The 144179-nt window shown below is 44.4% G+C and overlaps 2 protein-coding genes across 3 annotated transcripts; one reads left to right on the top strand and one right to left on the bottom strand.

Annotated features, from left to right (window-relative positions):
- Positions 1-1254: 1254 nt before the first annotated feature.
- On the top strand, positions 1255-32389 carry ZRANB1 (zinc finger RANBP2-type containing 1; the record flags this gene model as incomplete). Its single annotated transcript, XM_082002201.1, has 9 exons — positions 1255-2068; positions 14991-15178; positions 16827-16980; positions 19801-19872; positions 20449-20647; positions 24455-24575; positions 25420-25549; positions 30608-30837; positions 31838-32389. The coding sequence occupies 9 exons, from the start codon at positions 1255-1257 to the stop codon at positions 32054-32056; spliced, it is 2127 nt and encodes a 708-aa protein (XP_081858327.1). The 3' UTR covers positions 32057-32389.
- Positions 32390-38194: 5805 nt separating this feature from the next.
- Positions 38195-100018, bottom strand: CTBP2 (C-terminal binding protein 2; the record flags this gene model as incomplete). Of its 2 annotated transcripts, none has more annotated exons than XM_082002342.1 (9): positions 38195-38488; positions 40119-40236; positions 41034-41161; positions 41740-41870; positions 42332-42546; positions 44230-44436; positions 47536-47680; positions 49619-49773; positions 99961-100018. In XM_082002342.1, the coding sequence occupies 9 exons, from the start codon at positions 100016-100018 to the stop codon at positions 38308-38310; spliced, it is 1338 nt and encodes a 445-aa protein (XP_081858468.1). In that variant the 3' UTR covers positions 38195-38307. The 2 variants fall into 2 exon arrangements, with proteins under 2 accessions (XP_081858468.1, XP_081858467.1); XM_082002341.1 differs by lacking the exon at positions 99961-100018 and adding an exon at positions 81937-84300.
- Between the last annotated feature and the right edge of the window lie 44161 nt (positions 100019-144179).

Here is a 144179-nt window from a genome sequence, read left to right on the forward strand (position 1 = left end):
AAGAAATAGACTGTATGCATTTTTCTACTTGTCCTTTATCTGCCTGCCTCACCCTTTCCCTTTATTATGCCCTCTACACAAAGCTTTTTTTTTCCTTCCCCATCCTAAGGTTCAGATTGCAGTAGAAGTGTTTATAAATGTTTTGGTGTCAATTTGACGTTGCTTGGATTTAGTTCTTTTACTTCAGCAGATTGATCACTTGTGAGACAACTAGTTCTTTATAAATATTGGTTTATCACTCCATATGTTAGTCTCAGCAGGTCATGACTGAGTTTAAACAAGTAAATTGTGATCAGAATAGGCGTGGCATTTAATAATTGACTTTCTGGTTACTCAGGTCCAGTAGGAAACCTATAATGAGTCTGTTTTCATTTTGTTTACAGGAATAATTATCTGCTTAGTCTCATCCTTCATATTTGGCAATCTGAGGAAAAGGTGTGAGCCAGCATGAAGACAGAATCCCCTCTTCATTAGAGAAAAAGTGAGTTGGAACTGGATTGAAATTTGGATTTGTAGTATGAAAATACTATGTTATCTTGTCAACACATGCAGCTTGTGCATGCTTTCAAGTGGTATTTTAACTTCATAACACTACTGTTATGAATGATGTCCAATCAAGGCCTAATCTTGGTTAAGCACATGTATAAAATTTTCAAATATATGCATTTTATATCAACTCCTACACCCTCCTTTTCTGAAAGAACTGCTTACTCATTGTATAACTGTCCGCCTGATACTCCTTCCTTCCAAATCCTGTGAGGTGTTGCAGTAGACCTCACAGGATCTATATTTTGTGTTCCTTTTCTTGAACTACTATATTTATATTGAGTTTTATTTCAATAATTTAATATTTGTGGCTTGTTTCTGTAGCTCTACTTGTCTGTTCTCCAGAATTCTGTGTATCTGTTTTCTGAATTTGTCTTGGAAGCCTCAGTTCAAATTTAAGAAATTCCAGAAATGCAGGACTGAGTTTTCATTTCTGCACTAGGAAATCCTGAATTCTGCATTTAAAATGCAGTTAGCTCAAGTCTTATCCTTTACATAGTGTTTTTCCATTGTTCTAATAGTATCAAGAAAAAAAGATTACCTGTTTGCCCAGCCTGACTTTTATATTTAATGCAGTACTCATCAACTGGGTTAAATCTCAATTACTTTTTTTTTGAAAACAGAGCTCCTATGCAACCATTGTGTACTAATGATGTATTCTGATTACTTAGCTTTCTGCCTGACACAGTTAATTTCAAGAAGTGCACGATGACAGAGCGTGGAATTAAATGGGCTTGTGAGTATTGTACATATGAAAATTGGCCATCTGCAATCAAATGTACCATGTGTCGTGCTCAGAGGCCTAGTGGAACAATTATCACAGAAGATCCATTTAAAAGTGGTTCAAGTGATATTGGTAGAGACTGGGATCCTACAAGCATTGAAGGAGGGAGTAGTCCTTTGATATGTCCAGATTCTAGTGCAAGACCAAGGGTTAAATCATCTTACAGTATGGAAAGTGCAAATAAGTGGTCGTGCCACATGTGCACATACTTGAACTGGCCAAGAGCGATAAGATGTACTCAGTGCTTGTCTCAACGTAGGACCAGGAGTCCCACAGAGTCTCCTCAGTCTTCAGGTTCTGGTTCAAGACCAGTCCCTTTTTCTGTTGATCCATGTGAGGAATATAATGACAGAAATAAACTAAACACAAGGGCTCAGCACTGGACTTGTTCTGTTTGTACATATGAAAACTGGGCGAAGGCCAGGAAATGTGTTGTATGTGATCATCCCAGACCTAACAACATAGAAGCAATAGAACTGGCAGACACAGAAGAGGCTTCTTCGATCATAAATGAGCAAGACAGAGCTCGATGGAGGGGAAGCTGTAGTAGTGGTAATAGCCAAAGAAGATCTCCACCTACAACCAAACGTGAATCTGATGTGAAAATGGACTTCCAAAGAATTGAATTGGCTGGAGCTGTTGGCAGCAAGGAGGAACTTGAAGTTGACTTCAAAAAACTAAAGCAAATAAAAAATAGAATGAAAAAGACTGACTGGCTGTTTCTAAATGCTTGTGTTGGTAAGTTGTTTGCTGCTACTTATACTGTTATGCCTGTGCTTAGGTATTTTGGGAAAATGAAGAATTAAAACATAAACTTGCATTTAGTTTTGAAAACGCTTTTTTTAATCTCTGCATTTTAATTTTAAAAATTAAACCAAATGTAGAAGTTCCTGAAATAGCACCTTCTAAGAGAGGGTGCAGAGTTCATCAGTAATCTGAATGGGGTTAGACGTGTTTCCCAACTATGCTTGGACTTTTTTGACCTTTTGTAGAAATGGATATCCTTGTAACCAAATCCTGTTGTTCTATGTAGTTGCTGAAAGGTGGAAAAAATACAAAACCAGTCTACAGAACAATGTAATGCATATAGTACTGTAAAAAATGCCATTACTGGGTAATTAAATTACTCTTCTTTTTTGCTATGGCAAGATATGCTAGTAGAATCAGCAGCTGCAGCTTGGGAGTATTTGTAAACAGTGTAGAGCTCGCAACAGTACAAGATGCTCTGTCAGATGTTAAAAATAACACCAAAATATGTAGCTCCAAGAAACTGCATGTGTAATACTGACCTTGAAAGTAATAATGTTGTATTAATACAGATACTGTGTTGTAAATGTTTACAGGCTTTCTGAAAGTATTTTTGTAGTCAACTGCTTCAAAAAATTCAAATACCAATTTTGTTTTGTATTTTAGTGCTTTCCTAAGGAAATTCTGGATAATTCTCCCAATGCTGTTAAAGAACAGAGACATGTGAGAGCAGGGTTTTCTTCAGTTATTGACCTTGTGAGTTAACTTTTGTGCTGTAACTTCCCAGAAGCAGATATCTTGTGCCCTAGCATACAAGCAGGTTAAACGCTTGAAAATACGCGACTATTTTTAGAGTAAAACACTTCATTTGAGACTCTAGTGCTGCTACTACTATGTCTCATACTGTTCCTTAATGTTTCATGAAGTCACTTCATGGTTGTTAAAATTGAAAAACTAATTTGTGGAGCTCTTTTATTTAATGTATTTGATCAGGTGTAAATGTTCTTATGGGTGTCATGGGTTTGGTTTCTCTGAGCTAATAAATATTCCAGTTTATTTTTGTGTTGTGTGAATAGTTGGACAAACACATTTCCTTTTGAAAATAGTTAGATGCCTCAGTATTTTCTGATACCTTCAGCTCCTTACATGCTAGCAGATGCGCAGTGTTTTTTTCCTTCTGAAATGAAGCAATCGAAATTCTGTATGGTATTTCGCAAGTTATCGAATACTCAAGAGCAGTTGTTGGAGGAGGTAGTTCCTGTGCCTTACAAGCATCAATCTTGCATTCTGATAGCAATGGCATTAAATATTAGGGTTTTTTCCCTCTGCTTTTCAAAAATTGAATTTTTTTTTTTTTTTGCTATTCCGATCTTATTTTAAATATTTCATGCATTCAGATTTAATATGTGTGGGAATGGTTGTGTTTATATTTAAGAACCTGAGTTTTGCAAGTATTTAGTGTTGCTTGTGACTATACAGTTGTACATGAAACTCAAAACTATGTTCATAGAAATTTTGTAAGGTAATAATGATTTGGTTCTTTTAAAATGAAAATAGTTTGAAGGTATCTTGAAGGGATCTTGATGAGAAAGCCAGAATGCCAAATGGGGTTATGTGCTGATTTTTTTTTTTTTACTACTGTTCTACTGAAAGATTTAATGGATTCCTTTCTGACTTAAACACTTACTATACTTCAGCTTTTTAACCGGGGCAGGGCAAGCGTCAAGCAAAGCTGTTAATTATTGATCTTTCATCTCAGAATTTCATTATGCAGGTCACAGATGTCATATTTTTCCAAATACTCCTGGTAGTGGGAATAATCTTAGGAAGACTGATGAAAGCTTCATAGATTCTTTTGCAATTGTCTCTGGACATTTTGCAGAGCGTATCTATATTGGAAAAGTATACCAGTTTAACCAGTAGTCTTAAAAGCAATAAGCCACATTTGGGCTGGTTGTTTTGTTTTCTTTAGTGTGACATACTTAAAACAATTTAACTGTCAGTTGAACAATTTTGCCTAAAGCATATGTTCTTACCATTGAAATCAACTGAGTTACAGTGACTTAGTGAGTTACTGTTTGTTAGCCAACTGGAGCTCTTGTGACTTTTGGCTGAGCTGAGCACTTGTCAATCCTTAGCCAAACACAGTTATAAAATAGGACAAGTTCATGTTAAATGTCAAGTAAGTTTGTGAAAATTGATGGAGTGAGAGTTGGTATGTAGTCTGTTGCCATAGTCCAGCTGACAAGTGTTGGCTTGTTAGGATTTGGTAACTTCAGACTGCGTACCTCCATGTTTAAGCTCAGTCAGTTGTGGAGGGTCTGTTTGCTTTGAGTTTATCTTATGTGGGAGAGATGTATCTGTTTAAAGTATTTGGATGTACATAGTGTAGCTTTCCCTGAAGTTAAAGATTAGAAGAGCAGGAATAGGAGTACTTCTTGACAGACTGGTTATTTTATTTTCTCTTAGAAGATAGTATCTTTCAGAAGGGTAAGGTACTTCTAGGACAGCTGTTCAGTTGAACTCCCTCATTGAATCTCAACTCTAGTATAAAGTTCTTTTTACTAGATTTTACATTTAATTTCAAATGTTATTAAAAACATGTATCAAACTGCTTTTTTTCCACATCTGTTCATTTTAGCTGAAGCATGAAGGTAGACATGTAGCTTGTGTGTATTTAGAAAAGCACCTCTGTACTGGTGGGTTCTCTTTTGGGAGATATCCATTAATGCTCTACCCACCTCAGTAAATAGACATGCCACAAAGGCTTCTATTCCTTGCAAATCTGGGTTCTACAAAATGTCATGAGTGCAACTTTTGCATTTCAGCATGAATAGTTTCCTTGATGGAGGGTGTTCTTTCTGAATTGGAAGGATTAGCGGCATTCCCCTTTTCACAGAATCAAAGAACAGTTTGGGTTGGAAGGGACCTTCAAAGGCCATCTAGTCCAATCCCACTGCAATGGGCAGAGACATCCCCAACTAGATCCGGTTGCTCAGAGCCCTGTCCAACCTGACCTGGGATGTTTCCAGGGATGGGGCATCTGCCACCTCTCTGGGCAACCTGGGCCAGGGTTTCACCACCCTCATGGTTAAAAATTTCTTCCTTATACCTAGTCTAAATCTCCCCTCTTTTTTAGCTTAAAACCATTACCCCTTATCCTGTCGCTATAGGCCCTGTTAAAAAAAAGTCTGTCCCCATCTTTCTTCTAAGGCCCCTTTAAGTACTGGAAAGTTGCAGTAAGGTCTCCCCCGTTCCTTCTCTTCTCCAGGCTGAACAACCCCAACTCTCCCAGCCTGTCCTCACAGCAGAGGTGTTCCAGCCTTCTGATCATTTCTGTGGCCCCCTCTGGACTGGCTCCAGCAGGTCCATGTCTCTCCTGTGCCGAGGGCTCCAGAGCTGGACGCAGCACTGCAGGGGGGGTCTCCCCAGAGCGGGGCAGAGGGGCAGAATCCCCTCCCTCGCCCTGCTGGCCACACAGCTTTGGGTGCAGCCCAGGACACGGTTGGCCTTCCGGGCTGCGAGCGCACATTGCCGGCTCATGTCCAGCTTTTCCTCCCCCAGTGCCCCCAAGCCCTTCTCGGCCGGGCTGCTCTCCATCCCCTCAGACCCAGCCTATACTGACACCAGGGGTTGCCCTGACCCAGGTGCAGGACCCTGCACTTGGCCATGTGGAACCTCATGAGGTTCACCTGGGCCCATGCCTCCAGCTTGTCCAGGTCCCTTTGGATGGCATCCCCTCCCTCAGGCATGTCAACTCCACCACTCAGCTTGCTTCAAACTCTGCAAGTAAATGTACTTGAATGTTGTTTTTTGTTTTTGACTTGTTTTTTGCAGCAGTGGATAAGTGGATATATCCTTCAAATGATCCTTTCACAAAAGGATGAGATTTTAGAACTGATTCATTTGGTTAAAATTTATTAAAATCAAAGCAGAACATCTAGTAAATATGGCTGTTGAATAAAATGACTTGCTACAAATGCCACTTTGAATTACAGTAAGAAATTACAAATGCCTTTGCAAGGACACCAATGCTTTCTACTGTACTGGCCTAGTACAAGGTTAATGTGAAGTCCAAGATGATTCAGTTCTTGGCAGGGTGGGAAGTGAATGTATATTTAAAATTAAGCTCCGTTGTCTTTTACCTAACTCATGGTATCTGTACTAGAGACTATAAGAGAGGTTTGGTGGCCTGTGGGGCTTAGGGAGTCTGATGTGTAAGCTGAGCAGTACTGCTGTGGGGCCAGGTGAAGCTGGTTACAGCTGGCTGTGATTTAAGTAGTACAAATGGATGAAGATGGTCATGGCTATAAAACCTTTCTAGGATTCAGAATTTGCTTGGGGCTTACACTTCAGTACTTGCTGAAGCTTCCCCTCTCAGGGCACTTCAGGGCTAGGTTTTACAGTGGTGCTAGCAGAGTGTGGTTGCTGCAGGGCACTGCTGGGGATTCTTGGATTGTGTGTTTAACTCCTGAGCTTGAACTGTAGCCTGCAGATGAAAAGTAAACTGCATTTCTTCTCTTTTTCCTTTTTTCTCTCCAACCCTGCTTATTCAGTGCTTCAAGAGAGTATGCTCTGCTCTTTTGGTTGAAGTCAGTAAGGCGGCTGCTACCATCACGGGACAGACTTCCCCTGCTGAGGGTGGTGGCTCCAAAGCCAAGTAGACAGACATTCTTCTTAGCTGTGTGAAAGACACAACTAAGAGTGTGTTTCTTAAATCCAAAATATTTAGAGCAATCTGTAATGAATCTTGTTTTGCAGCACATCCTTAAAAGGACTGTTAGTTCATTCCTAGTATTCTTACATACGTGCCTGCTTAGTTTTTCCTTTATCGGCTACGTTATCTCTCTAACAGGGTTTTTTTTTCCCCCCCCTCTGTCCTTTTCTCCCTTCAGCTTTCTGAAATAGAGCCAAATGTGTTACCCAAACATGCACAAACCATGTGGGAAAGGAGAGTTGTTCTGTCCAGGTACGAAGCTGGCTGAGCAGTGTCCCAGACCGCTCTGCAGCTACAGGAGAGGTGGAGGCCACCTCCTGCTCCGTGTCTTGCAGAGCATGTGGCTCTTCACTGGCAATAAAGGTGCTCTGAAGGGACTGAGATACCAAGGTGCTTTCAGCTGGCACTGCCACCCAAAGTAGTTGCTTGTTTCTGTCTTCCTGGCATGTTTGCATGCCAGTGTCCAATGAAGTGCATCTGGAAACTAATCTTGCTAAAAATGAAGCTTGATAAGCTTGATTGGGGGATATTTTTGTGGGAGGGTGTGGTGGTTGTTTTGTTTGTTGGTTTTGCTGTTTTAGTAAACCCAGACTGGTTTCCTCATCACGTCCCTGGTACAGCTAAACCTTGATGGGGCTATTTATGCTGTAATAAGGGAGTGGGAAGTATATGGGTGGGAACAAGCTGCAGGAGGCGGGGAAGGGTCACGCACCGTTTCTTGCTGGTGTAAGTTTAGGCTAGCTTGAGCTGTTTGGGGAAGTATAGCATGAATTAGTCACTGACAAGTGAGTACCTGCCATGCTGGCTTTGGATAAAGATGGCAAACGGTGCCTGTTGGGATGGCTGGGGGGGAAGGGTCCCTGGTGTGAGCTGAACAGCCTGGCCTCCTTCCCCTGTTCCTTTGTGATGCTGAGAAGGATGACTTGGCGTACTTGTCTGCTGTGCCAGGTAGCAATGATGTAAGCTTCACCAGGATAAGAAATCTTGTTGTATTTGTCTGTGTCCTATACATACATTGTATCATAACAACTTTACATTTGTGTAGAGTAGGTAAAACTCTGTGTGCCTTACTCCTTGGTAGAAAATCTTAACTCCTGAAACACACTTCTAGTTTGGTCTCCTGACTACTTTTTTTTTTAAACACTCAGTGGTATTTTATGCTAAAAATAATTGATTGGATGATGAAGTTAAAAATAGTTATTTAAATTTGCTTTGGAAGCACTGATACTTAACTTTAATATCATTCATGATTTTCCACTGTCCAGCCTCCCTTTAGGGTGCAATCCTGAAAGCACCTGATGGGCCTTTAATGCACCAAGGGGTGTGGATACCTCTGACAGATAGGAGGAGAGGATGAGGACATCTTTCAACAGTTCTTCTTATGTGTGTGCTGCTTTGTCTTGTACTGATATATTAGAAACATACTACATGGACTGTATGTAGGTGTAAGAGCTGTTTGCATGGAAAAAAGAATAGGTGGTAATCATGCTCTCATGCATTGGATGGCTTCAAGTTTAAGGTACATGTTGTCTTGGAAGTAATTTACTTTTAAGCTGATGCAGGTTGTTGAGCTTGAACAATTTAAAAAATTTGGTGTACAGAAGGTTCTATCTCTAGCTGTCATTACCTAGAGAGTGATCTGCTGTTGATTGTGTGCTAATACTAACAAGGGAGGTCCTGGAAATACAGAGAGAGGAGAATGAACTGAAGGGTGTGCTTAGAGGCCCATAAAGGTTTTTCAGGCAATCCCTCTCTTTTGTATTAATTGATGTGTCATACTTGTTTGCAAAGGCGTTCTTCCTCTAAGAGGAGAAATTCTTCTCAGACTGAATATTTTTGGTGCTCAGAATGCTGAAATGGGGTAGTTACTGAGAGTAAAACTTTCTTTATGGCCATCTGATGTGCCTCTGGTGAATAGTTGGAGGAAGGTGAGGGCTGAGCTCCAGAGAATGCTACAGCTTGTGTGGTCTAACCATAGCTCCTCGGGACTCTTGATGCTAGAGGAGCAGTAAGATTTTTAACAAGTGTCAGAATTAGATTTTAGTGTGTCAGCTGCTCAGCCCTGGCTTGCTGGAAGGTCACCTTGGCACTTAGAAACCAATCTTGGGATCAATCTGTAGATGAGTAAATGAGAGCACATATATGATGTAGACCACTTGCAATTGTATCTGTAGCAGAAGAGAAGCAGCACAGGGCTCTATGTTTCTGATTTGGTGTATGTTATGGAGGGATCTGTCTCTACTTCTGACTTTCAAAATGTGTAATTTGGTTCTTGGAGAAACTTGCCTTCTATTATCAAGCTCTTCAAGGAATAGTGAGGTTGATTACAATTGTCCCACATAGGAAGCACAATGACCTCCTTAAGAAGAAGTGTTTCTTTTTGTAGTCTACTCAAATGTGAGAGTGCATTGTTTACTGTAGCATTACTGTCTCCTTGAATCAAAGAATCTTGAATCTTTGGGTTGTTCTTTAGACATTTTATCTAAACAGAGGCACCTTCACACTCTTCCATTAATTTAGCAAAAAATGTTGTATTTAGTAGGTCTGTTACTGAAATGAATTTTTTTTGGTTTTGTTTGTTTCATTTCAGCTTAATCCTGTTCAACCTCTTCAAAGATTTAGAATGCCTGCCCTGTAGCATATGCAAGACTGCATATGTGCTTCTTACACAGTGATGCTTTTAGAGTTTTTGAGGGTCAGGAGCCTCCTGCAGAGTCAGCTACTGTGGGCTGTCTGACCCACTGCGCTTCGCCGCTCTGTGATTGCTCGTTTGTCTCCCCAGCAGCTCAGCTGAGGTACTGTTGAGGAGCCTTTAACTAAACTGACAGCAAACATGGTTGAAGTGAGGGTTACTATTCTCTGTGCTTACTTGCCTTCAGTCTCTCTCACTGCGTATTTAAGCCTTGCTGCTGTTAGGAACTGTTCGTGGCGCTGGTGGGGCCCTGTCCTGGCCCACTGAGGCAGTGCTGCTGCCCAGTTCTGCTTCCCCTGGACTCTCTGCTGCCCTGTAGAAAAATGGCAGAACTGCATCAGTCTGTCTGAAAGAATTTGCCTGTTTCATTTGCAAGTTGTGCCAGCCAGTATGCTCCAGAACTATCAGAAAGATAGTGAAATAAATAAAGGCTGCTGCTACAGTATATTCTCTGGAAACTTTTTTTTTTTCCTGGCTCTTCTGAAGCCATTGGGACTGTGCAATTAGAGCAAACAGGATTTAGTTTTCTAGATACACTTGTAAGCTCTTGTGTATTTTCCAAGTTTACTTGACTGCACTAAAGCCTATAAATATTTACATATTCTAAAGAATAAATTTAATAGCACCGTAGCTGAAGTAGTTTGGTTTTAGCAGCTAGGCTAATTATGGGCATATTTAATATGAGCAACGGTAATATCTGATATCTGGTAAAGAAGGTGGCTGTAACAGTTGTAGCAGAAAAAATACGGGATCAAGGTGGTACAAATAGTTATTTTGGGTTATTAATATTTTTTAAATTTAGCCTTTTTAAATAACCTTCTTAATCTCTATCATGTAGCTTCTCATGTATACTGAGATTGCATATTCCTGGTCTGTGCTATCTGTAGGAACCAGGGCTTTGCTAAAAGAAGAAGAAACCTTGGCTCCTGGTGCTGTGAAAGAATATTCCAGTAAGAGGAAATGCCTGAGTTGCAAATGGGAACACAGCTGAACCTGTAAACCCAGAATACTAACTTGCACTTGTATTTTCTCATGACTTGGGTGCAGCACTTAGCATTCTGTCCTGTCACTTCAGATGTCAGGCTCTGGTCACGTGTTTGCGCATGAAGCAAAGCAAAACTTGCTGGAGGACACACACACACAGACTGGTGTCTTCAGTTGTAATACCAAACTAACATTTCTGGAGTCCACTTTACAGAAAAGCTATTCTTGCTCTACGTGGAGCAGATGTAGACATCGAGTCATAAAGATCTGTTTGCATCGTATAACTAATGAGAGCTATGCTCTCACAAGAGGTCTAAGGTGCTGGAGTGCTCAGGGTGCTGTGTGAACAATCTTAAGGCAAATGCCACTCTTCCTTTTGACATTTTAACAGTCTGAGGAATGCTGTGGGTGTCAGTGGGGAATAATCCAACTGGCACAGCACTGTATTGGAACGTGATTCAAAGGCTGTTTGTGTAAGTAATCAGGCACTTGTGTCTTATGAAATGTAGTGAATTATAACATCAGTAAATATTTCTGTAATATTTCTTGTAAATATTGTTTTGTTAAGCTTTATTTAAATAAACTGCATGAATTGGAGGCTCCCATTCATCTGACAGGAATCAAAGCCATTGTAGGAATGTGTCTCCTATTGTCAATAAAAGCATATTGAGACCTCATTTTGGAGTGGTGATACTGAATTTAGGAATTGCAGGCAGTTCTTACGAATGTTGCATGTAGGCAACTTTACCTCGTAGTTTTGGGGCAAGATTTGTGTTTTCTGGTTCAGAATTCTGGCTGTCTGCCTGTTACAGAAATTACTATATTTTTGCTCAGTGTTCACTCCAGCCTTGGAGTCTACTGACTGGCACTGTAAGCAGGCTGGCACCTGAGGAGCTGTCAGGAATTTTCCCTGTTCTTTTGAAGCAGCTAAAATAGATATTTGGTAGAATGGGTAAAGAGAAGTTTGGACTCTTCTTGCTGTGGCTAAGAGGGGCCAAAGAGGTTTGTAATGACCATAGAATATAGGCCCTGCAGTAGTGATGCTCAGGGTACTTGGGTCACAGTATTTCATTGCAGGTTAGTACCAACCGTTAGAGGAAGCTTCTTATAAGAAATAGACTTGTAATGGACTCTGTGCAAAAAATGGTACAGGATGAGCTTTCTATGGTTTGATTTTGTGTGTCAAGTTTATCTATTGAGACTCAGATACAAAACAGTTAGTACATCCAGAAGTGAGTTTGGACTTGATATAAAAATTTCCTGACAATTTCCCACCCCTCCCACCCCCGAATTGTCACTTGGCTGTTTGGATTCAGGAATAAAGGATGACCAGATATGATGCATGTACATGGTCACATCACCATCCTCCAAGAGCTGTAACTGTGGTAGTTTGATGTGTCACTTAGCACACCATCACTGTTCTTCACTTCTAGATAAAGTATTGCCAACCCTATACCTAAAACATTTTAAATCTTAGTTTTTTAAATAGCGCCTAGAAAGCACACACAGTTTGCCTATTTTTGATGTATGTATTGCTCTTTAGCTTAAACTTCATCAGTGAAGTTTAGAAATGTACTTCTTAAATGACAGCTTGTATAACAATTTCAGTAATTAATTCTAGAACATGGGGCTTTTAGGAATGTCAAGTGTTGCAAGACGTAGGAATAAACTGCAAGAACTGGCATTGCTGCATATAGCACGTGTCACTGGTTTGGATCCTTACTGCAACTTGCAGTAGTTAGTGCTCGAAGGCATTGCCAAACCTCACGTGACCATCGCTCAGCATCAGTCTCAGACCCCAGTTGTTGCTGAGGTTTGGTTAAGAGCGGGATGATAATAAGTTGCCTTAGCAGCCAAGGGTGGGGGACTAAAAGAATAATTACAAATATGAATTGACTGGGCACTGACTTAAGGCTGTAGCAGCATGTAGTACAGTCTAGCGTGTTCTTGACAGTCTGGCTGACTGGAACTGTTATGATGTTTTGGGTCTGATCATCTGTCATTGAAAGATCATTTTGAGGATGTTTGTTTGAATTTTGAAATTTGTCTGGAATATTTGGATTGTCAGAGTGGTTACCTACCAGTCTTGGGTGGTCTGTGGTATGGTGGAAGGTGCAGATATGCTAACAGGAATCTTTCCTGTGTCAATAGAAGGGCTTAAAATATAAAAAGGTATGAAGTGGCTATTAGTCTTTAAGAAGATGTCTTTCTGAAATTAATATAATAATAAAAAATCAAGGGTATCATAAGATAGCAGAGAATCTGCTCTTCTATCAAGATTCTTCTTTCCCTGTGGATTCTTGGGTGTTTGCTAACAGGTGACCTTGTGCCAGAGCTGTAAGAGGATTGGTCATGAGAAATTGTCTGACTTTGAGATGTATGTACACACAGATACCTCACACATACTCCCCCCCACCCCCCCCACCCCCCACCCCCGTCAGTTTGTGCATTTGGTTGGCATGGAACTAAAATGCTGTACTTGGCATTCTTGTTATGGATACAGCATGTATTGACAAAACTGTTGCAACGGGAACACAGCTATGTTGGTCGCACATCCTGTATTGCATTCCTTTGCTGCATGTTTTGGAGAATGTCTTGAAACTCTGACCAGTGAATTTTCAGTGTTCATGTCCCTTCACTGAAGTAGCTTTTCTCCATCAGTAGCAACGCCTTTATTTTAAATAAAGTATTTTTTTCATCAGCAAAGTTCTTACTTCTATGGAACAAGAACTAAAATGGACAGACATAACTGTTGTCTAACTAGTTCTTTAACTCATCTGGGGTTAAATACATAGGCAGGCACTTCAGCAGAACGAGACATTAATGCCAGAGTGGAACGGGAATGTCTTCTTGTACAGACAGACCAGAAACATGCATCAGAAAACTAAGAAATTGTCATCCTGTACTGTTTTAATTCTGCCCTGGCCTGTTAGGAATTTTGAGTCCTTGATGAATGGGTAGACATTGTATGTCTAAAATTGGCAGTTGAGTTTGTATTCTGGAACTTCTCTGCTTTAGACCACTGCTGAAATGAATAATCTTTCATCTGTAGAAGCTTACTATGCTGAGCTGATAACTTTGTAGAGAAATGTCTTGCACTGATAATCCATTTTCCTTCTGTTTCTTCTGAAAGCTTTATAATCTCAGCATTGAAAATGATAGATTTTCTGGCTGAGCTAAGAATGCCTTCCCAAATCCGGGATTAACCAGCAGCCCAGAGGTTAGTGTGCTTTTCTGCTAGTAGGCAGTACAGTTTGTTGTGTTGGGGTTGGTTTTGTTTGTTTGTTTGGGTTAGACTTTTTTTTTTTTTGTCTGGAGTTTGCATCTTGGTCCTGAACAGGAGTGAGTGCCATTGAGACTTAACCTCTTTCCCTTCTGACCAATTTTTGAATCTTGGTAAGCAAATTGAGTGAAGGATGGGCTTCTGTTTCCAGCCTTGTGGCCTCTGCTCAACTGCTAACACTTAGGAGTTGGCAAGGAGGTTTAGCTGCAGAAAATAGGGGAGAGAGTTTTCTTGTTTTTATGATCTGTGCTCTTACTCTTCTGTTCTTATTTACTTCCCTATTGAAGATAGCTTTAAGATGACTTTTCTGTTTCCTCAATACAGCATTACACTATTCTTTTGTGAAGCATATATTTAAAATAGAATCTTTGTAGTTGAAGGAATTTCTAAATTTAGGAGGTCTTCTATTTGAACTCATACTGTTTAAGATAACACCACCACACCTTTTTGATGGTGTATTCTGATAGTTGCAGCTAAAGAATGCATTTAGCATGCATGGTCTTGATATGAAGCATGGTACAGAAGTTAGAGGTTCCCAGGGACTCTAGAAGACATTAGGGTTGTGTCCCCTGCCCCATCTTGCTTTAGGAAGTAAAGCAACACAAGGTTGAAGCCCTATGTGTGCGTAATTTCTCTTTAACTCAGTTTTAATAGCGTACCCTGAATGATAACTGTGTATGTTCAGTTAGTAGCAGAGATGGTGAGCTGAAGAGAAACTCTGTGCTCTGTACCCTCTTCCAACACTGTTTTAAACTGTATTTGGGGAAAAAAAAAAAAGGCAAGACACTTATTCCAAAAACCTTTTAATGGATCTGTTTCTTAGATCCAGTAGTTTGTTTTTAAGATAAGTTACAAGGGAAGGTATGATAATCAAACTAATCTCTGTAATACGAGTGAATGACTTTACTTCACTACTGCTGATCAAATGAAATGCTAGTGAGTGTGTTATGCTAGGTATTTCATCAAGGGTCCTCAGCACCATTCCATAGCAGGCTTTTGATCTGCCGTATCTCCCAAGTAGTTTGGACAGTGGAAATGGTCTAGGACGTGAGGTAAGTGTAAATATTTTGTAATTTTCTGTTTAAAAAAAGAAATAAAAATTTGCAAGTTTCTTGGTATGCAGTTGACCTTTGTATGTTAGGTCTGCATCAGAATAGAGAGAGGTAAACTATATTAAATAAGGTGGTTTGATCCAGAGTTGCTCATTCACTAGGTAATTTTTTTTTTTTTCCTTCAGGAGTTGTAGAAGGTGATTTAGCTGCTGTGGAAGCTTACAAGTCATCAGGAGGAGATATTGCCCGCCAGCTTACTGCAGATGAAGTACGCCTGCTAAATCGCCCTTCTGCTTTTGACGTTGGGTACACGCTTGTACATCTGGCGATACGCTTTCAGAGACAAGATATGCTAGCAATTTTGCTTACAGAGGTGAGTTAGTTTGGCCCTTGCATAGATTGAATAAGAACTTTATGTAACTGTGCCATTGTTTGCAGCCAGTGACATGTAACTTTATTTGCTACTAGATAGATGCTAATATTGTTGGGATACATGAATTGCTGCTTTGTGCCTTTGATGTTTCTTTTAAGAAGTGAGTTTACTTTAAGACTGTATATATGTGGTGGTCTTGGGGACGTTCAGTTTTCTCATTAATGAGCAGTCTTGGCACACGTTCTGACCTTACCGGCGGTGGAAGTGAGCTATTGTGAGGCTTCCTGTCCTTTGGGTGGGGGAGAGGAAATGCCCTGAAAGCAAAACACGGCAATCAATGACAGCATAGTTTTTTCTGAGTTTCATTAATGAGTAAGTCTACCTGGTCTTTCTTCCCTGGTTTTCTTGGGAGATTCTCCTTTAGAGAAAAGCAAATTTCTTGCTTTGCAGAATTGCTGCGTTTTTGCCACTCTTTGCCTATTTTACAGACTGGTTGGTTCCTCTCTGTGGTCTCCTTGCTCTTGCATGTTCCATTTCCTTGTATATTTTTGTATGGTGCACCACAGTTCTGTTGATCTTTGCCCTCCTCCATCTGTCTTTGTCCTCTTACTAGGCCAATAACTAATTCTGTTACATTTTTGGGGGCCTCTCTTCTTCATCTCAGACTTCTGGTTCTTGACCTGATCAGAGCCAAACTTTTATTTTGCCTCTGCCCCTCCTTTATTCTGCCTCCTTCCCTCTTTTGATGCTTACTGCAATCTTGAAAGTGTGTGCTCCTGAGAAGCACATAAGGATGGTGTAATGCATGGAGTTGACTAATTAAACAGAGTAGATGAAGCAAGACATCTGTAGCTAAAGCCTTGAGAAGAGCTTATATTTATATATGGCGAATATCAGTAGTTTGTGCTGCTTACATAGCTATCTGGGTGGATAGAGTTACACATTTAAATACAAGTTAATTTGCTGAAATACTGTCTTAATGGATTTTTTTTGTTTTGTTTCAGTTTCTAGGAATACTTACTCAAAATAACATTTGTGAAAATGCTTAGTACTGTTTGAGCCACAGTGATACCTTCCTTTGCTAGGGTATTAACTAGTGAAAAAGTGCGTCCTAAAGCTTTTTTTAATTTATCCAGTGGCATCCCTGCATCACTTGCCCTGTATCACTGAATGAGTTCCTTCTGCCAGCGATGATTAGAATCCGGAGAAATTAAAGTGTCTTAGCCTAATAGTTTTTGAGAAGATTCTTTGTAGGAAGCTGTCTGTTGTGCTGTGGTAATGAAGTTCTTTGTTAAATGTAGACTGGGGTTGAGGTATATTTCCTGTGGTTATCTCTCTGTTACGTGTATATTTTTGTTTCTCTCTTTTTCCTACTGGAAGTGGTCACCTGTTAATTCAATTATTTGATTTAAAGAAGTTTTTAACCAGCTTTATGTTAAAAAATGAGAGGCCTCATGACAAATGAGAGACATTAGTTCACTGAGCGTCACTAAACATTTAATTTTTCAACATACCAATGTTTATACTTCTGTTGCATTACTTGCTCAGAAAATACTATCTGCTGGTGCTTATAACTCCTAAGACTTCATATTTAACTTCATATTTAATTAGAAATACTACTGAATGCAGTAACTGTGTTATGTTACAGGTATCGCAACATGCAGCGAAGTGCATTCCTGCCATGGTGTGTCCAGAGGTCACAGAACAAATTCGTCGTGAAATTGCTGCATCTCTTCATCAACGAAAGGGAGACTTTGCTTGCTATTTTCTGACTGACCTTGTAACGTTTACGTTACCTGCAGGTAGTTACAAAAGTCGTCTTACTGATGGAAGATTTTTCTTTTTGCTCATTTTGGATATATATTTTGACTTTCTGGTGATGGTGGTGTGGGTACAGGTTTTATTTATTTATTAAGTTTAATAGCTTAGGTCAGATCTAGTAATTGAATTTTCTTATTAATATTCAGTTTTTGCATACATTGTTGCTGTGAAGTGAACATCTGTTGTCCTCTTTAGACATCAAGAAATTGAAGAAAAGTGGTATATTCTAAGGAAAGGCTCAAAGTTAAGTCTGGAGCCCAGACTTTTCCAGGCTCTAATACAGCTTTTCACATATCTGCATTACCTTTCAGGCCTTTCCATTAAGTCCCAGAGCTATTCTTTATATTTGTACCTAGTTATAGCAGTAGCACTTTTTGAATGCTTTTGAGGTACTCTGCAATCAAGAAAATGTTTGCCTATTAACAAAAAGCTATTAGAAGACTTTTAATCTCCAATAGCTTATTTCCTTTGATAGAAATGCTACCAGAGGTAAGAAAATGTATAGATGGAAATTGTATGTGGAACCTCTTTGGCTGAGTGTTACCTCATCTCCTCCTCTTCAAAAAGTCTGAATAATATTTACCACTTGTCTACAACTATCTGTTTGAGGTGCTGTATTAAGTCCTATCCTGTGGGTCACGTATGAGAGGCAGACAGCACGAGTATATGAAGCATCTAGAGACTGTAATGCTTCATTGCTGTTCAGGGGAGAGAAGGGAAAGAGGGGCAACAGAATATCATAACACACCAGAGAAATGTTGCTCTTGCCAGAACTGAGGAAGTTGTTCAGTATATTCAAGAGATGTGTCTTAAGCCATTGTGCAGCTTTTTGACACACGTAATAGCCATTAAATAATTAAGGAATAAGAATGTTCAAAAGCTTCTGTACATCAAGACTGTCAGTGTATTTCTAGTTCCATCACACTTGTTCAACTGAACATATTTTGTAGTTAACAGTTAGCAGTTGGTCTCAAGGCAGTATTTCCAAGGATAGTGGTACAAATCACACAATCCTATTTAGATATTACCTATATGACGTAGTTTAGGAACCACTAATCTTTCCACTTGATCTTTCAAATAAATGGATAGGATCCTCCTGAAGAGCCAATGCACAGACATTAGAGTGCAAAACTTTTCAATTGATTGCTGGCCACTGTAACTCAGGTTTAGTTTAAAAAAAACCCCAATCAATCATACAGCCCCCACCCTACGACACCCTGCCTGCACCAAACAAGAGTGTGCTTCAGTAGCAACTCGTGCCTAAATGTGGACTTCACTTTTAGAAGCTGTAGGGTATTGGACATCTGAGCAGGATTGGCAGATACGACACTGGAATTAAGAGAGATCTGCGTGCCCTTGAAATAGCACTTAGAGCCCAGTTATTATCCAGACTGCCTGAAGGGATACTAGATGTCTCTGTTTAACTATTTAAGATAGATGTTTGTATTCTAGAATGTGTGACAGTGTGCGTTTTATATGATACAGGAGTCACAAACAAGTTTTGCCCACTGTACAATTTTCTGACTTTTTTTTTTTTTTAGAGGTACATCCACAGTTGCAGATTCTCTCTGTAAAGCTCTTGGAACAGTTGTCAGTAGTGGTATTTTCTGTGTCATAGCTCAATACTTGTCCCATTTCTTGTTTTCTAACCTGCAAACTGTGGCCCACTGACCATTGCAGTTCTCTGAACTATTTCATTAAAGTCTGCATGAAATGACTAAGTGGGTGTTCTGTACAAGAGCAAGTCTCTCGGCAAACTATAGCTGTCCACTGGGGGAGATTGGGGAGGAGAAGTCATTCAGATGGGTGGATGTCATGGTTTAACCCCAGCTGGCAACTAGGCACCCGACAGCCGCTCACTCACTCCCCCCGCTGGGATGGGGGAGAGTGAAAAGTAAGTAGTAAGAAGTAAAAATTAAGAGTAAAAGTAAGAAAACTCGTGGGCTGAGAGAAAGGCAGTTTAACAGGCAAAGCAAAAGCTGCACACACAAGCAAAGCAAAACGAGGAATGCCTTCCCCACTTCCCACGGGCAGGCAGGAGCTCAGCCATCTCCAGGGAAGCAGGGCTGCATCACACACAATAGTGACTTGGGAAGACAAACGCCATCACTCCCAACGTCCCCCCTTCCTCCTCCTCCCCCCCCTCCCAGCTTTGTATGCCGAGCATGACGCCGTACGGTACGGGACTCCCCTGTGGGCAGTGGGGTCAGCTGTCCCCGCTGTGTCCCCTCCCACCTTCCCGTGCCCCCCAGCCGGCTCGCTGGTGGGCTGAGAGGCAGAAAAGGCCTTGACTCTGTGTCAGCACTGCTCAGCAATAATGAAAACGTCCCTGTGTTATCAACACTGTTTCCAGCACAAATCCAAAACATCGCCCCATACTAGCTGCTATGGAGAAAATTAACTCCATCCCGGCCAAAACCAGCACAGTGGAAAACTACTGCTCAAGATTGAAGTTGTCCTAAATATACTAGGGTTAAAAATACTCCTTTTTTTTTTCCCCCACCTCAGAGTGGTTCTCTACTACACTTTCTCCTCCAGAGAAATCCTTGCCTACCCTGCGTGTGCTGTGATGATCCTTTCTGCATAAAGGGTATGACAGTCAGTCAGAGATGCATACCTACTTCAGCGTGTTCTATGAAGCCAATGGTCACAAATGACAGCTCTGAAAATAATAGCAGTTTTCAGAGGAGACAATAGGGAGGATAGGGCGAAAGCTATAAGTTCTCCTGAGCATCAGCTGGTAGTATGTCTCTCTTACAGTAACATTAGGTGACTTTTGTATTTGCTTTCTGTTTTTCCAGATATTGAAGACTTACCGCCCACAGTCCAAGAAAAGTTATTTGATGAAGTACTTGATAGAGATGTTCAGAAAGGTAAACGCTCTGAGAATGGCTAGAATCTCTCCTTGCTTTTCATTAGAGAATATTTCTCGTACAGAAAAAAATGTGCATGTGTGTACATATCTGGCTTTGTTGTCTGAATTTGTTTTAAATATAAATTTGATGCTTTCAAGTTAATCTTCACCCTGGAATTATTTTAATTTCAACATTCACATTCTATTTCTGAGGCAGAGAGAGAATGGAGTCTGTAGAAATACTTGTAATGTATCTTTGAATTTTAAAGATTTTTAAAGCTTTAGAATTTTAAGTCATAAGCTCTTTAAAGAAAACTGAAAAAATCTTTCCACTTCAGTAACAATCCACAAACAAATGATATAATGCTTTGTTTAAGGCTATGGTTTGTTGGTTTTTTCTTTTTTCTTCTTTTCTTGACGGTATTTCGCCCAAGGAATGCCTTTAGCTATGGTAGTTCACCTATTTTTGAAGGAAAACTCAGTTTTATTCATGTAAATGGGTAAATTACTGAGATTATGCCATTACTGTTCTGTTCAGATTCTCTGAGACTTCAAATGAATGTAGGTTTTCAAAGAGGTTATTGTCATGTTGCAGAGCTAGAAGAGGAATCTCCCATTATTAACTGGTCACTGGAACTGGGTACGCGCTTGGACAGCAGATTATATGCACTTTGGAATCGGACTGCAGGGGACTGCCTGCTTGATTCAGTACTACAAGCCACTTGGGGCATTTACGACAAGGATTCAGTGCTGCGGAAAGCTCTTCATGACAGTTTACATGACTGCTCACATTGGTAAGTTAGTTTTTGTGTCAACCTTAAAGATAGCTTTCCATGTAGCATAGTAGTTGATGGTAGTATAGTAATAAAAAGAAACGCAACCACCACTCCCCAATTTACTGTAGATTGTGTCCCTCAGATGTTGAGTCACAGCATGATTCATGTAGTAATCTAGATCTAGCGTATTTTAAATGCAAGCACTGGAAACTTGGACATTCTGAACTCAGTGATGGTATGTGACATTCAGCAAAGAGCATTTAAAACAGAGTAAAATATTTATGGTGTGTGCTTGTCAAGAGTGTGCTAATCAGAGTCAAGACTGGAATTTACTTGCAGTGTAAATCATGCACATGCCATGCCTTGCTGCTGTTGATGGAAGCTTTGCAGAAGACTGTTAATAGAAGATAGCCTTTTATTCCTGTATAAACTTTTCAGTATTTTCATTCCATCTGCTTAGCTACAGCTTTACTCAGTATTGCTCTTTTTGTTCCTGTTCTGTCTGCTAAAATAATGGCAGTAAAGCAGTGTTAACATTTAACTAGCGCTGTCATTTGGCCATAGAATTAATTTATCGTTCTGTGAAACAACTTTTGTTGCTTTACACTGGCAACCTTTTTTAGTCTGGTACTGTGGTTTGCCTCTGCTGGAGGAAAAATTCTTAGAGTTGGACTCCCAGTGGTGTCCACTGGCTCTCAAGTGTGTAATGGGACTAAGGGAAGAGGTTGATAAAGACTAATAATCTAAGACATAGGCTATTAGATTTCTTATGTTCTTGCAGTCAAGACATACTAGAGGAAGAGCCTGTCCCCTTACCCTATGTGCTGTACAGGAAGTCAACAACAACGGTTAATTTTCGGGGTATCTGTAAGTAGCTTTTGTGATCACTGTCCCCAGCTGCCTGCTGTTTGGAGAAAACTCCCCAAATTAGCATCCAGAGCTGGATTCAATAAAGTGGTGCTTCAGTAACAGTTCTCCCAAGAACCTTTTTTCCGAATGGATCTGTCACTACTTTAGAGTTGTTTATAACGGAATGTTGCATCTCGACCATGCAGGAATGTCCCTGGCATCACAAACAGTTCCCTTGAGGCTAGAACAGAAATTTATGATAGATCAGGTTTTGTTCCGTATGGTAACAAAAACAAGCATGGTATCCAAAAACATGCTGCAAACTATTGATATTTAAACCGGTCTTTTAAAATGTTAGTGTTAACTGTTGTTGACTTACTGTTGTATCTAACATAACACTGATTATTTAGAGTGTCTTAAATCTGGTTAAGCTTTTTAGTTCATGTTCTAGACAGAATTTGCATTTTACTCTGAATTTACTTAATCTTTATCCTTCTTGGAAACACAGTTTTTTTTAAACTGATTCATGTGTTCCTTTCTAATTGTTTGGATACAGCTGCCTACCTTCTGTCTGGATAATCTTACTTGCTAGTTTGTCAGTGGAAAAATTAATACAGGTTCTATCACAAACCTCTACAGACCTACATCCCTAATAGGAACTGGTCTGCCTGCGGAGGCTGTTAGTGATGGAAGTTCTTGAAGAATCAGCTGATATGCTAGTGGTGATAATAGATCAGACTTGAGTCATAATTCCTTTCAAAAAAAATCCAGATTGAGGGTGTGAGAAGTCTTTTAGTTAAGTTCTGTTGTAAATTGATTGTCCTGTGCATCCTATACTCACTATATAGATTCTGTGTGGGAAGATACACTTACTTTTAAATGTTGTGGGCTAGGACATGTAGCAGATAGGCAGCGACATTGTCCCTGGCTTTAATGATAGTTGCTGAAGGAATAGGCTCTTAAATGCAATCACTGTTCTCAACAACAATATGCTTAAACTTTTACCTCGTGGGGTTATTCTTCAAAGCCTTCTCAAAGACACTTAATGTTTTTTGGCGTTTGGGTTGGGGTGGTTTTTTTTGGTTTTTTTTTCCAGACACAACATTCCTGTAACTCATTTAGCCTCATTTTGTTATGTTTGTTTAGATACTGAACAAAGAAGAATCTATTTACTAAAGACAGTCTAGTGTCTGGTACTCGGAAAAAGCTCAGTAGTGAAGTTCCCAGAGGCTCTGGCCTGTGGCGTCTTTTCCACTCACCTTTTAAATGCCTATACTTTAGTTTATTCAAAAGTGTATTCTGATTTGTGCCTTTTTGTATTCCACCGTTAGCTTCTGGTGGAGCACGGGCATATGCCGTAACCTGGCTTTCAGATTTTTTTTTTTTTTTCTTAACGAATGCATTCAGTCCTCTTTTGTGTTGAACCGAAAAGTTTGTTTTAAATGAGATCAAAATTTTGAGCCTTGACTTCTGTCTGCAAGGCTACCTCCTGTGTCTATGGCTGACTAACTCAAAGAAGCAACTTGTTTGGGAAAACACTTTCACAGTAGAGCTTTTAGGGGTTAGTTTGTTTTTTCTTTTGTTTCTTTCTTTGTTTGTTGTTTTGTTTTGTGGTTTTTGTGTATGGTGTTGGTTTATTTTTTAATTTCTTTTCGTAGCAGAATCTGATTAAACTTCTTTCAGGAGACCTGGCGCTTAATTCATTTTAGCACAGGGTGTTTGGTTAGAGATTTCTGGGGGGTATATGGGCAAAATACATATCAGCCGCAAAGACAGAAACAGTTGGTCTATTTGGACGGAAGCTGGAATGTAGATCAGAAGATTCCCTGTCGATGTAATGTATTAGTGTGAGTAAGCACATAGACCTATCAAAATGTCTTACTAATAGGTCTTTTAATCCATGCAAAGGTTTTAGCTGTACTTGGAAAAGCCAGCCTGGTTGGTGACAGCTGTTATATACACCAAGATTTTAGGATGACTGGAAGCATAAGGAAAGGTTTCCACACACACACACACACACTCACTGTCTGTTAATTTTCTCAGATTTTAATTAAATGAGTTCATTTCAATGACTTTTTTAATAAGCTGAACTTCAGAATGGTTTCTTTGTATTCACAGTAAAGGCCGTTGTTTAAAGTTGGCTTAGCACTCTTCCCTAAACCTGTGTTCCTAATGTGAAGTTGTGGCCTCTCCATAGTGCAGTGATTGGACTGAGTTTAAAATTTTAAAAAGCCAGCATCTGCTTTTTAATGAGTAGGTCATTTTTCATTGTAATTCATTAAGAAAGATAAAACATCTGGACTAAATTAGCATACAGACCCTCTAATTTTAATTTAAACAGACAAACAGAAATCCTGTGACTTTAAAACTTTGAGTGTAAATTGGTGAATCCCACTTTCTGTATTTGATTTTTGTCCACACTGCTTTATAACTATTCTATATAATGTGAAATTACCATACTCTTTGCTCCAAGAAGTGGTATAAAACAAATTCTGCCTCCTAACCAGGGTCTATCTGAAGTTGATACACAAGTACTTTGGACTTAACTGGTTCGTGGTACAGTCAACAATAGAGGATACCTGTATTGAGTTGTTCATTCTTCTCACACAAACCTCTTACGTGAAATGAAATGACTTAGTTATGTTCCCTGTACATCAACACTTAAATAGTCCTAAATAAGGCTTCAAAAAACCTATTACAAGAAGTATTAAACTAGCCAGGAGCCTGTTGGGAACTTGCATCTATTACAGCATGTTTTCTGTAGGCATTGCGATCCCAAGTGATTTCTTAAATGAGGATTGCGAAATGGAGTCTCCTGAAGATTAAAAACAAAACAAAATCCAGCTTTCCTGATGTGTCTTTTTTTTCTTCCCCTTTCTTTACAGACTTGGGTTAAAGGATTACAAGGGTTGAATATTGCTACCAGGTGTATGGTGGTATTTTTGTCTTTAGCACTCTTTCTCCCTAACATTTTAGGTTCTATACACGCTGGAAAGAGTGGGAATCTTGGTATTCCCAAAGCTTTGGTTTACATTTCTCATTGCGAGAGGAACAGTGGCAGGAAGATTGGGCATTCATACTCTCTCTTGCGAGTCAGGTAAGAAAACTTCTTTATAAGATGGCTGTTAGAAAGGATATTTTAATCTCTGAAAAGAAACTCGAAGCGTTCTTCAGGGATAAGAATTTTCATGTATAAAGGAAAACATTCCTCTTAAGTCACCAATGTTAAAGTATTACTGGGTAGACTCTTCTGCCAAGATGGAAAGGTTCCTTTAAAATTCTGATTTTTGAGCTTACCATTAAGCAGTACAGTGCAAAAAAGTAGGGCTTTTTTTGTGTCAGGGTGAAGTCTGTAAAATAATCTAAAACGCAGTCGTCTATGTAATATCCTACCTCTTACCTCCTAAACATGCCTACAGATCTGTAACCTTACACTACTTAAACTTCAGCTTGCTGAAGTTTTATAACTCCCCTCCAAAATGAGATTTACATTCCCATAATCTTCTAACTATAGGAATATGTTTTAGCTCTTCCTTTAAAGTATAAGCATGATCTTGTTGCTATTTTCTTGTGATTTGTTTTGGATGTGCTCTTTTCCTGTCATCAAAAGGTAGTTACCTTGACCTTTCCTCACATGAGTGAATTATTTTTAGACCAAACACTATGTAGAGTTTCACTTTTAACTGGGGGATGAAATATGTTCCATTGAATTTGGGCAATAGGACAAAGAATTATTACTGACAGATTAAGTTCTTGTGCAAGCCTAAATGTTTTTGCTCATTTCCAAGTGATATGTAGTAGTCTTTAATTCTTTTTTCTGTCAAAGCTAGATCACTCTTAAAAAGATTTTTCTGTCTCAATTTGGAGATTATATTTCAAATTTCAAAGTAGAGAATGATAAATTCTGTTTCAAGTGATGTTTGTCTTTGTGTTTTGTTCAGCCTGGAGCGAGTTTGGAGCAGACACACATTTTTGTACTTGCACATATTCTTAGAAGACCAATTATAGTTTATGGAGTAAAATATTATAAGAGTTTCAGAGGAGAAACATTAGGATATACCCGCTTTCAAGGTAAGCCTTTAGTTTTTCAAACCTAAGTTTTTAAAAAAGTTCAGCTATAAGTCATGGGCGTAAAGGAAGTTGAAAGGAGAGTTACATTAAGCTACTAGCTGGAAGAAGATGGAATTATGTTGTAGGTAAATTTTCATTAGATATTAAAAAGAACAAAACAATTCCCTCAAAACTTGCAGTTTTTCATTGTATAGTGGGCATGCAGCCACAGTAAAAATGGGTTTTGACCTTCACTCAACATGCCTTTAGTCTATAATTTATATAAAATATTCTGGTTGTGAGAACTTACCAAAATTGCATGGTTTGTACTGCTGTAAGACACAGGAGGTTTAATAAATGAAATTTGAAATTCTGTTTGCTTGTGGTACTAACAGCTGTAAATGTTCATTTTAGAAACTAAACTGTATTTAGCATTTCCTGAAGGAGGCTCATAAAGTTGGGGGCGAGGCAGGCAGGAGGCGTTTGCGCTGGCGTGGTTTCTCACCAGGGTGGCGGCCGTATCTGCTGGGCGCTCTTCCAGGGCGAAGGGGCATGCCTTGTCGCTCCGCAGCACCGCAGAGGAGGCCGTTGGTGAAGCAAGCCTTAAGGGCAGTGAAAAGGAGTCACCCTTAAAGCAAGAGGCAAGGGGATACGAAGAAGGGTAGAGAAGTTAAAGTAGGGTGGAGAATGATAAAGTTGAGCCTTTTTTTTTTTCTTCAGTCAATTGAAGTAAAAAAGGTGGCAACTTGAATGTGTGCCGTAGAGGCTGAAAAGGAAGGAATTCTGTTCATAAATGCTCTACTAACAGTTATTATGTGAGATACAAGATTAGGTAACTTAGTTACAATTACAAAATACTGGTTGACTGATAATGTAAATCTCACTTTCTGCAAATGTGAATTCCATTATGTAGTTAAACGGAAGTTTTTAAAATTTATGTTACAGTAATTCACACTTTAGAGCACACGTGATGTAAATACTGACCTGTTTCTCAAGTAGTACTCTTAATTTTGCATACCTTGATCAAGTTCTTTCTGATTGCTTCTCCTCCTAGTCTTCTGGGCAAACAGCCTAGCTAACCTTAAGATAAATACAAAGATGTTTAGCTGACTCAGTCCAGTTTTGCTTAGACATATGTTTGTAGATTTCTAAAGATGTGTATTCTATGTGTTTGGGTGACTTTCCTGCTAATGCTTGAATATTTGCCTGTCTACAGGAACAAAAATAGAGAAGGGGATTGGGAGCATCTGTATGTGCTCAGCACTAAACAAAACCAATGTGGAAAGATCTGTTGGATCAGGCGCTGTGGCTGTGTTACAGGGTGTTAGGGCGCTTTTTACACTTGAGGTCAGGAAGATGAACCACGGGCATCTGCTTGACTACTGCCCAACAGTTGTTTTCACCGGTACATCACTCTTTATTTACAGCCTAGTAGAAGACTTCCTGAAACATCTCTTTTTGTGATTTTTTTTTTTCTTTTTTTTTTTTAAACTACACTAACTTTGGAAGGTGGGGAAACTCATAACATATAGAAGAACTCCAGGCTGTGGCATTAATGTCAAAGATATAACTTATAACTATTCGGAGTCTTCAGAAAGTCTGAGAAGCTGTTTGGCTTGTAAGTTTTGAGCAGTTACAAAACTTCTTTATGTGAGGAAGTAAAATACTACTTTGAACAGTGTAAAATTTTGTACTCCTTGTAGTTATGTGTTATCTTTTATTTGTGATGATAAAAGGATAGACTGAGGAAGAACAGTTATTCATGCGATATAGATCTGATACTCCTGTTTTTTGTTGCTTTTAACTCAAAGGCTGAGTGGTTTGCAAAATGTTTTCATTTTATAGCTCGGACATTGAGGCAGATAAGTGTTATGTTGCCTAAAGATGCTGAAATTGTTTTCTGGCTTTTCAAACCAGAAGGTAACTGGGTGTCAGGGACAACCTTTGGCTAGACACGTGTTTCCAGGAACTCAGACAAATATTTATGGCTTGTGATTTGCTTGCCACAAGCCGCATCCATCCATACATAGAAACAGGCAACACTGTGAACAGGTGAACTTAAGAGTCCTGTGTCAAATTACCTGGAGTTACTTCTATCCTTGTCCAACCACATTTTTGTGGTTAATGTGTGCTAATTAAATGCTAGCAGCACAGCTGAAACCAAACAGCCGTCGGACTCAGAGTAGTATGGGCTGCCAAGACAAGTGTCCTGTAAATGGTACAAGACTTGTTGTTCCGGGCTTGCGTGTGAGCTTTGCTTAGCACGTGCCCCTGCGGTGAGGCTTTGAGGAGTGCTGGGGCTTCTCTGACTTGCTGTGTAGCACCCTGCCTGTGTTTAAGATCACATTCACCAAAAAAGAAAAAGGAAAGACTCCATGTTACAATAGAGATGGGGAAATGATTTTTTTTTTTTTAATTGCTTACTTAACATCATGGTTCAGTTTGTAGCACCTTGGAAGGTACTATAAACCCCTTATCTGCCCCCGAAATCTCCCTGGTCAGAATTATTTTTCTCCAGGGTTCCTTGTTCCAACTTGGCATCCTTGCTCTAACTGCTGTGAATCCCATAACTGACAGCCTCCTTGTTTCCTAGATTGCAGTTAATTGTTAATGCTTCTTTAAATATTAAGGCTTTGACAGTGAAAGATCCATTTACTCAGCCTTAAGTATGGTTCTAGTCTAGCTGCGTGTATTTAGTGGCGTGATATACAGCTTTTTAAAATTAAACAGGAAAAAAGGTGACTTGACTGAAATTATCATCAGATCAGGTTGCAGAAACTAAATCCTATGTGGATGTCTTCCAGGATAGGTGTTAGCCCATAGTCTTTATTTTCCATGGCTTGTGTACATATCAACTGTTTTTACTCTACCTTCTACTTTTATAAGTCTTCAGAGCACTAAATATTCTCCAAGGTAAGGCTTGAAATTTCCATCCTGTGGAGCTCATCACATAATGTTGAGGAGGAATGGAAAGTGTAATGCAGCCTTCTGACTTGGGGAAATTATTAGTGTGGTGTTTCTAATAAGGTAAAATGATAGTGAAAAAACTTTCCAAAGAGTTGCTGAATTTCAAAGTAGAGGTTATTTTGAGGTAAACAGATTAGTTCCACTCATGAACAGGTCATGTAGCCATGCTGGACACAGGAGTTCTGTGTCGTTAGATGAGACATGCAGTGTTCATAGAGGTGACACCCTTTGCTCATCAGTCATTTTTGTAGCCCTGACAACATCGAGTAGTGCTTGTGGCCATCATCTACCAGTTTGGGGCAACAGGACATTAACTGTCTGTATTAACTGGCAATAAATTAAATTAATCTTCCCCAAGCTGAAACTGGTTTGCCCATTACAGTAACTGGTGAGTGACCTCCCTATCCTTATCTTGACCCACAAGCTTTTCATTGTGTTTTCTCCCCCATCCTGCTGAGGAGGGGGGAGTGAGAGCGGCCGGGTGGGTACCCGACAGCTAGCCAAGGTCAGCCCATCGCACTAGCAGAAGTATCCCGAGGAGCTGGCACAGTTTGTAAGTGGAAGGAGGGTTCCTTTTGATGCCACCTCTATGATCATAACTTGTGGAAGAAAAGGGGGAAGCGGTCACCCTGAGGGTGCTGGTGCTTTCAGTTCTGAAAGACCTCGGTGACCTAACTAATGTGTATATAGGTAGCACCATCATATTTAAATGAAGCATACAATATTAAAAATAAATCAGTTTCCAATCCTCGATGCTTGATTGTTTTGCTGATATTTCAGACTAAAGATTGGAAAAAAAGTTCATGAAATTATTTTTCTGAGTGTGCATGAAGAATGAATTTGCAAGAGTTGAGGGACTGTCTTCATTATATTTGACTGTTAGTATGTTATTTTCAATCTAACTTTGAATTTTGAGCAGACGTTTGATATTTTTTCCCAAAATGTAAAGGCTTGAAATTTTTTGGTTAACCCTTATCCCTTGTTCTGCATCTTTTGTATTTAGCACTGAATTACAGTGAGACTTTATTGTAATAGGGGTGGGAGGAAGGGAGCGCTAAGAAGGTATTAAATGGATTTGTCCTTAGACCTAGATGTTGTAAAAACTTGTGTGAATCTTAATCTAAAAGAAATGGAAAGACTTCTAGGTATTTCTCGATCGCTAATTCAAGAATAGGGAAGAAGGGACAGATATTCGTGGGTAGCCTCCCCTAACTTTTGTTGCAGCAGAGAAAGAGGAGTTTGAAACTTAAGCGAAACCTCCAAAACTACCCCCTGCCTCAGATTTCTGTTTTAGCGTTGCCCTTCCATCTCCATGGATGTTGGAGGAGAAGTGAAGTGCCTTGTTTTGCTGCAGCGTCTATTCCTAACTTACTGGCAGCAGCTGTACTATGAAAGGTTGCTATGCTACATGTGCACTTAAGTTTATACGTGGCTATTTTTAAACTGTCACAAGGTAAGGCATGCTTTTGCTTAAGTTGTCTTGCAGCAGTACACACCAAGAATTATTTATGTTCCTGGAAGAAAGAACTTCTAGTTTTATTTTGAGGCTTCATGTACCTCAAGCGAGTTACTGTCTTCATTGCTAAAAATGATGGGGAGAAAAAATGCAGTTTCTTTCAGTGTCTGTGACATCAGTAATTTGTTGTATCTGAGCAAAATAGTATCAGCTTTCGGGTGGGCTTCTTTTGAGTCTAGATGTATAATTGCTATGGGTTAATTTAATCTATTAATACAATGTTTATGACAAGTCCCATTGTCTCTAGGATGGGCTACATACTTAGGTGCTGAATAATATTTAGTGCAGTAAGTTCTTTTAATAATAAATTTTGTAAGCAGATGGTGGAATTTTTGTTCTGGTAAAAATAGACATCTGACTAGCTTTTTGTGTTGGGTTTGCACGGCAAGGGTTTGGTAGCGGGGGGCTACAAGGGTGGTAGTTAGCTGGACCGAAAAGTGTGAGCGGTATTAGCGTAGACCAAACCAAGTATATTATAAATTCTTGTGATGTGCTGCTGTTACCATGTTCAGCCAAAAGCAAAGTGTTTGTGTCAAAATTCTTCGCTGTCAAACATTGTAGTTCTGAGTCTTACCCTTTGTTTTAATTTGTCGTAGGTGTATATTTGCCTTTGTTATGGGAACAGAGTTTTTGTTGGAAAAGTCCTATTGCTCTGGGCTACACAAGGGGCCATTTCTCTGCTCTGGTTGCCATGGAGAATGATGGATATGGCAATCGAGGTGCTGGTGCTAACTTGAACACTGATGATGATGTTACTGTTACTTTTCTACCGTTGGTGGATAGCGAGAGGAAATTATTGCACATTCATTTCCTTTCTGCTCAAGAGGTAAGAAGTATCTGTGTCGCGGGTAGCCCTTTTCACAGCTGCTTCTAAGCTGTGGCCTCAGCAATCTCTGTAGCCCCATACGTTTTTGCAGTTCAAAGAATTACAGGGAGTATGCTGTTCTGTTTAATTAGTACTGGTCCCTTCTCCATCATTTGAGGTGATTCTGAAAGACATTTTCCCACAAATCTGATGGTTATTTATAGCTTTGTAAATTGAGTGTAACTGCACTGTGCATGTGAGTACAAGTGTATCTTGAAAAGGCCCCAGAAATGAGGATTCTGACACTAAGATGAGAGTGAAATAAGCTTTTTTTTTTTTTTAAAGGATACAACATAAATTATTGGCCAGTAGTTACAGCATGCTCTACTGCTTTTTATAATGAAACAACTAATTTCTTCTTTAATAACGATGATAAAGGCAGTGAACCACTTCAGTAAAGTGTGTATGTGGGGGGAGGGAGGATTGGAAAACCTGAAGTAATTGCAAAAAGTAGGTATCCTGTAAATAAAGGAGAAGAAGTATGGGCTCTAAGTCTAGAGGGGGATAGTTTTTTCAGCAAGCTACAATATTTGTTAGTCTTGGAAGAGGAAATGTTTCATGTCAAGAGCTGCTGGACTCCTAAAAACTGCTTGGTAAAGCCAGAAAGCTCTTCTAGACTTGGCCTCCTTATATATTGTGCCTACCATAAATAATTAGTTGCTCACAAATAATTGAAATATAGGAAGGCTATATTGGAAAGATACATCTGAAAAATTTAGAACGGAAGAATAGCTGGAGAATATTTCCAGGGCCTTCAAATTTTGGCTGAGAATGCAGCATGTGTCAGTTTGGCTTTCGGAGACTCCCAGCTGGGGTGAAGTAGGATGCGAACTCTGTCAGCTTTGAAAAGGAGCTGCATTGCTCCCCGAGCCTGGGTATTTCAGAGTATCACCAGTGGCTTGCTTAAAGCTGCTGGTAATGTTTCAAGCCTCATTCTCAATCTGTTTTCTCTCCCCCAAAGATAGGCAATGAGGAGCAGCAAGAAAAGCTGCTTCGGGAATGGCTGGACTGCTGTGTGACAGAAGGAGGGGTTCTCGTTGCAATGCAGAAAAGCTCTCGTAGGCGCAATCATCCGCTGGTCACCCAGATGGTAGAGAAGTGGCTCGATCGCTACCGACAGATCCGCCCTTGTACGTCCCTTTCTGATGGCGAGGAAGACGAGGATGACGATGATGAATGATGATGAAGAAATTCAAAAGCAAATTACCAGCGCAGAGTGTCTGACCCGGAGTTAGCGTTGTGCTCTAGCAGTTGGTTGTGGAACGACCCAATTCTAGGGGGAACGTGCTGTAAAGGACTTTTCTAACCAGCATGGAGAGAGTCTAGTAGCTCATCTGCCGCGTGAAGAGAGCGAAATGGGCTGGACTACAGTTTGTATAAAAACAAGGAAAAAGAAACAAAAAACAGCTAATTTTATTATCAAGACAGAAAAAAAAACATTTTTCTTTCTGATTGTAAATCTGTCTATAAATGTACCGCATGTGGTTGTGTAAGAGATTGTGTAATAGGAGAAGTATACCAGCATCTTAATTATTGCAAAGAAATTTTTCAAATAAGGGCACTTACGAAAGCACATGTTAGATGGATATCTCTTCCCTCCGAGGTTCTTTTACACTAGAACTTGGTATTCTACATCACCTTTTAGATACTCTGACACATTTCTGTGAAAGGCCCTTTTATGTGAAATCTCACTAGTGCCCAGGTCAGATTGTGAGGTTTTTTTTGTTTGCACAAAATACCCACAGCAAGTCATAAGCAAAAATACATTCATTATTCTACTAATATTTTAGTTACTGCTGTGCCCATGTAATAAAAGCTAAACTCTAAGGAACAAACTGGAAGAGAAGCTAAATTTTTCATTGAGTGAAATGATTTGTTTCCTGAAAAAGTGGGGGTTTTTTTGCATTTTTTTCTTCTAATAGTTAATAGATTCCTTTCAGTATACGTAAGAATATTTATTCAGAGAAGTGACCTAAAATATAGGGATTTTATTCCAATGAGTATATACTAAACAAAATTGTGTGAAATTTGAGAACTCAGACATGATTGAGAATTTCATATTGTCAGAACTCCATCTTGCTGTGATACAAATTATGTATCATTTTATCATTTATTCTTTCATCAACTCAAATGTTGCTGCAAATGAAAGAACACCTTTTTAAAGGGTCATTAAATCTAGTGAGAATACACTTGGCAGTTCTAATTAAAAAGAAGAATCTATGCTAAAGTTGTTTTTAAAAGCACTGTGTTATATATTTCTCAGTATGTAAACCTGGGAATTTCTTGCATGTTGATTGATGTGGCCATACTTAAACTTATGTAAGTTCCTAAGATTGTAAGTTCAGAGTATATTCTCCAGTAGAAATTTTATTATATTTGATAACTTTAGCCATGTAACCTGTAATGGATAAAGTTTATCTAAAAATCTCACTTAAACACTAAAGGTTAATGCCAGTTTTTACATATACAGTGCAATTCAGGTTGTCTTGAAAAGCACTTTTGATGGTGTGGTGGTTGAATAAGGAATTTTGCAGTAGATGAAATTGTTTTGATTAGAATTTGGAAAGAAGCCCCATAGCACATATTTTTATGTAGCTCAGAGCTATGGAAACCCTGAGGAACTTGCTGCTTTTTCTTCCAAATGCTGCTTAGATGGTGTTGAAATGTGCACAACTCCTACATAAACTTGGTGACGACACCAAAGTATAGAAATAATGAAGTACTGTATTAACTTAGCAATTTTCCCATCACAGATTCCGCTGAAGCTCATTATGAGATCTCTTCACCTTTTTTTGGCCATTAGATCTCCTCTGATTGGTGCATGCGCAAACTTTCAGGTAAAAGAATGCATGCTTATCTGCCGTGTACGTATGATTTACCTGAACTAAATAGGCAAACTGCAGACACTAAAGAGGTTCTTCACAAGCGTATGATCCTGTTTCAAGTTTGCTTTCTAAATTGGTATTTTTTTGGTCCTTTTTCTTACCTTGTGAAGTCCTTTTATATCTTGTCTAGCTGAGGACTTGAAGCTTTTCTGTAGGGGAACTGAATGCCGAGTAAGCTGGGATGCGATGTTCCATGATCTGAGCTGGTCTGCACCACGTGCTCGATGGCACCGTTCATAATCTGTCGTGGCGTAACCCCGTACGCTTTTGGGGGTCCTGCTAGTTCAGGACTAAGTATGCCAGCATTAGACGTTCTCGGTCAGTGACCGATCGCTGTGAACTCGGATCCTAGCTTACCCAGCACTAGCTTACTTGTGCAGACTACCATTTGAATGGACAAAAGGATAAGCTCCTACCTTCAGTAGGCTACTTCGAGGGCTGTGCAGAATTTTAACTGGCGCCCCCCCGACCCCCTTGCTTTCTGCAGTACTGTTCCGTTTAAGGAAGTAAAGCTTCCTTGTAACATGGGGAGAATAACCAATGTGAAAGTCTACCTTGAGCCAAATTCGCCGAGCACACCTTCCCTTATCTCCCGTTGCTGTACGTGGGCAGCCTGCGTTGTGGCCTGACAATCCCCATCCCCAACCAAGGCTTCACCAGGGCAAGTGGAAGTTCACCACGCAGTCAGTTCAGCCGATTTTCAGAAGCGTGCACCGCGCGCTCGGGCATTGATCGAGTTCTGGTATCAGAGGACAGTCCTGGTGCTTCAGAGCTCTTGCTTGCTTCATCATCATTGTTCTGTTCTGATGTGCTGTAAAATGGTATGTTCAGGTTAAGATGCTTCCCAGGTCCCTTTGGAACTGGTGAAGTATCTTTTTCAGAATCAAAGTAATCCAAACCTCATGTACCTGTAGATTAAAGAGATGCAAACCCCTGCTTTGTGCTAGCACGGTAGTCAGTGTATGTTAATGGGTACTCTCCTTGAATGACATCCTTGAAAAGTTTACAAATACTGACATTGATTTGCAAATGCTACCTTGCAGCTTGTTGGCAAGTTCTGCTCTTTTAGCCAAGTATATATGTCTATATCTGTTTATAGATATAGAGATATATATAGAATTGGGTTTCTCAATGTTATTTTCCTCATATTATTGCGCGCAGCAGCACATGCTTTCCTAGCACAGAACTTTGCTTTTCATTGCTACCTCCTTTACATCTGGTCGTTTTTTTCTGGTTTTATTTATGAATTCCTTCGTTGAAAATCCCTGTATTTCTTTTAATATATTAAAATTTAGTAATTCTGGATTCTTCCAAAGTTCTGCTGCATGGCTTATGGCAAATATTCCTAGACTGTGTTTACTCCGTTAACAAAATGGGTTTGTGTGCATTTAGAGACCCTTATTTAATTGCCGCTTTTCCTTTTTTCCCCTTTTGTTCAGTAACTGTCCTTAACCCCTTTTTCTTAGGTTTTATTTATTTGTTGTCACCTTCAAGCTGCTTGTCTTGAGCCACTCTGACATCTGTCATCAGCGGATGAGAGCCTCGCTGCCTGCCTGCCCTGAGCGTGACAACAGCAGTACTGTCAGCAAAGCAGCGGCACAAATATTCAGCAGCAACTCTTTACCTCCCGTTCCTTTGCCCAATAATTTTCCGTTTGAGAGTTGCAGTGTGCCGCTTCCCGGTGCTTCCGCGTATCTTAATTGCGGTGAAACTCTTCCCTTTCCGCTTCCATGGATCTCCTCTTTGTGCGTTTCGCTGGTGTCTGCGCTGCAGGCGCTCCGAAACCCGGCAGCGGAGGGGAACTTCTGAGACTGTGGCCTGTTACCAAAATGTGTCCTTTAGTTTCTAACCCTTGTGATCCCCTAATTTCTGCTCCTGTTGAGCTTGTAGCGCTTCGGTAGAAGCTGCCTGCCTACGTTTGCATCCGTCCTTGGTTTTGGTCGAGTGGGAGGTTGGGTGTTGGATGAAAAATAGAGCGTTTGCCGTTCTCTGTGGGGTCTGAGCTGAGCTAAGCCTCTCGCTGTCCTGGCGCAGAGTCCGCCGCTAGCAGCGGATCCATGAGGAACCACCGGCCCACGAGATCCTGCTTCGCAGGGAAGTACTTGCAGCCATCCGGGATGTGACTGCTTATTTCAAAACAAGTGAAAGAACCAGAGCTAATCTGTTTTTGAAACGACTCTAAACCTGAACAGCAATTAAGTGTTTTCCTCTTGATTTTTGCTGTCATTTCAGTGTTTCCAAAATACCTGCTCTGTAACTAACCTGGTTTCTCCTCCTGGTCACGGATATTCACTGCTGTGCTATGTTGGTCACTGACAAAGGGTTGTCGCTCTCCTATAAAAGGTGACCTTTTTTTAACATGTTTGAAGCTGGTTTCCAGTTTAATTTAAAGCAAACAAAATACAGTTTTGTAACCTAGACACTTTTGGGTTTCGGCTTTTTTTAGTCTCTTTCCAGACCAAGCTCTTTTCCCCTCTCAGGCCGCGTCTGCTGGCACTCCTTGACACGATGCGAAAGACAGGGTGGAAATGAAAGAACGGGCCTCTTGCCCAGTGAGGCTGGAAGCCGCTAGCCCCTCTCAAGCATGCTTTCAGCTTTGTTCCCAAGTGGTTTGTTAATGCTTCATTTCTTGAGTATCTACAAAAAAATGTTTGAGGTGTAGCTGCCTTCATAGCTTAATGGAAACCATTGTGATCTTTTTCCACCTAGGCTGCGTATAATGTCCCACTTGATTTTGCATATTCATAAACCTCCAAACAAGTTTGCAGATTATGGGTAGCACCACCTGAAAAGTCTGGATAGGAAACTAAATTCAGCAAGCGTTTCCCCAGCAGCACGATTTTAAAACTGACCTGCATGCAGCGAGCTTGAACTGAGCTTCTGCTGTGTTTCTCAAAGCCTGCTGCAGGAAGCCAAGGACAGACCCTCGGCCGACGCCGGTCACAGCTCACTCTAAGCCTCATCCTCCTGCTGACCGCGACACCAGCAGGTCCCAGCTGCTGCTTGAGTGCCAGAGGTACCGACGTCGGACTCGAGGAAAACTTACCTGCTCTCTGCCGTCAAAGCACGTTCGGTGCCGGAGGAGGGCACGGGGGTGATCCGAGTCACGCTTCTGTACCTTACGGTGCATACTCAGTGTCTTCAGCTTAGAGCATTAGTCAGACTGCAGCGAGAGCTCTGACCTTTCAGAAATTATAGAAATTTTATCACTTTTTATTGAAAACTGCACTGAACGCTAAATGTCCACCTTTACAATAAACAAATACAGTAACGGTAACACACTAAAACAAAACATACTTCTGATAGCCATTGGTTTTTTTTTTTTCTTTCTGTTTGGGACAGTTTAAGATAATTTTTTTTGTCACAGAAACAGGAATGTACCCATACAAAGGCTCAAAATAGGCCATCTTTTTAAAACAAAAAGGCGATGATTCACAAAAGACTATGAATATAACATGTAACTAGTTGATACAAATCTAATAGGATTTGTTAAAATCAGTCACATCTAATAACACATTTTGAAGTGTTCTTGTATAAAATATCACGTGAAGAAAAGAAGACTTTTATCAATGTCTAAAAAAGTGGGTTTTGTTCATAGACAGTCTGACAAGTTACCATAAAAAGTGTTTCCTGAGACATAAGGAAATGCAACATTATTCTTGAACCCTTTCCAGCTCAAGACTTTTTCCACTTGATAAAATAGCTGCAGATTTAAAACTGAGAAAATATATTTGAGTACAAATAGTGTGTGAAACTTAATACTTTCTTCTTTTTTTCTTCTTTTTTTTTTTTTCTTTTCTTGCATCATTGCAGGGCGTAGGTGAATGCACAGCTACTTTATTCAGTGTATCGGGCAGAGGAGAGACTGGCAGTTTGTTTTTTCATTAGCCTGGGAGGGCAGCGGTCATTGCCAGGAGCCCTTTCTGCCCTCCCAATCCCACGGATCCCGGCTGGAATGGCTAGTACTTAAACCTGGCTGGAGAACTTCTGTTACACGTCACTGGCCCTGTGAGACTGCAGAAAGGATTACTGTTGTTAATCACTATTTTTTCTTCCACTTCCAAGCCAGTACTGATGCCTCCCCTTGGAAGAGGTAACCAGATACAAGAGTAAGGAAAGGGCTGAAGCCACGTAATGGTTTCCTCTAACATTTCTATGTTAACTCTGTAAAGATTGCTTAATGCCATGGTTTGAAAACAGGTACAGAAGCCCTGTCCTTCCCAAGGAATTGAGGGGAAAAAAAAAATATCTATTTTTATTCATGTGATTGATGCACAGATGAAGGAAACTTAACACACAATAACAGAAGTTGATCATTAATGTATCACGTCCTAGTTTTCAGCCCTTCAGTAAGCAGGTGACTTCTTCAGGGCTTCTCCCGAGTCTTGACTGCTATCACTTTGTTGTTAACAGTGGAACATCAATGATGCGTCTGTCCAAAATCAACATTACAAATTTTGTATCAAATTCTTTTTTTAGTTCATGTATAACTTCTTTTCCAATGTCTCTTGGTCCCAAGTTTATTGAATGATTTTTAAATTATCTGCTATTGCTCGTTGGGATGTTCCCTGTTGTCCCCGTGTTTTGTGGGCTGGTTAGGAGATGGAGCTTGGGAAGGATGTGCCACTGTGGGAAGATTGTGAGTGACGGGGATGCCTCCGGGAATGATGCCCTCCATAGCTGCTGGTATTCCTCCCGGGGCGACACTGACCATCCCAGGTGGATACCTGGGAGAGGGGACAGAGAGACGCAGGTTTGTCACGTCAGAGCTCGCCGCAGACCGCGCCAGTCACCCAACCACCAGTGCAGAGGCTGCGGAGAAAATGAGCGGCAAAGAGATTCCCCTTCTCCGCTAGAGCCGAGTTCCTTTTTTCTGTGAAATTACAAGGGGTAGCTCAATGTTAAACGTTAAACCAATGCTGCTGTGTCTTGGGTAAGTGTCCTCCACTACGATACCAGGACTGCGTCTTGTTCTGTACCTTTGAACAGGTGGGTGAACCATAAGGAAACCTTTCTCTCTTGAAAAATTGGCTAAGGCCTTGAATGCTCTCTGAAATGCCAAACGCTGACTTAATCAGCCCTGCATGTGAATGCCTTTGAACACCTACACCTGGTTTGTAAGTTTTTCCCTCTATGGAAGGTGAGCTGCATCTTCCTCATGTAACCAGAGAACACAGCTGAAAAATGGGGTTGGATCTAGTCAGTCTTCCTTTCTAAGAGCAGAGTGAGGTATACGTATTCCAAGAAGCAACACTCAAGTTTGAGAAAGGAGAAGAAATAAGAATTTCTTCAGCTGTCCACAGGGAAGACGTGATGTCAAAACCCTCTAGAGGTTTGTTGGACATGTGGGGACTGAGGGCTCCAACCTCAAACACCTCCCTGCTGCTGCCCTTGCCTTTGAGGGGGAAGCCGGGAGGGGAAGGGCGGTGAGCTGACCCCAGCTGCCAGCTTACGGGCACACCAGGGCCGTGGCTCCCGAGGAACTTGGCAAGGATGAAGCACCCTGCAGAGTCGGAGGTTAAGCCTGGAAGCCAAGGCCTGTCCCCATGGCAAGGGCATTGCTCACGTGCTTCCAGCAGGCAGGCGCAGGACCAAGGGGGATGCTTTCAGCAGGTTTGGATGTTTCAGTCTACGCATTTTGCCTGTCAAAGTGAGCAATGGCTGCCTGGGCTCTGCAGGCAGTTGTGAGTGTGCAGGGCCATGTCACACATGTTGCTCGGGGTGCTGCGCTCTTGAGGGCTCTGCTGCCAGATGCACTTCTGCCTGCCTCTCCCCTGTCACATGGCCTGACGTGCCCTGTGGGTGGGGTTTTTTTGGTATCTTGGGAGTATTTTTGGCAACGGTGATGTGCTGAAGGCTGCCCATGCTCCATCTGAGTCCTAATGCCTAATGTCTCCTATCACCATGCTTTGATCCATCCAAAGTGGAGCAATAAGTAACCCTGATCTCAGGGATTTAGGTGGAAATTAGGCCCCCTGACTATGGACCTACATTTGGAGTTTTTACCCTGGCTCATTAACCCACAGGCTGGGCAGAAGTGCACAGCAAATCTGCAAGTGTTTCTTCAGTTTAGAAGTTGTGTCCTGCTTGTTTACAGGTCTGGGGGTCCTGGCACCTATGGAGATGCCGTACAAGTGACTGCTGCCCCACCAGAATGAAGGCTTTATAAATGGGAGGCTTTACAAACACGTGGTTTAAATCAAGCAGCATTAGTAATCCCAGCAACATGCCTACTGGTCCCGCTGGAGGGGGATTTCACAGCCACCGGCTGAGCCAACGTGGAAGTTGTCGCTTGGGCTTTCGTGCTCACTTCATAGTGGGGATCCCAGACCGCACCGGTCCGCTCCTCCGGCTTACCTGTACGTGGCACCATTGAGCTCTGGATGAATTGCTTGCTGATCTATTACCGACCATGGAGCTGTTGTGACAAAGAATTCTTTATTCACGCAGTTTCTTAGGCTTTCTGGGATGCGCCCTGGAGTTGGTAATAAAGGTAAGTACGTGTCAGGCCAGTCCGAGCTTTATCACTCTCTAGTAACAAACTATCATTTTTCCATTTCACTATCTTTGTTAGTATAAAGCCTGGGGAGGAGGCACAGAAATCCCATATCCCTTGTTTCAGGAGGGTGTTTTGGCTGTCCCAAGGCGCAGGGTTGGAGACCAGTTTCCTGACTCTGAGTCCCAGCTTTCTGCTTTCAGGAAAGCTGCTCGCTTGAGCCCACGGCTTTCAAAGCAGCAGCTAGCCAAACACGAAGCTATGCCTTCCAGGTTAACAAGGGAAGCAATTTTTAGGACAAGAGAACCACTCATTTGCTGGAGTATCATGCCCACCATCTTGGAGCAAGCTCAGTTACAGCACCACTTGGACACAGGTGCCTTCACTGCTTTGGGATTTGGTTCTGGCATGCCGTTGGCTACAGTCTGCACCATCTTTTGGGTTAGCACCATTAACAGGAGCAGCAATGATTGCTTCACCGTCCTTTTTTTCCCCAGTCACAGACACTAGTCTTTGCCATGCTGCACAAGTGCCCCATTGATTTGAAAAAAAACCCAAACATCAAAACCCACAAAAACCCCTCACCCAACCACAAATGACAGAAATGTAAAGTTTTGTTTCTCAGCTCTTCTGCTGGGAATAGAAAATCAGAGTTAGACCCCTTTCCCAGTCTCCTACTGAGACATGCGTAGGGTGAAGCCCCACCTCTGCCCCTCCTGGCTCACATTCCAGGCGCATACATGAGCTAACCCCAGTTTTTCTGTGGGGCTGGGTACCTGTAATCGCACGCCGTATTTCAGTAGCAGCAGCTTCTCTCATCTCTAGTGACGCCTGCTCACTGTACCAAGCAGTATGTGGTGTACAGATTAAATTAGGAGCATCTTTCAATGGACCTTGAGCAAAACTGGGAGCACGGAGAAAAAAAAAGAAAGATTAATCAGTGTTTGAAAAGAGAATAAAATACCTTACGAACCGTAAAAGGCTTGTGGCCTGCCCTCTGCATATGCAAGCCTCTGTCCCCAGCGCCTCGCCTGTGGCACCTGGTCTGGAAGGAGCCCAACAGCATCCTGCCAGCCTGAAACGGCCACGGAAACGCTGAGGTGGACGCACGGCTCCAGTGCAGGGAGCAAGCTGAAAATGCACCAAAAAATGAACCCAGAGGGCTGAAAAACCAACCTACTGAGTGGTTGTTCATAATGTTGCCACAGGAATAAATGCCTGGGGTTGTCTCTGTAGCACTTTTGGGTTGTTTTTTTTAATTAAAACACAGGCTGATTTCTTGTTCTAAGCTCCCAGTGTCCCTTCAAACACCTGTAACCCCGGTGCCAGCCCCCACTTGAGGGATGCTGCAAGGTGCTGCAGCATTTTCTCAAACCAGGACTGTCCCCCAGCGCTGGCGCTGCGTGAGAAGGCACATGGTTGTTGTGTACCCCCTGGACATGCCACTACAGATGGCAACCCAAGAAAAAGCCAGAGCTTTACCTAAACGGTTCAGACTCGTGCACGTCAAGCGCAGCCCCTCGTATCCGTCCCTCCTTCAGGGCTTGAGTTAAGGCCTTCTCGTCCACCAGACCCCCACGCGCCGTGTTGACCAGGAACGCTCCCTGCCTCATCTAGCGGCAGCCGGGGAGAGAGATGAGAGTGAGCTCGGTGCGGTGACCTGGTCCTACCCCTGCCCCAACGCAGCAGCGGGTGCCCCGGGCTGCCTCTGGCTGGGACTGCACTCCGTCTGTGCTCCCACCCCAGAGCAATCCCCATCCCACTGCATGCGGGTTTTCTACGGAAATCCCAGCTCTAGCTGGTATCAGCAAACAAAACCTGCTCCCGCTGTTGCCTCCGCACCACAGGCACAAAGGGTTTGCTTACCTGCTAGCATGCTATCTCCCGGTAAATACTGTGGGGAGACAGATGGGCTGTTGGGTGCAACCAGCTATTTTGGAGGTAGCCCACAGGCACTATGGCACTGGCTTGCTGTGGCCCAGACCACAGCAGGACCGTGGCCAGCACCGATGCTTGGGGTTTGCCCACTGAAGAGCAGAGCGCTCTCCTTAGTCATGCACACGAGGCGAATTACCTGCTTAATCGTGAAGTCGTTGATAAGGTGGTGGTTATGTTCGTTAAGGTTACAGTGCAACGAGACACAGTCGCTCTGATAGAGCAGGTCTTGGAGTGTGTAGACCCGCTGGACTCCCAGGGACCTCTCTATCCCATCCTGCAGGTACGGGTCGTAAAATATCACGTTGAAGCCGAACGCCTTGGCTCGGACCGCGACCGCCTGTGCAGTGCGACCTGTGCGCGAAGGAAAAAGAAGGGGTAGTTTAATTGATCCCTGTTTCCCTGCCTCCACACAGCTGAGCTGCCTTGTGGCCTGACCACATGCCTGGACTGCTGTGGGGGTCCCCTGGGACCTCCTGGGCTCCCCAGGCAGCCCCTGAAGGGACACTGGCTGGAGGGCAAACCTGGGCCACCTTGCGCAGGGAGGGCTGTGCTTGGCTCTAACAAATGTGAGATGCTTGTGTTCAAATTTAAAAAACAAACAAACAAACAAAACGAAGAGTGAGGCCATGCAGGTCTGGCGGGCAAGGCCCAATGTGTGGCTCAGCCCCACTGATGTGCAACTCTGGACATCACAGACAAACAATCCTCTTTGACGCTGTGTCTACCAGGAAAAGCCAAAAAAGGAACGAAAAAAGGCGCTGCCTGTTTCAGACAGCTTGTTTGTGATAGGTTTTTCAGCCTCTTGCTGAACAGCTGGTTAACTGGGCATGACGAAGACAACTGTCGTGGCTTGCAAGCAAAGGATTACTACGGCCACAGTGCTGGGGAGGGATGTCTGCGGCGTTCCTGGAGACGGCCCTGCTGGTCCCCACCACGAGGGCTGCGCAGGCGCGGTTTATCTGTTAATTTTTCCTAGCTAGCTGCGGTGCGGCAGCCCAGCACGTGTCTCGTTAGTGGTGCACAGCAACATCCCCCCATGCATGCACATACCTGATGCCATCCCGGTGTCCTAGAGACGCCCGATTGACTGGGGGACATCAGCTGGGTGCCTGTGTGGATGTCCAGCTGCAAGCACACAGCCACACAGCACACTGCTGCCGCCCTCACCCTGGCCCTGCCAGATGGACCTGAGCTACCCCAGATCTCCTGTTCTAACCTCACTCACCTGCCTTGCCTCAGTTTCCCCATTTAAACATGCTCATATGCCAGCTTTTTGCGTTAATTAGCCCAGGGCTTTGCAGGACAACAGTGTGAAGCAAGTGGAAAAAATGGCTGCTGCATAGAAAATGAGTGGAAATACTGCTGGTTCCTTTGCCGGCAGCCATCCTCCACCTGCAAAGACCCCATGATGCAGCCAGAACTGCTTCCTAAATCAACACCTCATGAAATTTCCTCTGCTCACATTTCTGCCACTTAGCTTGTGTCTGGCCACCAAGTGCTGGATGGGTTTCTGCTGCCCAGATGCATCTCTTGAACCATCTTATGATGGCTGGACTTCGCTCCCAAAAGGGATGGCCAAGAGGGCCTTCAGCAGAGATGCTGATGATACCTCTGATGCTGAAACTCTCTATTGCTACGGGTAAACTGAAGACAAACTTTGTTGTACACACACTGGCCACCGCACAGAGCAGAATGGCTCAGAAAGAGCGTGGTTGGTGTAGCCGTGGCTTGGGGATGGAATTTCTTTTGGGGTAGGATGGCAGCACTACCAGGTGTGGTCCCTCCTGCATTTCACCAGCACTCCTCCAAGGACTCAGCCAAGTCTCACAAAATACAGCTCCTTCCCCAAAAAATCAGTGTAAGATGTTCCCGCTCCTTCACACTGATCGACTGTGGTGGTTCTGGTTTTGGAAATGCTCATTTTAGGTCCTTCCCAGGGCAGTGAAGTGATGCCAAGTCTCCCTCAAAGGCTGAACACTGGGCCGGCAGCACTCCATACACTGTTCGCAGGCTGCCTGCCACTTGCCAACGTACCGAAGCCGATGAGGCCGAGCGTCTCCCCCCTGATGCGGGCGGCACCGGAGGCCACCTCCCGGATCTGTTCCACGCTCTGCACCCGCGTGCCTTCCCGCAGCGCCTGGTAGAGCCACGTGTTTCGCCGGTAAAGGTTGAGGACATGGCAGACGGTGGAGTCGGCTGTCTCCTCCACGGCGGCCGAGGGAATGTTGCAGACGGCGATCCCTGCAGAGGCAACACCACAAAGCACAACCGTGGCTCAGGGGGGGCAGCCCCAGCCGCCCACCCCACAGCAAAGCAAACGGGCTCCTGGCCCTTCAGCCTCACATCTCCCAGCCAGCCCATCATTTTTTTAAGCATTTGGAGTAATGTTTTCCAAGGATGTGCATGGTTTAGGTACAGCAGCCTGAAATCTGTGCAAAACCCACCATCCCCTATGCTCTAGTGTCTCTCTGGAGTGAAGGACAAGTGCAGATAGCTACACAGGAGTAACTCCAGCAGCAAAGGTCTGTTTTGCAATAGAAAGTCTTATTCTTGTTTAGTTTAATCGACCTTCACAGTGACTTAAATCGTACTGGCAGAAGTCACTCCTTTTTTGCAATAACCATTAAATTATTTAGGGACCAATAATTTGGTGTACTCTAGCAGGATAGTGCACCAGGTCAGTGTGGCAGGGCCAGCTTCCCCTTCCATCAACAAGCACAACAATCGACTCAAAACACCCCACAGCAAGGCTTGGGGTGACCATCACCACCATGGCATGTGTGCCATCAGTGCAGCCTCCGCCTGCCACAAACACCCACCCACATTCCTGCAGAAGGAACCAATCACTCCTGCCACAAAATGTGCAGGCTTTCCCAAAATTTGGGAAGCGCAGGGGGCACGACCATGCTGGAGCAGCTCTCCCACCCCAGCACCACCACCGCACACCCACCTGCCCTGGCACAGCTCCTGATAACAGACCTTTTGTTCCTTTGCCACAAAAGGTTTATTTTAAACTGCCGCATCCCCACTCAGAGCTGGAAGTACTAAGTTCATGGAAAATGCCTCCCCGATCACTGCCCTGTCCAGGCTCTGGCTCAGTAACGTGTGTAAGGGTGTGCTTAATCTCACATCTATTCAGCTGAGCAGTTAAACACATGCTTATATCGCACCAGATTCAATGTGATTTAAACACACATTTAAAGATGGATGTGTATTTAAGTGCTTTGTGGGACTGGGGAATTTGACTAGAAATCATGAAAAAGTATGAGATGAAGACAGAGTAAGATATTCAGAAAATCCACTGTGAGGGACACTGATTCAAAATCAAAAGTCTGTTTCCTATCCCCCTAGCAATATCCTTGCTTCCAGGAGCTGCTTTTCTGTTTTTAAAACTCTTTTCCACCCTGTGGCTATTTGAAAGACCTACAGAAACTGTAAGAAAAATGGACTGACCCTACAGGGTGAAAAAACCCACCACCAACTAACCCCTGAAAACAGTGTCTGCCTTCTGTCCCTTTCAGGTGACAGGGACACAATGCTCTGATCCCCGCGGGTCCCAAGAAGACCACCTGGTTTAAGTACCAGGCAACTGCTCCTGCCTATTTGTAGGCAGAGGCCATGGCTGCTCGTGGGGGGAGAGAAGAGACAAGAAGGCTGGAGTGCAATGGGCAGCCCTGGCAGCACTCCCCATCAGCCGGCAGCTCTGCCGAGGGTCCCCATCACCAGACCTGCCGGCACTCATCCCTTTTCTGATGGACCACTTGCTCATAGAGCTGGATTACACCGGGCTGCCTTTCCCAGGAGCTTCTTATTCTGTTATTTACTCTTGTAGCCCCAGGAGCAGAAGCTGCCAGCACCAGGGGTTAATACCCACGGTGGATGGTTCAACACCAGCATCTTGTTCTGGGGATGTCTTCTAGTGGGTCAAAACTGGCCCTGCTGGCCCAGGCAGCCTGGCCGGCAAGGCGCAGGCGGCCACTAGCGCGTGGCCAGGCACCGTGTTTAGACACTGGTCATTTATGGACTGCACAGTTTAAAAACTACCTTATGGAAAGCAATACCAATTAAACTTTACGCTACATTTGTGGGTAGTCATTACATTTTCTACTTGAAACCACATCATTTGGCCACCCAATTTACCAAGTATAAAAAGAAGGATTATACTGCAGTATCCCATTACTTTATTCGTTATATTTTTCCTTTCTTGATGTTCAAAGCCTCAGAACATTGTTATAATGGATAATAACAATAAGAGTTAAAAACATGAAGAAACCATTACATTGAGAAGACACTGTTCTCCTCTTGGAAAAAAATAATTCACTATATTGAGAATTGCTTTTTTAGGAATGACTATTTGAAACTCTCTTATCGCAATTATCTTTGTAAAATGGTTCACGTGAAATGGCTGTTACTCTTCACTTCCCCAGAGATAAGCTTTAATACAAGATACCCTAAACACTATTGTAGTGCTGCTTGATAGACTGAATCTTGGGATCAGATGATCAAAAAGGGTTGTAAGTCAGCTGCTAAAATCATGGATACAGTTAAGCTCTGGCAGCTGGGGGTGTGCAGCCAAAGGTCTCTGACCATCCAAACCAGTACGGAGATCAGGTGGCCCCAGCACCATCTGACAGCCATGCAACACAGCCTGCATGCACCTCCTGAACCCAAGCGTGCAGAAAAATCCCATAGCTGGACGTAGGGGCTCCTTTCTTACAATGTGACACTCCGTATTTTGGCACTGCATGTAACATATACCCACACTAAATGTCTTTTTCAAGTTCTTGAGGCACCTTTCATGAGATGGCAAAGGAGCAGCAGCAACCCAATGCACAATTCCTGCTCCACTGTCTGACACACCGCCTTCCCAGCAGTGTGGGCTTCAGTCCGAGAACCAGATCAGATCAAGAGACTAATCTTGCTTGACAAAATACAATAAAACACCCTTCCTCCAATTTTTCTAAAGCTAAATCAACTCTTGTGCCAGGAACAGAACAGCCATACAAACATCCGTTGGTACAAGGGGGCACCTGGAACTAGGGACGGCATAGGAATGAGGGACTCGGGGCAGTTTTAACACAGTATGAGCCTAAAAGCTGCCTTCTAAAACTGCACCATTGTGTTTACTTTGTGCTCAAGTTTTCTTGTCATAATATTCTCTACATGCAAAAACTCTAAACTGCACCTGTAATTTTAGAGGCTGACTCAACCCCCTTTGGGAGGTCCTGCCTGCAGCTCTGCTTTGCCAGCACGCCCCCATGGGAAGCAGCAGGTAGTTGTGCTGATTTTAAAGACTTAGAAGGATATGGGAGGGAATCAGGGTACAGAGCTGAGACCTACCAAGCTCCCCCGCAGCTTTAATGTCAATGTTGTCGTAGCCACTGCCTATTCGAACAATGACGCGTAAGGCCTTGAACTTCTCTAGATCTTCTCGAGTCAGCGTGATGGTGTGGTACATCATCGCCCCAACAGCTTCATTTAATACCTGGAACAGAACAGAGATGTCAGGAGCCACCAGAACACCTGGAGGGGACACCTGCAGCTCCTGAATCAGGAATATTACACAGTAAATTGTACATTTTTACTGCTGACCTACTGTCCAGCCCAGGCACGGTGCAAGCCGCCACTTCCAGGTGATACCAAAACCATCAGGGGTGTGACCCACCGACATCAAGGCCAATCCCTATGGGAACAGACTGGATGGATATCTGAAAATTATGATGTTACATCTGGACATCTGGATACATCTGGAGACAAGGCAGAGGAAAACTGAGCCAGTCGCTCACCTGGACCCTTTTCCAGGTGGTTATCTGCTAATCCTTCTGTTACCAACCAGCAGTAATTCTGCTTTCAAAAAGGAATTGGGTTTTACAGCAGTATCTATTGTTATTGAACACAACTGTGTGTCACTCATAACTTCTCGATGTTCTTTTGTATGTTGGATGTACAAATACCTGTCACACTCTTCACATTAACCCTTCCCGTATGCTTTCAAGAGTACCTAAAAAGATTTGTGAGGCTTTACAGTTGTGTAAGGCTGTACTCCATCCCCCTCAATGGAGATTCATACCTTCACCAGTGCTCACCATAAGCTACCTTGGTGCTCTGGAGACCCAAAACTGATCCAAATTCTCCAAGATTGGCTCACCTATCATCTATCAATGATGTCACTCAGAAAATCTCTGTCCTCCTATCCTGGGTTGCACCCAAAGCAGCGTGGCCAGCAGGTCGAGGGAGGGGATTCTGCCCCTCTACTCCACTCTGGTGAGACCCCACCTGCAGTGCTGTGTCCAGCTCTGGAGCCCTCAGCACAGGAGAGACATGGACCTGTTGGAGCGGGTCCAGAGGAGGCCACAGCAATGCTCCGAGGGCTGGAACAGCTCTGCTGGGAGGACAGGCTGGGAGAGCTGGGGTTGTTCAGCCTGGAGAAGAGAAGGCTCCGGGGACACCTTATTGCAGCCTGCCAGGACTTAAATGGGGCTTAGAAGAAAGATGAGGACAGACTGTTTAGCAGGACCTGTAGCGATAGGATAAGGGGTAATAGTTTTAAACTAAAGGAGGGCAGATTCAGAGTAGGTATAAGGAAGAAATTTTTAACCATGAGGGTGGTGAAACCCTGGCCCAGGTTGCCCAGAGAGGTGGGAGATGCCCCATCCCTGGAAACATCCCAGGTCAGGTTGGACAGTGCCCTGAGCAACCTGCTCTAGTTGAAGGTGTCCCTTCTCATCGCAGTGGGGTTGGACTAGATGGCCTTTGAAGGTCCCTTCCAACCCAAAGATTCTATGATTCTATAACTCCCCTGCATGTGATACATGAAGCACTGAAAAGATCAGCACTGATGCTATTTGTAGTTCTCTTTCCCAGATCCTGGAAGTGATTTCTGATGACTTCAGACCTCATTTGAGTTATCTAAATGTGCAAAAAGAATAATTTTAAAAGAAGTATTTACAAGTAGTTAATCTTCCAAGCAAAACCACCCATCCATACTGCATGGATCTATCTGCATGCTGCTCAAACCTCACCCGCTCACTGCTGGGGAGAAATGAACTGCCGAGGTACAGCCAGCACCCGAGGAGACCCATCAGCTGCAGCATGGGATGGTGTTAGCAAAGCCGGAGCAACTGCGCCACACCCCAGGGAGGCGCAGAGTGCTGTTACTGCTGCACTGAGCAAGCGGGCTTCAAAAAAATGAGAAACCTTAATAATAGTGACGTAAAAAACCTACAGGTGACTTTTTTTTTCCAGAGTAACATCTGGCTTTTCAAACAGCCTCGCTGAATTTTAATCTGCAGTGACTTCTGTTGATGTTATCTGCTGATCAACTCAAAGTGTCGCTTTGTACACTTCTTACACAAGAAGAATTAGAAGAGGAAGGCCAGAGCACACTGTCCCCCAGCCTGGCCTGCCCGCACCCTCAAGTTACCTTCTCGTGAATCTCCTGAGTTGATTGTGCGTCACAGAATGCAACCGTCGCCAAGTCCTTCAAAATGGGCATCTCCACTGTACAGTCCCTCCCGTCCAGCAGTGCCACCAGGGGCCGGGGGTGCATGGGACCGTTCATAATTTGAGGGCGAATACCTGCAAGCAGAAGGAGCGTGGATTTTACACCAGTGGCAGCAGGAAGGTCCCTCCGGCAGTGGCGGTACCTGCGTGTGGTTCCTGTTTTGGGTGAGGGAGAGCGACACATGGTTTCAGCTTGCATAACAAATTTTGGAGGACCATGGCAATGCAATGTGAAGTTTAGCACAAGGTCCAGATTTCCTTCTGGGAGTACAGCTGCGTTTTTTCCCCGGCTGGAGAGAAAACGCAGTAAGGCTTGCTCCCAGGACAGGGATGGACAACCCTGCTTCAGCCACCTGTGACTTTATGAGGGCATACCTCTGCTGTGCCAATCCTCACCGACACAGGCCACGTTTCAGGCAAACCACATAAGCTAGAGCCAATGGACTCTTCAATTGTTTTATTTAGCATCTTAGGAGCAAAACCCAAGCCAGCAGTAATTTTTTCCCCTGCCTGCAGGAGGGCTGGGATTTTGTTCCACAGATGCAGGCTGGCACTTGGTCTTTTTTTTTAAGGAATGACTTTACCATTTTGACCACTTCCGAAAGTCCAAACAGACATCCACTAAAAAGAAAGGATTACCAGAATATCATAGAAAGAGCAGGACCCTGAAGACCTCTTTAGTGTGTAGGCCTATATTCTGTTATGTTACCAATTACCAAAAGGCTTCAAGGTGGGAACAGTGAAGCTCAGCTTACTTTGTTTATCCCTGGTCTATCCCTGGATCCCGCAGGACGCTCTGGGATGTGTGGCTGGAGCCAGTGTGAAGGACCTGCATATACAGGATGAAACGGCTGCAGCGAGCACACTCGTGCCAGTGGAGGACACTGCTCTTAGGCTTATACACACCTCGCCATGGGCTGCTCCCTTGAAAATACTTGTATTCAGGGGGCTGTTCAGTTGTGCGGCTTTTTTTTCATTTCACAACAACATGGCTCACAACATTGGCTCAAGCACAACAACCTCAGCTCCAGGCTGAGGTGAGGAAAGGAACGATCACCACCAAGGGCCAGAGAAGCCCGATTTTATATCCTATTTATTACTCTGCTGGGGATTAACCAGTTCATTTTTGGACAAGTCACTTAGAAATTTCTGCGCCTCCCTTTACCACTCAGTAAGGGCATTTATTACATTATTTATTGTATTTCGGCTACCCAGGCAGTTTCTGGGAAGAGCGTAGGTGGGGGGAGAGAGCACTCTGGCCACAAAGTGGTGTTTTATTTCTGCTGCCGCAGCGTGAGATGCTCAAGCCTGGAGGGTTTGGCTTCAAACCTTCAACCCCCCACACAAACAGCCCCAGCAAAGCTCCTCTCGTTACCAAACCCCCCCGTCTGCACCTTCCAGAGCTACCAGCCAACATCTGTCTTGCCTTTAAGCACAGCAGTTGTGCGATGCTTTTATTGAGGGGCTATGAGACGTGGTAAATGCCTCCACAACTTCTCGATCAGAGTGTTTTCCCCTGCCACACGACGTCACAGGTATCACTACTTACTCGCAGTAAAATTGCTGGTGCTGGTGAGCTGGAAAAGTACACGGCTTGGCCGAGGGATCCCGTGGAGTCGTTCTGGGGTATTTTGGGGGGGTCAAACAACTCACATGGAGTATTACAGAACAAATGCTACTGTCTGTGGCACTGTTTGAGTAAGTCGGACTAAAGCTGAGAGCTAGAGGCTCCTTTGCTGGCCCTTGCGCACAGGGCTGGGTACCGCTCCAGCCCTCTGGACGCTCAACACCAGGAATAGTGTCACTGCAGCCCTCCATGCCAGAAAAACCACAATGGGCGAAAGAAACTAATGAGAAGAGCAAGTTTTTTGTGTTTTTTTTAAGGGAAAACTAAATGTGCCTTTTTGTCCAGATTGCTGTCGGGTAAAGTATTAGCAAGATCTCTACCAGCTGATGCGTATGTGACAGATGCAGGCGCTATGGGCCAAAGTGATGCCTCCCAGACCGCGCCAGCACCAAGAGCATCACCCTGGGGAGGGATCTACGCTGCTGTGGGACAGCACATAGTTACATTTATTTTGCATGGGAAAAATTAACCCCATGGAAAGATGCAGGTTTAATGGAGTGGGTTTAATGGTTCTGCATTCCTGTTTTATTGAATCTGCTTTAAGAAATGAAGAACCAACCAACCCACCTGACTAAAGATTTTCAGCATTACAGGTCAACATTTTTGGAATAGGTCCTTCTCTCTGTCTTTCGTATTGAGATCTCCATTAGCACCTACTGGAAGTAATACATTATGTTTGCACGCGTTTCATCCAGATGGAAGTGCAACTGTGTCAGTAAGCAGGGTGGAATGCCGAGACAATTTGGATAATGGAAAGAAGCTTGCCATAAGCAGATAAGCAAGAATAAAAATATGTACAAATCTCAGAGTGCTTACACAATCCTTACGTGAAGCTCTATACCGCAGCTAGATTATTTTCTCAGGTTAACAAGAGAGTGAATTATAACACTGACTTAAACGCTTACTAACGTGTATGATCTCCAAGGCTTAAAGCATCACCTATCAGCCTCACACTGCAACTGTAAATAAAAAGGAATCTGATGCAGGGGTAAGGTGATTGTGGTGGTTCCAGTCCCGGTGGCCACTGGCACCGTCCCCATGCTGTGCAGCCATGCGCCTGGGCAAGCTGCGCTCAGAGCTCGGTGCCCACCGGGGACCAGGACCATCCTCAGGCAGGGCGGGGGGCAAACAGAGGCTGGTCATGGCTTCCTGCGAGCGTGGTGCATGGAAGAAAAAACCATGGGTTATCTGAAACTTTGGCATTTAATCTGAGCCTCAAAATAACAGTTTTATTATGCTGCCCTTACATAAGCTTCTTTAAAACTCAAACGAAACACAGATTTTACTTTTTTTTGAAACAGCATCTGTGTCTTTGGTCGGGATTAGGGATGTAATTGTGCATGACGACACAGGCTTCTTAGGCATGTCACTCTTGCTCGCACACAAAAGTGCAGTCCCTGAGGATGACTGCTGGCTGGAACCTGCAAGGTATTCAGAGGAATGTCTCTCATTTCTCCTACTTCAATGAGGGAATTTACTTCAGCTTAACAAGGAAAGTTTTGAAGCAAATCGATATGAGATGAAGTGCATAATGTATGGAAATTACATTTTAATAAGAACCATTGGCAGGCTTGCAACTTAAATTGTGGTGTATTTTCCTCGCCTGCCTCTCTTCTTGCCTCTCCACCACCCTGCATCTATTCTTCACCGTCCTGGTTCCTACCTCTTGCACAAACACATTCAAATCAAAACCCAAAACATTTGGGCTGACAAAACCAAGCTAAACTCGGCACGCTTTTCTTTTTCCCGTGCTCATACAGAACGTTTGTTCTGCGTGCGACTGCTTCATTAAGAACGAGGTATGCCATGGATCAGAAAGTAATTAAACAGTCAGACACTCCCCCCCTAAATACTGATAAAACATCGCAGCCGTTAACCCTTTCGCTCTGTCATGCGTTGCAAAAACCGCCGGGCTCGCTCTGCCGCGGGGTCCGATGCCGAGTAAAGCAAGCCCACGGCTGCCTCCCCACGTGCGGGCAGCCGGCAGCAGAGCCAGCCGGGCTGCTGCGGGCAGGAGGCAGTGGAGCGGCTCTCCTTGGGGCTGGGGTGGGATCCGCTCTCCCTCCCAACAGCCTCATAAATTCGGTGGCTTGCCCGCCATCTGAAGCTGGTTTTGCTGATAAAGCCTCAGCCGTTCCCGCAAAGTTGTGGCAAATATTGTTCGATATGCATTTTTTTAGGCATTTTCAGCTGCCTGTGGACCCCTGCAGCGTTGCAGGGAGAGCTTGGTAAGGAAGAGGGAGAAGCAGAAGGGTTTATGGAAAAAAAAAAAAAATAGAAAAAAAAAGAAAGGTTTTGCAGTCACAGTGAGAACTCAAACTCCACCCCAGCTCACAGGCAGCGCCGCTTGTTGCACGCAGCCCCGCGTATAAAGTGCTTTTGTTTCATTTTTAATACACAAAGCCTGCTTCTCCTCTCCTGCCGCTCCTCCCCTTTGCCACCCACTTGTATCCGATCCCAATGGCACCCCTGCCAAGAGAATTAGGGAGTGCTCCCTGCTAAATGGCAGCCTTTGTGTGACCGCAAGACGGCTGGTACTATCTCACAGAAACAAAAGCAGAAGCCATTTGCCTAATTCTTATTAATCTCAGTTGCCTACGCCACGCAGCATTAAAAAAAAAAAAGAAAGAAAAAAGGCTTTAAACACGTTCACTTGCAGTATATAAAAATGCATCAAGAAGCGATCCTGACACTCGCCTGAATTACCTATTCACAACAAAGTAGCTACAGTTTTACAGTCAACTACACACTTTATTAAACAAACAGAAAAGAAACAGGAAATTTCCCCTTGCCTGGAAAATGTTGCCTCCACATTCTTCTTCTTATTAAAAACCACACATGGCAGTGGAGGAGGAGGGAGGGAGGAGGAGGGGGGGAAACCCACACACGATAAAATACTACCACTTTTCAGTGCGTTGCTTCTCCTTTCGTCTACGAGGGGGTATCTTCAAACAAGCAATCCCACGGCCCACAGCTGCAACATCTCAAGACAAATGTCTCTTTGAACACGGAGGGAAAAGAAAAGGCTTTTGTCCTGAGCCACAGAAGAATAGTCTGAAATTGCGAGAGGAGTTACAGTCACCTCTGCGCGGCTCCCAACTCTTCAGAGCACTCCCTCCAGACTTTGCCGAAGCTTTTAACTAATCGTAGTTCTTTCCCAGCCCTTGAATAAAATCATGTGAGTGCCAGCCAAAAAATCTTATGCTATGCACACTAAAGGGTTTGTATATGTCACAGTTGCTTTTTCCCCCTTCTTCTCCCCTCCTCCTATTGACTTGCACATACGGCGTTTTTTTCGAGTCGTCTCAAATGGATTTAATCTGTGCCATGCTGCGTTTTATGTTTGTTTGGGTTTTTTTTGTGTGTGTTTTTTTTTAAACTTAAAAATGAAACATGCCTTTCCATGCAGAGTATATTGAACGAGGCTCCAGAAACAGGCTGATAGCCTTTAGCACCACGGCAGCACCACGAAAACAAACACAAAGCACTGGGGGAAAGCAAGGCTGCACTGATCTCATCTAGGGCCCAGAAATGAAGGGCCAAATTCTTTCTTGATGTGTAAATCCACTGGTTTTCACCATCAGAAATGACACTCGCTTGCTGGAAGGATTCACATCTTGGAGGCATCCATCTCCTGGTCCTGCCCAGTTTGTCCCAAATAGGTAAAAGCAGCCCCGTATCATCATCGTCCCAATCCCAAACCCCTGCAGGGCGTGGGGAAGTGCTTCGATGGGACACAGCGAAGGAGGGCAGGTCGTACCGGTGCAAAACCCCGTCTCCAGAGCATGCAGCAGTTCACAGCTTGGAGCAGTTGTTTCTTTCACTTTCTAGCCACCATCTTCATTGCCAGTGGCAGCAACAGCTAAAGACAATCATCATCCAAGAAATGAGGAAAAAAATCTGCATCTCACTCCCAGTTTAATACTGTTAGTGCTGCATCTTACTATTTATCATTCCCTGGCTGAAGAATAGTGTAAGTTAGTTAACAGAGGGATCTAGGTGGCCTTTGTGCAAACTACCTTGGATCCATCAAACTGATTTTCAGCTGTAGAAGCCAAAACTGAACCAGAGTGCTGCCGGTGCACTGGTGGTACTGGCTACCGTGCTTTACCTGGGACAAATGCTGTACGTGAGGAAATCTGCCAGCAATAAGTTTAACCTGCGCAGACCTGTGTTTCTCCATCACCATTTCATCAACACCCTCCTGGTTCAACACTCCTCTCCTGGGCAGACCGGGGGGTCTGAACCACCCAGAGCCAGTCCGAGGGAGAAATGGGTGGCAATTCATCGGCACACATAGCCCCCTGCTAGGCAAGGGTCCTGCTGACCCTGCCGGATGCTTCTGGATGCCCAGCAGAGTCCTGGAATCAGAAGACAGGATCAGGAATAAGGAGAACAAAGGTTTATTTCCCAAAGCTGGTACTGACTTGTAACATAAACATCAAAAGGCCTGCCAGCCTCCCTAAAATCCACTCACCACGTACAAGACAAAGGGATTTAGGCCCATCTTTCTCTTCAACTTACATTGCCATTGCTTGAGTGCTCCCAATCTTCCAGAGTTTTACTGTCCCAGCCATCACCCTCACTAGACAAGGCGGAAAGCTGGGGTCCCACAGTGCCTTTCTGAGGTGGCTAAGGGGTCCCCTTGGCAGCCCTGGGCCATCCTCTCTGTGGGCTGTAAACCAGCACTGATCCTGCTTCGGGGTGCACAGAGGGGAAACCTCTGTGGGTCACAGACACTTGAAACCACATGGGGTGGTGGTTTCAAGCTGTTGCAGTATCACTTGCATGCAGAAAGGTGTAAGCGAGTTGTGAAGGTGCCACGAACAAGTGCTGAAGGAAGGTTTCTGTACTGACAGGCATGTTTTTGGAAAGCACTGCAGATGCTGCAGGACCATGAGAATGACCCTCCTCACCTACAGTGTTCTAAGTGATGCTCTTTCTTTCACTTTTTTCCTGTTAATAAATGCTTCTCATAATAAATGTATATGAAAAATGGAATAAGACGCAGTCTTTGTCTCGCAGTCAGGGGAAAACAGTTATTTCTAATTGTAAATACTCTGGAGGCACTTGGTACTGTACAGATAGAAGCCACACAAATACACAGCCAGTTTAGAAAGTGACATCAAATCTCTTTTTTATAAATAATCGTGATGTGGGTTTTTTTAAAGCAAAGCATCTTTGAGACTGCCAGGTTCCTACCGGGAAAAGACTGCGAAATCTTCCTGTTCAGAAGACACCTGGGTGTTTGAACCGATGTCCGTAGCGCAGCTGGAGCTGACAGGCTCCACACTCGCACCAGGGCTGCCACAGGGAAGGAGGATGATGGCAAAGCAGAGGTGACTGCTGGAAAAACCCACAGGTTCATGGCAGTCCCCTCCGGCAAGAGAAATCACGCTTCAGAGAAACTCCCAAGCTCCAGAAAGATGGGCAAAAAGGCAGCAAGGTCTGTCCTCCCCTGTGAGGGGCAGGGTTTCTGCCGGAAAGGAAAAGCCTCATACTTGCCATTGGGAAGAGCCTCTGCAAACTCCTGACCTTGCCAGCACATTTCCTCCCGTCAGCACATAAAAGCTGTTTTTTTGCCAGTTCCCTTTTCAGGTAACTATTCAGGGCTTCCTTTAAGAATGTATTTTAAAAAATTCATAGGAAATTCCCATATAAAACGATATCCTTATTAGGTGATATGAACACCATGATTACAGTCCCCAGCTGAACTACAGAAGCCGATAGCAACCACAAAGAAATGCTCGGTAAAAATACGGTGAGTATATATTCATGGTAGTTTCTTGCTCTTATTTGAATTCCTGTAGATACAGACACCAGAAACAGATACACCTTTTCACCTCCTTTTGCGTACTGCCATTAAAGCACTGAGATACGCGTAACCCACTGCTGGTGCCGTGGGAATGCTGTCTCAGGGCAGGAAAGTACAAGCTTTGCAAAACTCTAGAGCACTCTTCTATGAAGTAATCTCTGGACTGAACTAAATCTCATCCAGGAGCACTCCAGATATAAAGTATAGAGTATATAAACTGGTGTAATACAATAAAAAAGGATAATAGTAATACATAGCCTCTGCTGCATACTTGGCATATCAAATTGTCGGTGTTTTGGTTATTCCCAGACTGCCAGGCTGGTAAATCTGTGCCTACGAGCACCAACCCGTGACCTTCCGCCCCAGCTCACAGGTGGGTTAACAGGAGTGACTTCAAGAGGAGCTTAGCAAGGTCTTAGGGAGAAACTCCTAGTGGCCAGGCAAGGCAGTGGGAGACGGGGTGCCCGAGGGACGTGCTGGCCCCGAGGGCCAGTTGGGGACCCTGAGAAGCAGGAGTGTGGAGCAAGGGACGGACGGGATGGCGAGTCCAGGGGAGGCAGTGGGAGCTGCCAGGACATGCAAGAGAGACGGCAGAGCAGATGGGAGAGGCCATATGGGGTGGTGAGGGATGCTACCAGGAAAGCTAAAAGAAGCACCTGGAAGAAAACATGCTTGCTCAGAGGAGCTCAGTTTCTTGTGTGTTTTTTTTTTTTTTTTAAGAGAGGGATGGGAAAAAAGGGGAAAAATCTGGCTAGGGTTTGTGTTGTGGTTATGATTCAGACACCGCACAGACTTTCATCCTGTCCCAATGCCCAGGGCTGAGCTTTGCAGCTTCTATTAAAACAGTATGGAGAAGATAGCAAAAAACCCAATCAATTCTCCTCAAACATACTCCATTACTAAGCCCAGTGCTGAAAACATTGTATTCGTAGTGCTTAGCAGATGGCTTTCCTGATGTTATCCAGAAACCTGAGAAAATACTTTCTCTCCAGTGCTGCGACTTCAGCTGCAGTATATACTCTTTACATTTCATACGTGTGACATTTACCTCTGAGACACACATCCCAGCCATACGGCATCACACAGGAGGGACAACATCCCACGCCAGCTCTCCTCTGGGTCCCTTCCTATCCTCTCTATCCATTTATATTTTCCCTTCCATCCAAATGGAAACACACTACAGCAGTAAAAAACAAACGAGATGCTCCAGGAAATGGACAGCTTGCTTTTTTTTTTTTAAAAAAAAAAGATAAAATAAAATGAAGGAGAATGATGTTGATGCTTTACATGAGGGCACAGGGGAGAGCCACTGATATTTGCCATCTGGGCAGGAGGCTGCCTGGACTTCAGATCACCCTTAGGGATTCGGAAGCTTTAAAGACATTTTGGAAGACGAGATGTTAAAAAAAAAAAAAAAAAAAAGATGAGCCTGCCGACCGGCAGTGGCAGCCTTGGCACAGGGACAGCCCAAAACACCGCTGCCTGAGACCACCATAAGACCAGCAGCGGGGCAAACTCAGTTTTATCATGCAGACAGACAACTGACAGCCCTATGGTTTACACTGGAAACTTCCCTCAAATGAAAAAAAAAAAAGGTAATCCATCAAAGCAGGCACTTGGATTCAGCTTTCGGGAAGCAAGAGGGGTTGAATCAGACTAGTTGTCCGTGTGCCACTGGCACCTTCTAAACTTGCTTTTGTACATTAATTATAAGTGATTCTGAGTGGAAAATAAAGAAAACACCATGTTGTGAGATACTTGTAGGAATTAAATTATGCTGGCGTTAACCACTGACATTAGTCCTTCCCATTACTCTGGACAAAAGTGCTATCAATCTTTTAAGCAAGATACACATAGGGCTTTCTATACACTGCTCTGCTTTGCTGCTGGCATTCCTGAGATCCACAGGAGGTTTTCTGTAGATCACAGAAGAGGGTTGAGGCAGCGTGGGAGGAGTTTCTGTGATGGGGAGGAAAGTGGTTGCCGTTCACTGTTGGCTTACAGCGTTCCCTGTACGGTGATGCTCCTACTGCACAGATGAGCAAGTCGGAGAAACAGGATCACTTTGCTGGAGTAGGAGCCAGGGCAGCCTTTGGGAAGATAAATCCTCCTCTCCACATCCACCTGTAGCTGTTGTCAGCTCAAGTCATTTGTTCACAGCAAGAATGGAGAACAACCCACCGATGATCCAGCCCAGGCTCTACCTAATGCTCTTTCCACACGGGCAATGTGGGAGCTTCAGTGAGAGCCCGGCTTGACTTTAAGAGTCTCCCCAAAGCAACCTTCGGCCAAATGCAAAGCGCCAAAAATGGCTGGCAGCTGCCTCAGTCCCTCCTGCAAATGCCACAGATGGGCCGTGGGCTGTGGCGGGAGCTGTAACCACCCAGGGAGCACCCGAAGCCCTGGCCTGGAGTGAGGGATGGTTTCAATCCCTGAAGTCTACCTGGACATTTCCAGCGTCTTCGTTCAAAGCAATAAATGGTGCAAAACTTTCAAGCCGTGGGCAGCGAGTGATGCCTTTCACAGTGACACACAGCAGCAGAAAGAGAAGCACGACAGTTGTCCCTGAGCCCAGTGAGACACACTTGTATGTGCTCCTGAGGGCTCTTCCACAGCTTGAGTGACACTTCTAGTTACTAAAGGAAAAAAGACTGTGAGCTCACTCCAAAACCCACAGGTCTTGCCAAGGCCTTGTCCCTCGTAAGACCTATTAAAATAGCTCCTGGACACTTGCCAAGAACACAAGCCCAGCTGGAACCATCTGTTCAGTGACCCTGTTGCAAGGTCATCCCTTTTGGAGACTGAAAATGGACACTCTTCGACCTATGAATGTGAAACATTGCTGCCGAGGGCGCTGGACCTTTGATAACTTTCTCCCTTCCTACCATTGCTCCCAGCCACGTCCCTGCTCTTGGATCTCCCCTTCTTCCATGGTGAAGATCAAACGAAGGAAACCTCGGTGTGGAGAGGAAGCCCAATCACCACCACGTTTCCAGCTTTTCTGCAACACATTCACAACCTGTACAGGGCTCCTGCTTTTGTCACCCTAGTTTCTTGCCATTTTTTTTCCCATTTCTTTGCAGTTTGTACTCTTTGAGGAATTTGAGACCAATTCTGCTTAGTGCAGAAAAGATGGAAAAATGCAAATATATGAGCGAGAGAATAAACCTGGAAGGTCCTGGGAGGTGCTGAATGCCTGCAAATACCACTCATTTCCCTAAGATAAACATCCTCACTTCCTCACAGCACTGTATCATAACTAAGTGAGAAAAAACCCTAAATACTAACATTCAAAAGTACTTAACTACAACCTACTTGCTATTAAAGTTGATTTACTTTTACAACTAACGCTTTACAAGTATATTGTCAGATTTTATCAGTTACACTAAAAAAAAGAAGGGCAGACGTTGAATTCCTGTTGACATTTCAAGCAGCCCAGAACAATAAAAACACAGCAAACAAAACTTTGGGCTCAGCAGAGACCACCAAAACCCATCTGCTCCCCATGGGCTAGCAAACAAAATCTGCGCTCCACTACTGCAGCCCTGAGCGTGGCCCCAGCCCCGGCAGGAGGTCCCCTGAAGGCAGGGTTCCCATCCCTGAGCTCCCCAGCTCCTGGCCCTTGTGCTCTCACCCAAAGAAGTCATTGAGGGCACTAGGAAACCCACCACAGTGGAAGACAACCCTCAAGCGCATACTTCAGCTTAGCATGTATTTCAGCACGTGCTGTTCTTAACAGAAGCGCTTTCCTGGATTGGGCTGATATCCCCTCGAGGCGCATTACCAATTATTTGCCAGGCAAGAAGGTGCACTGTCAAGGGAGATAAAGAAGATGACTGCACCACACGGCACATGAAAGATGTACATGAGAATTGATTTTATCCTTCGGAGGAACAGTTTGCGGAGGGAGGCTGTTCACCTTATGGGTCTTCCCAGCTATGGAAAGTAAGTAAGCAGAACAGCTCATCCAGGAGCATCGTCCCCTGGACACCCCAGCCCAGCAGCTCTGCCTGGGCACAACCCTGTGGGCAATGGCAGTGCTGGGGGAACAACCAGCTGGCTCCAACCTTCCCCTGGGGCTATACTTTCTGAATCTTACAGAACCCCAATATTTTCTGTTTTCTTTAGTACATATTGGAAAAGACTGGTTCTACTTTGGGCAGGATTTACTGGTCATGACTGTATGAAGAAAGAGCTCTATATGTAATGTCCTAAGAAAAATATGGCAAAGAAACTCACTCCTCCTTTGACCCATGTTCCTTAACTAATATGTTTTATTATTTTTAATATTGGCAGCACCTCCCACCCTGACGTCACCCGCAAGGATGCTTACTCAGCTAGAAAAAAAAACAACCCATAACACCCCTCCTGCCCCTGCTAGAAACCTCAATCTCTTTATCCAACTTCTCTGAAAAAAGATTTGAGAGATGCTGCACAATACAGCCCTTTTTAGCTATTTGTGCCCTTGAGCCGTGCATTAATACAGCTGAGACTGAGCTGGATTGAGGGAATTTTAAATTGGTTTATTGGACAACGTAGAAGGCTATAGGGGGAAAAAAAAAAGCAAAAAAAAAAAGGCACTCCACAAAGAAAAAAGGAAAAAACTCAACACAAAACTGGATTGTAAGCTCAAGATTTCATGAGGTCAGGGTGAATGTACAAAACCTCTCACTGGAAATGTTATTAATAATAGCATCTTATCTCCTGTAACATAGAAAGTACATTGATTAATAACAATACACTGATTAGTAACAAACTCACAAATCTTAGAATATTATCATTTAATCACCTTTTTTTAGACTGAGGGAAAAAAATGGTGGTCAGGGAAGAAAAATCTCTGTATTTTAAACTCATCCTTTTTACACCTTCTGACTTTGCACCTTTGTAGAGCCTTACTAGCTCCTCACTAATAATTACTGTATGCTGAGAGCATCCTGAAGTTGCAAAAGGGCACTGTAAGTATTTCATAAAGAAGTAAGAGTGTGCCCATACACTTAGGCAGACTTCTGAGGTGCACAAAAGAACACACTTTTGAAATTGCATGTAGAAATTTTGACTCAATGTATGCAGATGTCAGGTTTCTACTAGTAAACTTCAAGCTACAGGAAAAAATCTTCTGTAATTCAGGAGTATTAAATCTTTCTTAAAATGTCCAAATCAAATTAAACCAAATGAGATTTTTTTTGAGAGTTGCTTTTAAAGTCAGTTCTTTCAAATATCCATTAAACCTTTTGAAAATTAAATGAATTTTATTTTTAATGTAATGCGCAATTGTGGAGATGTGAAGGAAAGCATGTTGTCCCAAAAGCATGTGCGTTTGTTTTTCTAACTACACAAGTTGGTCTAATAAAAGATACTATCTCTCCCTGCAAACCTTGCCTAGCTTCAGTTTTCCAGACTGAATAAAGATAACAGAAAAAGTTTAATGATTAACTTTCATGTTTGCTTTCTCCCCCCCTTATCAGGCTTTTCCTGGCCACTAGCATTCCTGCCTTGCTGCAAAACACAGGCTGCAGGTCTGGGGGCTGCATGCACCCACCTGTGGGCAGCACCGGGGACCTCAGCCCCAGCCTCCACCCACCTGATACATATCACCAGCTCCACAGCCTCTGCACCTGAACCTGGCTGGAACAACCCAAAACTTTTCCAAAAAGATTTCAAATAACATTGGAGACGTGATTTCTTTTGCCACAGTGGAAGGAGGCTCCAAGTAAGGATACATCACCACATCTCTTCCATGGCCCTCTCAAGGCTTTTGGAGACTGAAAACAAACCCCTCTGGAGATTTCCAGACAGGCTATTCTGGGGCCCTGGATGAGCAACACACACTAGGAACGTAACATAAGATTTTTTCTCATCACAGAATCATAGAATGGTTTGGGTTGGAAGGGACCTTAAAAATTAGCTAGTTCCAACCCCGCTGCCATGGGCAGGGACACCTTCCAACCTTCCACTAGATGAGGTTGCTCAAAGCCCCGTCCAACCTGGCCTTGAACACTTCCACGATGGGGCATCCACAACTTCTCTGTGCAACCTGTTCCAGTGCCTCACCACCCTCATAGCAAAGAATTTCTTCCTTATATCTAATCTAAATCTTCCCTCTTTCAGTTCAAAGCCATTACACCTTGTCCTATCACTACATGCCCTTGTAAAAAATAAGAAGTCCCTCTCCAGCTTTCATGCAGGCTGCCTTCAGGTAGTGGAAGGTTGCTATAAGGTCTCCCTGGAGCCCTCTCTTCTCCAGGCTGAACAAGCCCAAGTCTTTCAGCCTGTCCTCATAGGAGAGGTTCTCCAGCCCCCTGATCATCTTCGTGGCCCTCCTCTGGACTTGCTCCAACATGCCCATCCTGTCATCCCTAACCCTAAAAGCATTCTCCTCTGATTAGTGATAATCCACGACCACACATTTCACGTTTTAAGTTAAGACAGTGGACCAAGCAATGCCTACTAAACATCATCACTAACTTTGATACCAAAAGTATCTACTCACACTGAGACACTGCATCTGTCAGCACAAGTGATGATCACGCCTTCGAGGGTTTCCATATGGGGTCTTCCTGCACGCCCAGGGTGGACTCAAGTCAAGGCTAGGTTAATTTCTCATCATTTTGCCAATCCTACCCTTCTAGCCACTTCATCCCCCCATCTCCCAACCCAGCCAGAGGACACTCAGCCTGGTCAGCTGCACACAAGCATCTTCTGGTTTATGGAAACCATGTTAAATGTCCAAATATTGCACAATTCCTTGAATATTAGAGCTTACAACCTCCCTAATTTATCACCAGTGTTTAAAATAGTATCAAAAACCCTCACAAGTAATGGTAGAAAAAAAATTTATCTTAAACCAGAGCTATTTAAGATATGATAATCTAGAAAAATCTTTGCTAATCTGCTACATCTTCGAGCAAAAGAAACACACATTCCTTCAGTTTTGTAATGAAACAAAAATGAACATTGGCAGAGCAGCAAAATCATCTACAAAAATCTTTTCTCCTTGTGAGCCAGAGTAGCCCAAGGGTAGCGGCACAATCATGCTTCTGATGTATTTATACAGCACATTTCATCTTCATTAATCTAGATAACACACTGGCAGATTCTTATTTTTTGATTCCAAGAATGATGAGGTATTCCTGTGCTATGGCAGATCAACACCCACCTCTCCCCCAACCATGTGGGGCCCCACAGACGTCTCTGACCACCACCCTGGAACGCCATGGGTGCCTCCTTCCTACCCTCCCACTGCCTTGGGAAGGGGCCATAGCGCTACAGCCCCAGCTTGCCCCAGCTCCAGGCTGCATCCCCGCAGCCCCCGAAGTTTGCCACACTCATTTGGTCATGATGTGGGGCACGAAGGACCTCACCGAAGCAGAGGGCAGCCCTGCCCTTGCCTCTCCCAGCTCCGATGCATGGCTCCTTTCATAGGGGCAACCTCAGCAATGCAACAAGAGCTAAAGGTCAGGATGCTGGAATAAAGCAGTCCTGCAAGGATCTGCATTTTCTCTTTGTTTTTTGTGAGCTGACATTTTGGTCAATAATCTTAGTATTTAAGGTGTCTTATTTTCTTGTGCATGCAAAGGATAGCTGCAGTGCAACTCCCGCGGCTGCTGGGAGGCATTGCCTACAGATGTCCTCAGTGCATTAAGTGGCAAACAAAATCCAAAGCTGTAGAGAAACTGGCTGCTCTTGAAACCATGTTAAACTATAATGGGCTGAAAATGTCTTCATTTTTATGTCTCTTCACTATCACAAAGAAGAATGTCAATGCTTATGTAGGTAAGCACAGGCTATGGGTTTATCTAATAATGTATACCGAAGACAGTGAAAAATACTTCAGATTTGCCTACAGTTTTAAAACTGGTAAATCACACTGAACAATACCACTGCAGTAAACTGTTTTCCTCTTAACGGTTTTCTATATTTTATTGGTTCAGTAAAACCCATCACCTATCAACCTAAAAGCTGTAGTTTTATACCCTGTGGTTATTCTCAATTAACTGATTTTTTTAATTTTAAAATTATGCCACAAACACATTGGAAGAGCGAGGTACAGCAAAATGAACTAATCGGATTTCATTTCTTTCTCAGGGAGGAGGTAGGGGAGTGGGGAGAAAGGGAAAGTCCTCCACTGAAGGTTCAGAAAGTTGACAAAGTTTCCTGCCTTGCAGTAGAAAGCACTTGGCAAAGATGCATGCTGATGCATCATACTCCTGCCTACAAATTTGTACACTTGATTACATCATACCGATTACAAATCATATCAAATGAAGTGAGTGGGCTGAGAAAACTCCCTGGGATCATGAAAAAGAAGGCTCCTGCTGCAACAATGATCTTATGTAGTGCTTGTGTCCTAGGGGATTCCCAAAGCCCCTTGCACATTAACTGCCACTGACATGAAGCCACCCCACTGGCCCCACTGGCTGTAATCAAGGGTCACAGACTACATGTCAAAGAGGTGAAGTAAGACATGGTACTCATCAAGAAACCCAGCTAGATGAGCATTTTACAATCATCTCACACACAAATACGTCTGTGTTTTCATGGTTCATTCCACAAATACCCAAGAGGTAAACTGTACAGTACTCAGTGTAATCTATTCTTCTAATTAATACCTTTGATAGTACAAGGAAAAATCCAATATTATGGAAAAATCTGTAACACATGGCCAACTGACTTTCTTAGGAGTACTTAAGAATACAGAGGTAGAGGTGGCTTCATAGTTACCCCAAAAACCCCTTTCCATTTACTGGCATTACTTTCAGCAAGAGTTTTCCCACACCTCTCCCTGGTTCTCAGCCCAACAAATGGGTCACCTTCCTTGACCTGTTGTCCTCTCTCTGGAAGCAGACAAATTCTGTGCCCATTTGTTTCCCTGATACCCTCTTCCATCAGAAGGAAAAAGGTGATTCTTCTGCACACACTTATTAGAGGCTGCTCTTGACAGAAGGATCACCTAAAAGATACACAGATCTCATCACAGGGTCTGGAAATGATTTGGTGAGTTTTCTAAAACAAGCTGTTTTGTTGCTCCTCAGAAGAAGCAGACCTTGAGAGAGACGAGTTGAAGCAGATCCCCCTCAATATCTTGTTCAAGGTTTAGCCAACTGACATTGATGGGTTTCAAGTTGGGTTTTTTTTTTGCTTTGTAGGTAATGCAAAGGTCACAATTCTTGAAGTACTTTTCTTCAAGTTCTCACTGAATGAGCATGATGGATCTTTTGTACCAGACGCAGCCATGCTGCTGTGCTCTCTGGCATTGGAGAGGATGTTGCACAGACATCCACGACAGAAACACATCCCACCCTCTTCTGCTTCCTTACTCCAGACTGAACCGGTGAACCACATTTGCTGCCAGCATTAGGTACAGAGTGCACACCAGGACTCCAGCATATGCCTGGATTCAAGCATTCAGCTGACTTGAGACTGCTTTTCTGTTTCTGCCCCTATCAGGCACATAAACAAAAAATCAGTTGCTACTTCCTTGTGATTCACACAAGGAGTGCCTGGAGTCAATGGGTTCAGTGTGGGGATCATTCAAACCAGCTGTGGCCAGTGAAAAGAATCCACTCCTCATTCCTGTGACCAGGCTTGCTAGAAAGTAGGGAGCAAATGTTCCACCCAAAATAGTTTTGGTCTGAGCACAAGAGAAGCTATTGGCAACAACAATGCTGGAAGAAAGATTGTCTTAGCATCAGGCTCAGATGCCTTGCAAATGTATTTTGTATCCTCTACCCCAAATCATATTTCTTTCTGCCTGTAACAGACTGCATGATTTAACTGGCTCTGGCAGATTGCTGAGTATCTTTATTTTGGCTAGTAGAGCGCTCCCTTCCATATGGGACCTATCGAGGATGGAAAGCAGATCTACTGGGATGGAGAGCCCAACCCCAGATGAGCACCAGGCCACCGTGGCCCTACAGTGAAGCCAAATCATGCTGGAGTCCTGGGCAAAGGGTGCAAATCGGGCAGCTCCTTGGCTGTAAACAGCCACAGAGACCAGGTGCGAATGGCTAGGTCTTTGCAGTTTATTTTTAACCTACAATGAATTTGAAAAGCAGAAGGTGCTGCTCTTGCAAAGGACACAACCGTAGAGTAGCAGAAACTAAGAGTTCCCACTGGGTGAACGACCAGGCCTGATCTGAGTGTCTCCTCTGGGTTGACTGGCAAGAGCAATTAATCCTGACGTGGTGCATATGTTCCGAATTTTGTGTACTTCAGAAACGAAATGAGAAAAAAAGTTATTGTGCTTCGCTGTGAAGTATGAAAAGCACTGAACTGTGGTGCATTAACATGGCATTGTCTTCAGGACTCTCGCCCAACTCAAGGCTGACAGGAGGAGCTGGCACACAGACATTAAGAAGTGCACATATTCTTTCCTCGCACACCCAGGTACTCTTGCATGGCACAATAACGCATGCGAATATGTCTCCATCCTCTTCATACAGTTATCAGTGCAGCATAAAGTAAGGACAATGCCCATTAACAAAAGATACAAGACAGGATAACAACTAAGATAAAAAAAGATTTGCATTTCTTGATGTCACAATATAAAGGAAATTATAAACCCTTGCGAGCCGAGTTTCTAATTTGGTCTTAATCTCACTGAGCGTAGCTGCGCCAGCGTTGGCTGCCTCTCCGTCTCAGTCCCGGTCTCCTTCCCGTTGGTCAGGAGAAGCGTCTTCCCAAATCACAACAGCTGGCTGGAGCAACCCTCCACCTCCTCTGTCTTGCTACAACTTTCCCTTAGAGCATGATGACTTTTAAATCCTTTCAGGCTCAAAGCCCAGTAAGCAGTAAAGTCCGGCACAAAGTGGTATTTATTTCTCATAACTATTTTTTTTCATATAAGAATCCAATAGAAAAATAACTTCAACAGTATTTGTCATAGCCAGGGGTGGATTTGAAGCTCTGCTGAACTGAATGTGCTGCACACGGTGGTGCTCGGTGCAGCATGCCTGCTTCTTAACAGAGTTAAAGGAAGAGCCTTCCCTAAGCCAAAGCTCCTATCTTCCTTCAGCTGTAGTAAGGAGTGACTTAAAATCTTTTGGGGAGCTGGAAACTTTGGTATGGACAAAGAACTCAAATGAACAGCCATAATGGCTGCAGAATGGTTTCCTTAATTAGAAAGTTGGCTGCATTCATATGGAGGAGGAGAACAATACTACAGACAGCCAAGGCAAAGAGCAAGTAAAAACCGTAGCACATGCAGCTCTGGAGGAAATAGAAACTGTCTCTATCAGCCCCCCAGATCCTCCAAAACCACTTGTAGTTATTAGGCTGAAAATCAAGCATGGTCCTGCTGCTGAATCAGAGCAGTACAAGCTTGTAAATATGACTTGGCTTTAATTAATACATTTTGACAAGGCTCAAAACACTCCCCAGGCGATTTAAGACACTGTAAAAAATCAAGGGACTGACAGTTTTTGACCTCAAGATGTCAAATACAGAACTGCTGTCTAGTTTTGATGAGCTGTCACTCTATCCCCCAAACATCCCTACTGCAGCTAAGCATTTCACGTCATGGGCTGCAACCACACAACGTGGTCCACGATACAACTGGCATGTTCTCAGAACATCAGTCAACCCAGCTTCAACACCATCTGAGAATCCCTGTTGACAGAGTGGTGGTGGTGGTCTTCTCAGCCCTCTGCCCTGCTTTGGCGCTCGGCGGTGGGCAGTGGGAAAGTACAGAGACATCCAGTGCTGTGCAACCAACTGTAAGGAAGTCAGAGAAACCCACACCTCACAGCTTGCTTGCTGGCTAGGTTTGCCCGGCTGTCCTTGTGGGAGACCCAGTGTGCTGCTGCAGGAGAACTTAGCAAGCCTCATAGCAAATGGAAAACACTAACCAGGAAGGCTGTGTGCTTTTTTTAAACAGCAGACCAGATCCCATCCTGAAAGCACAATAAACTCTCTAAGAAGAGACATTTCAGACTCTGCACATCTCTCAAGCCAGCACAGGGTACCTCCTGACAGAGAGACAAGTAACTGTGCAGAAAAGTGGAGAAAACTACAGGTAGAGAAACTGCAGCTTTCCCCTGTGCAGGTTGCATGCAGATCTGTCAATCCAACCAGCACCTGACACCTGTGACCAGAAAGAAGCTGATACCTGTCACACTGAGACAATCGAGCATCCTTCTATGGAAATTCAAATGGCCAGTATGAAAACAGTGCTCTCGGGGAAGAGGCAGCTGTGCCGTGCATCTAGGGAGACTGGGAAGGTAGAAGGAGAAAACACTTCTTGGCTGCAGCAGAAAACCAGCATACTGATGCCTCTCCTAAGCACAAGACTCTGGCCAAGGAGAAACATGGGTCATCAACTGTTTCCAGGGGTGCACTTGAGATGCTCTTACTGTAATTGAACATGTAGCTGTGGCCTCCCAGGGCTGTGCATGATCCTCGCCATGGCAGGCTGCCACCCTGTGTGACTGAGCACGCAATGTTTGTGTTTTTCTGCTTCAAACCAGCCACCAGGATGACATGAAACATGGGCGTCTGACATGAAGGAGGCTGAGGAGCATGGCTGTGATCTGCAGACAGGTGACTGGAGAGCAATGGTGGCAGGAAGGCTGAGTTTTTGGAGCGTGGCTCCAAAAAGAGTATCTCGGAGGACACCCTCGTGATCCTCTTCCATACAGGAGATGAAAAAGAAATCATCCCAAACTGGACAGGGAGCAGTGCAGCTCTTTGGAGGGTCTCTGCCCTGAACAACTCGGCAGCAGGAATATGGCCATCACCTCAGGAGAACGGCAAAATTACCTTACATCTGACACCCAGGAACTCCACGTAGCTTTGATACAAAGCAGTGAAGAACTGCAGGTTATACACTCTGTTTACAAGAAAATTAATCTTAAATGACATTGAGTGAAATCTTGTATCTGGGAATCAATTTGAAAAAAACCCACAATTTAAACTTGCTATTTTGCCAAATTCTGATTGAAATTCATTGCTTGGACCCCAAATGCTCACGACCCACTTACTAAACACGGCACTGCTGTATTTGGATGGACTCGAGTCAGAGTATTTCTAACACCATGAAGGGTAGAAGCTAGATGCAAACAGGGAACAAAGCATGTAACTATGCCAACTTTAGAGGAGAAGCATACAAAAAATCCCAAACAAAAACATTTTGTGAATGTTACCAGCAGTGCTGTTCCCAAGCATGGAACACTCTCCTAGAAACTGGCTACCTTTAGGGCACCGTCCATTCTGCTGCAGTATTTTGGTTGGCTTACTGTTGCTGATTCCGGTATTTTCCCCTTTCTTCTCCTCTCCTACTTTCTTCCGTCCCCTCCCACTTCTCCAGATGTGTTTGCACTGAAGGAAAGCTGCTGCCTTTGACTCTGCGGGGCAGTTTCCAGCCTTGCGTACGCCCGGCGGTGCTCGCAGCCTGGCTGCTGGCTGGGCTCTCCGGCATTTCTTAGTACGTATCTCTTGTTCAGTACTGTGGTGCTTTGGCTACGTGCCTTATGAACAAATTAAACAAACAAACAGGTAAGAGGCCTATTAACTTGGCATGCCTAATAACTTCCCAGAGTGGGAGTAAAGGAAATTGGAGATTCCCCAAGAAACTGTCCCAGTATGCAGAGTACGGCCAGATTCTCCCCATTACAGGGGGCATCACAGAGTGCAATCATGTACTCTTAGCACCTGGTGCAGGGAATCCACGACCATAAAACCACCAAAAGCAAGACAGGAATTGCATTGCACACTGCTTATCTTCTCAAGTCCAGCTGCTGCTCTGGAGCCTGAGGGCTCTGTGAGAAGTGCGAGAGGTTTTTTAGAAGGAGTTAAAGCAAACTCTGCCTTACTGGCATCTGACGCCTCTTCCTTCCTGGAGCAAAAGCGTCTCACTGTCCCCCTGGGAGAATAGTGGAGCATCTCCTTTGGCTCTCACTAAGTGCTCTGCAGCTTCCCGTACCGTAAACCGGTTGCATAACACAAATCTGCGCTGTGCAACAACCTCTCAAGCACCGAGCCTTGTAGGAGCCAATGTTGTTTCTCCCAATCCTTCTGTGAGATCTGCTTTCCATATGTCTCTGCCGATGTGCTTGCCTTCTTCATGACTGCGAAAGACCAGTCGCCTTCTCCCGTTGATCCTACCCCTCTCCCTGCCTCAGCCTGCCTGCTGGCTGCACATGAGTGCACATGAATGGGTACCAAATGGTTGGGTTTGCTTTTCTCAGCACCACTCTTCCCTCTAATGCCACCACTACTAAGGACATAACAGTGGCTATGCATTGCCTCCAGCCTCTGCTCAAGCAGTCCCACTGCTGTACTGGGAACAGAAGCCACAGCAGGATGGGACTTCCCTTTGCATTTCCCAGGACAAAGCTCATCTACTACCATGAAACAACTACCAAGAGAGAAAAATTCCGTTTCAGAACTACTCACAAGTTACAAAAGTAATATTTACTACCAGCTTCCCAAACTCCCTCCTTTCCATGTGCCACCTTTAGAAGAACAAGACAGTCAAATGGATCTGCTCTGGATTTCTCTTACCTCTCACAGCTGCAAATCCTTTACAAAGTGCTTTTACTTAGAAAAGTAATAGCACTACTTTCCCTCTGACAACTATGTCTGTTTATACTCTGGAACTTTATAATATGGAGCCACGACCAAATTCATTATTGACATTTCTCTTTTTCTCCTCCTCAGCTGCTATGATTCCCATTGCTATTAGCTTTCACAAGTGGCCTGCTCTGGTTTATTGTAGCTCATAGTGTCACTAATCTTAAAATTATCCCAAAATACAGCTGAGACAGATATGCCAGTTCTGACACCTGCCATTTCTGAGGATTGTCTTCAAACCTCTCTGTACAACCGCCAGCTCTGCCCTTCCAGCTGCAACTCCCGCTCCTTCTCCAGGGAAGAGCCACTGGTCCCTGCCCACTGTTCATGCTGTTCAATGGAGCAGCCAAGTAACCTCCTTCCGTGCCTCCTGCTCTGCAGGTCTTGCAAATCCAGCTCTGCTCTGCTGCCATCACAGTGCATCCCATCTCCTGCTGCCGCAGCGTGCCCCATCCCCTCCCCTGGGGTCCTCTTCTCCAGGGCAGCCGGGGGGCTCAGCCTGCTCTGGGGCCTCCCATGACTCCCCCATGACTTCCCACCCGCTTCCAGCTAGAAATCCTTTCCCACTCCATTCTCAGAGATGCAAAAGCCTCTTCCTGCCCCTCCCCCCCCCGCCCCTCTTTTCTGCTTTAATCACGTCTAACTCTTAAGCACTTTTTCTGTTTCAGGAGACATGGATGCTCTTTCCGGCCACCTTCCAGCTCTCTGTACACTTTCAGATTTCCACACTAATGATCCAGACTTCAGATAGTCCAATCAAGTTTAAAGTCTCAGTTTTTGCTCTTGGCACAGCTACCACTCAACTTGTGCCTAGGGAAGCATGTATTGCAACCCAGACATTTATAATGGTCAAAAAGCCACAATAGTTTATCAATTATTTTGTACAGCACCTTCTCCGCAGCAGAGCACAGGGGATCTGTATCTATGAATAATTTTCATCTTCTGAGTTTTTTTTTTTTCTTGAGAGCATCACAGAGAGCCGGTTGGACTGGCTTATCTGTTCATTAATAGCAGCAGAGGCCAGCCTGACACATCACAGTTTTAGGCTAAGTAAGCCAAAAAATGTGGTAAGTTGCCTAATCAGAACACAAACAGGAATATTATGATTTCATGTAAAACTGAAATATCAGAAATTAAGAAAATACAAACATTCAACCATATGCACAACTAAAACTTTTAAATGGCAAGTGTCCAAACCAGAATGATAGCTCTTAACACACTGCCAGTACTGCATCTCAAAGGCAGGCTGACCATGCAAAAATGACTGAAAATGAAACATTCAACATCAGTACCAACTGGTACTGTATTTAAAAGCAATTTGTGCTTTAATAATTCAATATAATTTAATTTGCTAGTAATAAGAAAGGTGGATTTTTTTCCAAAGCATGACGTGGATGGATATCCTATCCCTGTAAAGTACACCCCAGTTTGTAGCAAGTGCTGGGTGTGGGGACACGCACACAAACACGCACACACAGACACAGAAAAGCCTCAGTGTTCTTCGGATCAGGCCCACAATCCACAGAAACCGAGATCAAGCAAGAAATCCTCTAACAGATTTAACATGCCACATATGAAACAGAGCAATATTACACATATTTATTTTCCCGTAAGTCCTCCATTAGAATTTTGTTTTGGAAATTTTCAATTGCAAACTTGCAAGTGTTCGGTGGAATTCCTTTTTATGTCGTGCTTCAGACTGTTAATAACAGCTGCAGTGCTAATGACCTAACTCCTGAACGTACCGAGGAAAACAGCACTTCATGAAATATTGATACACACTTGGAAATTTGACAATTATCTCCAGAGCTCCTTGGTAAAATCTGAAAGCACATAAATAGCAAACATTTCCTGCACTCATTAAAATCCTGAAAAACAGAGAAAGAAACCTACTCATTATCCATTTGACAAATATTACCTATTATTTTTAATAATGCACAGGCATTCAATGCATGAAATTTACAGCTTCTCTTGCTTAAAGAAACCATTGGTTTTGTAGATTTAATTTTAAGAAATGAAATAAAAGTAAGTTATGTGGAGCTGGTTGCTTTTGCAGGGGAGAGTCAAATCATTCTTCTATTGAAATCAATGGCAAAACTACCATTTTTAGATGGTACAACTTCACTCACTGCCCTATTTTGGAAGCTGCTTGTCCAGAAAGAAATTCTCCAAAAATTAGAAATATTAATTTAATTGGCGTTTCTCATGCAAGCTTGGGAAACAGAAAACTGGAGTAAAAAAGAGCTGATAAGCCAGGGAGTGGGGCTGCTAGTCCACATGATATAACTCTGTATCTTGCTTATCATAGGCCAGCAAGACAATATACAGGCTTGCCCTCCGGCCAGAGCACAGCACGGGAGATGCTACACTGCTGCTCAGGAACATGTGTTTTTAGGATGAACCGCAAATACAGAGAACACCTTCTTCTGCTGAATAAATACGAACCATCCAGGGCAAACTTTCCATGCAGAGCATAACAGGTTGCTCAGCATTGCATTAGTGCCATCATCGGTGTTATTATAGTAATTCTGCTTTGTGGACCTTTTTGTCCTGACTGCAGATGAAACAGAACCACAACTGCTGCAAATAAGAATGCAATGGATATTTAAGATTCTTAAGCCAAATATTGCAGTTGGTAAGATAACAACTTCCACTCTTACGCAGGTCCACTCAACATGAGCAAGAATTCAGACAGGGAAAGCTTGCGATCAATAGGAATTGCAACTGCTAGCCAGGTGGGACAACTAAAGCTACATTTCCGCTTTCCTGATTACTTCAGTGTCCCAACAAGATGGTCTAGATACTGATAAGCTCTCTGCTGTCCACACTGAATACCCTCTTTTATCTTTCATAACACATACTAATCAAGATTCCTTTCATCGACAAAGCAGAATACATGCACTTGCATGAACTACTGTACTTTTTGAATATTCATTTAAAACTTTATAATAAAGCATTCAGAGGAAGGCAGAGAACACAACAAATGACTGCATGTGACATTTCCAGTCCTGGGTTTTTTCACTCTGTTGGTTACAGTGAGAGACTCCAATAAGAGACTGGACCATTGTAAGAAAAGGCTGATAATTTATAGGGTCAGTAAAGGAGTATGTAGGAGGCAGCTTGAAACCACCCAGGGATTTGCAGTGTTAGAACAAGCGTCAGGAAATATGTTCAGGTTAAGAACACCAGGTTAAGAGGTCAAAGGGGCATCGTCAGGTTCTTGCATCCCACCACCCTACAACTCCCAGTGTGGCTCCTTGGCATGGAGGTAAGCCACCTGAAGATACTACCTTCACATCTGGAAAATACACGCCAAATGTTTCAAGGGGACCTCAGTTTTGGTCTTCCTTTTCCGACTTTTCTTCATGGAAAGTATATCCTAAATTATTACTTAGCGTTGTGTTTCCTGTCTAAGCAAGGTCCCTCCTGCTTATTCACTTGCCAAGTCAGTACAACAGCCTAGGAAATAATAAACCGCTTGATAACAAAAACAAGTCACTTCTGGCAAACAATGAAGACTCTGCAGAAGTACTGATCTGAATGGATAATGACTGATACACATTATATTTTTGAGAGTTTTTCTCCCCATTTTCATGTATGTGTGTATGTATCTGCATATACAAATAAGACATGAGAATGTTTTGGCTGTTCATATCAGTGTTTACCAAGGGTCTCCACCAGCTCCAACTGTTCAGGTAAGCCCTGCTGCCTTCCTTCTCACAGTGACAACCTGCTTATCTCTTGGATTACAGAGCTTAAACCACTCTCCTCCCAGGGACTATGACGCTTTTGGAAACTGCAAGAAGAGTGCTGTACTCTCACTCTTCTCCCAGACCCTCCCTGGCTGCCTCTGCTCCCACGTGCAAGACGTGGCGAGAGGCCATTTCCCTTGGCCACCCTATATTTAGTGGCTGAGATGCACCGCCAGGGCCTGGGGTGCTCCCAGGAGGGAATGCCACAGGAGGGAAGGGATCACAAGCCTCCACCGCTGACCCCACTGCTGTCAGCGACGGCACTGGCATGCTGCTCGTGCATGTGACAGCGGGGTCTGCAGACACTCCTTGCAAACAAAAGATGAAATTCATGCCTGGCAAATGAGGTTAGGTCAAGGTCTTCCAAACTACCTGAGACCTGGAGCCATCACACTGGGGAGCCGAACTGCAGCAGTCTTGCAGGGATGCTGTGTCACATGGAAAGGGGCACAGGGTAACCCTGCGCAGGCAGGGCTAGGGCCATGTTATGTCGTGCCATGGGACCAACATTTAAGGCAATTGTTGGCCTCACCACACTTTGCAGTGGGGAGAGGGCGGAGGAAGAAAGCCGGGCGCTAATCCGCTCCATCTGCTCCAGAGCAGCTAATTGGATTGCGAGTGCAGAAGGCAAGGCCCCCAGACAGGGTGCTGGCGGTCATGCCGGCCAGGCACAGGCACTCAGAAATCCTCTGATTTCGCTAAACAAAGCTGCTCTAGCGCAAAGGACGAGGGTCCCACCACACTGCTGAACCACATCTCTGGCCAAACTCTTCCTAAGGATGCATGCAATTGCACCAAGGCAGGGCATGGCTGCCCAGCACCTCTCTAATGGAGAGGTGGAACTAATATCGCCTAGGAAAAATAACATATGTGACATCCCCCCCCGGGTAACATTTCATCTTTAACAAAACACTAGAAGCCGCAGATAGAAGAGATTAAATATTAGCTTGCTTTACCAAAAGCCAGTAGAATGCTGTTAATGCCAGGTTTTATTTAGGTGTAAAAGTCAAAAGCTCGTATGCCAGTTGCTATATATAAACTTTACTAATATATGTCCTATGCCTGCATCACTTATTCTAAATCAGTGGCTTAATGATTTCGGTCTTCTGCTTTTTAACTATTCAGCTCAGCACCTGCTTCACTTTTAAAAATAACAGACAATTCAGTTGTGCAGCATTTTCATTAAACTGGTCTGTAGCATAATGCTATGAGAAAGACAAGGAGAAGAAATACAGAAAATGTTTATTACAATAATGATCAGAAACCTTTAAAATTTTTTCCCTCTGTGAACACTAAGTTTGTAGCTATGGAAACTACTTATGAGAAAGCTAAAAAAACATGTCAGCAAATATAGTCAGAGAATGATCTGGATATATGAAAGTCCTAACAATGATAGAGAACTACAGACACAGGGTAAAAGGAAAGTGTAAATTGAAGATGACAACACTTGTGCATCTGACAACATGTTTTCCTCCGACAGGCCAAATTAATTTTTATTGTCATGGCACTAAAGTCAATGAATTGCAACTGGAATGAGTTTGACATTTTATATTGCTTTTGATAAAACCATTACAAAAAGCATATTTCAACCTTTAAAAAAGTATTTTAAAAGTGTATTCTCTGCAATCAGTGAATTGTGTGTACATATTGGCCAAGATAGTCAATATTTTGTCAAGGTTGTTTTCAGCACATCCCTTGCATGCTCTGTTCTTCAGCCATTTACCCTACTAATGTGAGCAGTTCTGATGACTTCAATTTTAAGATCCACACAAAATACACATCTGCACACTCATCTGCCCAGCTGAGGTTGGTGAGTCCCTCTGAGTCTTTCAAACTCACTGGGAGTATTTCCAGCTAGTACCTTATCATTTTGCATATTAATGTCTTGCAAATGATGCTGTGACCATCAGGATGGCAAACACTTGTAAGACACCTCTGCTTATTTCAATCAAGTATATTTGTATGGAAGTTACAATTCCAGTTAAAATCATTAGTGTGTGTTTTTGCCAGTGAATGCAGTGCAGACTTACTTTACCTGGAGTAACACACTAGCTGGGAATGGCTCCAAGGACTTGCTATAGTCTGTCAGGTCAATGCACAAATTAAATCAGATTTATTCAGTACATGGAGCTTCCCTTGGTGCTGTTTCAGTGTGGATTGTTAAGTGAGCTGCCTTACATGTATACATTGTGATTACATGCTACAGCCTGTACAGAAAACATAGTGCAGAAAACCTGAAGTTGATTTCTGAACTGCCTTCTATATGGTATACTGGGCAAAGAATAAACCAACATCACCAAAGGCTCATGAAATTTATATTGTGTATGAAATATCACCGCTAAACTCTCTCTGCCTGCAGAAAGCTATGACAATTTCAATGTGGTACTTTTAAAAATGGGCAAATGTTGCTTTCTTAACCATCCTTGATGGGCTCTTTTAACCATCCTTGAGAGTCAAGGCTCTTGCTCCTGACTATACACGCTTCTCTTTGGGAGTTGTCCATACGAAGAGCTTCAGCCTGCAACTGTTGTGCAGTTAACACAATTTTTATCTGTCACAGGGTGGAAAATACCAGTAAAAAAAATCACAATCAAGTGTTAAACAGTATAAGCAGAGCTGAGCTAATTACAGTAAAAGGTATTTCCAGCTGGGCTCTAAGCTGATAAAAGAGCAGATGAGTCCCCTTCATGCTGGAGAGAACTTCTTGTCCAAAGAAGTCTGCTACCCTCAGCCTGGCTTTCACTGCTCAAGAAAAGGTCAGGCTTTTAACCAAGTCTTACAACCAAGTAATTTTGCTCCTCCTTCCTTATGATACCTACCCAACTTGTACAGGGCAGCCCTGGTCCTCATCCCTGTGGGAAGCATCTTTCTCTCTGTGATCATCTGCTTTCATATCTTCCTATGTAAACTAGAGCTTCAACAACCATCCAAGAGACATGTTTGCAATGAATCACCATTCCTCACTGGAGCTCCCAAAGTCCATTATCAGAATCAGAAATCTGGACTGACCTCTCATTTGGAAGAAGTCTAGGCTAGCTACAAAAATACAAGTCTTCTTATCAGCTAACTGCTTTAAGACTGAAAAATTGAATAAAAAAATACAAATTGGGTAATCTAATAAAAATAGTAGGAAACATAATAATTTGAAGATGCAACATGTTGGAGGTGGAGCTCCAGTAATCTCATCAGTGACCCTTAGAAATGGTTTGCACTTAACAGCTTTGCTGACCTATGCTATTTATTTCCCAGCATTACCACCCACTTCAGCACAAGGCTGCCTGCAAACCCGCTCTGGCAGCAGACCACCAGCCGACACGGTTTTGTCCCTCAGACTTTGCAGGGTTTATTTTTCCTGCCTGCCACTAAAATGACTTTGTGCGTTCGCTACCTGTGATGTTCGCTACCTGTGATACCAGCTCCGAGGACTTTTCTCCTTGGGCAAGCCACTCCTGACAGCTTCACACACAAGGTCGCGATGACACAGAGAGAGGCAGCTTTGCCAGAGCCGTGCTTGGGGAGTTCCCGGGACAAGAAGCCAGTTCAGCTCCAGAGATGTCGCTCTCTGCTCCTATGCCCCGCTTGCTCCACCGCCACATCAATGGGTTTAGCATGCTCATTCACTACCTTCTCTTCATAGAACTCTGCAATTCCCAGGAAGGGCCATTTATCTAACTTCCTCTTAATAATTATTTTATGAAATGCAAGGAAGTTCCAGCAATAAATCTGGTTGCCGATTTTCCCTTATCTAAGTATACCAAAGTGAGGGGCCCAGAAGCATGCGGTGCGTGCCTACATCCCTGCCCAGGACGCTATCTCCACCATCAGAAATACTGGGCAGGAGAAGACACCTTCCTCCAGCGAGCACTCTGCCCAAACTCCAAAGTAAACAGTAGCTGTGCAGAATCGGCATGGAGTGTCAAAGCTCAGCACAAAATCACAAATCGGGTATCTAGAAACAAGCCACTGTAGAAAGACTACAATAAATAGTCCAAAAAGACTTCAAAAATAACCAAAATTATTTCTTTTAAACCCCTACCCATATAACAAGCTTCAAAACATCACTGGACTATAACATACATTTCATAACCCTTTACTGACTGAGGAGACATTAACCTATACCCACAGAAAATATTTTCAGCCATGTAGAGACAGAGTTTAATAATGCATTTGCTTTCACCTTGCAACTCAAGTGTCCGCAGACAAAGCTACAGCCAGGAGAAGGCTTGTCACTCCTAAAAACGCACCCTGTCTCTTCCTGCTGCCAAATACAATTTTCCTGGATTTAGTCAAGTTTCTGTCATCCCCTCAATGTTTCAAAAACATCTTAACATATTTGTAATATTCGCTTATCACCTTGCGTGTAAGTGTGAACACTCCTTAGCAATAGTGTTCCTGAAAGAGTAATTCCTCAACACGACTCAAACACCTACAAACCGCCACGCCTTCCATTTTTAATCTGTATTCTTCCATTTGCCATGTGTCTTACCTTGGCTTCTACTTTTAAAATATAGTTTAACAGGAAGAAAACCTCTCAGGCTATTTGGAAAATAAAAAAGGGGAAATAAATAAAAATGAAGACAATTTTACAGGTCCCACTTCAGCTAAACCTTTCAGGGACTTCAATGAGAAGATAATCTTTCTGTGATTATGGCCAAACCCTCTCGTTGCTTAGCAACACATAATTAAGGAATATGTTTTCAGATCCGCTTTGCAAGCTGGCCATTATCAGATGAAATTACTGGAGCAACAAATGTCATCCTCATGCAAATGAGTTGGTCGTAGGCAAAAAAAAAAAAGAGGGTTGAGTAGCGAGAAAGAGCTCAGCAGCAGAGAAACACTGCTGGCTTCCTCTTATTGTACACTGGTAATCCTTTTAAAGTGAAGGGCTGATACCTAGATTTTTGGAGAATAGGGTTTGCAGTTTATATGTGAGACACACAGAAGGAGGGGTCCATTTTTCATAGCAGAGGACACTGCTCCCAGCGCATGTGCTCTGGCAGTCCCTCACCCCAGGGCTTTCACGGCATTGGTACCGATCGGCTCAATCCGACGTACCACAAAAAAATGAACATATTTGTGTTCCACATATTATGCCAGTTCATATTTTTTTCAGGCTTTGGGAAATTGTTTATTTAAAAATACTGCCTGGATGTACTACTTTCGCATCTGATCCATGTCAACACAGAACGTGTTGCCTAATATTTAAGTATTTTTAAGATATAAATGCATTACACCAGCTATATAAAGGACGCATAAGCGTGAAAGAAACAGCATCTACTTCCTAGCAGTGTAATTATGGTAAGCTAGGGAAAGGGGTGCGCCAAGCATCTGCATTTTGACAACTTTATCATTTCCACTCCCAAAACCATTCCTTATTTAGATTCCTGCAGAATGGCATCACCAGTTTGGCACCATCTCTATGCCTATAAATGGTGTCCTTTTAATAAAGCTTTGTGCATGTACGTTGGCACAGCACATTGTTCGAGACCTCTTTGCATGGAAGTTCAGCTGAACTGCACAGGGAGAAAATTCCCTGCTTGTAAAGTCACTACCTGGAAAGATATTTCAAGGGTTTTCTTTCCTCGTTTTTCAAACAAGTCAAGCCACAAATGAACGAATTTGCCAAATTTCCTTGTACTTAGCAGTGTGGTTTTGGGGGCTAGTTTCTGTCAGACTCTGTGTGTTATCATCAGTGTACATCTCTGAAGTGGAGTGGAGCCTGCTCAGCTTATCCAGCTTCATATCTGAGCAGCCAAGGGCCTGAGCACTTCTAGAAGGGGTAGGGAAGATGAGGAGCCACCATTCATTTTTATTGTTCTAGTGCTTAATGACAGGCTTTTAGTTTTAAGCACAAACCTATTACTTTAACAGCTATATCACTTCACTTACAGGCATCTCTAGAAGGAAATCAAGGGTTTTATTTTGTATGCCTGATAAAACAGCAAATTAATAATAAGAAGAAAAGACTTAGGTAATGGCCAAAGGTAAGTCGATTCTTGAATAACACCATTAGCTATCTGATGAATTTAGTCAAAACAATGCTAACCATTTGCTCGGAGGAACACATTTGTGCCTGATAACAGCAGTAAAAAGTCAATCTGCAGCAAACCCTGTAGTCCTAATTGCTCAGCCAGCACAGTATCTAATCTCCCGTTCTCTACAAACAACAGGAATGGCAAGATTAACCCTGGAAGCCTTATCTGAGATACCGCTCACTTTTAACTTGAGCTGGTTAAGCAAATAAAATATTTGGAATTTAACTATGGAGCAAGAACCAGTATCTTTAGCTCTGCATAGCTCTGCTACAGTGTAGCCCTGTGAAGAAATCCCATTCACCTCCTTTTCTAAATAGGAAAGCGTCTAATATTTAGGCATGAAACCCCAAAATATTTGGTTGTGTTTTTTGTGAGGGATAAAGTAAGCAACAACAAAGCAGTTCTAAACTACCGTATAGGCTAAGACCCTTCGGAAATTACTTGGTTCAGGTGATGCCATGGTGGAGACGATGACAGGGGGCCCCGTGCGTCTGCTGAGCTTCGGGTACGGGGAGAGCTGGGCAGGGAAAGCAGTTCCTGTGGGTGCCAGGCTGGCGTCCCCTGGTGCTCCTGGCCGGCGGAGGAGCTGTGGGCTGCCGTGCGGGCTGGGCGCTGGCGATGCTGCTGCGGTCCGCTCCCTCTTCATCAGCTCCATGGGGACAGTGTAGGTGGTAGGGTAGGCCGTTTTGGGGCTGGCATGAGGATTGGTTGTGGTCATGGGCATGCCGGCTGGAGCAGAGTAGGCAGAAGCTGGACGTGGGTGTGTGTTGCAAGGTAGGGGGGTGTTGTATCCAGAACTGGGGAGGAAGTGTGGCCCCTGAGGAGCCCCCGCGGTGGCAGGGTAGGTGGTGGTCTCCAGCAGGTGCTGGGTCGGGGCGCTGGACGGCCGGCGGTGCATCTCCCCTGCTCTTGGGGAGAGTGGCTGTAGCGGAGGCGGGGGCTGTGGGGTGGCTGGGCCATCTGCAGTGGGCCCTGAGCCAAGGGGTGCCCCGTAGTCGCCCGGCAGCTCGCTGCGGTGGCTGAAGCTGTTGGAGCGGGTCCTGGGGCGCAGCGCCCCGCTCCTCCGCTCCTGCCTCTGCAGCTGCATTTCTGCCTTGTAGTTGTGGGCGATGCGGGAGAGCACGCGGGCCTGTCCCAGGTTTGGAGCCACAGACTTGATGTCGTTCTCCTCCATCATGGCCAGCAGGTTTGGGGAATCGAAGCCCTGCTGCAGCAGGGCGGCAAAGGTGCTCTCTGAGACACCCTCCGCACGCAGCAGCGCCACGAACTCAGGGTCGAAGCTCCTCTTCCCCTCCGTGCTGGGGAAGGCGGGGGGCACCGGCGGGTGGGAAGGGGTCACCACCGCCGCCTCGTAGCTGTCGTAGGGGCCTTTGGCGCCAGCGCTCTCTCGGCCTGGCCCGTAGCCGCTGCCGGCGCTGCTGGTGGGGTCCACCACCAGGCAGGTGGGGACGGCCTGCCTGCCACCTGCCGGCTCGGGGGGCCGCTCCGCCCCGTCGCTGTAGGTCTGCCTGCCGGGGAAAGCAGGCGGCTCTGCCGCGTACCGCGGGCCCGGGGGCTCCGTGCCATACCGTGCTGGGGAGACATCTCTGCTGCGCATCCTCTGCCCATCCAGGGCCAGCTTGGGGTCTCTGTAGAGGCGGGCAGCCTCCGGCGGGGCGGGTGGGCGCCCCGGGGCCTGGTCCCAGGACAGCCGGCTGCCGGGCGCCCCGTAGCTCGCCAGCGGCCTGCTCACCACGTGGTCGCGGTAGCAGCGGGGGTCCTTAGGTGACCTAGCCGACAGGGACGGGTCGCTGTAGTAATCCTGGGGTGGCAGGGAGCCCCGGCCTGCCATGGCCGCCTGCCGGTCGCAGTAGGTGAAGTCGGGGACGGAGCCTTTCCTCAGGGGCCCCGGGGCGAAGGCAGCATCCTGGTATGGGTACGCCTCTTGCTTCAGCTCTGCGCCGCCCTGCAAGATGATATCGTTCACTCGCGGCGGCTCATACCAGCCGCCCTCGCTGCCATAGGTCAGGGAGCTCCTCCGGCCTGGCAGCCTTTGGTACTCAAAGGCGTTCTCGCTCTCCCAGTTGCCTTCGTACCAGCCAGCAGCGTCCCAGCTCTGTGAGCGGCCGATGTTGGGGTGCTTGCTGGGGATGGGCATCGCCACGAGGCCGCTTGCTCCTGCTGAAATGGAGAAGAGGAGGCACCTTCCTTCTCAGCGCTGCTCCGGCGTGCATCAAAACCAGACTGTGCTCCACCTGAGCCCTCTCGGGACTTCAGAAACCACCGACAGGTGGTTTTGCCTTTCAAAGTGTCGCCTGAATTATTAATTCTTTGAAACCTTAGTAGGCAAAGCATGCAGCGGCCATTGCTGCCCGCTCTCACTCCGGGTCGGCGGAGGGAGAGGCCCTTTCCGTGCAGTGCAGCCGCAGAAGAGGGCGGCCGCGCTCAGCCCAGCTGCTTTATCCTCTGCCGCTGGGGACAGCGTGCACATGGACAACTGGCCGAGCAGTGCGTGGGGATTAGGAGCTAAATAAAACCGCTAAAGCCCTCTCTCCATGTGACATCATTTTAGCCCGATGAAATCTCCTGTGCCGACCCAGCCAGCAACCTCAATGCAATTTCTCCCCGGGGAATGATTTTTTTTTTGTATGCTGTTTTTTTAATACACATTTCATCCATTTCAGTTGTCTCCTTCCTCATCAGCTCAGGGGTCCCGTCCACACCAGCACGCACCAGGAATCGGCAGCGAGATAACAGAACATGCACGCATCCACTCGTCCACGCGCATGTAAAAATAAAAAAGAAAGCTTCAGTGTCAGCTCAATCTTAATCCACCCTGATGAAATGCTAATCCACTGCACACAGCTAAGGACAAATTAAACGGGTGCAAGCAGGCAGGCCTAAAAAAAGGCCAATCCAAGATACTCAAGACTACAAGAGTGATTAGAAATTAGTTAGGTATCTGTTTAACACTTTATGAATATTGTAATTTGCTTTGGAAATGTCTTTTTTTGTTGTAGTTTCAAATTAGCTGTACTAACTAGGCTCCAAAAGGATTCTTTACATTATTATCATAATACGCAAATCCTTTCATCATCCCAGGACAGAAAATTGTGGAGGTGTAATCTGGAATGTATAATTTTAAGACCCTAGCAGAGGTCATGGAAAAAGAGGGAAGGATCAAAGGATCTAAAGCCTGGTCTTACAAAGCAAAAAGGAATAGTAGACTTTTGCTTATTATCTCCGGCTGCCTTTGGAAAAACTACATGTTTATGAGACGGGAAAACACTCAGAAACATCAGACAAAACTCAATTTGTATCTAGCGGTATTTCAATACTCATACGGATTAAGTTTTTTTTACACTTAGAGTAGGCAAAAGGATTTAGAAGGAATCACACCACAGAAAATTGTTATTTGAGAATGTACTAAAAATTTCCATATATAGTCACCGTTTTCAGAGAAGATATTAAAATGACTCCCCAAAACACATATCCAAATTATCACATGCTACTCGTGCTCAAATACTCCTTTTCAAAGAAGAATAGGTCAACCGTTACTTATTTTTCTAACCACTGCAAGTGAAGCAACATTTTCCTTTTTTAAATTAAAAAAATTCAGAAGGAAATGATTTTGTCTTTCTCTGCTGCTATCACAGATTTTTTCACCTCCAACATGCCCCTTCTGGGACAGACCCAGTCAGTGGAGTAACAGTCACCTTCCCTGGTCTGTTTGCAAAACAGCTTGCCCATTTTTCCTGGCTAATCCACAATAAATGTTTAGTGCACTAGCCATCACGTGATACACTACTGTGCTATTATGACAGCTAAATCACTAATACAGTCGAATGCTTGTACTTGCCTATCATACTAATACCTCTGGGCTATATTTCTGACCCAAATACTGACAGGATCTTTGAGTAATCCCTAAATTTCTTTATTGCAGTAAATATTATAAATCCTCTTCAAACAGCCTCTCCTCCAATTTCATCCCCAAGAACCATAGTCTTTAAAATTATGTTGGATATTACACAGACATGCAAAACATGGGCCCCAAAAGATTATTTATGCAATTCTCAGAGAATATCTGATTGGCATCATATTGAATTAACTAACAAACTTAAGGCACATTGGAAAATGTCTTCTTTTGTGAGAGTCAAAATGGGAAGACACATTTGTGGCTTATAAATAAAGCAGAGAACATTTTAACAAACAAAAACATTTTATTACAACAACATTTTGCTAAAGAATAAAATGTATTCCCAACTGGATACAGTGAGATCTGTGCCATTTGTTTGTTCTGAAGCAGCAGAAGAAAGCTACCAAAAATGTATACGAAAAAATAATAAAATCCTGGTCTACAGATCAAGGGCATCTTCCACCATTGTCTTCAAAGAATCACTAATGAACCTAGCCACCACGTTAAGCCCTGGTTGACAATGGAAAAAAACATGCCATAGAGAAATTAAATTTCAAAAATGCTGATCTTGAACAACGGCAAGGGAAGTCAGAAGGGAGCTTTGAGCATTTACTATCTCTGAAAAAAACAAAAGCTTTAATAAGCCCTTGGGTCATTTGACAGACACACAAAAGAGACCTCGCCCAAACCAACAGATGTGTAACTGGTGGCTGTGCTCTGCCCAGCTCCAGCACACACATGGGCAACAGCAGAACCAGAAGACCCATCTCCAAACTCCCTTCAGCCCAACTGCAGGAGCAGCCGCACACCTGGGCTCCGAAAACCACCCCTGTGCCATTGCGCCAGCCTGCCCTTTCATGGGCACAAGCTTCCAGCCCTCGGGCAGAAGGACATGCTCTTCTCACACCCACTTTGCAGGAGCCAGGAAACTTTAACTTCAGACCTGCCTCTGGGAACACTCATGCATACGGATGATTTATCCCATAAGCACTGACCTCAGTGGAACAAATTAACTATTCCTGTGCTCCAAGCTAAGCAGAGGTAAACACCTGCAGGACCAGGGGCTGTAGGACTTGTACTTTTCCCTGCAGTCATGGGGCAGATGTTCTCTTTGGAGGGCTCTGCTGGCCCCTTTTCCTGTGGACCAAGAGCTGCCGCCGGTCCTGCAGCTGGCAGAGGTGTGCCCAGGAGTCGTGGAGCTGGGCAGCCTCCCATGCCACCACAGCAGCAAAGGAAATGTTATACTCCCAGAGAACCACAAAATGAGTAAGAAATGATCAGAATGAAATATTTATGGATGGGCAGTAAGGGTCTTTTATTTTTCTTTTTTTGTCACTCTTAAAAGCAGCGCCTATGCAAATTCCCCTAACTCTGAAGCTATTTCTGAATTCAGACCCAGGCAGCAACGGCCAAGAGAGGACATGGAGGCACCGGGGCACAACCCAACAAACTGATCTCATCTGTGCCTCTTGGGAGTGGAGGAGGCACCGGCACCCACATTCCCAACATGAGGGGGGATGAAGGACTGTGGGACAGGTGGAAAATTTATCCTCCCTTTATCTTTTAATTCTAGAGGTATTTGGGGAAAAAACACACACACAAAAGCAAAAAAAAAAAAAAAAGCTGATCAAGAGATTAAATGCTTTGGTATTTCAGATCACGTGAAAAATGCACAGTTTTGACTTAATACCCTCAGTTTCAGCTGAGTGTTGATCTAATACACAGTAAATTGTGCTATGATACAACAGCTACAGAAGTCTGTTCTGAAAAAAAGGTAACAACAGAGTAGAAGAAAGGTGGGCCCATCGTTTGAACACCACTTTCAAAAATGGTGATGGCATAAAGTCTGGTTCTGGAAACAACTTGCAGTGGATATGAGACAAGTATCTTACACTTATCTACAGCTAGAAAGTGCCATTTTCCTCCCATGAGGAGAGTCTGTTTTACATGTAAAACCTATGATAAGAAGTCAAGATGCTAAATCTGCAACACAACTGTGTAAACAACATTTTTTGGTGTCTGTAGCACTGACTCAGGCGAGGTTGTGTGAAATTTAATTCACATTGATTTAAAGCATTTCATTATAAATTTTTGAAAGCAAGTTGCTGGAAAAATTACTGTATAACAAAATAGTGCAGACTGGTTTTAGTTTTGCGTTTTATTATTTTAAAATACTTTTCAACTACAAGTTTAAATCCTGTTTCTATTGGAAAAAATGAATTTTAATGTAGCAAAATGTTGATGTTTTCTCCCAAATTATTTCCTTCTGGGAGACAGCGGAACTGAAACAATGTAGTGAATATGCCAAATGTAATTTCTGGCAAAAACTGTTAGGTACATCGGTATTGGAAAGGCTATTTCTCTTTTAAAGGCAAAGGAATCCTACCCCCCATAGTGAAAAATCCTTTAGAGAACAAATACAACTCATACTAATGGAGAGGGAAGGTATCAGGACACCCAGCCTTCATACTTTGCTTTGCCACTGTCAGTGAGTAAATTGCTTAATTCCTTACTCGCAGATTCGCCTTCCATCAAGAAGGATATAATAATACACACCTATCACATTCAGATGGTGTCAAGATTAATCAGTGTTTGTCATATGTTTTCAGGTGACAAGGTACAAAGCTACTGGAAGGATAAATGCTTCTGCCCTCGCTGCCTGGGCTTTCAAGAACTGTGCGTGATTGTGCCTAATGACCCCCAAAGCTCGGGAAGCCTTTTCTGAACGTCGTCCTCCTACGTCCAGCTAGCGGGATGCCGGGGAAGCAGAAATGAGCTGGTGCTAAACTATACTGTGGTGTACCATGGATGCTATGGAGAGGAAGAGGAATAGCATGCACTGTCAATAATGCACACAAACACATGTGTGTATGCACAAATTAAAAAAAAAAAAAGTGGGAGAAGAAAAGCAGGAAGAAAATGTTCCAAATCCTTGAAAATTACTGCATTTGCTAAAATTTGGCTCTGCAAAAATCTCTCACAGTGGCAATAAGCACTGTGCCTAGATGGACTTTCTAACAGTCTCCTGAAATTAGAGGAGTACAAAGAGAAAATTAGCAGGATTGTGTCGGAATGATATTCAATAATCAAAGGAACAGAACAGCATCTGAAAGCACTCAGCACTTGAAGCCATGCCACATGCTTTTACCAATTTCCAAACCAAAAGCATAGATGCTTTGTAACTTCAGCAAAACACTCTCAAATACCAACTTGGTGCATTACAACAAAACACTCTTAAAATCAGCCGATTATTAAACAATCATTGCCTCATGTAACTCTGTATTTTGATGACTGTAAAGCAAAAAACAAAAGCTTACATCCATTTGTAAATCAACCCCCCTGGCGCTGGGATAGAAATATGCCGTAACTGTTGGCTCACATGCATTACAAGTTACAGGAATGCACTAGCACAGGCTGCCTCTAAGCGTTAACGCACAAACTGGAATCTGTTACTGGGTTCAACTGCCATTCCCACTGGCTACATACAAATGGGCCCATGCATATGGAAAACAAGAGGTCAATATCGTACCTAAATAAATGTGGAGGCACAGCAAAGGAGCCTGCCTCCCAAGCCAAATAAAGCAGACGTTTACTCTCAAAACTGATAACGCACTATCGCAGTGCCATTCTGAGTAATTTCCCAAGAATCCCCCAAAAGCCCACACGTCAATGCGACAGGAGAGGATGCAAAGCCTCTTCCACTCACACCAGCTGGCGTCATGCTAAGAAGGCAGACGGAGGCATTTCACATAATGAAACTACAGTGACCTTTTATTTGATCACTGTGGGCCTGACCGTTTGCTTCTCTGCTGCTTCACTGTGCCTATCTCTGCTCGGAAGGCGTTTGGTGAAGGAAGCAGGCTCCTTCCCACCCTCCCGGCCAACCAGCGCCACATCTCAAATCATTGCCACATGCCAACAACTCTCTGGCTGGGGGCACTTCACCCATCTTTCACTGAAGGGTATCCTACCTCCATTTACCTTGTGCTTATTGCAGAATAAGGGTATGCACAGAAGCACCCAGATGAGCACGTGGTAACTTGTCACCTCGTGTTATCCCGCTCTCCTGGCAAAGCCCTGTTGATTTGCCATCCGGGATGAAAATCAAATGGCAGGTAAAAAATGCAAGAAGCTAGCAAGCATCTAAAATACACTTGCAGTTAAAAACAAGAAGCCCAGCTGTTAAAACACACTTTGAGCCATTGGAATGAGCCCTACAAACTCTTGAAACTTCAATCAGAAACAATTTTGCCTTTAAGTATGGGGAGACTCCACTAAGAGTTAGCAGAAACAGCATTGTCACATTCCTGCATCAACAAAGGGATAATAAAAATATCAGACGTATCCCTACACCACAGAACTAAACACTTTGAAGGACTAAAAACCAAAAATCAATCTGGATGCTGAACAGCAGTCTAAAATACAGTAGACAAGGTTCATGGGGCACATCCCTCAACTATTTGCAAAGATCTAATCTATGAATGCTCTTAAAAATAATCCTCTAGAAATCACATCAAGCACCTTGTCTCCAAAACTGGGTATTAGACTTTGAGGTCAAATCTCATCATTTTTAATAAGAATTCAGGATCAAGATTTAAATAGCATGTGTAATGAAAAGCATGGGAATTATATCTGTCCCAGAAAGCAGTAGAGAAATCCATTGTTAAATGAATATATATTGTAATTGTGAACTCTGCCATGCATGTCTGGGTTTTGCATAAAAAAATAATTAATTACTAGATTGTAACACGGTCCTGAGGAGATAAACAGGCTGGGGTTCAGGGTGTCTCTCTGCCTTACTTCCCCTGATGATACCAAGAGTTTGAAACATGTACTTCCTTTGCAGACCCAACGCAGATGAAAACCAAAACCAAAACAACACAGGAGAAAATACTATTTTAGCTAAATTTTTTTTATATAGTGCTTTTTAAAAAGATTGATCTATTTTCTTATTGTATTGCAATAATCAAATCAAAGTATCAAATGTGGAGGGACCACATCTGCAGGTGTGTCTTACTGTGGTCCCTCACCATCCGTGGGGACAGTTATGGGGGACGGCTGCTCTCCAATGGGGACAGCCCTGACGCCAAAGCTGCCAGCCCTGCACCCCTTGCTTAGCTTCATTTGCTGATTCAAATACTTGTTGTCATTAGCATTTTTCTTTCAAAAATGAGTGTCAATCTGTAACTATAGGCTATTTTGTGAACTGAAGCTGCTTATTAGTAAGTTTTGAGGTGCTAGATGGCAGCAGAGAGTGGGGTTTTTTTTTAATACTAAAAAGACAATCTAAAAAAAGACAAAACAAATTAACAGTGTTAAGCTAATGGGCTATATAAAAGTGTCAGTAAGAAATGATCAATGTTGTTTAATTTTAAGGCAACAAAAATGCAGAACCAACTCTAGAAAACTTGCTCTTTGAAGAAAGCTCTCAGATATAAAAGACATAATGAAAACCTTCACTGTTTTGGCACTTCGAACCATTACATCTGTTTGTGGATACCAAAAAATATCAAAGAAAAGTTGTGTAATGTGTTTCTCTGCAGCTTTATTTTAGTATAGCCAGATGTCCTACTCCTGTCAAAATATTTACTAGTAAATAGTCAGTAGAATCAGAATGAAACCTAAAAGTCTGCTCCAGATCCAAATGTCGTCAGTCCTTGAAAGATACTAAATTAGGAATTAGAGATGAGGTTTTTTCTGGTATTTTGAAGGAAAATCCATCCCGTTCTCATCTGTCCCTGAGGACTGATCGTTTCCCATCACATATTTGGAAGAGGTAAAGCAGCCAAATTCCACCGCCTGGATGCTGGAGGCAGCTTCTGCAGCGCTCCCAAACTCCAGAGCTCAGGAATAGGCAACAGGGCTGCCCTGAGGCTGCCGCTCCAACAACCCCTTAACACAGCTTCTCATTGCATATTCTGGGGATATTATAATTTTTCTGAGTAACCTCTAAATGTGGGGGAGGATTTAGAGTAAGGAGAAAAAAAACAGCTATGATGACAACATACTAATCCGTAAACCAGTTAATTTAAATGGGAAATGTGGTAAGGATGAAAATTAAGTTGATGGTATTGAAGTCATCAGCTGTAATTGTTTCTTAATTAATGATATGAAGTTATAAAGCATGTTACATGGAACCTTGTCTTAAGGCTGGGGAAAAGGGAAAAATACAAGGCAGAATTAAGTGTTAGACATGTATTAAGTTACCATAAATGTAGACTTAAATGCAAGGAGAACACAACAGAAGTATTTTTTCCAATTTCTGTGCATGTAGTACTCAAGTCTCAGGGAAAGGGGAGCTATCCTTCTTGCAATAGCTTGAGTCACATATCTGTTACAAAGAAACTGCATGCCAAATTAATGAAATTTTTGTCTGTAACCTTATCTAAATGTGTCTTACTCTTTACCAGATGCCTGGGGGATTTTGTAAGGCTGGCTTCATATCTGGCTCAAGTCCTACAGCTTGTCATGCATATCCCCCTATGGCATGTCACAGCAGATAGACTGCATGTAAGTCGGTGTATAGAAAAAAAACTACACAGAACTAGAAGACTACTTGGGCAGCCTATGCCTCCATGCTGTAAGGACTACGGCATACCTGTGGATACAAGCTACACAGTACCTCCGTCACAAAGCAGAAAGTGTCCACTTACAAATACAGAGAGTTCTTGATTCAGCACAGCAAAAGGGTTGAAAATCATAGAACAAGGTCAATAAGTTTGAATAACCTCCGTGAACGCACTCAGGTTGCTTGCAGTCTCATCATCCATAGGATTCTGTCCAATTTTTAAAAAATCTTAAAATTTTAACAAAATCTATGAATGACCGCTAATTCCCAAACCTGCTGTGCCTCTATCAGCAAAAAGGTAATTAGGAGCACTGATGGATGGCATACTTTTCACTGCCCACATTGGTAAAACAAGGTGTAACCCAGCTTTCATGTGAATTTGAAGTGATTTTCTGAAACCTCCATGAAGGCCAAAGTACTTCATATGGACTCTCAGAAGAGCAAAACATTAGGAGCAGACAGACAGATCTTCAGTTAGCATAAATCAGCACAGGGTGCAACGGCAGAGGATCTGACAAGGTAACTCTGCCTTTTCTCCAGGCAAAATGTGGTAAGCAACCCTTCCTTAAAAGCCTGATGGTTTATGTGCTTTGAGGTGGAAACTTAAAAAAACTATAAAAAGCTTTATTGTGGGGGGGAAAATCCCTGTATTGTGTTTTATATTCATGGAACAAAGAAACTCAAATCCACTAGGAAAAAAAAGGTCTGTATTTATTCTAAGTAAGTCACTTTTACTCAGGACAAGCAGTTTCTTCCACACTTGATATCATCTTTAACTCATTGTTTCTCATCAAATGACTAGTGGTGATAAGAATTTCCTGAGATAATAGGATTCTATTTCTAAACAGCAATACTAAGTATTATCAGATGCTATTTGGCATTCAAATTTGCAAGAATGGAAGAAAATTCCCCCACCCAAATACCGAACATACTAATTTTGGACATTATTACGTTACAGAAAGGAGCAAGAATTGGAGGCAGCCCCCTTCCAGAGTTGCCCAGTCAGTCCCAAGACCCTCAGCTGTGCAATGGTCTGGAAGAGAGATACTGAGCATTGAAACAATTCATTTTCTGGCATTACACGTACCACAATGTCTTATAACTGATTATTTCCTACACAATACCATGTCAACAAAACACTATGGCCTGGAAAACAAGAGAATGCCAGAATTCAGGTTGCTTGTACAACTTTCATTTTGACTGCCTTGTAGTTTTTACGTACATTTTCCCAGCTGCTTCCACGAGCAAGGTTCCTCTTTTTCAGCACAAAAGGACTGTAGTTGTTGAATGAGGACCTACTCCGTATTCTGCTATTGGTGGTATGTGAGCCCGGACCTCAAGGACACACTGTTCAAATACTGCTGAAAAGCCAGCACCGTTACAATTCTTCAGGGGCGCTTCTATTGAGGGTTGTTGTGGTGGGTTTTTTTAATGACAGGTTTTTAATTATAAGAAAGTACACCACAAGCAATTATTGCATGAATGTTAAGTCCACTTTTATGGATGAGAAACTGAAATAAACAGCAGGTTAAAAGTACCCCTGCCATAGACCCAGGTTTGTATTTACCAGAGTACCTAGCATTGCATAGTATATTTATTCAAATATTACTGGATATAGTTTGCATTGACTTCCATCACAGGTGGAAATGTAGAATACATAATTTTTGTCCACCTTTGAAATGACTTAACTAGCCTTATGCACACACAGCTGAGGTAACTTTGTTGATGATGAAACCATCCTTTCCTTCCTCAAATTCCCTCCCCCATTTCATAGACCCCTTCCCACCCTTGCAAAAAAAAGGAGACAGCTTTAGGCTCCCACCAGTGCTACCACTCTTCTCCCACCTCCTCTGCGCCCCGCTCCGCTCACATCGTGCTTGCCAGCACCTTCCCCGCATCCTGCTGGACCTTCAGCAAGAAACCCAGAGCACTAAACCAGCAGAAAATTCTCCAGATTTTTGGTTCTCGGGTTGTTTGTGGATGGTTCAGCAACTGCAGCTGGGAGGTTTCCCCAACTCAGTAATTCAGAGCGATGACCAGACACATGCATGGATGTGCAGTATGAGGGCCATGTTGTCTCCTGACTGCTGCAGGACGTGTGGATTTTGCTCCAAGCAGCAGCTGCTGACATCAGCTCCTTTTCAGATCATATGTAGTTTGTTTTAACCATCAGGTGCCCTATGCTGTGAATTCTTCAGAGCAGACAACCTCCTTAACATGGGCTTGGTCAAAATCCAGCAAACAGAAGACACCACCGCAAACAAGCAAGTAATGAGCAACCAACCGAACTGGTGGCCGGAGAACAAAGGCATTTCCTAGTTCATCTTGAGTTTCCTGCTTCAGCCTGAAAATGCAAATACATAGCTCAAGTGCTCCTGTTCCTTTTCCTTTGAATGGCCACAAAATCACTGGGTTAAACATGAGAATGGAGAGAAGGCCACCATCCTAACTGGCTGGTGCGTCACGGGAAGGTGCTTATTCAAGCTTTTCAAGACTAACTATACTGTCAAAGGACTCAGACCTATCCAAGAGCCATCAGTATCTACGATGGTGCCCCACTCCCACTGGGAAAGAAGAGGATGTGAAGGGTCAAGGCCACACGTAGTGACTGGAAGGTAAATACTCAAGCAATTCCTAAAGGAAATATGAATTATGGGTAGCACTAGAGAAGCCTCATCCAAAGAGGACACTAGGGTGCCACTCAGAATGTAAGTCAGTAAGTCAAAAAGCCAAGAGACTCATGCATTAAGCACTGAAAAGTATTATGTGACTGTGCTGGCATTTATCGGCCATTAGACATATCAAAGGACCTGAAAGAAAACAAAGAATATGAATGGCTTGTTTGGCACTGCAAACAGTTCTGCTATTTTGCAAAATACAGACATCTTTAGTGGCACAAAAGGATGCGTAAGGACACTATTTCCTACTGGATAATGACAAATCCTGAAGCAAAAACTCTATGAGAAAATGTCTGGGCTCACTTGGCCGTGCAATTATTTTCTCTCTTTGCTACTTGTTCATCTCAGGGCTGACACCTTTGGGGCGTGTGTTGAAAGCTTAACTGACTCATAAATGTCAGTGCAAACTTTCACCTATAAAGCCAGACATGAAAATTTCATAGCACTGGTGTTGAAGGCAGCAGGGTAGCGCAGTTGCAGTGGTATGGAGCAGAGGCAGCACATGGGATCATCAGAGAGGAATTCAGTGGGGTTGGGAAACCCATGTTTTACACACTGCCATCCTGTATCCTGGATGTGCCACCACTGCTGCCATGTCCCAGTTCAGCTTCTACATTTCATGAGGAAACGACCATGCCATCTTGCCCACAGCCATAGCAGCTTCCCCTCTGGCTTCCTAGACAGTCTGTTCCCAAAAACACTGCCAGCACCGGTGGACGGCTGCTCCTTACTCCCTGTCTAGCTCCCAGTATTATTTTGTATTTTTTTAACCATATTCACAGAAGCACAGGGTAAAGAACATCTGAGCAAGCAGCAGGCTGGGGAGCAGAACTGATGCTTCAAGTTATTTCCTTGGGTGGGAATGCCTCATGCGAGCACTGGAGCCCTGCAGGAATGATGGATGCCATGCACCAGGAGTGCTGTGGCCTTCTGAGCTAGTGGTTTCTTGGAGGCACTGCCAAACACCTTGTTCTGCCACAGGTAGCACAGAAAAAATTACATCTAATCTCTGCTGTTGTTGTTTCCTAATTGAAAGGCAGGTGAGCGACTGCTCTGAGGGTAATTGCTGCTGATCGTTTGAAATCGGTGCCATGTGAGTCACACACTGCAACAAGCCACCTCCACCAGGGTGCTGCGCAGCCAGAGACACAACCGTCTGCAGCCAGATTCTGCGGCTAAACCTTCCCTTCAGCAAAGCCGCATGGAAAACTGCGTATCAGCAATATGGCACATCTTGCCTGCATTCTGTCATTTTAGCAGGGCCTGCCACGGTTTGTCCTCAGCCTGGAGCTTCACTCACTTTCTGCTGCCCGGAAGGTAGAAGGGTAACCTTATTTCCCACAACACCTAAGTTGAGGGCCAGTTGCCTGGGCTGCTCTCACCTTCCTCGCACAGGCTCTGTCCTGCCTCCTTGCTCCCATTTACTCTGTGCTCTTCACCTAACCCTGCTGGTCCCCGTTTGCAGACCTGTGCTCTGGCAGAGGTCCCCGCCTGGCAGCGGCCACCCCTGTGCCCGGAGCAGCGTTACAGGGCACACGACGCGACCTTCAGCTGCGTTAGCTGTGCTCATCTCTTTTCTTTCAAAGGCTGAGAAATTGCCCCAAATTTGGGAACAATAACAGGCACTCTCCTGACACCACAGCAACTCTGCTGCAAAATTCAGCCCCTTTTTATCCGAAATGCAGTAGGCAGGTATCGTGGCTGCAGGATCATGGCTCTGCTTTCTTTCAAACACAGCAAAAACAACATCCCTCTCCATCTCCCACTCAGGCACAGTTCCACAATTTTTTCTGGAACTTTTTTTTTTAATCTACCCCGAGGTAAAAACTCATCACGGAATGGAAAATTTCAGCTCAAACAAATTTAAAATGTGGCAAAATTGCAAACTAATGGGAACAGGATCTGAACTAGGGGGTGCTGGACAAGTCTAACTGAACACAGCACTAGAAGCTCCACCTCTAAAGCATATTTTGACCCGCTACACAATTAGACACAATTCCACAAACAGGAATTATGTAAACCACTCCGCATATATTATTTTCAAAAGGCCCAGCCATTCACTGGATACATCTTTCCACCCACATGGATCCAATTACAGAATCAGCACCCAAACTCTCTGGGACAACCAGAAAAGAAAGAAATGGGTAAGCCAAGATCACTGCGAGCACACGCTGACTTAGCTTCATTTGGATGGACATCACAAACCTGTTTTAATTCTTAACGGACTGTTCTAAATGTCTTTATAAAATTTCTTTAGCCCCTCAAGTCTGCACTTCTATCCCACTTGTATTTTTCTATAGAGCAAAATTCGTAACCTGGAGCAAAAAGCTCACCTCTTCAAAACAGCCTGCTTAGAGCGAAAAGTAATGCTGTCATACAAAAATGTCCTAACTAGATACTCAGAAAACCAGAGGAACTGGTCAAGGTGAGTAATGCAATGAGACTGAACTGCTTCTCTTCCTGGAAGACTCATAAACCTGCCTATAAAGGCTGTGAACTGGCATTTTCAAAGATACCACCCCCTTGTATGGCTTGGATTATTTTTCCATGCCAGATGCACGTTTAACAGTGTAATACAAACACTGCAGCTTCTTAATATACTCTTTTAATACTGCAGCAGTTCGTAAGCCATTTCCCTCAACATGTGACTCATAATGTTTTTAGTAAGTCCATATGAAGAAGAATCCTTCGGTAGCAGTTCGTATGGTACGATGAAGACCCGAAGTGTTAAGTATTATCGCTTGGCAGTATGGATAGTGATTACAACACGTAGCCTGAGGGTATTTCACCTCTGGACCTGCCACCATCCTGCTGTGTAGAATAAAGTCTGTTCCTAGCAGACTCTCCCAAGGGTTTGTGTTGTGAATAGTAAAATGGATTGTACAGTATACACAATTTCATAAAAAGCACAGAAATTCACCTGTGTACTACAAAACATTTAGCTTCTCATCTGGTAAATATAGCTTTGTATCCCGCCCACTTGTTTAAAGAGAAAAGCTGTACAAGAGCTTCCAACAGAACAGGAACTCATTAAAAGTGACTACTTTGGACCACATTGCACTCAGCTTGAAAGGGTGTCGAGATTCTTCTTCCTGAACACCATTCTGTTAGCAAAGACTCCTCTCATCAGTCTGCTGAAATAGTTCCCTAATTTCTCACCAATGATTCCATAAACCTTTCAAGACAAAACCAAGAGAAATGCTAATTTTTTTCAAAGTGTGTTTTCACAGCAGCTGGAATGGCCCCTCTTCAGTGCTTCACTAATGCTGTAATACAAGATTAGGAGCCTATAACAAAAAATAGCCATCAGAGATGCCAATATAGTATACTGCTGTTCTACAAGACTAGTATTTTGGCAAATCCTAAGCTTTTTGCATTTTTCAAGGTAATTTTTACAATGTTGCTTACACTCAGTCCTAATCTGTTGCCCATAAATACAACACAAATGTGTCTTACGGTGAATCCCATCAGTTCAATCAAATCACAAAACGAGTGGCAAATGACAAAAAATACTTTAAAAAGTTATGTCTTCTGCACATTTACAGATTAGAAAAGAATATCTTTTGACCAAGAAAGAAGAAAAAAGCTCATATATCAGAGGAGAATAATCTAAGCTTCAATCACATCTAAAGCTCTGTTAGCAGGTTTGTCGTATGATCCTTTTGAATTTCTTGTACACTCAGCAACTAGATCTGATAGTAAACATCAAACTGGGAAGGCAGCTTTTGAAAATCCAGGCTCAGCTGATACAACTCTTTTAAGTCAAGTTCAAAGTAAATTTTGAAGATGAGATAGCGTACTACACCTGAGTGTTTATGACATTCAATAGGAGAAATATGCAGCTCCACACTGCAGTGTACCCTGGATAGTCCTTCCTAACTCTCATCTTCTCTGCTTTGCCTCCCCACCTCCAAAATTAACAGGGCAAAATTAATAGAGCTAAGTAACTCATGACAAGGTTAAAGCAACAGCAAGGGAGTTTTACTTTGACATGCTGGAGTATGCAATGCATAACACACAAAAATCAAGGCAAAACCCACCCTGATCTGCGTGTTATACTCACTGGGAACTCCACAAAGCCCCACACATTTTGCTCGAATGGACGCAGTACAACCTCCCTTGTTAGCTCTGCGCTTTCATCCCTGAGCAAAACCTATTTCACCTTCTTGGCATTCAAGTAGTACTGCAGATTGTAACCCTGCAGGCCACTATCCATCTCCTTAAGAACAGATAAACACTGGAACTCTTTAAGAGATACGACTTAAGATATTCTTCCTAAAATAACACTTTGTTCTGCTTTTGCTGCTGATTGTAAATCATGAGTGTCAGTTTGCATGAGAGAATTATCAGAGTGTACACCAAAAAAGTCAGAGCTTGTTTGCCATCACTTGATTTCTATCATAAGCAACTCACACTATGTGAGCTGCAATAGAAAACATTACTTATAGACTTTTTCTGCTGGGAAATTGAATAAATAGAAGGTAAAAGTCACCTGTGCTGTGACACTGTAACATAACTATTAATAAAGTATGATTTTCAGGAAATCTGCCTTATCGCCACACATCAACGAAAGAAAAGCAGTTCTAGCAGTTTTCCAAAAACAACAAGAAATACTCCAACAACGGCTATTAAATTTTCCATAGGATGGTAGTCAGTATTACGGAGATCGTCTACTTTCACACCCCCTGAGTGAAGAAGAAACTCTGAAATAGCCAAATCTCTGCCTTTCTCTGAGAAGCAAGCCAAAGCCTGACGTGGGGAAGGATGAGGGCAGCTGCATGGAAGTGGAGGATGCTGAGTTTTATCCAAATGCCTTGCACAGCGCTCCCCAGCACTGCAGCCAGCCCAAGGAGAGCAGTGGTAGGAGCTTGTGTCCAAAGTTGTGGACGCTGGAACTGGCACTGCTAGGAGAGGGAAGGGAGGAAAGTTATGACACCAGCATCTGTCCCCCAGCTCTTCCTCCGGCCAGAGGAGACCTCCAGAAAGCAGCACATTTAACAGAGCACAGCCCTTTTCTAAAGAAAGTATAAAATTAACCTCTGTTTCAAATTGGGACTGACTAGATCATTTCAGTAGAAATTGGGATAAGAGGAGAAGACCTGGTAATTAAACAAAAATCCTGTTCATGAGACTACAGATGACTTTCAAATTAGGAACCAGTATCTCCCTTGCCAATATTTCAACATCAGTATAACCGTATTTTGAGCCAACACAGAGGACAGGGGATCTAGTCGTGTCTAACTGCTGTAAAAAACAAGGAGAAATTAGATATTCTTCCTTAACCATCTGTCAATTTTTATAGAAAAACAGGAGTATACTCTTACCTTCACAAATTCTGTCCAGTCGCTGCCGCTTGACTTTGTGTTTATCCACAAGTGCCATTCTTGATGGTATTTTGTAACTTTCTGATTCAAAAAGCAAAGCAGTCCCCCAGGAGCTTAGGAAAATTCACAGGAATCGGCATGCATACCGCCACTGTCGATCCTGCAGAGAAACGAAAGGCTTCATTAGGATTTCCAGCACACCAGGAGAGACCTGCCCATCCCCAAACAGCAAAGCAGGTTTCTGGAAGTACAGCTGCAAGTTCAGTGCTTCCAACCCCAGCGTCCCACCAGTCACACATCTACTGAAAATCAAGCTTACAGCCCCTTTATCTTCCCTGCGATCAGAAAAAACGGCATTGTACACAAGAGCTGCCAAAGTGCTGTATGGCCTTCCCAGTTTTATTTCTGTCTTAAAAATCTATTCCTAGCAGATAAAATCCATTAAGCTATTTTGTAGGCTCACAGACACTGAAAGATTATTAGAGAGTATATAAAAACGGGAAAGTAGCTTTTGCTCTTCCAGTACTTTCACACACATACACACACACAAACCACTTTCATGTCTTATTTAAGCCTTGCCCTGCAGAAGTCATCAATGGACCTTGAATTTGCAACTAGACCTTAATACATATTCCAGCTGTCACTGTAGTCTGTCCTTACCTTCATACTTGAAAGGCTAACATTAAACTTTGGATGCCAGAGCTGTCGTTTCTAGCATGCACACTTTTAAATGCCAATGAAATAAAGCAATCCACAAAGCGGTATGTGTGGCTGATTTATAAGAAGTGCTCTGCAAAGGGACAACAGCTGCAGGCTTTTCTGCATTTTGGTGACACAGAGGAAGACCCTAAATGGATCCCGTCAGGTCTGTTGCTTCAGTTCCTACCGAGAGCCAAAGGTTCATTTAAACCCTGAACACTCTGACCTGAGCTCAGGCTGCAGACCCCGAACGTGCCATTGTGTCACTTTTACCCAACAGTTTCACTGTAAAATCCAGGTATGAGCTTTTCAAATCAAGTTCCACACCAGGAACAAGACGTACAAGAAGAGACCTCACACTGACAACTGAATTCAAACCATTCAACACTATATGTACTAATTTTTTACCGAGTTACGCTACACTACCAGTGATTCAATATCCTCTTTTATATTTTAAGGTGAAGACAGATGACCCTGATACAAGCTACAAAACCTCCAGGGACACATCCTGCTCAAGAGGCTCCTTCCCCCCCAAAAGCCATCCATCACCCTTTTAAGTCTACTTAAAGGTGCCAAAAGAGCAGAATTAGTGGAAAGCTGTGATTTCTAGAAACAAAGCAAAACACCAGCACATTTTTGGAGGCCTTGTAAGCAGAGAAGGGGAAGAAGAAGACAGGCATGAGTGCAAGCACAGCACGAAGTCCTCTCCTGAGTAGCCATCTGTATTGTGCTGCAGTCTCAACCACTCTGCCTACAAAGCACAAGGAAGATTTAAAAAAATAAATAAGTTCTGAAAAGCCAGCAATAACCACAAACTTGGTACTACTCATTCAAACCAACCCCCAAAACAGCTCCTCTGTGGCAAGTGAATTTTCACATTGCATTATTTGCAAACAAAATTTTCACAACAAACTAAAAAACTGCCAGGTTCACATAATAGAGAACATACGAGAATAAGACACCGGGAACCAAGAACATCCAGGCTGATGTCCAAAAGTTGACCTTGAGCAAAGTCTGTAGCCTCGACTTCTGCTTCCCCTTCTGCAGAGCTGCGATAGCAACACTTAACTCATCCTCTTGAAACACTTCAGGTTCTTCATATTCACAGAGTCCAGTCAGGTGTTTCTACCTTGCATTTTATTCCTCTGCAACAGCATACGGCTCTCCTCTGAACATACCAGTGAAGCAATAACTTCCCAGAAAACACAGTTAACAAATGCAATAGGCAAGGCTGAGCATACAAGGGGTAAAGGCTCTAAAACAAAGCCGCTGCATACCGAGATGACAATTTCATGGAGATTATTGTTATTATTATAAATGGTTATCAATTATGCATCACATTGATAGTTAATTTATAAAAGGAAAAGGGTTGTGTTAGTACAACTGAATTCTGACTAAGGGAAGATAGGCGATTTCCTGGTAGTTAATGGCCAATTTCCCAGCAGCGCCACTGCAGCATAATCTCTGAGATTTATAGCAATAATTAATTGATTTTTTTTAAACATAGGGATGCTAAAGAGCATGATTCCCACTCACATTAATAATTAATGCAACATTCTAAAAGAAGCAGAAAACTTCCATTCCAGAGGCAGAGGCTTACTACAGTCAAAACACTTCTTACAACAAAAATTAAACTGTTAGTGTAGCTAACACCAGAGTAGCTAACAGCATTTCCATGATCAACACTTAAAAGTATACACACGAATTTTTAGCTCTATTACATCCCACTCCACATTCAGGGAAAAAAAAAAGGTTATAAAAAAGTCACATCAGGAAAAAATAAGTCAGTATTTTGTTCCGAAAATGCTCAAATGGTTCATTATGTTGGGGCTGCAATTCTTTTCCCTTTTTTTTCCCAGCAAAATCAATATGCAAAGTGTATTTAATTTTGACAGAGTGCATTTTCTGATGGACAAATGCTTCTGTTAAAGTTCTTTTCTCCTGCCATCTCAATTCCCTGCATTAATCCCTGGAGGAAAACTTTCTACAAAAGAAACTAATAACAATCACAGAAATTACTGCTCGTATTATCAGAATCCCACACAGATTAATGTAATGTCCATGAATGAACTCCTTCCTAATGGTGTTAACTCGTCTATCTTTGTTTGACAGGTGTCCATGATGATATCAACCAGCAAAAAAAGCCCAGCTCAGAAGAGTTATTAAAAATGTGGCAGGAGTTGCCGAGCAGGATTTGGCAGGGATGGATAAAATGGAGAAAAGCAGATGTGCAGGGCACAGAAACAAGCGGATACTTTCCAGCCTTCGTATGAAGCTGTAATTAAGAAAGCAGTTCTTCCATTTGTGGGATGGAGGACGCAATTAGTTGCACACGCAACTTCAATCTATCCTAAATGGTTTCTCCATCCAACCCAATCTCAAAACAATGGCAAGGCTAAATGTCTCCCACAATAAAATAAATACAATCAGGCTAGGCAGAACAAAAATCATGATCAGCAGTTAAAATACAAGAAAACCTCATTGTATAATGAAATTTGAGAAAGAGAGGCGCATGCACCAAAATTGTACTTCATCTTGAGCAAGATTAGGAAACAAGTGAAGTGATTTACATACAGTAATTGCATGGCCATGTTAGCCTCCAACAGTGTCTTTCAAAATGTAAATTTTCTTGAAAACCCTTGGACACAATGATAGCCCAGCGGTTATTTATTTATTTAAAGAAGAAACGTACTTAAGCACAATGTTTTAGGAAAAAAACAATCCTGATGTAACACATTGAAATAGCTTCTTAATACTGCCCATTAAATACCACAATCTGTGAGCCTGAAAATGAGAGCAGAGCACGCTGTATTAGGGCTTGTTTTTCTTGCTTTTGATGGAAAACAAAAAGAAAAGGTGACTTTCCAAAATAAAATGCACTGCTAGACAAAAGTAAGAGAAAGGTGATTTTATAAAGAATGTGTTGTCTTCTAAGCTCTCCCTCAATTAGCACTGTTTTATCAACTTTTCACAGCATACGTAGGTAGCACAGTTGCCACAAACCCAGGCAACATCTGTTTTAGAGCACCCATCGCAGGCATCACCGTCAAACCATGGCAGCACCCAGCAGGTGACTAAGACCCCCTCCTTCCCAGCGGTCCGGACGAAACCGCGTCTGACACATTCCCTCTCTGTGCATAGCCCCGGGAAAGTTGGCATGGTGTACCCTACACCCCGTTTCGTGACATGCCGAAGCCGATGCAAGTGCAGAGCCCCACTGCAGTGCCACAGGCTTTGGTAAGCATCGTGAAACCGCACCTGCGAGTCCTGCCCAAAACGCAGCTCATCTCCCAAGATGCAATAAAACCGCGATTGCTGCCTTTTGAGGTGTGAATGAGCAAGTGGTACACACACCACTTCTGGCAATGAATACACGGTCGTAGGTTAAGTGGGACTCCTCTTTAACTTCAAATACAAGCATCTTTCTAAACAAAAAAATCATGCGCACATGCCCAGACCCTTAGTGGAGTCAGAAACGTGTTGCTCACAATTTCCGACTACATTTTCTACCTTCTACGAAATACGGCATCAACAAAATGGAGATTCCCTACTACAAAAAACTCCTAGCTCTACGAACTGCAAAAGCTCCCATTTCCAAACAGCAAAGGAAAATTTTTGTCCTTCCTCACAACTAAAGTGGGTTTCCACATGTACAACTCCTGACTTAAACCAGGGAAAATCCAGTCCAAATGTTTTGATGATACTGCCGGGCATTTCCTAGGCTCTCAAGAAAGGAGAGGTTCCCGGAAAACCTCTTATACTTGTGATTACTGCAGGACATCAGTCCTTTCAGCTGGAAGCAAACCAGTGGTTTGCCCGAGTGGTCCATAATCATGAAGTTAGTATCTACCGATGCCAAAGGCAGCTTTTCCTGCAACCTCCTTTGTGTTAAGGTCCAGTTTTCCAAAGCTCAATTGCACTTGACTTAAGAATTCAATGCAAGAACAGCCCTCAGAGCTGTGAGCTGTTTAAGCCCTGCGTTAGCATTGCCGGGTGTTAACTATTCTGAACTAGCTGGCCATTTCCACGGCTGATTATTTCAGATGTAGGCAGCTGCCCTGGGGTGGGCAGGAGGGGCTGGGAAGTGGAGTTCGGAGTAAGAAAGGAAATGAGGAGAAAAGAAGAAGGAGACACACAGAGATAATGACAGGGGAGGGAAGCGGACAAAGGAGACGGTACAATGCGTGCAGGAGAAACACTTTGCGAACATTGTGTCATCCTTCTCCCTTCGCTGGCAGCACATCCTTAAGTGGGATGCCCTGCTCGGTCCCTGTCACCTTCTCCTCTCTCTAAAGCCCTGGCACAACTGCAAGGGAGGAGGGAAGCACATGGAAGGGATGGGACAGACAACACAATCCTTCCTGAGATCCTTTTTTTGGGCTGTTTTCTTTTAAATAACAATAAAAAACCATGGGGAACTCACAGTGTCAACACACTATTAAGACCAATAGCCCAGCAGGAACCAAAACTGGATTAAACATTTATATAGGTAGTGTGAACAAACATAGATTTGCATTAGCCAAAATAAAAAATAGTTTTGGGGTTTTTTTTAAATGCCTGAGGTATGTAAATCCTCACATGTGGGAAGAGGAATCACACAGTTGCTGCATGACCAGGGTTCGGACTTCTCCTGCTCCATTAAATGCTCTCAGCCGTTGCATGGGAAATAGGAAGCTGGGGGTAAAAAAAGGCTTTTTCCCCAGTTCCTGGAAGAACTACCTTGGCTGTAAATCAAACAGTGCCAGGCTCCCAGCAGCCTGCATCCCACCCATGGACCCTCATCACCTTCAAAACTGTGAGGGCAGTACTCTTGCTACAAAACCATTGTTAATTAGGTTTAATGCTTTTACTAGTTATTAGTATTTGCTGCCGCAGAGCATTCAGCGATGTTTTGCATTAAGGCCTCTCCATGGGAATGAATGGATGATGCTATGGGTGACAATAAGTGGTTTTTGTCTAGGTGACTCGCTTGTTTTCTGCCCAGAAACTTAATGACCAAAGCCTTGCGCCTCCACTCCCTAGCTGGTGCCTTCCCCTGAAAACTGCTGGGGCAAGTGCACTCACTGGGTGCCTGGCAGAGCAAGCATTAACGCAGCAGGTTAAACGTGTTGCATGGAGAGCTGGCACTCCCACGTTAGCACCTGCTGATGGCAAATAAAGAGCTCTTCTGCTCTTCACCATACAGAAAAGGAGAGTAACATGCTGTAGGAGTCTTGCGCTGAAGAAGTGGTAACAATTTTGAGGAACTTACTATTATATGAGTGAACAAAATGTACCATAACGGCATATGAGCCTGCACATCTGTTGCTAAATTAAACACGCTACATAATGATGCAGACCACATCTTAAACCATTATGCAACAAGATACAGACTGTGCTAAAATAATAAGGCTTCAAAGATGACATAAGAGGGCCTGATCCATTATTCCTTTCAGCCCTTGAAAGTCATGGTGAGTATCTCTCATCAGTTCTTCTCCATCAAAGCTACATGTTGACCCGCTAAAAGACAAATAACAATATTGTATATATTTTTATATATATACACACACATATATATACACCCTTCACAGGAAAAAGAAGACATATGGGTTTGTAGCATTTTCCTTCCTCTCCATCTTAATGATGCATAAAGCATGAGAGAGGTTTTTGGATCTGTATTTTTTTTTTAAGTTTCTTTAGAAATTGTATTTCAGGTTACAAACTGTGCTCCAGATTGGGTTCTCCATAGCCAGAAAGATGTTATGAAGACCTACTGACATGACAATATTCAAGTTGCCACAATAGCCATGGTACCAAAAAGAGGGGAGTGAGATACCTATTTTTCAACTCTTTTTTTCCCATTTTTACTTTCTAACATTAGTGTCTACTTCTTGGCTTTGAGAATAAAAGGTCCAGGCATGCTCCCCTGCCAGGTAGGAACAGCCCTTTGCAGATCCTCTGTGAATTTTCAAGTAAAGCTAGGAAATACCAGAACTGGCACTCCTTTCATTCCTAAAGCTAAAACACAAACAAGCAACCCAAACAGACAGCAAGAAAATCGCTTTAAAGAAAATAACTGTCATCTCTCTTTCTGGCATCAGAAGTGAAGCCGGTCGATGCTCTGCTTACCCTGCACCAACAGCCTTCAGGGGCCTGGCGGTGGGCAAAACAATAACCTGGAGCTGAACCCAAATTATCCACTTAGCTTTGAGAGCGCCTAATCCATCTGCTAATTAATCACGGGCCCCCTTCAGCCTCTCTTATCTTGTTTTTCTAAGTATTTGACGCTGATAACGTGCACACTACAGCACATAACTGGCTGGGAAACTACCCTTAAGTTTTCAAATAAAACATGAGGAAATGATACATAAATAATCTTACAGTCTCCAGAGGACCCTGCCATACTGAAAAATAAAATTTCATTTTACATTTTACCAGAGTTCTTTAAACTAAGTGTTATTTATTTTCATTAATCGCAAAGACTAATGCTGGAGCTAGGTGAGCCTTCGCTGTTTGCACATCTGGATAACCAAAAGCTCTCCTCTGTTCAAGCCGTTATTTCCTCCTGTACCAAAATGAGCACAGCCGAATTAGAAACCCCGAGAAAAATGACTATTTGCTGGTTTGCCGGATGAGCTATGCAGTTACTTGGCCATTAGAGGGCATTTTATACTGCAGAGTGAAGCGCCGGCACACAGCTTGTGAACAGCACCACTAAACCCCATCTGGAGCTGCTGGAGAACAGTTTCTGTCTACTCTCATTTAGTAATTGCCACTTTTCAACCTTTCCATATGCTGCATATAGATGAGCAAGCAAGAGCAAGGACAAGAGGCAAATAAGATGAAATAGCTATGAAAAAAAGTCCTCATTAAATAAACACTTTGGTGCACAGGTATTGTTGCTTCCAAGGTTTGGGATTTTTTCAGTTCACTTCTTCCCCCACCCCGCTAACTCCAACACAGCAAACTTCATCCTTTGTACTCTCACAAACAGCAGTTTATGTTTTACATTTTGAAAATGATTAACTGAGAAAAACTGTAAATTGTGCCACAGCACCACCACCTGCCTCCGGCGCCAGAGGGGAGAGCTCATGTGTCTCCGGAGCTGAACAAAAGCAAATCCAGCTTCCTCACTGCCAAGAGTTAGGACATGGCCGCTTACCTTCAGATGTCTCCTTCTAGTTACTACTATACTGCTAAATGTGAACTTTAAACCGTTTTCAGCTTCTGCTGGCTAGGAAACCACACAAAGCCACCCACTTCCCTGCTTCAGTGGTTTTCCTCTCTCCATCTAAATACAAATCAAATTAGGAAAGAGAGAGATATCTCGCTATACATCTCCAAATATACGTATGTTTGTAATCAGGGTGGCCAAACTTCCTGAGTACGAGCTGCATACCAAAATCTTCATGTGGCTGAGAGCCACATCCTCCCAACCTCCGTACCCCGCTTCCACCACACAAGCCCCCCACACCCCCCGTAAAGCCTCGCATTTCTCCCACCCCACGACCCTGTGCCACTGACCCGCCAAGCTCACTTCTCCCGCTGGTCTCAATCCGAAAGCGCAGGGCTAGCAGAGGCAGGGGACACGTTTTGCGGCGCACTACAGCAGCACCCAGGGCTCCTGCCTTGCAGGATTTCATTAAACATCTGTAGGTAGTATATACTGCCACAATACTCACAACTTACTCCTGAATTCCTCCTTAAAGAAAGTTCAAAACAGCAAGCGCAGCAACAGCAAGACTACCAAAAGGACCCTGGATATCAACGCTTTCCTCTGGGTGCCCATGCTAAAAGGACACTACTAAACCCAAGACCTGACTTTGCAACTCTTACAAATCCTTGGAGGAGTATCACTCCTAAATAAAAGAAATAATGAAGGAAGCAACTAGATGAGTGCATCCTTACAAGGAAACACATGGGATACTCGGGGAGTACAGTGCTTCCTTCCTCTGCACCATCTCCGCCTGGCAGTCTGTCCGCAAAGGCACCCCGCTTCTGCAGCAGCACCCACCTTGTATCCTGAGGTGCTGCTTCATCAGCAGGTTGATGTAAGACAAGAACATGATGGCACCCTCACCCCTGCCAGCACAGCCCACCTACAGACCTACAGGACATACAACTGAAATGTCTCCAAGTCTGGAATACTACGACCCTTCACTGGTAATTCTTAGCTCTTCCACAGCCAGGATCAGACAATCAGATCTTAGATGAAGACCCAAGTGGCTCCAGTGATGAGCAGTGACACAGGACATTCTCCTTGGGCCCTGTCCCATAGTGACTGAATACTATTGCAGGACAACGGCTACATATAGTGGAAGACATCTTGGTGGCTTTAGCCCAGTTCCTTAGGGGACGTGTGCCCATATCCCAGGGAAGATCACAGTGATGCATTCCAGCCCACACCGTCATGCTCCACTTGAGGGCCAGAGGCGGACCGTAAGCACTGCTTACTGGCAGGAGACTCCACCATTCATTCAGGATGGACCTAGCTCACCCAAAGAGCAGAGGTGAAGCCCCTCATGCCCCAGCTGCACCATGGTCCAGCAGACCAGAAGACTCAGGCCCTCACTAGCACACCAAATTCCCCCATATGGAACAAACTCCCTGAGTTTCTCATTACACCACAGAGATTTCAAGCTTTTTTTTCTGCCAAGTCTCCCAGAGCCTGTCCTGGGAACAGTGAAAAGGAGCAGTGACACTCTTCTACCTCCAAGAAATCTTTGGAGTTATAATTTGCCCTTATCTTAGTGCTTTTACTTACAAGCCACCCTTAGATAAAAAGTCTTCATCTGCATTGACTTATTTAGCAACATGAAATAAAATAGCCTGAAGCTATTCATGTTGCTTAAGGTACTTTTTTTTATGTAGATGATGCTTTGTGTAAAGGAATATTCAAAGGGGAAAACTGTGTTTTGTTTGTAAGTTATTACTATCACTGAAGAAAATATTTTCTAACAAGTCTCCGAAGGGGAAAACACATGTAATACCTTTAACAGCTCAGCTAATTCATCTTTTGCTGCACGACTGCTGGCGAAATCTCAAATGGAAAGTCTCAGAATGGAAATGCGGAAAACCACGTTTCTTCTAGTCCGAGATCTGTTCCCACTATACAACCTCTTTCCACCGGAGTGAGTCCTGTTTGTTTTCAGCACATAACAGCTTTACTCTACCCCCCCAAAAAAAAAAAAAAAGAGTTCAAGAGTTCAAGGCTATGTCTCCATTCAGGCGTACACCCACACTGCAAACCGGCCTCTCCGTCCTGTGCTGAAGGCATTCCTATCCCCACCACCTACCTACAAAAAGGCCTTGTCTGAGGGAAATGAGAAATGAAGGAAGGAGCAGGATGCTAAGAACTGTGGAGAGAAGGAGAGCACAGACAGGTGTTGGGGCATTGAGGACCAAGGAGGGCTTGGATCAAGAAACGGGTCAGGGATGAGGACGGAGGGTAGCTTTTGGAGTAAGCAAGGGTCTGGAGAGCCCCAGGGGACCCTCCTGCTCTTGGGGCTACCCTCATGCAAAACTCATGGCCCAGACAACACCAAGCCCCACGGGGTCAGGCATAAGCGCAGTCAGGATGGAAATGTGTGAGTGTTCCCATGAAACCCCACAGGAAAAAGCTCGGAGGGGTGCGGGGCAGCTCTGGGACGGCTCACCTGTGAAACGCTGCCACCTCCCTGCTCCTCCCATATCTCCATCCCCATCTCTCCCTCCACATCATCTCGCCTTTGCTGCTCTTGCAGCATTGCTCATGCAGTTTAATTTCCAGACGAGTGAAAGGAGAGGGAAGGAGGGAGCCAAGTGCATGGAGAGAGGTTTAGATAACAGTAATAAATAAGATGAAATAATTCTCCCGCCGCTAACCTTTAGTGGTAAGTCAGAGTACCCTCTGCAACCACCATAGGTTTGCATAATCTAAACATCTTTCTTATAAGCCTTGCCAGCTTGCTGTAGGAAGGCTATTTTGGGATTTAACAACACTCAGGTTATTGACCTAAATTTATACAGGCTCATCTGGAGCCATAACGGTCCATTGTGTGCCGAGGCCTGCTCGGGATGCCTTAATACACAGATTATTGATGCAATGAACTGTGACGGCTCCTATAGAGCTGTTATGGTTTACTGTAGCAACACCTACTCGGGGTCCCCTTAATGCACAGATCGGTGACACAATAGACAGAAACGGCCACTACTTGGGGATGCATTATCCCACGGATCACTGCCATGACAGACCACAGTGGCTCCAGCCTCCTGCCTTAATAGAGCGAGCAGGCAAACACACTGAAGCCCAAGGTTCCCAAGTCCTGGGGAGCTGCAGGTGGACGGGCGAGAGGTGCGGGGTCCAGCGGTGCAGGGACCCCTTCCCACCCAAACTGCAGAACAGTTTGCAGAAAGCAATTTGCTACTGAAAATAAGGATTTATAATGAAAGCCCCAGTGGGACCAAACTTTTAGCAAGAACAGCCACAGGCCTGCATTATAGATCAAGGCTAAAATCCTGTATGAGAACTACATGGAAATTAGCCAGAAAATATCAGAGTCCAATTTTCAGCATAAAAAAAGGAACGAAAACATTTTATGTTCCAAAAGAACGTGAAGAAAGCGAGCGCAATAGGAAGGTGCACAAGTATCTACATTTCTCCCTTCTTTTCTTCTTGAAGAATAAAAATAATCTTAAAAGGCTGAGAGCTAAGCACGGTTTAAAGAATGTCCCTTGTGTAGGGAGACTTCAGGCTGAGAAAAGGAAAATTAAAACATTAACACTAACCAAGTGTTCGCAGCCTCCTCACAAACAGCAGCGAACAGTTCAAAAAGCTGCAGCTGGCCTTCCACTATCATGTGCATCTTCCCCACTATTTACCAGGAGCTTTTTTTAACATTGGTGACACTTCACATTCATAACTGCAGTTAAAAATAGGCTGTTGGTCCTTCTGTTTTAACCCTGCAAATTCCGCCTCCCTGCATGCTGTCTGCTCCTCCTGCCCCACCATCAGCCGTGGGGTGATGTAGGGCTGAGGGGGGGCTGCCTGGCTGCAAGCCTGGGGTCCCCACTGCCACCCCAGGGCTTCACCCGATGCCAGGAGCATCCCTCTCTCATTTCTTCCCAAAGCTGGTAGTAGGATTTATTTGCAGGAATGAAGGCAATGGGTCTATTCTGTATCCTGATTTCCCTTCCCACCTGCTTTTGCAGATGACATAAGTCTAATGCTTTAAAAAAACGTACCCAACACAAATGTTTTCTCTATGGCCTTAAACCCTGCCATCAGTAGCTCAACCGGGAGCATAGAGAAAGACATTCCTTTGTTATACCATCGCTACTTAAATGCTGAACCTTCAAAACCTCCTCGGGAAATAGGCCTGGTGAACTGCTGCCCCTACTATAAGGATCCCTGCACAGGAGAGACTCGAAAATCAATATCCTTCACCCAACTTATCAAATTTACCGAGGACATTTATATGGTATAATTAAATAGAAAAGAGATACAAATACAGAAGAGTATTTGCACGGCACTGCATAGCAATTGCATTATCTCTGGAACAGAGGACACTTTGACAAAAAGGAGGGAAAACACCATATATCAACCAAAGAAGCCGCAAGGAGCATGGGGAAAGTCTCCGCTCTCATTGCTCACAGGGAATGTTTAACACTTAAGTAAAGACAGCCGCAAAATATACATAAGCCTGTATACCTAAGGCATTCCTGCAGGTCCTGTTCAGCCAGCCAAAATGATGCCATCAGAACTATGCCGGTGATGAATATGGTCCAAAACACTCGGTCACCTCTCAGACCCGTGTAGGCTCTCCCACACATGTTGGGGTACTTACCCCTCGCTGGTGCGGAAGCAAAGCAGACACTATTACGTTGCTTTTCAGCATATGAATGTACCAAGTAAAATCGATTTTGCCCAGTAATCCACTTGGTAAGTCAGTGATGTTTTCCACAACCAGCAGCCGTCCCTGCAGATTCACAAGATAAAATCTTCTATGCAAAGTTAAACCTGGGAAAGGCTGACTGCCAGCACAGAGCAAACTAAAACACTGCAGAAACGGCAAACTAGATTATCTGGCTATTTGTTAAACAATTCTTCTCACAAGGGTTGTGTTACAAGCGTGCTTTGTGAAAGCTCCTTGCTTTCAGGTAGAGCCAAAGAAGCTGGCTCCTGGCTCAAAGTCCCTACAAGTAGCACAACTGCTGTAGATGCAACATCTCTCTTGCCATGTTGACCACAAAATTCAGAACAGCGCAGCATGGTGCTGGACACACGCTCAGGTCTGAGTGCTGGTGAGTGAAAGCCAGGCATGTTTGCAAAAGGCACCCAACTACAGGCTTTCTTCCACTTCAGGCTCAAAGGTTTGACCTTCACGGTTGCCTGCAACAATTGGGCATTGCCTAATTACACTGGCCAATAAAAATCAATATACAAGATGGGCAGGATTCCCACCACTAAGATGGAGATGTTTAGGACGTAAAAGTTTTGTCCAACCAACCTGCCCAGGAAGACATCAGCAGATACCTTGCACAATGGACTGAACGGGGGCTGACAGAGGACATGCACCACTGGAGCAGGGGCAGGTTGCACGAGGCACCACTCCCACCGCATCTCAACTGCCCCAGAACCAGAGGTGTGACCGTTCAGCAACATCCATCGCTGCTCCTTCCCTGCACGCTGCTCCCTCGCTGCCAGGCGCCACGGGCAAAGGGGAAATCTCAGCCATCCACTTTACAATAGACTCATGGGGAAGAGTATCAGGTTAAAGGCTTCTTTGTTGTCTCTCTTGTGTTTTGATTTGTTAACATGAATCACACTCCACTATATTATGAGCAATCCTGTATTAAAAATGCCCGTGAGTCATTTTCTCTAAACTTGAAACTATAAAAATGGTAATGTTTGGGTAATACTCAGGAATTTTTAAGATTTTGCATACTTCTCTTTTTAATTGAACAGGAAAAGGAGAGTAACCTGACCCATAGAAAGAGCTTTTTTCCCTTATTTATCCTGCACAGACCCACTGCTCTGGATAGAAATCACAACTCATGGAGTAAAACTTCTCAACATACTCCACTAAATACATATGGGGAGTAGAAAGAAAAAACAAATACAAAAGAAAAAACCTCTTTAGGGAAAGGCCAAAACCCCAACAAGTGGCAAGCTGGGAATCTCTATCAACCTACGTTCAGCATGGTATTTAAAAATAGAGTCTGCAAAGGTAATTCCATTAACTTTAAATTAACATATATCCCTTTCCAGATGACGTAACTCAGTAACTAAAAATCATACTGGTATTTCTTCATAGCTCTGAACTGAATGTCACTGACCTAGGAACACAAACTGTGCACCACACAGCACAGTAAATCAACCAGCCCTCACGAGCCACAGATGCACTTTTTTCATCCCATACATGGAGACACCTTGCCCTGTTGAGGTCACCAGATGAGACACTACTGCACTGCCAACTTTGGAAAAAGGCTCTTCACCAATAAGCCAAGGTCTCAAGCAAATTCATGGCATGCACACCCGCCTGCCTCCAAGTTTCTCTCCTCCATGACCCCTCACTCCAGAGCTTGTTCCTGTGGTCTCCATGCAGGACTCCATGCAGAAGAAAGCAGGCTCTGGCCAGGAGAGCTAGCAGAGAAACTTCCTTCTGCTGTCTCCTGGATGAACTAGGCATCTCTGATACTCATAGACACAGAAGCCATGCTCAGATTTGCATGTCCCTCAGCCCAAAGCAAATTAAAAGATGGCAGGAATGAGGAAGCTTTACTGCTCATTCCTACCACATTTGCTTCCTGAATGCTTCAATTTCTTCACAGATCCCACCCAGCACCACCTGCAGATGCGGTAGGGAAGACCACATGGCAAAAAAGCAACACTCAGGTGATATCTAAGCAGAGCAGCCCAGGATGGAGCTGAGATCATGTTGACTCTGTTGAGCACAACCAAGACCCACGGGGCAGCAGAGGAGGATGCACCAGCAGGTGCCAGAATGGCTCCAGCAATGCAGGGAACGCTGAAAGGAAACCACACTGATGGTTTCCTCAGCTCTGGCAGTGCCACCCTTTTACTGTTTGAGCTTGGAGGTGACTCCAAGACCCCTTTCATTCTGCTCAATCATCACAAACAGGGATAAGGGCGATGGACTTACTGCTCCAGCCGTGGGGTTGCAAGTCCAACCTGTGCGAGGACTGTTAGGGAAAATATTATAAAGGGAAACTCATTTCCCCCGGGCTGCCTGATAGAGCCCATCAGAGGAAACATCTGCCATCCTCCGCAGAGGACAAAAATGAGGAGGAAGTGGTCAGTCCATCCAGAGAAAAGAAAGTCAGAAACATTAAAGGCACATGGGTCCTGACCGAGGCAGGAGACCCACTTCTGCAGGCGGGTCTCGGCAAAACAGCTTAAAAAAACAGTTTTATAGACTGCCGAGTATGAAAACGGCAGCAGCCCACTTGATGAGGTCAGGGACTGAAGTGGCCTATGGTACTTGTAAGAGAAAACATCTGCTCGTGTTAAAAGGTCAGCAGGAAATGAACGCTATTTACTTTGTCCTTATTGGTTAGGCCACTGCTCCTCGAAAGAGAACCACACATGGCTTAATTTAGCAGCGTTCACGGAACGACGAAAGCCCCGCTGCGGCCGTCCCACCGGCGGCCCACCTTCAAGGCCCCTGGGTGCAGCCGGGACCCCCCCCAAGTGATCCTGGGGTGAGGCCCGAGGGTGGCCTTCCCCTCACAGGGCCACTGCAGCCAGCTCCCGGGGAGCCGCCCGCCGCCTCCCTCCCTCCTCATGGGCCACCACCCCGCACGCTTCAGGGGAGGGGGGGCAAAGTCCTTCGCACCGCCTCAGGAACAAGCCGTTAAAATAAATCCGTCAACATAAAAGCGAAAAAACAAGAAGTTTCTTCTGAAAAACAGGAAGCGTTAGGTACATAGCAGCTTAAAATAGCGCCTGCTGGATTTGTTGACAAAACATGGGCCCCAAGGGGTTGTGCCTTTTTTATTTTTTGTGTGTGTGTGCGTGTGTGGACAGCCAGGCTCACCTCAGCTGCCCAGCGGCTCGCCTGCCCTCCGGCAGCAGGCTGGGGCTGCTCCCCACCAGCGCTCCGCCAGCCGGGCCAGGCCGAGCAGGTCAATGGCGGCGGGCCTGGCCACGCTTCCTGTGAGCGGCGCAGGGCTCCCACAGGAAACCCTGACAGAAAACAACCACCAGAGTGAATCAGGGCTTGCTCGCGTAAACAGAGGGAATATTTAAGGCTGGTACCCCCTCGTTAAAACTCGGTCTGAAGTTTTAAGAGCGTAGGAAACCGTTTGCAAAGTTTCCCTGACTGGCTCTCCAGCTGGCTCTTCACGCGTAGGAAAGCACAGCGTTGGCCAGGCAGGACGAGCCGCCCACGCCTAAGGACAAGCTTAACATGATAAGGCTCTGATCCCAAACCCTCTGTCAACAAAAAGTTCACAACCAAGACATTACAGGACGGTGCCTTCTGCAGAACAGAGGAGGGAGGAAATTTTACACTCCAGCTTTCCATCGAGGTTGTGTGACATTTTCCTACTGCTCAGTAACTCCCTAGTTTGGGCTCTGCCTCTCCTTCCCCACAGTACACCCTGCCCTCCTGATTCAGTCTGCAGAGGTGGAAAGCAGCAGCTTTTTTTTTTGTCTTAATTAAAACAAAACCCCCACATTAAAACAAGAACAACACTCTCAGATGATCTAATGTAGACTAAAACAACCGTACTGAAGAGCAGGCCGAGATACTATCCCTTTCCACAAACCTTGGTCCACAGAACAAGGCTGCCCACGAGTCCTGCCTGCCTTCTCCTCACGCCATGCAACGCACCACACCGGACGCAAAGGGGCCCCTATCGCGAATAGCTAATTATTGGACCACATTAAATTACTACTCAAATTAAGATTTGTGGGTTTTCCCCTAGCCTAACAATAAGCCTTTGACAGCAGCATTGCAAATACGCTAGAGTAGGAGCAGCAGTCGAGCTCCATGTGCAATTAGGCCAGCATGTGGATCTTATTGCTGCTAAGGACTCTTATTTGATTTCCCGCACCACCAACTGGTGAGAAGTTTTCAAGTCTAAATACAGAAGAATTAGATCACTCTTTGGGGTGGTCGCATCTGGGGTTGGAAAACCAGATGGAGCATGTTTTTCCGAGTCCTTTGTAATTGAACCAGCACACAAAGTTGCTAGGAAGCAGGCAAATACAATCACCGCTTTGGGGCAGCCTGCAGCAGAGTCGGTGCCGTGTCTGCCAACACTCGTAGACACCATCTTAAGTGCTAGCAGGGAAGAATGGTCTCATGGGCTGGGGTTTATAAAATATCATCATGAACGTGGACCTACTGCAAGCATGCAGGAGCTCTGTGACTTCTGAACATAAACACCTGCACCTACGGCCTTCTCCTGGTGCCACCTAAGGAACCTGAGATGCACGATTTCTTCAGCTCCCTAAAAATGCAAAGCTCGCAAAAGTAGGCTGTGAAATGGGGAATGAAGGGGAGAGAGAGGGAGAGGAGGAGGGAGCAGTAAGGAAGCTTCAGCATTTCATAGCTGAGAAGTTGGGTCACAGGGAACCAACCAAGTACAGAGATGGCCACCACGCATGCCACCGTGTCTTGTAGGCTGGACGGAGCCTGTGATGGGATAAGCTGTCTCTGGAGCAGCCAGCCATCACCACTACAGCCAGCTACAGCAGCCGCTGAAGGGGTTTGCTTCTGGCATGGCCATATCGCAGGGCTTCGGGAGTGCCTCGTACCAGCAAGTGTCTGCCCTGGCTCTGCATGCAGCATCAGATTAACCCACGGATCGTTCCCTGAGTGGGGATGGAGCTATGAACACTCTTCTTCCTGGGGACCAGGAAGGTGCATCTGACAGAGCACAGGATGCTCGTAAGTCTTTCCTAATCAAAACATACTCTGTAGACTGAAGAGAGCAAGGGATGAAGTGGTTTTAATCGAAGTTTGGCCAGCAATATTGCATACGCACACAGGCCTAATAGGACACGTAAATCCATATCTCTGCATCTACCTGGGACCTGTCTGGGAATCCACACCTCCACTACATCTAATAGGATGAACAACAACTTCTTGCATTGCTTCACCACTTCCAGCGAGGTGAACGGAGAAAAATAGCTGAAGGAAACCATCCAAATTTTCTGATGCAGCCTCCGTTTCATTTCAGCCATCTAATATGTACCAGCATGACCGTGTCCTGCCCTGCTTGGCTATTCGGAGTGATGGCTGCCAGAACATGGAAACCAACGGCTATGCTGGAAAGCAGCGTCTGCTGCTTGCGAGTCTTCGGCACTTCTTCATGCCTCTCCTCTGCACAGGGGCAGGAGTCTGGTGGTCCAGGAGCTGCTGTGAATACCCGTGTCAGCCCCAAATTGGGGGGTATTTCTTCCCTGGAGCCAAACAGTATTGGTATGGACTGTTCCAAAATGGCACAGACTTCTCCAGGGAATGCCTGCTTTAGAGACAGAAAAAGCATGTATTTTCCCTGGTGCTTAACCATGTTCTGGGTTTAAAAACCTGTGGGTTTAAAGACCTCCTTATCAGCAGCTAACAAAGAGCACGGCTCCCCGTGGCACAGGAAGTGTTCCAAAACCCCACTTTCCTTTCCTGCTTTACGCCCAACCCTCCTTGCAACTCACAACATGCAATAATAAAGTCACAAGTCAAATCATAACAATGAGGCAAAGAGAAATTTCTCCACAAAGTGCTGAGTTTGCAACTGGAGGAGCACTAGCAACTGGCAGCTGCCCGCACGGCATCCCTCGGGCATGACAACGGGCAGGTGGTGAGGGAGGGCTGCTCCTGCTCCTCCAACCAAATATCCTCAAAGCACAGCAATATTGGAAATTACTTAGCAATTCAAGCCTAAGCAGTACTCCTTTAAATATTTTTTTCGGGACTTTTTAAGAAGGAAGCAACAAGTAGAAAAACAAATAAATGTCCAGAGCCAGCACTTCACGACTCAAAAGAATACATAAATGACTCATTCTTATGAACATGGCCTGCATATAAACATTCACCTTGAAAATAATCCTCTGTGTAACACTGAATCAGAAGAGCAAAGAAGATGGTAGGAAGATCAGAGAGGTTACTGGTAGGAAGAAGAGGCAATGGGTGGTGAGGGAGCTATCAGGAAAGGAGGCCTTATAGAGAAATTCCCCTTGAAAAGCACATGCAAGCACCTGGCTCTGCTGGTTCATCATTTTTTTGTGTTCCAGGCAGTCCACAGGTTTTGGGCACGAAAATGCAGTAATTCTGCTGTAGATTCTTCTTTCTGCAAATTGAGAATTGTTGGCATTTTGAATTGGTGTTTGAGGAATACTCTGCTTTTTTTAAGGGGTATTATTATACAGGCATTTTAGTCTTAGAAAAATTAAGAGAGTATTTTCCTTTGAAACCACAAAGCTGACACCTTTGGCATTGCATTTTTCACACTCAGTTTTACATTGGCTAGGCTTTTTCTTCTCAAGCTGGTTTTAGCCAGGCCAGCCTTCCTTTCCGCATCCACATTTCTGCTGCCTAAATATCTGTGGGTATAATGCAAGCTACACAGCTACACCAGACCAACTTTTCCAACTGTGGCTACAATGAACTCCTCCACAGCCCTGGAGCGTCGGGAGCCACTGGGATTTTTGAGATAACATGATGAAATATCTGAGAGACTACATGGCCAATTTTAAGCAGCGAATTTGAAATTTCTGGTTGGTAAGTGCACCAAGGGAGCACAAGGTTCAAAAGCTGGCCATCACACAACGTGTTTCACAATGAATTCGGACTGTTTTTCTAACCCAGCTGTCTTGTTTAAAAAACAATGCAACCCTCCAAGGTATACAAATAATTAATTTCAACCCAAGCTCTAAAGCAGCAGCTCCCAAACTTTCTTTCCTGGCTGCGACCTCATTTTACAGACCAGTAACTCTGTGCAACCCCAAACAGCAGAATAAATATTGGACAAAATGAAATTTCTGTCAGGCTCACGACCTCATTCATAACTTCCCCGAACCTCATTTCGGGGCCATCACCCCACTTTGGGAACCGACATAGTCACAACACGAATGATGTTCGAAATGCAGACACGAGCTGGCGGCGCTCACGGAGCCATCAATGGCTCCAAGGTCATAGATGGGAGACCAACATCCAAAATACAAGGCTCAGGAGCTATGTGCACCATCCTTCAGGGTCCTGGGCTTACCTTACAGACCTCTGTGCTGCTGCAGCAGTGGCAAGGAGGATGCCTCAAAACACAGCCCTCATTTACTCCACAGGTCCAAAAATGTCTGTGGGGTTCTGCGCCACGCTACACCCAAACGCACCCCGTGGCCCAGCTCTCTTCAGCTGGTTTCACGAACAGCAAAAACAAAAATGTGGATGTTACTTAACAGCATCATAAATAAATCCCCTTCAAATTACCTCCCTTGGTATTTTTTATTGCTACAAGACAAATTTTAGCTTTAGGGGAATTACGCTGCTTTTTGTACACTGCTGAGGATGCAGTCAGTGTTACAGACATAAATTATGATGTAAAGTGACCTGCTACCACTATGTGAATCTGGTAGCAGGAGCTAAGATTATAATTAAGGCACTTTCGGTTCCCAGATCAGATCCTGCACAATTATAGGCTTGCAGCCAACTGTACAAATGGGACCTTTCTAGGCTGAGTATCAGAGACCAGAAAGGGGAAAACAACCAACCAGAACACTTTAGAAAAACTTACCTCCTTGTCTCTGGCCCCAAGTTCATGATTTTGGAATCATCCCTGATGGCGGTGACTTACACAATAAAAAAGACAACCAGCAAGTTCATGCAGAAGAGAGGGGGTAAAGCGAGACAGATCCTGGGGACAGACGGTTTTGCCATCCGCCGTTTTTCCAACACGCATTTTAAAAGATCAGAAACCTGCAACGGCGTTTAGCTGCTGAGTTGGACTGTGAGCTGGAGCAGCGCGGCCATAACGCCTGTGAAGCGACATTTCCCCCACGCACACACGGCTTCCCAGGTCCGCAACCTGAGTGTTAAACATTAGGATATTCCCATACACATACAGAAAACCAAGGGTAAAAATGTAGTTCTTTGGCTGCCTATTGCCGTTAAAATTAATTCCTACATAAAATTGCTGATTCCTACCAAATGAAGCTATACAATTTATCAACTCAAGGATAAAGCAAACTCACTAGTGGTTTAAATACATTACCTGAGTTATTACTGAATTTTGCACCAGTGACAGTTTTATGGATAATGTAGGTTTTATAAATTCATTAGTATGGGACTAACTTTCAAAGTAAACAAAGACATTAAACAAACATTGCAATACTGTGTTTACACACAAAATATATTTCCCTTTCCCTTCCAAAGCCACACTGGGATGCTCGGAGGAAAAATATGAAAGCCGCTCTGCTGTAACACTTCATGAAGGGAAAATGTGGCCATTCATTAGCACCCGAGTCAGTGAGGGCTGAGCTCAGATCTGTATTTCTTCCCTGCCGCTGACCTAATACGTGTGCAGGTCACTCATCCTGCTTCTGATTCAGCCTCCCCAGGCTCTTAAATTGTTGAAGCATCTTTTCTGTACCACGGAAGGAGACTGGACCTGCTCCAGAGCCCTTTGCAGTCCATGGCATCTTTCCATTGATTTCAGTAGGCTTTAAATCAATGGCATTATATTGCTTAATTAAAGGGACGCTGTCATCTGGAATCTACTCCATTTCAACCAAAGTTAAAACCAGTTTTGGGACCAACGTCTGGGTGAACCCCCCTGCCCTTCTCACATTGATTAAACATTTTTGCCTCCCAACTGATATTGGAAATACCTGCCAAGCTGACACAGGACTTGAACACATGGGAGAAAGACAAAAATTGTATCTATGTGACTTACTGTCAAAGCAAAAGATACACTGAAAAAAAAGAGGAAAAACATTTTTAGGTCTTTCTTACAACTTACAAGAAGAGACATTAAAAACAATTTTAGAAAGAAGTACAAATTTTAAACTGATACTGCGTCTTCTGCAGGAAATCTTATGATGGAAGTTGTTTTAACCTATACTTGCTGAAAGGAATGACTAACATTGCTATAAAAAAAGAAGAGATTGTAGGAAAAAAAAGCTGTTTTTCTCCACTTTTCCATTCTGTTTACTCTGTGCATTTATCACCAGCATGTGTAGAAGCAGTCTCACTCTTTCCCCCGTGCAGGCAGTGAGTTAGTCACACTTTCCCCTGTTGTGTAGCTCCTTTAGTCAGCAGCAGGGAAGTGATAAAGATGAAAAAAACCAAACAAAACCAGGAAAATGCAATTGTAAAAAACATAGAAATTAGCAGGAGGTCCTCGTAGGGAAATGTAATATTCAAATCGATTCGCTTGCTTTAATTTAGGAGATTGCAATCTGGAGAGGAGTTCCATGCCTCTCCACACAGCCTGTCCTCCGAAGGAGGTGCACGTTGGGTGTAGGAGAGGGAGGGCAAGGATAGAGGAGAGGCAGCGTATGGATGTGGGAGCGGAGCTACAGGAACCCCTGGTGCAGAGGTCCAGGACTCGCACTCCTGCAAACAGAGCAGGCTGTGAGCGATGGGGTGAAGGTCTCTGAGCCCTGGCACCTCTTTACTGGCAGGATGAGCCAGGGAAACCCTTCAGTTCCTCCCCGTCCAGCCTCCTGCTCCCCCCATTCACGCTGGGAGCAGGAGGCAGGACAACAGGAGCCAAACTTCATACAACGCTCAGCGAAACCTCGCTACACAGCACCTTAACTGGAGGATAACATTATGATAATCTGCTTCACCAGACATGGCAAAAATTGTTTGTTAGCTTTCAGAAATTGAGAGAGGAATTGCTATCAGAGAATAGATTTTGTAGAAAACAGAGTAAGTCACAGCTTCCAGTCCTAGCAGTGCATTCACTTACGCTCACCAGGTGTTAAATAATCAGCCTGCAGCAGGAACAGCCCAAGTTTTGTGGCCAGTGTAATGTAATTATGCACCACTGCTTCATTCGTGGGGGTCTACTTATTTAAAATGCATTAAAGAAATAAATCACTGTTGATTGCCCTGTCCCTCTTCCCCTTTAAGCTGGGCTGGGGCAATAAATCCATAAAAAGAGTGACTCCTGTTTTAAATAAAACCGACAAAAGCAGTAACAATGGGAGGCTCCCAAACTTTACTTCCAAAGACATAGCCTCACTTATTTTCCATTAAATTATTTGCTACAATAGATACATGAAATGGCAAGGATACCAACCGACCCTAATACACCTTTACAAAATTATCATCCTAAACCATCTGGAACCACAGTGCTCTGGCAGATGAATGGTTTTCTAGTCTTGGGACTTACCCTTCACTATAAAAAAATGGATTGGTCACAGGCAGAGCAGGAGGAGGCTGACACTTCACATTTACTAGTCACAAATCTGCACCGACCTGCTTTCACGCAACATAGAAAAGACAAGGTAGGATCCTGCCTCGAAGACTCTGAGGTCCAAGTCCCACCAACACCCGCTGTGCACGCCCAGAACTGGCTCCATCACTGCAGAGAGGCTGTGCGCGGGAGGAGCACCAGCGAGTTTAACCAAAATCCAGGGAAGAAAGGACTCATTTATAGATGCCATGAGACAAACCCATTTCGCCATGTGCACACGTATACCCACAGTCATGCCTCCAAATGATAGGGTTGATGTTTCAAGGTGTCCAGGAGATGGGGGAAGCAAGAGGGGGTGAGGTTGTTCTGCCTCCACTGCACCACGGTTTTGGGGAGCAGCACAGGGTACAAGTCCCATCACACTGATCCAGGGCAGCCCACACCATCCTCTTGTCCCCCAACTCGCAACACCTTACTGGAAAGCATCCTCCTGGCTCCGTGAGGGCAAGGATCAGGCTGAAATTATCATTGAATGGTTATCACATTTCTACATAAAACCAACAAAGCCAAATGCAAGATACTCCCAACACAGACCCCAGCCAGCTGGGGTTTGGAGGTGGTTCAGCCTATGCTCAGATACGCCTTCCCAACACGAACATTCCTGACCTCCTTCTAGAAAAGCCCTAAGTCACCAGCAACACGATCTGGAATAAAAACACTTAGAAACCTGCTTGTACAGAAAAATGCTTCTCAGATACTTTTTTCCTGCTCTGGTGTTAGTCATCAACCTCCAGAAGTATACTACACCGACCGAATTTAGCCTGGCCAGGCACTTCCATCAAATATTTAAAGGAAACATGGCCAAGAAGAGGCTGAGCAATCTCATGCGAGCATTTCTGTGGCTGACACAAATCTTAATTCTCTAAGGATCATCTCATATGCCAATGAGAAGCTCAGTAAGGGATGAGATTTTTAATCTAATCTGCTTTCAAAATAATTTTGTTGGCATTGATTGTGCTGAATTGTATCTATGGGAAAGAATTTAAAGTAAGAACAAATACATACATATATGACCCAGGCAAGAAAGTGTCTCTTACCATTACTGTTAGCTGATAATAACAAAGAACAACAACCTCAATATTAACATTAGGTAAAATTACCTGGTCTCAGGAGCCAGCACACAGCTGTGTTTTTAAAAACTATTCCAACATATACAATATTAAGCAAAATTCTCAAAAGTGGCCTGGATTTAAAATTCTTTTGCTTGACTCTACCCCTATTCCCCCAGAAAACAAACCCTAAAATCTCAGCTGTCTGTAAGCCCAGCTGTTTCCTGGCTTTTCTATGCAAATTGTTCTCCCTGGATTTTATTGTGTGCATGTATATGTCTCTTAAAATGCACTCAAGTTTGAATTAGGGGCCCTACTTCCATCGAAGGGAATTCCTGTAAAATAAGCTTCATTCTCACAGTATCTGACACGGAATTATTATCCCATAACTCACGGGTGTCCTAGTGGTCCTGTATTAAACATGGCTCCGAAAAAGATCCTGAGGGAAAACCACATGAAGAGACACGAAGAGTCACTTGAATGTAAACCTGCAAAGAAGGAATTTCACGTCTCCTTGCCAACCTGCAAGCTCTTAACATGTGTCTGGGTGAGGACATGCCTCTTGCCTTACTTCTGAATTTTTTCCTATCAGGATTAACTAAACACCGATTACATTATTGTGTAATTAGGTTAAATTAATACTTAGCTTAAAGCAGGGAACTTAATTCTCAGTTTCATATTGGCATCTCCCTCCAGCATGACAAATTTAAAAACATTACTGTATGATAGCAGGAAAACCAGAAAGTAAAAGTTACTGGGGTAGCTGCTTAGAAAGCTCACAAACAATTAACAGAGAATGATGAGGCTTCTGCTGCCAGTTTTCACGCATGTTCCCACCCCAGTTTCCCATTGGCTTTTCTGGCTTCCTCGCATCACACTGAATGCAAAAAAGAAACTCACGTGGTAAAAAGTTGCCCAAGTTATCTCCCCCCCACACACTAAATCTGCTATGAAGCCGCTTCAGCCGAATGCCGTACCATCCACACCGGTGTTGCTTCACAACCATCTGTCCTCACTGACCTTTTGTTCAGAATTTGCCTGAGTTTTGTTTCCAACAGAAATGTACACATGTTGCACAGCAAACGCCTGCAGAAACTCCCGAGACCTAGAAATACCTACAAGCCTTGAAGATTCTTTTAAAAGACCTAAGATTCCTTGGCCAACTGTGCCTATTCAGCTCACCCTACAAAACAGCAGTCACTATCATCTCAATAAGGGTGATTAGGCTATCCAGTTTGGATAGCCAAGGCTGCACTGTATTTCAAAATACAGATAATCCTTTATCATCAGCAATGAAATAGACTCATTCAACTGATTTATCAAATTCGAGTCTTAGGCCAAAGTATTTTTATAATCAAACCGGAAATACCATTAGAATCGTAAGAACTGCTGCCGTAACACGTTGCTACAGTGCCAGCCTAGAGAGTTTTCTGACGTGGGGCTTGAATATTTTATGCGCAGACTTTGCGGACCCAAATACTGTCCTCGACCGCAGAAACGAACTTGTGTGACATTCGTGGAGTTGCAAATGTGCAGACACCACCCGAGAGCAGAGACTGCCCCGCGCTGTTTAGTAACTAAATGATAGTCTGTGGTAATAAAATATTTATTATGCTCTACACAATACTGCAATTGAATTGATGTACTTCCCCCCCTATCCATCAGAGTACACTGAAAGCCCTTTTTAACTTCTACTCGAGAAGTCTCAAATTACACATCTTTATTTTTCTTACAGATTTTCCTATAGGATTGTGTATCTGCAAGGAACCATTTGGCAGTTAAGGCAGTTTACCCAGAAACACAAAGTTGGTGTTTGTTTTTTTTCTCCCTGTTGCCTTAATTTCTCTGGAAAGACGTCCCTGGTGGAGTGTCCAGAATCAATTTCCGAAACACAAATATAAACCCACAAAATACACTGAACAGAGCAAAAAGCCACATCGCACTTCGTTACCCAGCGCTGTACCAGTCTCCAAAAGAATCCACCATGCGACGGGAGAGGAAAATAATAAAAGCCCTGTTTGTTATGATTGCTTAATCCTGCTGCCCAGTATAGACCACTGACACCCTCGGCTGCGCGGCGGCAATATTCCTGTTTCAGCGCTCTCAGAAACAGCTCAATAAACTGGGAACCTGCCTGAAACGGCCGTAATTCCTGCCGCCACTGATAAGGCAAGGCCAGGCAATAAAGAGGCGGTAGCAGCGAGACCCTCACTTTGGGCTCCCACGAATTGGCAAGGGGAATGCCATGGGCTGCTCATCAAGGAGCGCAGTGTCCTTGTCCTTCGAGACAGGGACCTTGGAGAAAACCCTTGTAGCAGAGAGCGGACGGGGCTGCTGGAAGGCGAAGGATCACACCCTGCCCTCCCTCAGTGGGTATGTTGCTGTTGGCACCGAAACAGAGAGACCTGCAGGGGATGCAAGGAGCTGAAATGGAAAAACCGGGAAATAAAATGTAAAAAGTGTATTGTGAGCAAGAGATTGAAGGAAGTAGCAAAGCCCTTAACAAATTGGTTATTTGTCTGGTTAGCTGATGCAGAAGTGGAACAGGAAATTAATTCAGTATGCCACAGACTTCCATTCCACTATTATTTTCTGTTTCCCCCCATATATATATATGTGTGTGTGTGTGTATAAGCCAAAAAGCAAAGTATTTCTGGGCAAGCTAGTAATTGAAGCTTACAAGAGTCCAATTAAAAAGATCTAATCATTATTAAAGCTAGACTACAGACAGGCTTGAAAATGAAAGCATAAAATAAGACCAGCTAAGGAGAAAAGACCCTCTTCAGAAACCATTTGGCTGCCAGCAGTTCTTGATTTGTTGAAAAATATCCCAAACCAATAGGTAATACCATTACACTCATACAAACCTTTATGAACAAGTTACCACTCTCTGTGCCTTACAGGACATGGCGGCTTGCCAGTAATTTCACTTTAAATATGAAAATGGGATACCAAATCCAACTTTCTAGATATAATAATGGCACTGGAGATTGATGGTATCACTATGCTGCACGATGACTATTTAAAACACTTTTGGCTGCACTTACAAAGCTCCAGTGACCTCCAGAACTATAGAAATGCTACGTAGTGTTAGGAGGAAATAAAATTAGTGATTCACAATGAAGTAAAGCAATTCAGCGTTTTGCAAAGAGGCACTGACTGCAGTTAGCACTTCTGCAACGACACTGGTGGCACACAGCGTTGTGTTTAGAGAAGGAGGGAAGGAAGAAACACTCCGAATTTCCATAAACGAAATGTCCGCTGCCGAGTCGGTACTAATGGTACCAGGGGTGCCAGGGAATTGAGGCGGAATGGAAATAGATTTCTAGTTACCAGGAAAATCATGTTCTTGTAAGCATCACAGGGAACATCGCTCTCCTACTACGTGGTCACACCACATGAGTGGGCAGGAGGAAGATGGCAAAAGGCAGAAAATAAAGACAAAAGGGAAGGCAGCCGGAGGAAGATATAGGAGGATAAATGAGAAGCTGAGACTAAAGCTCATGGCAGAGTGGATGAAGTAAGACAAGCCAAAGACAGACAAAGCAGAGGAGGCACCCCCATCACACCTACTGCTGACTCACACATTTCGGGTTACTTTCATTATTTCTTTGTATTCCGGCAGCATCTGGCATCTGCTGCTGAGATCAGAGCCATGTTGTGCCAAGCATGAATCAAGACCTTTCTGCTCATGAGCCAAAAATCCAAACAGACAAAGGGGAAAGCAGAGCGAGGGACCTCACCAGTCCTGCCTGGTGTGGCCGGGAGCCGCTGCAGCAACAGAGACCATCCGCTTTGCACCCAACCACCGTCCTGGTCATGCGGGGAAGACACAGAGCACATCTACTTTTTTTCTATAGCACAAGGAGATTCTTTCAAGTGGTTTTTAAAAGCTCTCAGGATTCATCTGCCTCTCTGTTAGGATGGGTCAGGTGTTTCAGTTTGTCAAGCATCGTCTCTGCATTTCCTGCTGTAAAAAACCAGGATGGTTTCCTCGTGGTCCCTGTCCCCAAGAGCTCAGTTATTACTGCACGGGTCTGTGCAACAGGTCTTCTCTGGACCTATAGAAAAGCTGCAAGGAACCTACAAAAAATTGCAAGGAACATGATTGAAAGGCACAGCCCAACTTTAACAGGCAGCAGCTACAACTCACGCAGCCATTGGGAACCAAGCAGGTTCTTCCGAGCACCCACATCTGCTGCAGCGCGGGTCCACGGCTGATGTTTAAGCTCCTTTCACACCTATCAGGCTACAACAATCCTGGGGCCGAGGCCCCCGGGCTCGCCCTTGCACCCTCTGGGCTCTGTACTTTCAATTAACTTGTGGCTATAAAAAGTCAGGAGAGCATTTCTCTTGTATTGTACCCATGGAGCTCTGCAGAACTAATTACTTTGCAAATAGAGCTCTAAATCATTAACAAAAAATGTTGATTATAGCATCTGCAATCATTATTTGGCCCATTACTTAAAAAGCTGGATGCAATAAATAGGATGGGGAATAGCTGGTATTACACTTCCAGAGCTCGAGAATATGGGATGTCAGAAAATGAGCACTGCCTGTAACAGTTACACTTGGGCTCTATGAGTATTTTGTAATCAGACCAATACAATAAGTCGTTCATCCCCAAGCACTTAAAAAACCCACCAGATATCATTAAAAGAATGAAAATACTGTGGTATTTTCTCCCAGGCTTTTTGTATTTTCTTCCTATTCTTTGGAACATTCATAAACTTACGTTTTTACATTTCCCCATTAGATTTCTTAGATAAATATTTTAACTAAGTCAAAATACCACAACTTGAAATGGGGATGACTTCTCTTTATTTACGTCCTTCCATGCCGGCTGCCGGCTCTGGGAGTTGTTCTTTCCTATGGCAGCTGCGGCAAAACACCCCACGCTTCCCACCGCTTTCCCCTCCTGGGGAAAGCTCCTCCCGTCAGCGGGCAGCGGAAGGCACACTGATGAGTCCCACCACCACCTGAGGCTCCAGAAGAAGCATTCGTAGCAGGATAACGTTTGCACGTGGCCTCCTCCACGTTACCTCCAGTGGCACCAGAGTGCAAAGTCAGGCTTGGAAGGCATCTTCCAAGAAGAACCTTGTTGCGTTGCCCTTACGACGGCCAAGGAGAGCACTCTGCTGCAATTTTGCTGCTGTCAGAACCGAGTGCCGAGATGCTCGTCTTCCACCCTGGAAAAATGCATGCATCTCTCAGGCTTTGGCATCAGCTTTGATCTAAAGCTTATCTGGAGTGGCCACGGACTGAAGCAACCGACCGTTGGGAGCTGTGCGAAGCTGCTCCCTCACTGGCAGACGATGACGCAGGTGGTTTATCCCTGGCTACTCGCTGCATGACTACAGGCTAGCTGCTGCAGCACCCACAGATGTGCTCCACCAAGTCCAAAAGGATAACCCAGAGCTCCAGCATAAAGACACCCGAGTTTATTGCTAAAATTATTACCAAGGTCCCACTCCCCCAAGACAAATGCCTGACAGGAATCCAAGGCCCCGCAGCTGGAAGGATCTCACCGACCAACTCCTTCAGGCCATGAAGTTCGAGAAACTTCACTCTTCAGTTGAATGTAAGCTTTCTTTTAAATTCAGCCTAAATTTATTGCCGTGGTGGCTAGCAGCGCAGACAGCGTCCTGGGCAGGGAGTCCCGGTGCACTCTGCGGAGGCATTTGTAACACCCCTCTGTGCCAATGCCCTTCCTGACGTGCGCATCTTTTCTTCGTGACTTGCACCATGCTGGTAGCTAACCAACATCCTTTTATCAAAAATTTCTTGTTTCCCTCCCCACCTCAACTACTTCTTCCTCTCGGAGCTTTTCTCCAGCCTCACGTCTTCGACGTGGCCATGTTATCCCTTCCCCTCTGATCAGAGGTTCTGTGCTGGCTCCTCTCCAGCTCCGCTCTTCAATGCAATCAATTCACTTAAGAGCCCGGCAAGCTGGTTTATTTTTTTCCCCATGTCTGTTTTACACAGTTTCAAAGCAATGGGGGTGAGGGCCGGTGGGGGAAGACATTTTTTTCCAGTATGAAGAATAAAAATCTTACATTGCAGCAGCTTAGCTTGCCTATAAACAGGGCACTTATGTGAAATAATGAGTACAATAGCTGGTATGGTAAAAGAGTGCATCATGGAGGTGCATGGAAAGGAGAGAGAATATAAATGCAACTTCCTCACCTGCCTCTGAAGAAAGATGCCAAATGAGCCAAAATGAAGTAGAAAGAATGAACTTCTATGACTTCTCTGAATTTTGATACAGAATTGCAAATGAATTAAATCTCCTACTTCTGTTTTTAAACCTTTACCTTCACTACGGAAAAAAAAGGGGAAGAAATGAAGGCAAATGGAGTACAACACACAAACAGGAGCAGGCAGTGTTAACTGAAGCTGTACGCTGTTCGTTTGCAAAATTATGTATACTGGTCATCACCAGGGCTGCACGCCCAAAACAAAACAAAAAAATTCAAAAAAAGAGACCGTCCTTGTGCTAACTGGACTGTTTCATAGAAAATTATCACACCTCCTCACAATCACCAAGCTTACAGAGACTTGTCTCTGGTTTACCACCGAGATGAGACAGGCCATGCCGACATGTGCTGCAAGGTCCCTGCGGCCAAGCCGGCCACCACGACTCCCTGCCCTGTGCCACCGGTCCCAAGCTGTGAGTCAGCTCCCCTCGCAGCAGCACTACTCTTCCTACCACTGGTGTAGCCATTAAAAGGATTTTTTTTCCTGCGGTTAGTTTATATGCTCCAGCTCATTAACATCTCCTAATACCAGAACTTGAGGCTAATTAGGCATGGCAATCCTGAGGAACATATTCTCCGTTCATCTTCCCAAAACAGGATGCTCCTTGGCGGCCCAGCTGTAGCTCCACATGCTACCATGAGGGTATCACCCTGGAAATAAAAATACTACAGGATCCCACACATTACACAGCAGGGATCCCGTACTTGTTAGTTGATGGCACAGTTTACAGGCTGTTTTGCTTAAAAATTGGAAGCATCTCTGTCATCAAGGCAGATTCCTGCTCAGCAGCCTCAGGGAATTTCCCCAATAGTTATCAATACACCAGGGATTTCATAATAAAAGCTACTGACTTGAGAACAAAGGGGCAAAGTGGTTAGAAAACTTAGGAGACTTAAATAAAAAGCATTTGACAGAACAATGCTAGTGGGAATTTTCTCACCATGGCTACAAATGCACAGGAGCAAACAGGCTGCAATGTCTGAGACATGCTTCATGCACATGAACTACTCCTAGGAGCAAGCTGTCCATCTACACAGTACCTAAGAGTAACACCCACTACAGCAACAGGTACTCAAAGAACAGCAAAAGACGAACAATGGGAGCCATAATCAACACCAACCACTTCTTTAAGCACAGGGGTTCATGAAACCTGGTTTCCCACATGTCTGCTGGACCACACAAATGCTGGCCAAAGCTTGTCCGGAACTGGGGCATTTTAAAGCTACCTTTGCCCACTGGATGCCTCATGTTGCAGGTTTTTCTTCAGTTTTCTGAAGAAAACGTTTCTGTGGTTGTTTTCTTCTGCCTATTTTCAAAGATCATCACCTCCAATGCTTTCACCCTGCGTCTGCTTAAAATGTCTCCAAGGGTTCACCAGTTGTGAAGGAAGAAGGCACTGGCTATATTTCTCTGGTCACCATTTCAAATTCCCGTAGCCTTCATTTCAACATCTGCTTTTTCTAACTAGAGACAGCAATGCTTAAAAAGCATCTCTGAAATAACTACAGCAAATGGTACATACAGATATCGTATTTTCATCCTACAGGATTTTTAAAAAGGGTAGAAAGGAGGACCCTGGGAACTACCGACCCACCAGCCTCACCTCTGTGCCTGGGAAGGTCATAGAGCAGATCCTCCTAGAGGCTCTGCTAAGGCACACGGAGAACAAGGAGGTGATTCCAGACAGCCAGCATGGCTTCACCATGGGCAAATCCTGCCTAATCAACCTAGTAGCCTTCTATGATGGAGTGACCACATCAGTGGACAAGGGAAGAGCTACCAATGTCATCTATCTGGACTTCTGCAAGGCCTTTGACACAGTTCCCCACAACATCCTTCTCTTTGAATTGGAGAGAGATGGATTTGATGGGTAGACTGTTGGGTGGATAAGGAATTGGTTGGATGGTCACATCCAGAGGGTAGTGGTCAATGGCTCAATGTCCAGATGGAGATCGGTGATGAGTGGTGTTCCTCAGGGGTCCATACTGGGACCAGTACTCTTTAAGATCTTCATCAGTGACATAGACAGTGGGATCCAGTGCACCCTCAGCGAGTTTGCAGACAACACCAAGCTGAGTGGTGGGGTTGACACTCCTGAAGGAGGTGATGCCATCCAGAGGGACCTGGGCAAGCTCGAGGCATGGGCCTGTGTGAACCTCATGAGGTTCAACAAGGCCAAGTGCAGGGTCCTGCACCTGGGTCGGGGCAACCCCCGCTGTCAGTACAGGCTGGGGGATGAGGGGATGGAGGGCAGCCCTGCCAAGAATGATTTGGGGGTCCTGGTGGGTGAAAAGCTGGAGATGAGCCGGCAATGTGCACTCGCAGCCCAGAAGGCTAACCATGTCCTGGGCTGCACCCAAAGCCGCGTGGCCAGCGGGGCGAGGGAGGGGGTTCTGCCCCTCTGCCCCGCTCTGGCGAGACCCCCCTGCAGTGCTGCATCCAGCTCTGGAGCCCTCGGCACAGGAGAGACATGGACCTGTTGGAGTGCGTCCAGAGGGGGCCACAGAAATGCTCCGAGGGCTGGAACAGCTCTGCTGGGAGGACAGGCTGGGAGAGTTGGGGTTCTTCAGTCTGGAGCAGAGAAGGCTCTGGGGAGACCTTCTTGCAGCTGCCAGGACTTAAAGGGGGCCTATAAGAAAGATGTGGACAGACTTTTTAGCAGGGCTTGTTGTGACAGGACAAAGGGCAACAGTTTTTAACTAAAAGAGAGCAGATTTCAACTAGATCTAAGGAAGAAATTTTTGACAACGAGGGTGGTGAAACCCTGGCCCAGGTTGCCCAGAGAGTTGGTAGATGTCCAGTCCCTGGGAACATTCCAGGTCAGGTTGGACTGGGCTCTGAGCAACCTGCTCGAGTTGAAGATGTCCCTACTCACTGCAGGGGGGTTGGACTAAGTGACCTTTAAAGGTCCCATCAAACCCAAAAATCCTGTGATTCTAAGGACCCCACAAATGCACACATCACACTTCCCTCTGCCAATGACTCGAAAACAGGGACCTCTGAAGAATCAAAATGTAACTACAGACAGCACGAAGAGTGACTTCATGCCTTCCTGCTGTTGAAAAAATGTTGTAGCATCTTTACTGATGATAAGAACAAATGGAGGAGCTTGGGCGAGGATGCAGCGTGCCACCATGACAGGGGAGCAACAGAAGTGATGGACCAGCACTGTCCCCCTCTGAATCACCTGCAGCAATTCCTCTGCTGTGTTTTTTTTCTCCTCCTTTTCAAATCCTTCCTCTGAGAATGGAGTGAGCCTCAACATTGGAAGCATGAGTCAAATTCACTGCCCGAGGCAGCAGAGACCTGCCTTCAGCTGCCCTCTGACTTTCATTTTTGGAACAGATCCATTTCCAAAAGCTCCTATAAACCTGGCTGTATTGGTCCACAGATTACAGGATGGAAATGTGAAAAAATCCTGGACAGAGATGAAGCATCCACCAAAACCCCTAATTTGAAGGCAGCCTAAATGCAAACTTTCCCTCGCTAGACACCTTGACATCAAAATGTTTATCCGCTCTTTCTCTGGAGCTCTTTCACATCACTAACAGGCAGCTCCAGCCAAGTATAAAACTTCATGTGGGGAAAATGTGCCCAAAACTCCAGGAGGAAAAACAAAACAAGGCTTTACATTTTGGGCCAGCTTAGTCCAAACTGGAATTTTGTTTCTTTTGAACTGACCAAGCCGTTAGCATGTCGGAGTCCAGCGAGGCATTAACCCGCTTTACTAAGCAAGCAACACATCCAACTCCTGGGCACAAAGGCATCGGGCTTGGCACCGAAATTAAGGCTGGGGCTCTGAAGCTTGGCTCTGTGCACGTACCACGAGCTACCGCGTGGGTCCCCACACCTCCGCAGGCTCGCCAGCCCGCTCCCAGGGAGAACCAGCGCTTTCGAAGGAGCAGAAAATAAAGCAGACTGCCATCTGCAGAGGTGCCAGGGTTTTGTTTACCTCTGAGCAAACCTGGCGGTGCGGGCCAGGCGTCATACTTCTGCGCTCCGTGTTTTGGTGTATGATCCTTGGCAAAGTGGTATGCTTAGCGCGTAAGCTATGAAAAACATAGTGTGAATTTTGCAGAGATACGGGGTTAATATTAATTAGACTGTGCTTGAGGAGTAGCTGCGCGAGCGGCACAGTTTTGTTCCCGTCCTCTCGCAGGGGATTAGCTGTTGGCAGAGCGGCAATGCCGGCAGGAGACTTCACCATCCGAGCTGTTTCCTGGCACCGGGCTGGTTTGGCTGGAGCCGCTTCTGACTCTTTGGAGAAGTAGGATTTTTTTTAAACACTTCTGAATCCTTGCAATGGCCTCGGCAACAGCCAGCAAGAGCCCTCCACCATCTCACCCGCCACGCACAAAGCACAGAGTGGTGTCCCGCTTCGGGGTGATGGGTCGCTATCACGCAATTAGCACCCAACGGGATGGGGACCCTTCTTTGTGTCTTCTGGCCAGATGTGCACTCGCTAGACCAGATCGCAGTGAAGAGGTGACACATGTACGCAGGCGACAAGACGTGACCTACCTGGGATAACTCTCACCCCTGTTCCATCACCAGTGTCCCAAAGAAAGCCCTCTTGTCCATCAGACAGCTCTGTTTCTACAGGTTTTGTAAGGATTAGATGACTCTACTTAATCTTTTACTGATCAAGGCTCAGATGTAATTATATAGCCAGTACATCAACATCTGCCCTCTCTTTGACGACTCCCAGACCACATCTCCCACTCACGCCGCTGATATACTGGGGTGATGCCAGAAAACCAGCCCCAGCCGCTCGGTTTGGGGAGCACGCTGCTACACTTCTCCTTAAATCTTTTCAACTATGTAAAAAAAAAAAAAAAAGGCAGACAAATTTCTAAAACCCATACGCAAAACGCAGCTACTGAGGCTGTCTCTGCAGAGAAAGCCAACTTTGACTGCACAGCCCGCAGGTACGTAGGATTGCTTGCTGCCACCGCCACACTCAGATTTGGGGCAGCTATACCAAGGCTTTAAACTGAGCAGGCGTTTCTCTCCATCTTTGCTGTAAAGAATATTGTGCTGTTCCAGTACTGTGCCAGTGAACTCACAGTGACCCTGTCAAATAAATATTTTTCCCGAGGTAACGCTGTTTTAAATATATCCATTTAGTATCCTTATTTGAAAACACTGGACAAATTAAATGACTGTAAAATTTGACTTTCCAGTATTTTGTATTCAGATAAACTCCTACAGCACCCTCTGCCATGGCAGCCAGCCCGTATTTCCAAGTAACTAAAATTTTTAAAAGCCGACTACGCTTTTTAGTATCTGTGCATTAATCATTCCTCCCAGTTCAAGAACTCTTCGAGTTCAAAGAAAAAAGTGTGAGGAAGAGGAATGTGCGTGCAACGTACTCCCCTCCAAAAAAGCTGCAACCTAACCATCCCGTACAGCCTTACACGCTCTTACCATGTACCCCATCCCCAGTCAGGGATCCCCCACCGGCTGTACGAGGTTTCCCTAGCACTCGCATCAAGACTGGACTGTAAGAAGCATTTCTGCACGGCAGAGAAACCGTGACGCTGCTGAAAACACTGCTGAGTGAAGCCCTGTGCTGCAGAAGAAGTCACGTTAATTGAATGTGACTTCAAAATATTTCAGATTCTCAGCAAGGATTTGGTAGCGGAGGAGAACACGCTGTGACGGACCGTATTTCTAACACGGTATGAAAAGCAGTTCCAGTACACGCTGCCAAAAAGTGTCAAACGGACTAAAATATGCTTGTCAACAGATAAGCAGATGATGCTTCCGATGGCAGGAGCAGGGAGGAGGGAGCGGGTCGGCTGCGGCCGCGGCCAGGGCAGCGCAGCGGGCTGCCCAACGGCCCGGCGTTCCAGCGAGCACTGGGTGAGAAACGTCGCCTTGCAGAGTGCCCGATGCATGCCTCTGGTTTTCTTGGATTTTCCTTTGCTCTCGTATTTTGAGAAAGGTTAAATATGTCAAGCATTAGTTTACAAACCCTCTCTGACGACTCCTCTTACTCACATGATCTTTCTAAAAAGTCCCAATCTTTTCAACCATGCAGAAGTGACATTAGCTTTGACCATTTCAGCTCCCGCCTCTCAAAACTCAGGGGTTCCCATGCCTACGGAGGCGAGGGGCCGACCTCCACACAATACCCAGATCAGGACGCTACGGACACCCACATAAGAGTGTTATTGTATTTTCCGTATTTTCTCACCCATTCTTCCTATGGCCTAACGTCTTGTTTGATCTTTTGTGACTGCGGCTGCACACTGAGCAGATGTCTTCATCGAGCTGTCCGCAGCGAGCCTCGGGTCTTTTTCCCCAGCGGTTACAGTTCATTTAAAGCGCAGCAACGTGTACGAGGGGCTTGGACCGCTCCTGCCCGGGCGCCTAACCTTGCGTTTGGCAGGGGCGGCTTTCATCTGCCCCTGTGGTCCTCCTTTGCTGAACCTCAGCTCTGCTACCTCCTTCACGGGGATGCCTCCCACCGGTGACGTTGTGCCGTCCTCCGCTGCCTCCGTGCCGCCAGCTCGCCATCCGCCTCTTTTTTCCAGGTTATTAATGAAAATATTCAGACATGCAGTCACGTGAAGGCAAACACTTAGAGCAGTCCAGCATCAACATTTTCTGTGAAAAAAAGCTGATGCTTTATTTGTTTTCTGTTCTAATCCAGAGCAAGCTTTTTTACCTCACAATACTTAGCTGATGTTCTGTTTAAAAAAAAACAACACAGATGATAGGTGATTCTTCTGCTCTTCCCTTATCACATCCTTGTCACGTAGGTGTCTTTAACTGTGTCTTTTCCAGAAGAGCTGGTACTCAGATGAGGCAATTGACCATTCTCTCCTCTTTTTTTTTCTGGAAAAATCCCCAAGCAGGTAAACCACGTGGAGCCACACACTTTGTGCAGACCCTGGCAGGCAAGACCTTAGTTAGCCACGTGTACTGGAGGCAGAAGAAAACAAGAAAAGGTATGTGAGCATGGCCTGAAAAGCAGCAGAATAAGGGGGCTTCTTCCGACAGAGTTCCTGCACTGGCAACCTGGGGGACACCCAGGCATCCTGCTGTGTCCAGAGGAGGAGCGGCTACGTGAGTGGCAAAGGACAGAGCCACACCAGTGGTACCCTGGGAGCACCTCCCGCAGCCACAAAATACAAGAACTAAAGATTTGTTTTTCTTTTTAAATGTGGTACAGTATTTTAATGATACGGCACATTTTTTTTCGGGTTTCTAGAGCAGGGTTATGAACGTGTCACGGTCTCCACGAGCTTCTGCCCTCCTCAAGCGGGACACCAGCGCCTCACCGCAGCACATGCTGAGCTGGGGACGATGCTGTCGAGCCTGGAGACACAGACCTGCAGGGATGTGGGTCGCACTGGCCCAGTGCCTGCAGGACGAGGTTGCCTGCTCCAGCCTCTCCAGTGCTGCTCCCCCCGTACCTGTCACTCCTCGTCGGCAGGCACCCACCGCTCGCGTCCCGTGCACTCATCTCTGACACCGCTGCCTGAAAGAAGCTGATCTGGTCTAGATATTAACAGGGTCTAGCCTGGGGAAAACGCTGACGCAGAAATTGCACGTATTCTCTTCTCTACCTCCAGCCTCATTAATGGCTGCTTTTAACCCCCAGAAGTCCATCCGAGCGGACAGCTGCTCCCTACAGCTTTGCTGCTCATGGGTTTTCTTTCCTTTTCCCACATCTTCCTACAAAACCTCTTCCACCTCACCTTCTGCCTCCGATTTTCACAGCAGGTTTTACCAGCCTACCTCCTGGCTTCACCTGGGCCATTTTCCACTTTCTGGAGATGAACCTCCTTGGTTTAACCAATTTTCAACTGCTTTTACCTCCCCCATGAGCAGTGCCAGCCCGCTCTCCCCGGCACCTCCCAACCCGTCCCGTTTTGGCCAGCAAAGCAACAATAAAGTCGAGCAAGAGCTGGAAACGCCCCGGCGTTAAGATCTACTTAATAAGTTGTCAGCCAGGTCCCACGCATCTATTCTTGTGGGCATAAAGATCTCTGTCAGCAGTCAAAACACGGATTTACACTCCCAGCACAATTCCTAGCAGCATTTAAAGATTTTTAACGACCATCCCTTTGTCCCAGGGAGTTAAGCGCTGATCGAATGTCACAACGTGACACATGAATGCACAACACAACGGAGGTTTGACAGGCAGCAACATTGTAATATGATAATTCCTCTTTGTCCCTTAATCGCCTCTGTTTTTTGCAGACTTGATTCACTTACCAACATGTGATCAATCACTGCCTTTTTCAGTGAGATAATTTTTTGCCCTCTATCTAAATGGCTCCTGTCAAAGGGAATCCAGTACTAAATTAAAGCTGATATGCTTGTCTCGGCCCTTTTGTTTGTTGACTTCTTCTTGCACACAATTGATTTCAAATAGATTTTTTTTATGGGTTCCATCACCATTTAAGTATATGTATTTTTAAAAACCTGGCTCCTTGAAATTAACATTGGATACATACACGTTTAAAAACGGTCTCGAGCATATAATTTAATGGAGAGGAATAAATACAAGAGTACGTGCTGGCAAGTGTATCAAGTCTCCACTAGATGTAGAGTGAGTAGGTTGCCTGTTTAGATCTTCCCACGTACTCTATTTTAAACGGGAAGACGACAATCAAGTCTCAAGGTTTGTGAATATAACAAAAAGAGGACAGTGTAATTCAAGATGAAAGGAAGCAATGCAAAGAAGATCACTTGTTCTGAGTCTGTAAGAAATCAGGATTCAGCTGAAGACCAACACAGAACTTCTCAGACATGTCTCACCAGTATTTGCACACCCTGACGAGCACCTCCTTAACAACAGGTAAGAGGTCTTCAGCAGCACAAGCAGCAAGGAAATGAGAATCTACCTTTGTGAGTAAAGCAGAGAGGTTTTTTTGCAGCTCTCAGGTGATCATCAGATGTGCCCCAAACAGCTCTGCAAAAGCCTGGGGCAGACGCAGAGCGGCCGCGACTGTACCAGCCCAAGCCCCTCCAAGCAGAGCCACGCACATGCAAACCACCCAAAACCTCTGCCTTGCTGTCTGGCTCTTCCCCGCAACCACAACGCGTTCAAAACCCCAAAATTTCACATTTTGCCCCTTCCCTCCAGTTCCTCTTCCTTGCGCCCACCTCTTCTGAGTTGGGTCTTCCACGCTTCTCCCTCACGCAAAACCTCAGCCCGGTCCTGCTAAAACAACCAGCACAGCGCCTGCAGACCCAGACGAAAGTGGGAACCTGCTCTCCGGTCGTCATGACTCCTCTGCCTGCATCTGCTTGGCAATCGCTACCAGGCACGAGAAACTGCAGAAATTCCCAGGTGCACCTTCATCCCTCCCATCCCGAGCAGATACCTGGGCAGCACCGCCCTGGCTGTCGTCGCCCCTCACCACCGTACGTGCCATTTGTGGTAACGAAAAGGGGTGATTTCAAAGCTAGGTAGGATGACGCTTATTTAATTGACTGATTGAAGGACAGCAGATTTTTGGCTGTGCCGTGCATTATAACTTACGCTATGTGGTTTCAGCACTTCTCCTGGTTATGCACATAGGGCACTTCAGACTTTGCCAAGATCATCTAATAGACACATCATTATCAGCCCTGTAATATAAAGAATCATCTCTTTTTATACATTTTTTTTCCTTTTTTTGAGGAAAACACCTCAACGAAATGCTGGATTGCCAGCTCTTTCTAAGGTGGACAGCTTCCCTGAAAAAAAAAAAAAAAGTTTTCATCTTGTGGTTCTAGCGGTTTTCTCCTTCTGCACAGAGGGAAAAGGGAATGAAAACAGCTCTGCGACGGAGGCATCACCCCTGGGCGAGGGCGAGCAGCATTCCAGATAGGACGCGTCCATCCACAAAGGGTGGCGGGAGCCAAGGCATTAAAAACATACCGATGAACGGGAAGGGGGAGGACTGACTCAGGAAAAAAAAAAACACAACAAAAAAAGCTCATTATTATCGCACCAAACGTATTTTGATGTATTTTCAGCAAGGCATCAAATACCCCCAGTATCTGCTTTGTGTCTCTTGGCAGTTCAAGAATGCCAAGGCGCCCCGTCCTCGGGGTGCCAGAACCAATCTGTTGCCAAGAGACACAAAACTGATATCACGGGTGTATAAAGCCGTCTTTGGAAACGTATGAAACAGAGAACGACCTCATGTTCGGGGTTTGACTTAGTCAGCAAGACGTCAAGGAAGAAAAATTAACCTTTTGTTATAAGGTTTAAAGCTGACCATTTGTATCCTTCTCCGAAGGAGAATCAGCCTTTCTGAAGCAGAAATGCTATCGCCTCTGGTATTGCATTTCAAGCAAATGTCCCGGGTTGGGGTTTTTTTTTCATCTTTACTTTTATTTTGGGAAAAAAAAAAAAATGATGAGAGTCAGGGCACTTGGGGGAGCAGGAATGCCATGACTTAGGGAGGCTGGGCAGGTGACATTTCTGAAGCGTGCATCTTTGGAGGAAACCCAAATGCAGCGGTTGGACCTTCACGTTAGCGCTCAGGTGGGTACATGGCGACGCCACCAGCCGAGAAGGATTTTGAGGCTCCAACTGTAAACATCTGAAAGGTTTTCGCATTTAAAAATCTGGTCACCGGCAAGTTCTTCAAGTATTTGTTATTCCAACTGGTGAGCAACCTATTGGAGACGCTACAGGTCCACCTTTGCAAACATCTCCCCGCTTTCGGTTCTGGGTGCCTCTCTCCCTCTGCCAACCTGCAAACTGGATGCAAATCCTTCCAAACAAACTATTTTTCCCCCATAATTTTCCCGCTGCAATTATGGCCAAAGTTTGCTGCCCTCCCCAGGTACAGAAAGAAATTCAATGCCTTCAGGATTCCCTCAAAATACAAAAATATGAAAATAGCATGACTGCTGCTCTTAGATGGGTTCTCTGTGGACTGCTTCTTTTCAGTTTGTTACACTGAAGTTAAATAGTTGGAAATTAAGATTCTAATTAAGAAATACAGTAATTAACTGTAGTTAAGAGTTACAGCAAGATTTGGGGTTTTTTCCCCCTAATCTGGGGCACAAATTTTTGCATTTTAAATTAAAAACTCCATTTAGGAGCCAGAATGTTAGAAGGCTCTACAGCAACTAGGTATCAGTTCAATATTATCCAGGAAAGGTCAAATTTAAAATACAGGATATGTTTAAAACATTAAGTTGTTGGTAAATCATGCAGTTCTTGCATTTCCAACTAACATACAGACATACAGGTATACAGTTATACGCATCACAGGTATCCACTTTGAATTATCTTCAGAGACAGAAAATACAGCATGTCATGTTAAATAACTAGGATTTCCAGGTGTTTTTTGTAGCAAGGACACACAAGCATAGTATGTCTTCGCCAGGACTGAAGAGCAAAGAATCCTGATAGATGAGAACCGTATTACAAATAACCAAAAGTCAGTTGATAGAAACTGGTCGTGGGTTTTTGAGGGGATCTTTTTGGACTACAAATAAAAGCTCTTGCCACTATGATAAGAGAAAAATATCTTTTTGCCTTATGAGCCCCCCGTTGTGGGAAGGAAGCCGCGCGGTGCCATACTGGCACGTGGGCAGAGAGAGACGGGGCGCTGGGAGGGGGGAGAGGAGAGTTAATAAAATCCCTACCAGAAAATGGAGAATGAGATTAAAGGAGACATTTTGGCCATGAGGCCTTCTTTCGGCTGGAGAAGGCCTCAAAGCCAAAGTGTCTCTTCTAATCCTATTTTCTATTTCTAGAGTGCATTTTAATAACCCCTTTGTATATGGTACAATGACTTTAGCAAGTCCTCTTCTAAGCAGATTTTCCACACTGGAAAGCAAAATGGGTTAAAATAATTGTACCGTACACCTCGCACGCGTGACACTTTGTTTAATCCGGTGTCAGACACTGGGGACGCACAATACGGTACAAGGTCCATGTACAAAAGTGCCTTTCAGGACGCGCAGCCCAAGGCACGGTACGGGAGAAATCGGGCTGAGGAGCACAGCTCCCTCCCACCAGCAGCCGGGCCCTCGCTTTCCGACCTGAACGGGGACTTGGCTGATGTCACCAGGCCCCAAAATTCCTCCTCCTTTGGGAAAAAGGCCGGCACTGGCCACTTCCCACCGGGGTTCTGCGATGGCTACCAGGAGGGTGTGGGAGAGGAGAGTTGGCATGAGCAGCTCCACCGTGGTGTCCACACAGCTACCAACTCAACAGCCAAGCTCAACTTCATCTTGGTAATTTACCTCTCTGCAGAAGCTTGCAGCTGGATGATGTTCTCTTCACCTCCACACACACAAAAACCACATGAAACTGTACGTCTAGAGTTAAAAGCTTCTCTTCTGTGCACAAAAAGCAGCTTTATTTCAATATAAAGGGTGAAAATCTATTCTCAAGAAGCATGTGTTAACAACCAAAGGGAGTGCCACCCGTGGTGGGCAGCTCATGTCTCTGCCTCTCTGCCGTGGTCACGGCATGGGAGCTGGAGCTCCTCCGTCAGCGATGCCGGCTCTCCATCTCCCTGCACTCTTACGGTGCTGTACAAGAACGGCAGCCCCCGAGCAGGGGACGCGGGGACAGGGCCCCCGGTGGCAGTGACCCACTCGGCTCCGCAGGGAACCTGAGCCCCCAAAAGCAGCCACGCTCAGCCCAGGTCTCCACCACAGGCAGGAGTCCTTCTCCCGATGATCCCGGGGTCCCAGTGAAGCCAGTGGGGACGCTTCAGCAGAGAAAAGCCGAGATGAAACATCAAACCGATGTCATCTGTTGTAACGCACATGCACCTACGGCGTCTACCAAGGAGGCTGCTACAGCACCTGAAGCAACGAGCCCAGCGCAGCCCTGCGACAGCCCCGGCACCTCCCTCACCCCCGTCTTACCAGCCTAAGGGGGAGGTCCTTCAACACCCACCCGCTGTGCAGGAAGAAGAGTAGAACAGCTTTACGTTGAAGTCAACGTAAATAAATAAAAAGAAAAAATGAGTGTCTGACCATCACCTCGCTGTATGGACAGTAAATGTTTGACCTCCGACCAGGTCAGGGTTTTGCAGATCTGGGCTTCGGCTCCCAGCAAACCTGAAGCCAGCAAGGAAACAAACGCACCCAACGGTGCCACAGCGGCGGGCCGTGCCTCTGGCCGCAGCAAGAAATATAAATGCAGGAAACCCCAAAACAAAAATACAGGACCCCCCCCAGGGAAGTTGAGCTGGACGCACAGAGAGGGTCAGCTGGGGAGCCGCCATGGGCAGAGGGGATGGCAGCCCAGCATGGATGGGACGGGCGGGTAAGTCACGGGCAAGAGGCACCTCAAGCAGGAGCACGAGTCCCGCAGTCTCATGTAGGAGCCAAGATCAAGCCGGTTTCTACTCACTGAAGTTGTATGATGAGGTCCCCATGTAAAGGATGTCGCAGAACATCACAAATATAAAACCAGATATAAAGCTGCGCATCCCAAACGGACAGAAGGTGAGCAGAGGAGCACGCGTGCAATACCCAGTAACGGCGAGCGGTACGGCACCGAACAGAAGGGAAAGGCAAGGCTGCTGCAAGGACCGCCGATCCACAGCAATGAAAAGGGAATCAAAACAACAAACATATGCAAGTTAGCAGAGAAACTCCAAAAAGAAAGAATATGCAACAGCAAAACCTATTTTTTTCCTCTCTATGCAGCATCAGCCAGCGGTACCCAACCTCTAGGCAGCACGCAGAAGACCACTAGTCAAAGCGAATTAAGGAGGAGGTCCAAGCACGGTAGCCAGATGTTACCAACCACCCAGCGGCTGCCGGTGCCCCCGCAGCAGACGTGCTCCTCGGATGAAGCCCACCGGCTACGCCCGGGTGGCA

Source organism: Phaethon aethereus, assembly GCF_964289735.1.
Source record: "Phaethon aethereus genome assembly, chromosome: 7".
NCBI lineage: Eukaryota > Metazoa > Chordata > Aves > Phaethontiformes > Phaethontidae > Phaethon > Phaethon aethereus.